Source organism: Anopheles marshallii, chromosome 2 (genome assembly GCF_943734725.1).
Source record: "Anopheles marshallii chromosome 2, idAnoMarsDA_429_01, whole genome shotgun sequence".
NCBI lineage: Eukaryota > Metazoa > Arthropoda > Insecta > Diptera > Culicidae > Anopheles > Anopheles marshallii.
Genome location: NC_071326.1, coordinates 45,651,785 through 45,793,415, shown reverse-complemented (window position 1 = coordinate 45,793,415; position 141,631 = coordinate 45,651,785). Strand labels below are relative to the sequence as shown.

Genomic DNA, 141,631 nt, shown 5'->3' with positions numbered 1-141,631 from the left:
TTAAGGTAATCATTTTATTGGCCAATCTTTACAGACCACTTCGGCTACTAACGGTCTTTCCCCATTCCCATCGGCTCGAACATTCGTTTCTTATTTTTTGTTCTCAATGTCGATCCATGCGTCGCCATTTGTCTTTAGTTTTTGGGTTGTCGTGCTTTTGATTGACCAACTTTGAGAAAGGGAAACGATTTAAGAACATTCTGAAAGCTGATCGAATAACCATCGACTGCATCCAGGTTTGGTACGGTACGGAATATGCTTCAAGAATGAATGAAATCTAATTAATTCATCCACAAAAACCCCTAGCCGATTCAACAGTGTGTTTTACATCAAACAAAATTTTTAAAACGTGTTTTTGAAAAAAACATTAACGTCAGATCATACATAACAGCTTTCGTCTGCCGATCCAAAAATTCTGACATTCCAATTCCAACGCTTTTTATTGGACCCGTGTTCAACGAAAGGTACCCGCTATGAACTCGCTATCCAAAAACAAACATACAACATCTCAATCACGGTCGTCAAGAATGTGGCTGACATGGTTACGGGCGGGGATGGGATTTCGTTTAACACGCCTGCATATAACACTCTTAACACATTCCCGTTGATCCTTTTTACGTGATGTCATAAATTTTTCTTACGACATAAATGCCTTCCCCTTTGAGTGAAACGGATCAGAAGGAAAAAAAAAACAATTCACTCACACACACGAGCTTAAAGCAGCGCCAAAGCACAACGTGCGGTTCACGAAGGAAAAACAAAAGTGTACACTTCACGGCTCGATACCGATTGTGTGGCTGAATTGATCGAGGTGTTTTGTAACGTGAGTGAATGTATGTAGTGTGTAGCCCAACTGTGTTTTGGCTTGCGGTGCAATGGAGCGCGGCAAAGGAGATGCTAATTAATTTGCATACAATTGTCTGCTGTTGCTTAATTCAATTCACATTCGATCCGAATCGGTTAAACGGTTCGTGAAATGGGGGAAACGAACTGTGCAAAACAAATTGAAGGTAGTAAATTGTATGCTTGCATACTCATTTGTTTAAAAAAACAAGCTAGTAAGCTTACATTTTCCGATGGCTATTGAAGGTAAGCGATGCTAAGAGGTCTTGAAGAATTTCTTGAAGAATGAAGACTTAAAATTGTATCACATTCTTAAGCAATTTTCACTCCCCTCGAAATTTCCCTCCAACAATGATTTATAATGTTTCCGGCGCTGCACTGTCACGTTATTTGTACTATTATTTGTATCGTTTCATAACGAACGGTGCATCCCATTACTCCTTTCAGCAACTGCAAATCCATCGCATGCAGTCATGTTTTGAGCGGCAAAACTGAGAAACACAAAAAAAAACCATTACAGCCTGACCATTCCCTTCGGCCATGTCAGATGATCGCAGCCGGGCAAATCGGCACCGCAACGAACAAACGACCGTCTTCGGTTTGCATCGAAAGCGAAAATCGAATGTTAACCCAGCCCGAAAAATAAGAAACGAAGATTAAACCAACGATTTCAACGCAAAATCCGTCGTACTGCAAAAAAAAGCCTCAAAATGAGCTTTCGTACCGGTGGCGAAAGAAAGGAAACCATTGTACGGCGGGACGCCCGAAAGGAAATGGCTATAAAGTGCAACCCGTGCCGGGCGGGTACGGGCAGCAAATGTTGCTGAAACGGGAACAATTTTCGTTACTCAGTTTTATGATTATTTATTATTTGCATATACGATGTTGATTTCTGTGTTTAAAATGTGTATAAATAAAAACAACGTACATAAATAATATTCATTAAAATTCACTTCATCGTGTTTTATTGCGAGGCAACGGCGGTATCATCATGTATCGCAGAACCCGGCACGTACCGTGCCTTTCATCTCCACCCAGTTACACGGCCAGGCTTTTGGTGGTGCTTTGGTAAAGGGGAAATAAGATTCAACTCGCTTTTTTATGATTCGCTGGAGAGCTTTTCCGCACCACATTTATGTTCCCGCAATCGCGGTAAAACCAATCTTGGCCGTATCGTTCAACAAGTGTCCTTCCGCTCGGAGCAATATTTCGATTTCGTTTTCACGAGCCACTGCTAAACGTTTACGACTCGAAAACGGCTATTCATCCAATGCCTGCCTTGTTCCTTGAACCTTGCTCTGTGCGAGTTCCGCAGTACGGGCGATTCCATGCTGTGTTTTATTTAGATTTGAAAGCGCTGTTTCCTGATTTGATTATGAACATTCTTTCCGAATTCCGGGCTTCCGTTTGAGTTGGGAATAAAATTTATCCTGTTTTTTTTAATCGAATCATGCTACTTCATAAACAAAATGAAAACTAATGTGTGTTAGCTTTTTGCATAATTTTCAAAAAAAAAAAAAAACACTGAAAATCATGTCAATAAGTCAATAAGAAGTTACCCCAATGCACTTGCCCTTGCCAATGCACGCTGAATAGCTTGCTGTCGCACTTGATCACGGTATTGAGCTATTAGCCCATCCTCAACACTCGTTGTACCGGTGCTTGATGATCCGGAGGTTGTAGATTCGCTAGTAGAAGTCGCTTCCGCATCAGTGCTGCTGGTAGAAGATTCACTTTGCGTCGTAGACTCTGTGGTACTGGTAGCACTTTGCGTCGTTGACTCCACGGTGGAGGTAGTTGCCGCACTGCTGGTACTACTTTCCGAAGCAGTTGTACTCGAATTGGAGCTACTACTCGTAGTGGTAGTGGGTTCAGTCGTAGTAGTAATGCCGTATCGCTGTTGAATGCGCTGTTGTGCAATTTGAGCTCGAAGTTCTTGTATTGTAAGACAATTCACTGCCACCAACTGGAAGAGAGCGTGTTTTTGGAGAACGAACTTTCTTTTGACGATCTCAATACATGTCACTGTTAATATTTACCATGCAGGAGACCGCCAAAACCACGGTGAGTGTTGTTTTATAATGATGCATTTTATAGTGGACTACAGTTCGGGGAAGATTACTGGATTGGCTCTCAAACGGGTGAAACCTTTATATATAGATCGTCCACAATTGCAACTGAATAAACAGTGCGCTTGAAACGTCACAAATAAAAGCGCTCGTACTAATCGTATGTTAATATTTCCAAATGGTCAGTTACTCTGCGTTAATAATGCTTGTTAACAAATAGGAAGAATCAAACGAATAATAATTTTAAAAAAGATATTCTGTCTCACGTTTGTTGCAATGTGACCATACAATCAACTTAAGCAGCAGTTCAAAAAGCAATTTAACCGTCATTGGAGCGAAAGCTACTATCACTTTTACTCCAGCAGGCATGTGCGGATGCACGCCAACGTCCCATAAAGTTCGCTGCCATTTTCCGCCACTAAAACAAACAAAGTGCATCGTAAATTTAATCAACCACGCTACGACAACATACTGGCAAACTGAAGCGCTGAACAGAGACCCGTCCCCTGTCAGCGCCCTAGGAACGGTACCCTAAACTAACGAATCTAATGGCTTGGTTGGTTGGCTCCGGTTTGGAGGTTAAATTATACCACAAATAAAACCTCTTCAAAAATGTCCCAATTGGAACATGCATAAACATTTATACACACAAACTGCACATCGGCTTGAAGAAAATATGGAATCCACGCTAAAGACCTGGCGAACAAACGATAACGATAGCTTCCAACCATGAAGCACGGCTGAAAACATGCATTTCTGGTCGATTTTGCGTAATTATAACGAAATAAAAGAAAACGAACCGAACGTGCCCTGCATGTGCTGGAACGCATTCTTGACGGCACACCGCATGGCTGAAGGAGCCGGAATCGATCGAAATATTTTCGATGATCATCGAAATCCCAATAAAACAACAGACAACAACGGCAGTTATCGCCGGTAACAACCGATAACGCGAGCCCGGTACGAGTTTGGCCGCTTTTTCCCCGAATCGAGTGGTATGGAGGGAAGGCATCCCGCGGGGTTCATTAACATTTCGTCATCTAATTACGCTGACGATTAGTATGCAAATTTAGGTGATGTTTTACCTTACGAGCACCCACCCTCGTCGGTCACCGCACACTCGGGAGCACTGCTCCGGGGGTGCATCATCACCCCCTACAAAGCACACCGGTAGAAATGAAACCTGCTCCAGAACTGTAAGGCTCAAAACGTACCGGGCGGAACCGTGTCTGTCAACTGCGATCGGTTGACGACCATTCGACAGCTATTTGGCAGCTTGTTTCGTTCGAGACACATCAAACCGAGCTCGAAGAAAACAATCCAGACGCACCGCACCGCCTGTCTGGCAGGTGTGTTGATTATTTAAAAATATTGATTATTTCTGTTTTACCCTGTGTCCCTCTCGAAGACACTCCCAACCTGAATGCTATAAAGCGACGTGTGTAACGAAGACGTGGAATATGAACCAAACCAAAAAAAAATGACATCCCGATCGTTAGCTGCAAACCGCAACAAGCCGTAAATTATGTCATAATTAGCCTGGGACGTGCATAACGCGCTCAACACCGCACTATAACACACCGCAACGCGTCTTACCAAAGCTTGTTGCGCACAAATTAAAACAGCTCTCACCCTTCGTTGGATTCCTTTTTCCATACAGGGAACGGTTTTGTGGACCGTTGAAGGTATGGAGACATTTGAAAAAGGGTGTTTTTCTCTAAGATAATCGGAGGTTATCTTGTAACACGCCCGATCATCAAACATAACCGCGTATTGTCGGGATTTAGGGTTGATCCGGATCGATCGGTTAGATCTTTCATTGATCTTTCGAGATAGATGGCCCTTTCTGATCAGTGTGCGATCGTGTGACAACTTTAACCTAACAAAACCCTTTTCGGAGCGGGTGCGCTTTGAATTTCTTTCATCTTTTCGTTAGCTTCTCGAAAAATAGAGCTTAATATCGTGAAGACAACCCCAACATTTGTCAGATAAATCCATATTTATGCCGACGTTGTCGACATCGGTCCAAGATCGCTCGATCACGATAAGTCCCCCAGCAGCATGTGCCGTCACGCGATCCGTATCTCAATGCACTCGCTTCTACTCCTGGCGTTCCCTCGTGAATCAGCTTGGCTAATAACACAATTTGACTGTTTTTAATTGGCTTTAAATGAGCTAAAATTTTTCATAAAACTGCTGATTCTGGCACTCGCCACGTAATCGGCAACGGTCGCACTGTGCCGTGAAGATAGAGAAAAAACGAAACCGCTGATAAGCGCGTCACTTGCTGGGTTTTGGGTTAGCGTACGACTTCGTAACAACATGGGGTCCAACAGTTCCAGTGCCAATCGGTGCCATCCAATCGGACCCAATCGGAACGGATGTCGATTGAGTTCGGGTGTGTATGGTTTTTTTTTTGGTGCCTTTGTTGCTTAGCTATTGGTTTAATGTCGCAACATTTGTTTTTCTCGTCTTTTATTATACGAGCTACCTGTGGTGCTAACGAATTGTTTCAAGGCGTCTAGCTGTTTATTGCCATCGATGTGGTATGGGTCCACAAAAATATCACAGGACCTTCTCAGTTTGTTTGTTCAGTTTGATTGCAAAGCGGTATGACATATTGGCGATGAAGTTGTTATCAAAACTTCACGTATAATCTTATAATACAAATAGTAAAAACTATAACCCTGTAACATTGTCTGACAAAGTATGTGTATTTTTTAATTGTCATCGAAAAAATATAGTTAACAAGATTTACAAAAGATGCTGCTCAATCAAACCCTAATAAAAGCCCTCGCATGCAGCCTCTTACATGGCACCCTTCCCCCAAAAAAAAAAATGAATAAATGATGCAATCACACAAAAACGCAAAGAAAATCATATAGAACAATAAAACGTTCCCGGACAGTCAATGGGTGTAAAATGATTTTAAATAAGCATACAGTCGGACCCGATTTACACAGCCGGAACCAACCGTTTTTTTTTGTGCTCGGTAGGATGTTTCCGCTCGTACGGAGAATAGTGTGCATTAATTTGTCGAATCTTTGTTTTTCGCTGCCTTCCTTTAATCAAAATCAACCCGCTTTACGGCACTGCTCACCGAGAGACTCGGCTGGACAGCCACACGGACTGGCGGCAAAGCGTTTGTGTGCGGGGTTTTATTTCCTCGCTGCTATTGTGACCATTTTTATTGATCAAATGCATTTAACCTCAGCGATACAATACATCTGTGGCATGTGGCATTGGGTTTGGTCGTTAGCTGCTCCACATGAAATTCATAAGCATGTTTGACAAGTTTCATGTTTTTTTAAGATCAGGAAAAGCTGTATTTATTATAAAATATGAAATTGGTGGTATTTCTGATGCATTCTTCGGCTGAATCAAATATCCCTATTGGCTTTTTTATTTATTAAATTACAACAAATCCATGTCAACTTTGGTTCTTTTGGGATTCTCCATGCATATATTCAGTTCCCGGTTATTCCCTTACATTACAAAGTGTCTATCTTTAGCCATCCGTAGGACTTATAAAACAGCAGTCAGGGCTGGCCAATTTAGCTCATTCGATAAATAAGCATCCCGACGCTTATTTTTAGCTTCCAAAGTCGATTCCGACTGTGACGTGCTTCCGGCTATTAGATAAAGTCACCTGGTATACTAATAGTTGTTCCTAATCTATACGGCTTTCCTCGGTACTTGCTCGAGGTAGGCACGGCTTGCGTCACAGGTTGCAATTGCATTTTTTTTATAAGCAAATGGAGACACACACACTCATACACGGAAATATACATACAGGTCCAGGGTTATCTGGACCAGCCGGACAGTAATTCCTGGCTGTATCCCTGAACTTGAGCCCTTTTGCGCAGTCTCACCGTCGGCCCTGTACCAGTTAGACCAGGATTTTTGTTTCTGTCCGTGTAGTTGTCCGTATTCTAGCTGTACATATCAACAAGTAGCAATGACCTTGATAAAATGCTTGTGTGAGTACTATGGAACTTACCTCACCCATGGTTGAGTCGGTACGAAGAAGGACCCGGCTGGAGCACACAGCATAAATCGATATTTCATTCTTCAATTTTACGTCGATGGGTTTTTGGTTAGCGGAACGGAACGGAAGGTGGTAGTGCATGTGGGGACACCTAGTACGTTCTAGATGTGTGCCCCTGTACGTGTTGCTGCTCATGCAATACACCCAATTTCGGCTCGGCCATTTTATTGACGTCATTCCGCCGGAAGGTACACAGGATGATTTGGTGTGCGTATGTTCGTGCTCTCGTGTATGAATTTGTTATTTCGGAGGGGTAAATTCAATGTCGGTTCACACTACTGTACAACACACATACGTTGCCAAAACCTACTCGCACACAACACTTAAGCACGGCGAACTCTCAGGCATGGGAGTATCAATTTTATGAATGAAACCCACACACTACGATAACCGGCCGGGCAAATGCACCCAGCCACACTCTCCAGGAATCAACAGTTCGCATGTACGCTGCCATCTTGCTGCCCCTCTGTTAAAACAACCGCAAAAAAAAGTGGTGGCACATATTTGTACTTGACATGCCCGAAACCCTGACCGTGACGATGACTGTCCAAACGTCGCACGCCTTCGCCGCACGGCATCAACCCTTCCCCGGAAAGGATGCAATTTACCAAGTGCTCACCCTGCAGCGTTCTTACCCGGCCACACCACGACGTCTGCTTCGGAGAACGTGTCGCACGATGCAACGAGGTCCTTACACGCGAGCAACCGGGCTGGTCGGTGCGTGTAGCGTGCTCGATTGACGTCATAAGGAGCGAAAGGACTCGTGCCGTATAATGCGGAACGGTCTTGTTGGCTTGGACATCGGCACGTTTTTACCTGCTTATCGTTCTTCTTTTATTATTGGCACAGGATGATGTGGAAACCAAACCGTACATATCCGTCCTTGGCATGCTGACGACGATCGCGACGCTGCCGGCAAGTGTCTAAGCCGTGCCGTGCCGGGTTGGTCCAAAGTGATCCAAAAATAAACACATGAAGCCAGCAAGCCTAAAACGTGACTTCGGCGAAGTTTTAGGCGGTGGCGATGGTGATGAGTAGCGGTGGTATATTCAAATAGCATTACGAGCGGGATGTAATTTGTGTAATTGAGTTTAAGTATTAATAGAGAATGTCAGCGTCATTGGCCTCACTAGTTGTTGGTTCCAGTTCAACGATGAGTATAGCGAGCAAGTGAACATATAAAGCTAATTATTCTGACGTCATTCGTAATATCACGTTGAGGCTGAATATTTGGTTCTAATTTTCCATCAGGTATATCATGTCAAACTGTCCTCAAGATATATTAATCTTTTGTTGGTTCTAGATTGAATGCAGGCAGTAACACACTTCTGCCCAACAGCCTCGCTACTGTTTTTTCTTAATTCACGAAGCCGGCCCGACAGCATTGCTTTACATTTTAATCAACATATTTCAACATGTTGAACATTTAAACCATTCTTGTCAAGGCTATGAGATACAATCAAAAAGGATCAATAGTTTTTTTTTTTTTTTCGTTGGAACGGCCTGTCCGTATCGACTTATTTTACCACGTAGCCGGATAGTCAGTCTTTGCTACGGGGGATTGGCCCAGATGGAATTTTGGTCCGGTCCGTTCGTGTGAAGGCCGGCGCCGCTACCATCATGCCAACGGGCCGCCCCAAGGATCAATAGTTTATCCCAAAAAAAAAACGCAAGCTGCTACTCAAACCCGAAATAATACATTGAATACCCGAGAATACATTGAAATGCTATAGCAATCCTTATCACACGCGTCTACAATTCTGGAGGATCTGTCCCTGTTATTAGAAGTCAACACATCATTCAGTCATGATACTATCTCCTTAAGAGGGACTGAAGAAAATCCAAACAGCAATCGAATATTTTACGATGGACCTTTTCTTTCGGACCGATTCTAGCGCATAAGACCACAATGTGAGTAAAGAGTACAGGTTTCATAAAATAATTAGGACATCATCATCAGCTATTGGTTGTTTTTACACTGTAAAACAAATCTTGTTTGGCAAGGGCATCATATTTATTGTATTATTATGTTTCACTTGTTTCGATTCAATAAGTTTCATAAGCGTACAAGCAAACATTGCCAACAGTGGTCGAAATATTCACAACTTTTATTAGCTATAATATTCAATAATACGAGGAAATTACATCCCTCAGACATCACCAGAGCCCGTAATAAGCTCTTAAGTGTCACCGTTTTATGATGCTTGTTCACTCATGTGTTCGCCCGAAGTCGCTCCACCACCGTCGGTCGCCCTTTCTTCACATTCCCTTAATTTACATCTCATGTGCACCGAAACCAGTTCGAAACGATCCGCTCGCAAGTGTCGCCCGAGGGACAAATTTTAACACATGCCCCTATTGCCTATCGGTACCGGGCTGGGATGCAGGATCCACCGTTAAGCGTTCCCGGCGTATCCACGTGTCCGAAATGAAAAGTAATTGACATCCGAAGCGCGCACGTCCGCGGTGAGTGCGGAGGGCGCAACGTAACACTGGAATTAAGACAAACCTTTACCTTTGCCTGGTTGCATCGTACGGGCAGAAAGTTGAAAGGGAGTTGCATGATGGTCTCTGCGTAGCCTTCGGCCAGATCAACCATAAGATGCATCTCAACCGTTTCAGCTCTGCACTCGGGTTTATTTCACTCTTTTCACTGGTGACCGGTCTCGCCGATGAGCATCTTCCCGCACGGGCCCGTGACACACACTCAAATCGATGCGAGTCGGATTCGAAATTTGTTTTCCACTGCATCTCTCCAAGGCATGCGGTAATCAATCTTTACTCAGTCGTCGGCTGGAAAGTCATCGTAACAGAAACAGCCTGCACAAAACGGACCAACATTCCGACGCTACCGCGTATCGCCGTACGGTGTTCCAGCGCGTAAAAGTGTCATCCGAAGCGTAAGGGGCATACCCGAAAAGATTGAACAGTTCGTTATGAATATTGACAGGTTGATAGATTTACACACGGAGCTACAAAGTTGTCATCTGTGCGTACCGCGTGACCGTCATTAACCGGTGCATATTAATGAATGCAGCGTTCCAATCTGGACCCAATCGCGATTCTAAAATGAAGCACGCAGTCATCCAGCCTGGGTGGAGTGTGAGATGAGCCAGACCGGGTGGTTTATCTCGCTGCCAGAAGCGCTATATCGCGCATTGAATAGCCAGGAAAACGGAGAGCCTTGCCAGTAGGTAGGAAGGCAACAAAACTGTTGCAGACTGAATTTATTGCCAGCCGAGGCTCCTGGAACGGGAGGGCGCGCATGATTTATTGTGCCGATTTCCAAACCCGAACCTGATTGCGAGTAGATTAGAATACTATGTTTGGCTCCCGGTTTCACATACGTGGAGTGGACCTCGCTATAGCTAGAATCGTAAAGCTACGAACGAAAGCATCCTTTACATTCCAATTTTAACATTAAAGGCATTCTTTTTTTACGAAGCAAAGTTATATGTTTATTCACTTATTACTTTACTCGCACTTAGGTTAAATACTTATTTTTAAATACAAAATGGACGATTTTAACACAATTGAAGTAACACACTACTGAGGGAACTTTCGAATACTTTAATTTCCCATTTGCTTTGGAACTTAAACTCAATCTACAACCAATTTACCAGTTATCCCTTCAGGACTAATTGCTTGCAAAGCTATGGCTTTCAAGCAGGAGATTGAATTTGCTCTAAATCGTGGTGTCAGTTACGCTCTACCGGTCACTAATCCATCCGGGCACGGGTGTATGAGCTGTAACATTATGCACAAATCAGATAAAGCTTTCTAATGCCCTTGTCCAGCATGTAATCCGGTTCTCGCGGTTTCTGCCTGCACGACGGGTTCACCCAGCACGCCCGGTGTCGTGGAAAAACAAGGCACCGGTGCGGTAGAAATTAATTAAAATTTTTCATCGAACAGCACACCACCTTCTGTCCAAACCGTTGGCCACAAATCTCAGCCGGCCAGTCTTGGCGTCGAGGGGAGGCTTCCAAAATGTTGCCACGGGCCAAAGCGGTTTTTTTTCACTCACCCTGTTACCCTCGTTGTCTTCCGCAGTTGGCCGTTGGTTGGTTGGCTCCCTGCACCCCAAAACGATGATTGATGCCTTTCAAAACGATCCACCACGGTACGCTAATTAGCGTGCTTGGAGGAAAAGAAGGCCTCCGATCGTAAGGCAGCAGGTGATCGATTCAGAAGTTGCGAGTCCCCCAAGAGAACCTGTCCGTCTCGTTATGCACGGACCCGTGTCGGGAGTGTTAGCTGGCTCACGCTTTCAGCTACTCCCTATCGGATTTCATCTCGCGTATGTATTTAAGTTATCATCTCAACCCCCAAACGATAGCATGTATCATCTCGCTTTTGCCTAGAAATTTTAGCTGATCAGTTTACCTGGGTACGATCGGACCAAAAAAGTAAAACAAAACGGACCACTCTAAGTAGAAACCGTCAAAAACCACCGATGGATAGATTGATGTTCTTTCTTCTGGTGCCCAGAGGGAGTGCGAGACCCATGAACGGAACGTACCGTGCGACCTGCCGGACAGGGTGTGGGAATTGACGAGCTCGCTCGAAACAAGTCCATTAGAGTGCGCTCATCAGCACCGTGAAACCCTTTCCACGGTTCTAAAAAAATGTGTTTGTAGTTTTCCATCACGGCAAGCATTAGGCGGTGTTGTCGACGGACGAAAAAGCGAACCCGGTAATTATTCACTCGAGCCGTTTGTTGAAATATCATAATTGCGATAATTGATTGATTGATTTCCTAATGAGCGTTTTAAGATCTTTATCCCGAAACGCAACTGCGTGCGCTAATCGATCTCTGGAAACAGGATCTCCAAGCGATCGGAAAATACGTCAAATCTCGTTCACACCCCTACATATGATGGAGAGATTTAGCGATAACGATCTCAACCAGATGCAACGCAAGCTTGAATGCTTGCGTACTCCGCTGCAGCTGCAATACAAATGGCTTAATGATCGTAAGGAGCGCGTACGTACAGGGAAAACCTTGTTGCGTACAATGCTGCCAACAACAATCGCTAATTGGCAGCATTACTTCGCATTTTCAGTTGCATTCTCGGTGCGGTTTGCACTATGCGAACGATGCAGCTACGTACAATGCTAGCAACTACTTGATAGCCTTCCGTTTGCCTTAGCTCGCCGACAGGAAGCCACTGTCTGCGGGAGAACAGACTACCACGCCTCCTTATATTGGTAGCCGACAACAACAGGATCGTTCCAAGATCGCATTTGAAATCAGTTCATTTCTACGGTTAAAGATCTTAATGATTGCGATCACCGCGTACGCACCGTAATGGACTCGGGGAACCGTGCAAGATGGACGTGATACCAAGTGATCGACTGACGATCGATCAAGATAGGTAGGGCCAATACCGTACCCGAACGCGCTGACTCATCGATGGAAACGAAAGACTCAGCACATTCTCGATCGTGGCGGCAAGCGACGAACTCGTGTGCTGCCAATTTCGGATCCTGCCAAACGGATTGAAGTTAGAGGATGGAAAAATCATTAATAATTCACCGGTCACAAAAAAAATACAGCATCAGCTTATGCTGGCGTACCGTTCGCATGGTCCGTGTGATACGGAGACTGTGAATATTGTGACTTTTGTTCACACATATTTTTCTCCTTTTTTATTTGTTCTTTGCATCAATTCGTGGCTCCCCCTTTCTACCTTCTTCTTTTTCACGCCAACTGCTCCTCAACCATGGCGGTTGGACATTTTATTTGATTCGCACGCTGCGCGTCCCATTTGTTCCCGTCATCATCATCACCGTCGTCATCCTTCACTATCAGTTCGATGGTCTCGGTGTCTACGATCTTTGTTTCCTTCGTTCGGTCGGTGGAACGAAGCCGAATGAAATATCAGACATAAAATATTGTAATTTGATTTGACAACAATTTCCGGTTGATATAATGGCTCGACCGAAGACAACGTTGCCTTTCCATACTACATGGGTGTGCCCTCGTGAAGCAATGAATTCGACTGGAGCATAGTTCCAGTGGAAAGCTTTTCGTTTGAAGGGCTTCAAGCAAGATAATGCTGTGATGCGGCTGGCAATCATTTGTCGTTTTATTTATTTATATACCTCGTGGTGAGAATGTGCTGTTCGGGTTTTATTTTCCATTCTATTAAAAATTGTTTCAATACGTTTTGCATATTTTTGAAAGTACAATGTTTATTACATTTTTTTACCCAATGCGTAGATCTGATCCACACATGGGTGATTGTAAAATATCAACAATGTAAAATAAAGAATAAAGCTTTAACCGATAAAGTCTGTTAACAATACATGAATTACTACAGAAGGCTTCAAACTCAAATTAGCACATGTTCCCACACTTTTACTTCAAACAAACAAAAAATTCCGAATTTCAACGTTAGTCCATTACGCATGTCAAATCTGCGTTTATTTGCACACATTTGGTGTGCCTGAGCACCAAATAAACAATTACTAACCCGTTTTGCTGACGGGTCAGGCCCTCCGGTCTCAGCCATTACCGTGGCTAATGGTTTGTTTGCTTACGAAAGGATATAATCTAATTTCACGCCTTTTCACACGCTTCACCTCACGAAACGTGTGCAGGCAAATCGCTTCTAAGCGTTCAACCACCCAAACCATCCCGTGATGTATATTTCGCTAATGTTTGTGCATGAGAAATTATCAATAATGATGGCTGAAGTGTTATTTTTTTCATACAGTACCAGCAGCACGCGAAAAAAAATGCATTTGAGGCATTGCAGAAAAATGGCAGCAACGATGGTGTTTGTTTTCGGCACAGCACGAATGGATCGCAAATTATAAGAGACTCGCGACGGGCGCTCTGGCAACGGTTAATAGGATCACAACATCTTTCCGTTACCGTGCATGAGTTTGATGGTAATTGTGATATGTGTGCAAAAAAAAACCCGACTATCGATATTACAACTTTCTGCACAATTTTGCTCTTTTTCCATAGCTGCAGAACCGTCGGTATTTAATGATCATGATGGATTGATGAGCAAACAAAGAACGAAAGTTCCGCACCAGCACCATAGTGTACAGGGAAAGATAATGCGCGAAAAATAAATGTTATATAATTACACATGTGATCCCGATCGGTCGTGTGGAATTGGAAGACCGCACTATCGTGCATCGTTTAGTAAGACCCTGAACGCAACGATTATTGTCGAGAATAATGTTACGTATGCAGGACAAAATTTGTGGGAGCCTTTTATTGCTAAATATGCAAAATATTTGTATAAGTAAAAACATTAAGCTTGGACTTACAACATGTAAGGTGGAATGCTTCACCTTTGCAATCTCATTTAAACAAAAAAGAATTTAATTTACAACATTTTTCTTCTCCACATCTTATTCACATACCATGTGCGCCCATTGTGCCCCGTTCCACGACTTTACGTTAGAACCATTAGCTCCGTCTACTCCCTAAGCAACGTGCAGCTTTTGGATCATTTTCCTTAAATTACTTCTCATTCTACACCCTTCCTGTCGCTGGATCTCCTATCCGGTGCTGTGTGATATTGAAAAATCACTTCACGGTCTCGTACCCAAGTGCGGGTGGATATATTGCCCAACGTGTATGGGCCCATAGCACGCAAGAACCGCACCGAACGCGACTCATCGTTTGGCAAAACGATTCTTCCCTCCAGCGAAGGGTAAGGTCATATGTCATATCCGATTCCGATTTCATGGCTCCGGGCGAAAAGTGGATCGATGTGATGCTGGCGCGCGCGAGACAGCGATCGGTGCGCAAAACCGGCCAGATCCACGATTCCATCCCAATCCGGGCACCATATCTCAGCGCCGCCGACCAAGGCGCGGTGTTTGGGTGAATTATGACTTATCCACAGGGCCAACCACACGTACACGTACGTTCGCGCTCATATGCCTGGCATTCGGTGCGGGGCCATTTTTCGTCAACAACTGTTGCGAATAGCGAACCAGCGCCGAAGAAAGGGACGCGTCGCATGATGATGATGATGACCGTTTGACCGCATCCATTGTTGCATACACTTCGTATGCGCCGAAAAAGAAAAAGCAACACCACACGAACGCGGGTGGGATTAACCCTAAACGCAAGGAGCGTCCGGGAAGTTTTGCCAAACAGTCGGTGCGCGGACGAAGCCAAAGTGCACGCTAATAAAGTGATTCCAGTGGAAAGAGCGTAGAGTGCGGGGCATAAATAAATAATTCAACCACACAATACCCGTGCGGGGAAGTCTCTCCCAGAGTCTGCCTGGCAAGTCCTTTTGCGGCCAATGGTAAGCGGAGGTGTCCGGTGGAACGCAGCATGCATGTGTTTCGGTCGGGTATTTTCTTCCTCTTTAGTTTTGACAGATTACCTGCACGATGGATAGCCTCGGGCCGGAACATGACAGTGGAATCTTGCGCAAAGGGAGAGTCTGATCACACATCAGGACCGTCTGACGAGCAACTTCATTTATTTATGCTCGTTTGGCATTTTGGGGGTTCTTCCTCATGTGAGGCTTCACTTGCAGAGAATATTTAAACAACATATAAGACATTTTTAGATACAAATCACTACTGGCACTAAAGCTACAGAAAATATTTTTAAATCAATCACATCTTCCAGGCAGCTGTATTAAAATAAAAAGTCATAAAATTACGGGTGATTAAAATTTTAATTTTCTTTTCGCAACTCAAAACTGGTCCGCAGCCACGAAAGGGCGACAACCAATTTCATGGCTTTGTTAGAATAATTTATTTTCAATCCCCTTACGATTGATCTTTGCCATTTGTTAACATCCGAAAACAACATCTCTACGACTCCATCATTTCAGATCATGCCCGGAAGAGGTATCATACCATTTATCTCTCAAACCCGATACCCGGTGAACACCGGTGGTGGTGTCGGTGGTGGTACCGGTGGTGGTACCGGTATAAAATATGCAAAACTATATCGACGCAAAACCTATTCGACCTGCCACAGAACAAGTGACCCTCATTGCTATTCCCTTTTGTTGGGATGGGATGGAGGTTATGTTAAAGTGCGCTACCATCTACCTTCCAGTCTAGTCCATTTGTTAGTTCGCTCTCTACTCTCCCGGTAACATCACCGTGCAGTGACCGCTGGACGCAACGGTATGCATGCTTAGCATCATAACTTAGCACGCTATGCAAACACAGGCCTCCACTGCCAACGTCTTGTGCATGCCCATGGTATCACTAACATACAGCCCGCATAAGCATAGAGCTTTATGCTGTACGCCACGATTTAAGTTCATCGTGGCATAGATGCATTTCGATGCCGGAACCACGGTCAAACCCATCAAAACATAGCTTACTTAACAGTCTATTGGTTTCGGTTCAATTTGTCAAACGTGCAATTATCAATTAGCTTTCGCAGAATTGAAATCGTGATAAAACATCATTTTTTACAAATAACGACAGTGCCATATAGCACAGGGAGTGGGGCTGTAGCGCTGCTGGCTAGCAATATGATGTATACATTATGCATCTTCGGACCGCCCGGACAGAACACTACAGTGGTTCGGTGCAAAGGTCCTCTACAAGACGCCCACCAAAGTGCTGCACAGAGCTGTACCGTTTGGAGATTCAGATTTGTTGCGGACATCTTCTTAGGAAAACGATCTTTTTGGTTCGGTGTGTCCTAAAGGCAAAAACTTCTAGTTCGTACCCTGATCGGTACCCTAATCATGCTGTATGCTTCGAGACAATAAAGGCAGTTCGATTCATGAAATTGGAAGAAAATTTTGCAAAAAAAAGATATATTCAAGTTACGCAAGATGGTGAAAACCATGTGGTGCAAGTTGCTCAATAACTTTCAACACTTCTTCACAGTCACGCCACTATAACCATGTGGGTCAAAGTAGCAGCATCACCAAATCGAAAATGACAGCCCGATAACGTACATAATTATGCAAATAAATAAATAAAAACTCCAACCTTGACGGCTTTGACAATATTTTCTTGTAAAATAATGTTCGTCCGGTAGCGCGCACTCATCCGCGCCCGGGTCACGACCTAGCATGGCCTGGCCGATCCGTTTGGGCACTGGTGTGCAGAGAGAACTCGAAAACACATATGCCTCACATGCAGGAGGAGGGAGGGGGGTGAACAAACGAGTAGAGAAAACACAACCGCGCCAACAGAAACTCTTCTCATTTCGTTTCGAACCGTGCCAACCGGTAACAGATTTTACAGATTGCTTTAGTACTCTTCACCGGTGCACCGTACCGTGGACCGCAATCTTCGGCACAGACGTTTACTTTCGAAGGTTCAATGCAAAGATGCGGAATACAAGCTACGAAGCGAACAATTTTCGATGCGCAATGGTTTATCTTCGGAGAATTATCATCACAGCCAAGAACTGTACGTTCCAAACAGACCTGTAAAACCGTGGACTTTGTGAATAAATGGAAGGGAAATGTGAGGAATATTTCTCTTCTTAAATCACATACGAATAACTCAATATATTTAAAAAAGTGTTACATATGAAGATGTAATTCCAGTGTTTGTAAATAATGGCACCATGGTTTTGTACCAAGTGTTTGAATTGTTACATCTCAGTTGAAAGATTGAATAATGTGAAATATAAATTTGCAATAATATGAAATACTAATATGAAATAATAAAACGAAAAGAAATGACGGACGTTGTGTTCAGAGCGCTATGAAAAATCATTGCGGATTTTTCCATTTACAAATGACGGCAAAACGATCGTTGTTTTGAGTTGAAAAAGTAAAGTTTTAATTAACGTTGGTAATTACTTACTTACTAACTTACTTATCCAGAGTTACAACCACTTCACGGCCCTGGCCTGCTGCAGGAGTCCTTTAAACCGCTCACTTAACCCGGCCTTTCTGTCAGAAGCATCAACGCAATCGCTCCATCTCAATTTGTTCCTACCACTCCTCCTCTGCCCATGTGGACGACCTAAAAGAACATTACGGGCTGTGTCGTCCAGTGACATTCTTACGACACATCGGTGCTGATTTTTGACCCAAGATAGGTGAAATTTTGGCCGATTGCGAATTAGCTGGTGGTGCCACCATCAACTAGGCTTTTGGCTCGTTAATTTCCAACTCGTGGTTTTCTGTCCCCTGGTCAATCCTGTGGAAAGCATCCGCCACGTAGTAGAATCGTAAACCAATGATGTCTATGTCATCAACGTATGCCAGGATCTGGATTCACTTATAGAAGATAGTCCCCGAAGTTTCCACCTCCGAATCGCGGATGCGCTAGGTTGAAGAGTAGACAAGCTAGCCCATCATTTTGGTGGTAGCAAAGAGTCCTGAGAGTTTTCCATCCACCATCATCTGGCATGTGATGTTGGTCATTGTCATTCGTACTAGTCTAGTAATTTTGATTGGGATTCCAAAAGAGCTCAATGGATCGTAAAGATTTACCCTGGCTATGCTGTCGTAAGCGACCTTGAAGTCGACGAAGAAATGAAAGGAGTGTAGCTACTGCTTTGCCATCTTCTCTACGATCTGCCAGGATGGTGAAGATCTGATCAGTGGTTGATTTTCCGTTTCAGAATCTGACAGTTTCCAACTACCTTTTCAACGTATGGGACAAGACAATCTTGTAGTATAAGGGAGAATATTTTGTAAGCGGTATTCAACACCGTAATACCCCCGTAATTGCTGCACTCTAGCTTATCTCCATTCTTGTATATGGGGTAGATGATACCAAGATTTCATTCACAAGGCATCGATTCACTATTCCATACCTCAGTAATAATTCGATTAATTTAGTTCTCTAGTGCCGCACCTCCATTTCTGATCAGTCCGGCTACTATTCTGTCGGCATCACCGTTTGACCAAAAAAGAGAGATTTTTTTCTTTAAAAATAAATTTCAATGACCATTGTTGGTTAAGTGCGAGAATAAATCTGGAGAAATCGTTCTTTCGTTTATAAAAACTATAATTAGAGCAAAATTCAGGCATTTGAAAATCAGGGCAAATCGTCGATTTGAAAAATTATACGTTTAAAATTAAGAGCAAACTACCGATTTAACGTTGAGCATTGATTATCGACGCATTGCATTGCATTAACTACTTCCACCTTAATTTCATTTACTGCCTGGTATAATGATCACAAATTTCCTACACATATTCTAGAATCTTTGAGATTCAAGATAGTGTTAAAAAGCTTAATATATTTTTTAACATTTCTTCTTAATAAAGATCATATTTCATTCTGTTGCACGATTTCTTAAATTAGTAGAGGGAGTATAAAAAAACAACCATAAAAGCACGTGAGCACACGCCACAGATTACATTTCAAGCGTTTACATCGCGTACCATAACAGTTAATGAAGGAAGCACAATGTTTTCTCATACGTGGTAATATAAAGTGGTGATCAATTTACTGACGCCATGTCCTTATTTGACTATGCCGTCCTCAGTCCTATTAACATTACACGGCATACACACTGGTTCGCGGCTCAACTTACGTTTAATAGACCACTCCTTCTACCACTCCTAGTCCCAGATGAACGAATGCGCTGCCATCGATATCAACGAGGCACATGCATCCTCCCTCTTTGAGCCACACATATTATAGACGCTCTCACGATCTCCTCCTTATAAGGACAATGGTGAAGTGGTTTTGGGTTGACAAAACCAACGGCCAACAGCAAGCACCGGCGATGAAACGTCGATCGCCGGAACGGTCATAATTCCGCGCATAAAGTTGATACCGTACGTAAGAATTACCCCTTAGCACGGTTCACCACGCAGTGTGCTGCGGAGCAAAACAACCTGCCCAACCATGATGGTAAAGAGGCTTAATCGTTGCTACACCTCGAACTTGTTCTTACTTGCGGCCAAGCAACAAGTGCACTCACACTCCCTTCCTGCATGCTAAGTGTGCTGTAGACAAGCGTGTTTTACAACATTTAATTTGCCGCCGCTGAAGACATCCGATCCGATCCGGCCGTGCCACTTTTTGGCCCTTGCGTAAAACCGACCGCCTCATTAGGAAGGGAGTGAAGCACGTGTGATGGTAGAACCTTTTCGAGCGTCTCATTCTGATGGGGCATGGCTTATTTCTTTTATTTTTCGCACAGTTTCGCAGTCACACACAAACAAATGCACAAACACACCTGTTCGCTTGTAGGATGGTTTGTCTTTTGTAGGGTGAATCAAAGTAAACGATCGTTTCGAAACGCACAAAGTAAGAAGCAGGCAAGTGTCAAGGCTCTGCCGATTTGCACATTGTCTGCCAGTCGAGAGGATCGGTTTCAAGTCGCGTACGCAATCATGCGTAAGGAGTAGGACGTGTTTTTACGCTTCATCAACGTCGGTCCCGGCCGCTTGGCTTCTGATCCGACCTGTTCGGAAACCTTTTCTCACATAATATTACCATAATCAATTTTCGGAACGGTTTCCACTTGACATCGGAAATCATCACCCAACGCCCCGGTGTATCGGTGATTTGCGACTCCCAGTACGTGAACGTGCTCGGCCAAGTGGAACGGACGAAACGAAACAAAAGCAAATGAACAGTTCACACGCCCTCTTCAAACAATTTTTAAAGCGCGCGCCTGACTCAAGTGTAGCTCCATAATTCGAAACAGTGGCCCGGGGAGTGTAGCCTTCTTTCGAGAGAACTCGGAACCATCGGGACATAAAAACAAAGGTTGAACCGTCCGTTTCGCTGCACAATTCCATACCACTAATCGGCCTTCTTCGTGGCGTCCAGTGAATGCGATCCGCGGCCGATATCGAGTTTGAGCTGCGTCTGTCAAAGGTCAGGAGTGCTTGACATCGAAAAGCCAAAACGCAAAACACAACAGAGACCCAGGCGGAGTGCTTCACCTACCTAGTGCATCACGAAAAGCAGCATAATCGTCCGTCGTCGATCTCGTCCCGTCGTACGCCGGACGGCGTTAAAACCTGTCCAGCGCCAGCTTCTAATGATGCAATTGACAATGATTAATGGCCATCCATAGAACAATTGAAAATTTAAATTATACCAATAAATTTCGAAATTACTCATGTGCGCATAATTTAAAGTTAAACGCTTCAGCGGGACACCACCGTACCACCGATGGGGATGGTTGGCGATGGTAAAGGTGCTCCAAGACGCGTTCACCAATGCAAGTACACCTATGGGAGCCTTACGATCGCAGACAGTTTACCGCGAGAATGTAAATTAATCTGCTGGTTAAATGGGTGACGAAGCCAGGCTCAATTTGAAGAAGGAAAAGCGATGCTCTTATTTAATTTTTCTTTTTTATGGACTAAGATCAAAAGTGTACTAACTAAATTAATCATTCGTTTAGGTAAAGTCGTAGGTAAAGAAATTTAAAGATCAATAAGCATGGTAAGTGTATAATTAAATAAGTAAATTAATTCATCAATTAGTGAACGATTAATTCAATGAACCAAAAATCAACAAAAAAAAATATAAACAATTTAATAAACAAAGGAATAAATGCATAGATGAAAAAATAAATATAAACAGAATGTACAAACATAATAAGATATCGTTATAAGGCATCTCTTATACACAATAGAACATTGCATTACATCATGATCGCAGAAAGTGGTTAAAATTAGTCAACCAAAAAGGAAAGAGAACGTACACGAGAAAGCTTCAGTGGGCGCATTATAGGAAGTAACATATTAACAGTTGGCCATGGTGCGAACTGTTTGAGAAACTATCAACAATAACAGTTTTTTTTTCATCACTACTTGGTTTTTCCTCCATTCTCTTCTCCACCCAGTGCCCGACGTTGTTCTGGTTTGCGTTTCTGGTACTTTAAACGTTCAAGTTGATTGAATGGCGGTCTTTCTAAACCCGATTTATTCAAGTACACCGTGTTCTTTTTGTTTTGCCCGCTGGTGCTCATTTCCGTGCTGTGTCCTCAGGTAGGAACGTAAGCACCGAGAGGGTCATTCTGGCAAATGGTGGTCAAAGATTTTTAAATTTTGTTTATTTTCCCCTTCAATTCTTGTTTTCCGGGTGCCGAAATCGGTACATCCTGCCACTTCATTCGGCCGTTGCTACTCGGCCAGCGTCGACCGAACGAGGTGCATCGGTGAGATGCTGCAAAGAGTGTTCGAGCGTTCTTCGGCCACCGGTTTCGAGAGACTCAGCCATGCTTGAAGCGTTAGTGCATTGGCTACGCTTTTCGGTCATTTTTCTAGATATTAAATACGCCCCTGTCTTGCGCTCAAATTTGGGGTGTAAAATGAAGCTACTTAGTTAACGACGACGGGGTACGGTCATAATCATGCTGCATGGACACGAACGTCATGGGAAACTTTTGTTAAACGACACATGTGTATATAGTATCGTCCGCGTGAGAGTATCAATGCGGACGGCGGTTACACTCCAAACGGGGCCGCTTGTTGCATGATCTTCTCCTTTGGGCCATTTGTTCGACTTGCTGTCGCCAGCTCGAGTGCACACACGGTGTCTTCGAAAACGAGGTTAAGACTGGTGCAGTGCTTGGGACTTTCCTGGGATTCAACGTATGTTAATTTACGTGAGAAAAGCAGGGAATATGTCTTTGTTTTACGAGCGTTCGCGGAAGCCCAAAGCAGAGCGATCGCGTCATGTAAAATCAGGAGAGGTACAGTGCGCTCTATAACTGCAAACAACTATCGTAATGATAAACAATTTAGTTTATATGGCAATAAAATAAATTTACGACAGCTGTACCAAATGCATCGTATGCAGTGGTACTTTTCATTTACTTTATTTTTATCGCCATTAAAATCAGGACGAATCCTAGCGTACTAATTTACATATCAGTGCTTTTGTTTCAACAAATGCATTTTGATTTGATACTACTGTGCGCGTGTGTTTTTTTTTCAATCTTTACCTTTAGACGTATATGCAAAATAACCGTGAATTCATCTCCAATGAACGGTATATATTACTTCGTCTATGCATTTCATTTCATAGACTTACTCGTTTCAAACGCATCGCAATCAAACGAGAATTACTGCCACAAAATGACTGTAAAAAATGGATTTCCTCCGTGCACTGCTCCAAATGCACTGCATCGTAAAACTGCATCAACCTTAATCCATTGCGCATTGGCGCATCATGCTTGTCAAAACCGGAGGGAAAAAAGTTAATTGTCCTTTTTCTTGCATATAATTACAATAAATCTTTTAGATGCAAAAACCGGCATACTGATGCACGGTAAGGTACGCGCGAGCAAACATGCGCCCAGCACTATTGAGACGCCGTAAATTCAGAAAAGATGAAAGAACGAAACAAAACCCAACTATTCCCCAGCGCACCAGACCAACGTTCGTGCGATCCTCGCTTTTCACTGCACGGCGCAAAACGAGCTCCAGAGTACGTGTCATTTCCGGTCGTTTATTTATGTTATTAGCGCACGAACCGTATGCTTCGTGATCGACGAATACGCGAAGACAATCATGCAAGCGAAAGGATAAACACAAAAAAAACCATTTGAGCAGGCCACAATCGGTGGCACCCATAAAGGTTTACAACAAATGGACCAAGACACAGCGACTCAAACTCGGTGGATAATCGTCCGGGCATTAAAAAGACTTCAAATCAAACGACTTCAATCATAAGCGACGAACCTGGGACAGAATCTGGCAGGGGAGGTATCAAAACGCTGCGCGGGACAGTGACCACTGTGACCATTGATGCCACAATCGATGACTGTCATTTTAGCACGCTGATGTTTCATAGAAAAGCACCAGCGAAAATAACAGTCACTTCGCAATAAAGCTACTTCATTAATCATGCTACCTAATCCTGCCCGCATGAACATAGAAGCAATGCTCGATTCGGACCGTTCGTTCGACATGAAACAGTCAATCCTGTCACGATCCTTGTCAAAAAAAAATCTAAATTCTGCTGCGACGTTGCTACTTCTGCTTATTTGCAAGTAAATCAGTCACACCAACCACCCGAACGCAAACGCCCGTAATGGTTTGTTCTCGTTAGGGTCGATTTGTTGTTAGATTTCCCATTTGCTGCCTCATTTACCATATTGGTTGTAACATTGTTTGACAGTAATTGGAGGCAAAAAAAATGTTGTTTCGACACGCGGTCCGCTCCGTTTGCTAAGGACATTTGCAAGTCAAGCTCGTATCGCGTGAATGGACCGTTTGGTTCATTCATGAGGCATGAAAGCGTAAGGTCTTTTCATCAATCAACAAATCAAACGCGTTCAACGCGAAATGCTGCACACGTTTGGAAGTGCAATGTATTGATTCCAAATATTTTTCATCTCATTCCTGTGCATTGATAAAGTGTAGCAAAAATATGAATCTTGTACACTTTAAATTCTGCCTTACGAGTGCCAACAATGCACACTTCTTGGGCACTGGTTTTTTTTTATAACACGTTGTGAACTTATTTAATGCACCATTAAAAGATGGTTCGATAGTGGGAAACATTCAAACAGCGCCCGCACCAATTCCACCAGTTCCGAACAAACCAACCGGTGGAACAACACCCCTTCAAGGTTGAACATTGTCATTTTCGATCAAACGATATGCACTGAACTGTTGAACCGTCAGATAATATTCATGATCATGAATATTACAACGATAACGAAAGTCATTCGGGCCTGCCATTTAGTTTGCTGCGTTCGCGCGAGCAAGTGAGTGATAAATATAAACAAACGACAGTCACACTCGTCTCCACACTCGACCGCCGGTTTTGCACTCGACCGCCTCGGCTCCGACGGACGTGGACCGGAATCGTGCGCGTTTGTGGCCACATCCTTCTTTTCTTCGATTTTTGTCTGTAACTGCCCCCCACAGTACCGGTGAAACCTCGTTGGGGAGGGTGAACGTGCACGAGTGGATTGTGAATATCAAATCACAGAACCAACAGCCAGACCTACTACCACCACAACGCAGCAAGCAACAGCTTGCAGTGGCGTTACGTTCTGCATTGGCGAAGAATCAACCCCATGGACGACAAATGTTCGCGTCGTGTGGAGCACGCGCTTGTTATGGGCGCACTACACTGCACCGCGGTGGGCTGGGTGTTGAGAAACACAATAAAGGTGTGTCAAAAAATTATTATTATGTCTGCCTTGAAGGAAGCTCCTCCTTCTTCCGGGTTTCCATGGTGGAGTTCGCGATGCAGTGGTAATACAATGCAAGCACAGCTTCCCGCGTGTCACACCGTGCGCTAGCGGATAAATGTTACACCAAAAACCCTGAGCGGGTAACCAGCAACACCACAAGCTACAATGTCTCCGGTGGCCACCGATCAGTCACAGATGGTTCACCACTGCCTACGCGCCACGCGCTCGGGCACACACCAGAGGCTTGCGATCTATTTATACCACTCATAAAACTGCACTGCAACGGCAAAGCGTTCGTATTCGGTGAATCTGGTCGTTTCTTCCACTTTCTTGCGTCGGTTTGATCATAAATTTTTGCCGACGGGAAGACAAACATCCTTAAAACTATGCCCAAATCTACATACAAAATTCGCCTGCTTTTGCCCTGCAAGGCTGAAGCTGCCAACAGTAATAAAACGATATTGTTATAATTAATTTTCCTACCATGCCGTGCCGAACGCAACAACCAACTCGATCGGTCAGCGCTACAGCAAACCGATTCAACGCCATTCAAAAAGTGGGTGATAAATCTCGAAAAAAAAAGTGTCCTATTGAAAAAAAAATCATCCTCAACTGCACTGCACTACCGACTGTCACTTTTGGCACTGCTCCCAGGCAGTGGCAGGCGTAGGCAGCAATAAACGCCCCCGAAGGTGGCACTATTGGAAGGCAACAAGGAGACAAGTGTGAATTTGACCATTTTTGGACAACAGTCCTCCTTCTCACTATCAAAACTAGCAGCAGAGAAAGCGAAAGACCAAGGGAGAGAGAGAGAGAAAGAAAAGAAAAAAAAAGAAAGGGAAAAACTATCTGGTGCAATGTGGCATGCCGTGAAAAGTACTCCCGAGGGTCATGTAAAACAAAATATACAATAACAACGTTTCGTGTAGATCGCTCGGAGGTTGTACGACCACGCATCACCTTTTTTTTAGGGAATAAAATTAGCATCATCATCATCATGCAGCAACACCTTCTTCTTCTTTGAGCGTCGTAATAAAAACTCCCCAGCTACTGTTGTGGAGCTGTTGCCGCAGGACATTTCAGCGATTCGTCATGCCGTGGTACGCGTCGAATCGATTTCGAAGACAAAGCAAAAGGTAAAAAAGAAACAAATCAACGATCGATGCTCAATCGATGATCTCCCGATGGTTCCGTAGCGGTGATGCACCCGCAAAAGCCAATGACAACCGGACAACGGGTGGACAATTCTTCGGACCACTGGACACATTAAATTATGGATCCAATTAAAACACACTTTCCGCCCAAATTGGATTCGATACGCAGCAGTTCGCACTGACGTACGGTTTGCCATGCAGTTGGAGATCGCTGGTGCGCGCGCCGTGACCCAGCGTCACCAGAACGATTGTTAAATGTGCTTTTAAAACGATTCGAAGACAACGGCAAAAGCCCCAAGCTAACACAACAATCCAACACTTCTTCCAAACACTGCCAGCGGAATGGCCCGGATGGGGAAGGTTGCGCAGACGCCGTTTGTATCCGCGACGACGTACGGTACGACGGACAGACTCGCATGCTGTGTGCGTCTTCCCAAACGCCAGTGGGCGTATGTGCGCGTGCCGTCAATCATCTGTTGTAGCGTTCCGGATGGTGCATGACGTTTGGCCACGATTCCTGTGACCACCCGGAAAGAGGAAAGAACGGCCTATCCCGAGTCGTACATCTCTATGTCAGCCGATAGGCTTCAGCACAAATGCAAATCGCGAACGCAGATTTCCCGCTGTTTAATCGTTACTTTGAACGACCATCTTTGGGCGAAACTTCCCGTCGGTACGATTCGCAACGACGAACGAAACACTCTGGACAAAAAATGACCGTCTAGTTTTTGAGTTCAAGACTAGCGATTTAAAAAAAAAATCCCTTCACTACATGTAGCACTAGCAATTCAACTCCGAAATCAAATCTCTCAAAAAGGAAGATACATGAGACAGAACATGAAGTCATCCACTTTACCAGGAACCATTTACCAAGTGCTTTTCTAATGATTAACGATTATGAACGATGCTGCTCATAAATCTTAAAACCCGCTCGGCTAAAATGCTTTGGTTATACACATGAAACATTACGACTTACCGAAAAACACACACACACTCACACATATAGCAAACTCAATGACCCTTCAAACGTGTAGTTTTAGGCACACGTCTATGCCGTGCATACCGAGAAACCCGTATTACTCAACCGGCAAGGCTTTGCGAGAGCCTGTGAAGATGAGTCAAACAAGCGCGAACAGCGCCAAACGGCTGTCAAGTGTTGAAATCTCACATACAGATTTATCACACCGTCACGTGACACGTAACACGTCAAAATTAAAGTCGTGCTTCCGGTGGCGTTAGACTGCCGTAGCGTGCAATGGTGCCACTTCGCAGAACAGCACCGATGAGCAATCAGCTTCCTCACCTGGGCCGGCAATGCTTCCGAAAGGCAGCAATTAAAATTCGCCCACGCCTTTATGCGAGCACAAAAGATTAGTCAGACCGTATTTAGAACGGTGTGGAGGTTAATGTAAATGAGGTTTTAACCTGATAGCAATCACATTCATCAAGATTCGATAGAGAAACAATTTGAATCAATATATTAAAGGTACGTTACATGCTCATCAAATTTGTTTGGGGGACGTATTTAAATAACGAATCATTCATTTTATTTAGAATGAATTCAAATATAATTACCGGGAAGGTGTTGACTTGTATTACAAGTGATTGCTTCTTCAAGATCTGTCAAACAGAAGGTTGGGTGTTCGGGTAAGTTGTCAGCCTTATTCCTCGCCCGAAACCCCTAAAAACCAAGGTTTTTTTAGACCAATTTCTATGTTGTTTTCAATCAAAGGGCTGTCCGTCAGAAACTATTTGTTTCTTATCATTCTGGTAAATTTTGAACTCCACCCAAAATAAATAATTCGTCTTTACCTCTTTAGCAGAATATAACAATATCATTTGAAGACCATATGTATAGCATATACAGAGCATGATTTTTTACGAGCATTGACTTGTCGCCGATTGACCTTGCGCATAAGGTATAGTGAATTTTTGATTGCGTTTAGAGTTTTTGAAGCTTTTTTTAAAGCAAGCAACATTTTTGAGCTGATCTTTTTTCAAACTAAAATACATGAAGTTCCCTACTCGAAAGTATTGCTTTTTATATGAAACTAACCATGATATCGATCAAAAAAATTTATGAAAAAAAGATTATCGACGTTGTAATTCCTCAGTTGTAATGTTATTACAGCTGTCCAATCTATGTAACAGATAAGATCTTAAATTTCTGAAAGTACAGGTAAATGTACAGTTTAAATACATCATTACCTCTTTAATCATATACTGATCGTAGTGACAAGCCTCTATTCCATAACCGACCGTCTCCCAGTTCAGATTGCTCACTAGGTAAAGCGAACATGCATCTTCCGGACGACACGCAACGGAAGCCTCTGGGGATGATCGAGACAAAAGTCGTCATCATACCTCCGTCTAGTGCACCGTCGTACCGATAGCATCGAGTTAATTAATTCCTACCCCATGCAAGTAAATCACATTAAAGCGCGAAACGGTGATAAATAGCAGAAATGATCGCCCGCTAGCAACGCGAGGTTCCATTGAGGTTTTATTCCCTTCAAACCGTGGCACACCGGTATAGCCAGTGAACGTGTGGACAAGGATTTGAGAATCGCGTAACACGAGCACGAAAGCACCTTTGGCAACAGTGTGCTTTTTTCCCGAATGCTGGGTCATCGCAACGCTCAAACAGCTAATGCATTCCAGCAACCGAAGCTGATGATGATGAAGATGTGATACTCGTTATAATTCCCAATCATGTTTACGGCTTTTACCCTAGCTTTCGCCAAACCTACCCGTGCTTCGGAACCGCACGTTCGGCCGTTCTTTCGGCCCTGTAGGCACGCAGCGGTCCTTTCGGACGGGCCGTGCATGGCAAACGTACAGCACTGTCATTTCTTAAACATTTCCGTTCTACGCGGCTTGAGATGGAACCGTGGCGCTGTGCGAAATAATCCGGCAGCGGAAGGAACATGACAATACGAAGGTGCAGAACCATCGGAATCGCAGCAAGAGAATCATGCTAGGTGACGATCATCGTCAGCAAAGTGTGATTTCGTTACGATCGCAACCGAACTCCTTTGCCGCACGGCCGGCGAAGACGTTCGATTCGTTGCGCGTACTCGTTGCCCAACAGTTCACCAAAGGCTATTGCTTTTGTCTTCATCTGTCATCTACAGCGAAGGAGAAGATGGGTTGGGTTTGCCAGGATGAAAAAGGCACAATTATCGAGTTTAATAAACGAGCCACCCGAGCATTATCCAATTACCGGCGGGTGTCTCCAATTCGATGTACATCGGCGAAGTCATCGCCGTCGTCTTCGGCGTGCACGGCGCTCACACATCCCCCGATAGCCAATCGACGATAAAACATCCTCGGGGAAAATCTAACGGAAATGGAGACGACCGAACGGAACCGTACTGCTGCGGCCAGGAAACTTGTACACCCTCTAGTGGCCCCAGTCCAGGCCAGCCCAGAAGACAGGCAGAAGGGGTTGCGATCAGTGAAAACGATGCCCCAAGACAATGTGTTTAAATTAAAACGCCATAGCCCAAGTGTGTGCCGGCACGGTGCGATCCGCGCTGGACGTCACCGGTATCGGTGGCATCACTGCATTATTGCCGTCATAAAATTGAATTGAATTAACGAAACGCGACGAGCGAGCAGCGGAACTTGTGCTGGGATGCACCACATAGGACGGCAAAAACGAAACGCACACGCGTACCGTAGCCATACGTGCGGCCGATAGCGATTGACATAAATTGAGGAGGAAATATTTTGGAGCCCTTACCACGAATCATCAGTTTTACAGTCGCGGTATAACGTTAGGTAAATGTGTTCGATCCACAAAGGACACCATTCGAACGGGTGATCCCATTTAAATGTTATGTTACATATTTTCGTACGATCGCTTTCTACTCCTTTCGACCGTGCTCGCTCAATAGCCACGCTGTGAAGCTCCGATAAATTTACTATCTAGCGTTGCTAGTTGTAATTCCATTTTATCGTACCGTATACTATTGGAACTTTAATTAAATGACTAAAACTCGTAAACCATGCGTAGTTCATACTGTCAACAAATTTATTTTTTCTCGTTCATAATAATTGCATGTTCGCGTGTGCCATCTAAAAACGCCTTTTTGCTGCACAGCACCACAACAACAAACGGAACAAGGGGCGTCAAAACGTCATTTGACACTTTTCATGTTAGAATTTCCATTTGTGGTGAATGCAAATCTCGTGCCAATGTCTGGTACGCTGGAAAAAGGGGCCGTACCTTGGAGAAGCAGTAAATCATCAGAATGGAATAATAAACTTTGGCCCAACCAATTCAAACTCGGTACTGAATGCAAGGGCTTGAAACAAATGCTCCCTCAAAACGGTTAATAAAATGTTGGAAAATATTTTAACCACGCGTGCCGCACCTTGTGGGCGAAAATGGAAATCAATTCAACCACTTGAGGTGCCTTTCGATTCAAAGTGATAGATATTTGTTTTCACCTCAAACTACCCTCCCAATTCTGATTGGGAGTTCTTCAGCACCAAATACCGAAACTTTTACGCGTTGTAAAATTGTCAAAAAGGCAACCGTAAAAAGCCTGACACTATCATGACTAAACAAGATCATAAAATGCTTCTCCTCGATAATCAAATCCTCGAATCAGTGCTTTTGCCTGCGAATTCTGTGTTCGAAGCAACCCCAATCCATGGCAAAATGTCACCGACAAACTGGTGTGGAAACTGGTCCATCTGGCAACGATTTTAAAATGGCACTTAAACAACACCAATGTCAATGGGTTGTATTTGCTTTGTTGGACTATACTGCGTCATGCTTGGTACTCGGTATCAGTTAACAATCCATTTGTGTTTGCGAAAGTGTGGCAAAGAAATGTTGCCTGGAGCTGCAACTCGTATTATTTTATTTAACGATTTTTAAAACGGTTTACGAGTGTGTTGAAACGTTTCGAGGGACGTGACAGTGGTACTAAAATTGATTATTACTATATATGAAGTGAACATACTACACTGAATTCCAAATTGCTTCTTTTAGACGCTTTTAAAAGCCATAAAACAGCTCTTGGCACACTCTTGGTAAACTATTTTAAAGGTTTTGCAATTATTTTAGAATAGTATTCAATTTCTACCAGGTGCTTAACATCAATAATTATTAATAACGTGCATTTATTACAGCCTGTATTTGTAAAAGCATCTTTTAATCTCGATGGCAGCTAGAAATCTGTGGCAGCTTTACACCAAATGTTGTCAAAAAAGCGACACGTTCACATTAATTTTGACCGTGGCCGAAAGGATTCGTACAACCATAAGCCCTACTTACAGTGAAACGCCATACTCGTCCTCGATTGTTGCACCGTCATCGCAACGATATCGTTCGCAACAAAACCCTTTTGCGCCCGAAAGCACTCCGCGGCAATAAGATTTAGAGTAAATCGAAGCTCCCTAACGAGCGGCACACGAGGCCGTCAAGTGTAAAAGGAACGGGTTCGCTCATTTTTAACCCAACCGTCTGCGCAATTCAAAACACCCCAAAGCCGATCGTTGTTCAAGCGACCTGTAGTTCATTAATAAAAAAAACTGCCACACCGTACCTGGCAAACGTCACCCCTACAGCAACATAATCCGACGACTAACGTGCCTTCCTCGGATCCAACGCACCTTACCCGCGAACCGCACTGTACCCAACCAATGTTTAGGGACTGACTGAAGCTTTAGGAACTGGTTCTTCAATATCCTCACGTTCCCTCGCCGGTCGACTCCCCGTGAACCGGACCGACAACCGACGAGTTCGTTTTATGAATGAAATTATCTCTACACAACGAAGGCTCCGCTGAACGCGACCCCAAAACGGTGCCTGTTGGTGAGTGGAGGATTAAAAATGAAATACTCACACTCGCACAAACGATACACGGTAATGCAATCAGAAATGGAAGTTGTATGAGCCATGAGCTACAGTGTATGCGAGTTGCTTTCGTGTCATATAATACCAATAATCGTTATAATGAGCTGCTTTAAATGGTAAATTAAAAACACATTCCGAAAAGAGATATCCAAACAACAGCTGCATCATGTTTTCAAAATATCGTCGTAGATGAAACTAAACAGATGGTACGAACACACGTGATTGTGTTGAAATAAAGCATTATTTCAAGATATTTTCAAAACCATTTCAAAGAAATATTATTTTAAAACATATCTCATCATAAAAAAACATAAAATTAAAACATGCAAATCAATAAAATTCAGTAGCTTAACGTTGGTGCCGGATTGAATTAAACTGATCCCAACACCATGACCATTGCAACAAACTCGCTTGGCAAAGCTGAGCAATATTTGTATCTTTCTTACTTACTAATCTCACACGATTCATTTTCAATTCATTCATAAAGTTTGCGTAGCTAGTGAACGAGGTACACACATCCAAACACAGTTTTAGTCGTCGCATGTCATCGTTTCAGACACCGCAGCACTGTTTCGCTACACGTTGTGGCAGATGGGAAGGCTAGAGAAGACGCACGGCCTCAACCTAGCTAGTGAGTCAAGATTTCATTCATAAATCCGAAGCCTCACAGCGCAGATACAGGTGGGGTGGAGGGTTTTGCGGAACGACGAAAACAACCGGCAACCATACGTGACATCAAGGACTGCCTGAAGTGCTAGAGGACGGACGAGTGAACGCTGCGCGTACACGTTCGCGTAGGCGATTGGGGATATATCTTTAATTTTTTGCCTTTGCCAACCACCAACCAACAAACCCCCTGTCAGCGCACACGAGCATGGACGGTTCCACCGATCGTAGTTCCGATCCCCACCGGTACAGTATCGTACGAACGCGAACAAAGTCGAGCTGAAGCATAATGCACACAAACAAACTGTAGCGTGGCAGGATGGCGAGAGAAAGAGCGAGCAGAAGCATGAACGGGGTACATCGTACGAAATAAAATTACGGTGGCCATGTTGTTGTCTAGCAACAGGGCGGCACAGTACACAGGGTTTGGGGTTTGTATCGGGGTGCAGTCGTACGTTGGACCGGAAGAACCGAATGAAAGTTCAACTCACTCGCCTGGGAAGGATACTGCAACGCTGCTAGCGGAACAGAGCATGAGGCTCAGGACTGTGAGCATGTTAATTGAGCCTTGCAATGGAACATAAATCCGCATGACATTCACCCCACTTCACCACGGTTCCGTTATAGTTATGGTGGGTTTAGTGAAGAAGATGAGACTTTAGCAAGGCGAAATTAAATCGATACAACGCCTTTTCATTGTTCGTGTTTTTTATCGATCAAACCCGTTGGTTTCCTTTTAAACTAAATGCTCTTTAAAACACCATGGTACAATAACCATTAAGAATATGACAATGGAAATGGACGAATATGGCAACACATTCGTATTTTATAAAAATCATGAATTATACTAACGTAATAAAATTACATCATGAATGAATGATACTGTTATACACATTTTGATGTTATACACTTTTATACTGTTATACACATACACATATACACTTTCTGGTTGCAAAAAATATGAATTATAATTAATTGAGAATAAAAAAAGAAAAACCTTGCAAAAGGGATTTAAATTATTCGCAGTTGGACAAACATGGCTGCTGAAACAAACAAACATTAGAATGAAATCTTTCCCGTACAGCATGCATACCAGAATATATTAATTTTGTTTACATTTTTTGTTGAAATTATAAATTAATTACCTTGCATTTGTTGTGCAATTCATTTAAAGTGTGTAAAATGCGCTTTAGTGCTTTACGTAGTCACATACAAGCAATGAAAAATCATCTCTTGAAAAAATACAATTTGAAAAAAAATATATCATGGACATCATAATTACTAGTCTATTTTCAAGTACATTTTATCTTCGTTTAGTTCCCAAATCTATACAATCTAGCTTATAAACATCCATTTGAATGATTCTAAATTTCCAACAAACATTTGCTAGATTTTACGAACAAACATTGGTAAACACTGCTCATAGTCAATTGTCTCGTGATACATCAATAAGCTGACACTTTAGTCATTACTTTCCGCTCTCCTTCCGACCGTCTTATATCGTTCCAACAACCTCTAGATTGATACACCTTTCGATTAGTGCATCCTGCCCCTGGAACCCCACAAAGGAGTCTTCATGTGTCTGTCCTTCTGTCAACCTGTCCATACCGTGTGTGAGATGAACTATACGCTCGGATAATGACAATCATTACCGTCCGTTACCGATCGTTCGTTCGGCACTTTTGCTCCCCTTTTTGCTTAATGATAAGTCGGACAGTAACAACCGTCCCGTGCCTGGGTGCTCTTCCTGTTCGCTTACCAACCCGCAGAAAAACCGCTCCACGGTCTTCAACGGCACCGATGGGCAGCGTTATCAAACAAAACTGGTTGACTCCCCTGTCTGACCAAACTAGCAGGACCCACAAGCACTAGCGTTGACTAAATTACATACCTCGTTGCATAATGAACGGGCTGTGATCAAACGAATTACCCGCCAACCCCCTTCCGTGCCCCCGTACCATCCGACCGCGTATTTACCCGGGGCCACACAAACAAATGATACGATATTATGCGCAAGCCGATCGAGGAAAATTCATTATAATTTTCCGCTTAAATAACGCTTACAAAAATGTGACTGCACACAACCGGCGGGCATTTCATTAGGCGTAGTGAAATGATACTATCCCTTCCGCACGACCGCCTGATCCTTTACGGGGGAGATCAATTGTGTGTGCAATGGCGCCAGAACGAACTGGGCAAGAATTATTTCTCTGGCGAACTTCATCCTGCAGATTCTATAATCACTCACTCACTTTTTACTCCGAAACGCAGATATGAGGGGGGAAATTTTTGTTTGCTAATCGTTAAGCCGTTCTTGGAGCTATAGTATTATGTCTTCATTAAATCGGTTGCATGCTTCCATTGTGACCTTTGCCTTTTGGATGGCCAGCAAAAGGGATGGATTGAAGAAATCAAATTAAGTTATTTAACAATATTCTCGACAGAATCTCAAGGAAGAATAAATCAGGGCATTTGAGTTAATTTTATAATAACATACTGTTCCATCCATCAATTGAATTAAGACAGCAACAACAACAGCACCAATAAATATACAAACCAAAAGAAAACAACCGCACCATTTTTCTTTGCAGAATTGTTTGCAGCATTTCACCATAATCTTGCTACGAGCTCGGTTTTCTTTCTCGACGGCGCCCTCTGCGCACATGCGCGCTACAATATAACAAGAACAACTGCGGCTTGCACTTAGCAAATGTCAAACGAATGCAAAACTCCACGGTCAAACCATTTGCCGGTCCATCACGCAAGATCGCAACGCCATGAATGAAACGAACCGTCGGCCATTCAAATCTCGACGCAGATCGACAACATACGCCGCATGTGCCGCGTTACCAAGCAAAAGCAGCGCCCGAGTAAGGAAAAGCTCCACAGCAGGAGCGTACCTGCTTCAAGTACCGAATAATTTTGCCACTCGAAAGAAAGGAGAAAGGGTAAACACCAACATCCAGCCGAATGCCTAAACAGTGCTCATCGGCTAAGAAAACATCCTATCTTCACTTGCCGTATACCGCCGCAACTCTTTTTCGTTTGCGTGTTACAAACATCAAACATTCAACGAGGTACTCGAGTGGAACAGCGAAATGGTACTTCAAAGGCTCTGGCCAGGGGACGTAAAACGGGCGGGGTGGGAAGGAGCTCGGGCAGCAACATGGGAGGGAGCATGATTTTCCTGTTTCATACAGCCAGTGAACCACAACAGCCGTTGCTGCCACAAAAAGGCTTGACGAACGGTCGTAGCGCTTCAGCGGCATCAAGATGTGGACTGAAGAGGATGGTCCTCGTTTATAGGTTAGCCGTGCTAATTACGCAGCAGTCTTGCGCTTACTCATCCGGTAGCAACTATCGCGGTTGATCAGATTCACAAATGTGGACGTTCGCTGTGGCTCTGCCGCTTATCAGCCGCCAACAAATCACGCAATGAAATAACTACGCATTGACTAAAGAATGCATCAGGACTAGGTTTCGTTCGCCGGAAGGTTTGTGCATTCCTTGAAATGGATAGGCGCCAATCTTTAATTTAAATTGGGTAAACGAGCACACCCCAGCAGGTGACTGGTCACAACTTTTATTACAAAGTGGTGCTATAGGACACAAAGCCACACTATTTTACGACTAAGGTCTTTTAGCGAAATTGTGAAGGTCATGTCTGTAGGAAGTTTGACAGGGAGTATGAATCATGTTAAAGCCCAAACCACCAATGTTAAGCTGAAGATCAACTATAAAGATAAAAAGTTACAGAGAGTGAGGTTTTCTTATCTTAAGATCTTAAACTTTTTTTTGTCAAAGACAACCAATTTAAAATAAAAAGAGTTTTACTTTTGCACCACCATTGATAAACATGTTTAATTATGTATTACAAATCGTACATACTTTAACTTAATAAACACACTCTAGATAATATTGGTGAATGGTTCAATAAAACCAATATTTAACAATAAAATCAAAATCTTATCACTGCTTCCATAAACAATATGCACCATCAGCATTAATGCGGTAAGATGTTTGGAGCTAACAACATACATAACAAACTCACCTTTGCCAAATGTCTCCCTATATTGCAAACGCTCAATAAAACCACGAAACATCATCATTTCATGGAATGGATTTTTGCGATAAGCAACCAAACCGATCGATACCACAAACAGCGAACAGCTTTTTCACGTCGCTATCGCGTTGTGCGTTTCCCTTTTCGCTAATCATCAATTGCGTCAAACCATTTGACACAAAATCAGAACAAGGTGTTCGCCGTTCGCCATTACCATTGAGCTTTCGATAAAGGATTCCAACCTCAACAAACCGTGCCCCGCAGAATGCTGCATTCCTTTATTATAGCATTATTTTCGCACCTTCCAACACTAGCGAATGATTACCTGGGCACGAACGTTGCGTTGAGTAGTGCGGCATGCAACAACGCGAAAGGACTCGGGGCTTTTGAGCACGTGCTTCAGATGGAAATGACTTCATTGCGAGCGCTCACGCAATTACTGTCACTCGCTGGACGGCCCCGGTGTCTGCCGGGTGTCTTCACCGGGCCATACGGAAGGTATTGTGCGAGCAAACCTGTCACCCGTTAGCCCATGGAGCCATGCAATGCCGGGCTGACCGTAAAATGATGCCATTTTCCCCCGTGGTTCTCCTCGGGAACCGTTCGAACGTTCGATTGGGCTAAGATTTAATGGCATTGTTTGAACATGCGCCCGATTGCACCGACGCACCGATCGTTGACCATTTCCAATCGAAATCTTATCTACCCTGTCCAGGTTTTTATGCGACAACTCGCTGACAACCGTTCGAGCCCGCCAGCCATAGCTAGTGCGTCTGGGTCTCGCACTAGTCTGCCAGAACAGCAAAAAACAAGCGCCGAATAAAAAAAAAAAACTTGTGCGACTAGCACGAAAATAATGTTGACAACGGTTATTGCGCGCAGGGCGAGGACACGAGTAAACGTAGCGAAACCCAAATCAGCCCACTACTCCTTTGGATACCTTTTGCTGCTTTGGAACTTTGGAGATATATACATTTTTTTATTTCCTTTCCACAAACGGAGATATCTGATGAACACATTGAGGGGCACGTAGTTTGCGATAAAGACCAGAAGGGTGACGACAACATCGTGTTGTTCGTGGTACAATTTCTTTCCTCCCATGCTGAACAACACCGTGGAGCTCCAACCGGATCAAGCAAGAGACAAAATGCACATCCACCGCAAGACCCACACAAAAATGGTCAACTATCATCTTCAGTTTGTCGATCGGGAGTGAAGTTTTTTGGGGTACTTTGGAGAAATTCGCACAGCTGGAAAAAGGAAATCTGTTCGTTTATTTACTGCTAGCATCGTCCGCGGTGCAACAACGAACACGTGTATATGACTGTTGCTTGGTCGCACGTAAGCGCTGCACTACTTGAAGCTAAATTATGCACCAGATGATCGTATAAATTGTGCCTAGCGAGATATTATATTTACTTCAGGTTGAAACCACTATCTTGTGTTACCATTTCTTTCTGCTGTGGTAGTAAATAAAAACCACCCAAAACCTGGGCCACGAGAAACCGAACACAATCCGCACCATTCTTACTTCTGTGCAGGACCCCAAATACAACCAGCTTGAAGGAAAGATATTTGCATTCGATAGGACGGACAATTTATCCGGACTGCCGACGGCCACTACGAATCGTTGACGCTGCCTACTAAACTCCGAATCCAATCGATGCAACCGGACCGCAGAGGGCTGCCTCCGGAAAGATTGTGCTGATCCAGCCATCCAAATTGAAGTACTCCCTGGTGCTCGGTGTCGGTGGATAAATCGTACCGTAAACCTGTTCGTACAGATAGAATCCGTAGCGTGTCGGTTGCCCATCAACATCGCCATCATCATCGGCAGATCGTGGCATAGGCGATAGATAATCTGCATTGGCGCAAAAGGAAACAAGTCCACGCATTAGCAAAGTACTGCAGACGTCTCGAATCAATCGAAGAATGGCTACAATGTAGTCACTTTCTTGTCGTGCTCGTCGCAGAAAAGATCAAAGTATGGAAAGTTTGTTAGGAAGGGAATCAAGTGTAATCAAGGGAATCAAGCAGGATGGCGCGTTAGCTTACCCACAATTGTGTCGCCATCCATGTACTTCATGCCATTTGCAAGGGAAGATTCCTGAAACAAAAAAAGGACAATTACATTTCAACCACTCTAATTTATGCACTTAAAACTATCATAACATATTTAAAAGCAAACAAATTATTCCTCTTGTTTGGAAGGCGGAGTACAGAAACCATCTCTGTGTATGAGATGATATGGTAACATATGGCCAACAACAACTGTGTCCTATTGGTTTCCTTATCATTCTTGTGTACTAGGACTTGAAGTTATGCGCAATCCTCTGCGTAGCACGATCATCATGAATGTATGCAAATCGTGTCTTTCAAAATAACATCACCATTGCATACATCTAGGCGAATATCTTTTAGTACAAGCACAGTGCATGACACGCAAGCTGCTTATATGAAACACATGTTTTGGTTTTTATTTATCTTAGCTTCCAAGATATATTTGTTTTACCTTTTATACATTGTATATATATATATTGTATATATGTATATATATATATAATATATATATAAACATTGTAACTAAGATATATCGTAAGCAAAATTATAAAACAATAAAATAAGACGTACGTAACTATTTAAATTTATCTCGAACTTCGCATCGTTTAAATTTTACTTTTCTGATTTTAACAATTAATTTACTTCACTTCCTCCATGAGCTACAGCAATTTTATCAATTTGTTTTCAACGTAATTTGAATTCCTGAATTTGATTTTTTTTTCTGAATTGGAATATATGGACGACAATTTCATGTGAAATCCCAATTAGAACAAATTTGTTGTAGAAGAATTTGTTGTCGAACACATCAATTCATATACGTAATACTATTATTTGTCATGCGAAAAGACCGAAAAAAGTGTCATACGAAAAGACCGAAAAAAAAAAGATACAACTATTGAATAATTCATTTTACAATTAAAATAACATGGTTCAATTGTAAAAATTCTCGATTTTTCAGGAGATTCCTAGGCATTTTCCCTGTTTTGTTTATTTTATCAAATTTTATTTCGACCGGCTGAAAAGAGTTGAAAATTCGGCTACGTAGTAAACGATATTACATCAATAAAACTAAAGTCATCCGATATTTACTGTGCTGTTTAGTACTATAATTTTTTTTTTAATTTAGTTCCGATTGAATAATATCGCGGAAGCTTTTACATGATATTCTGCATTTTCAGATTTTTAACATTTTTTAAATGAAAACCGGTAGGTGTCGCAAGCTCAGTTTTGTTACACTGATAAAAGAACGTAACCTATAATTTGAGAAATGTTTATGATTTTTCAATAACTTTTTCATCATTTCTCCATTAATGGCGGTGCATTGCGAACTTTGTACTGTACATCTTCTCTAAGTCAGTTGATGCGAGATGTTTTTCAAAAATGTTTTGAATTCCCTTTTTTTTCATTCTGAAACTTAGAACCTAGTAAATTTAGATATTTTACGCATAAAAATTAATTTGTGTTTCACACTGCATAACAATTAATCAATCAACTAAAAGTCGTTCTCCCTTATTGAGCGATAAAGTCACCTCCATTCGATTCCACCGATAGCAAATATTTACATTTGTCGAGTCTCAACGGTATGTTTTTGTGCACGGGGAAAAGCTCACTATCGACTCCACCTTAGCGTAGTATCGGTGCGCCGTCGAAACAAAATACCGTGCCAAAGTGTCACGGAAGCAGTCCCACCGCGTTCGACCGGAAGTTGACACGGGTAAAGGTGAGGCCACCGGCTCACTGACGCCAGCAAATGACGACAATCGCACGCTGCCAAGTGGCCGACTGAAGTGGTTGAACAGAAAACAAATGCTTTGAAAATAATAAGTTCCTTGAACGATCGAACCGTCCCATCCTCATAAAACAACACTGCCACAGGCTGAACGAACGTCAACGTCGGTGTCGGATTCAACGACAGGTCGAACGATGGTTTCAACGTTTGATGTGCGATTTTTTTGGCCCTCCTTCATGCTGGAACCCTAAATCGAAACGTGTACCACATGAACTGAACTGAAAACGTCAAATTCCGTTCCCAGCTGGCCTTACGCACACCGCATACATAGATCGTAACAACAGTGTATGATCGAGTGCTATAATTACCCGACCCGCTTTGCTGTGAAGCTGTGTGTAATGATTTTTGTTTTCCTTTCCGTTCGCATCCACTTGATTCCTTCTACCGAAGCAAAGCAGCGTTGAGGGGTTCGCTTGATTTGATCTCATGCTTGCTTTTAAAATTTTCTATCGATCGAAACTGTGTGCGGCCACCAACATGTTTGGCCGTCGATGTGTTCAAGTTGAAGGTCATTCCGAAGTCAATTCACCGACAATTCTTGCAAACCATCGCTAGCATCAATACACTTTCGCTCAAAGTGAACGTTTCCATCGGTGAAAATGAGGTTGGCATCAAGCAAGAAAAGGGGAAACAAATCTTGACCGTTTTGCATTGACTGTTTTTCGGTCAGCAAGCTTACGGCTGCAAGATGAATGATGTTCTTTTTTTTAGTCACTATTTGTTCTCGTGCGGTATACGCCATTGTTTGGACAGTGTGGCCTCTTGATTGTTAACAATTTGCGCCGCACATCCATTTGCGGCGATGACGCGATCATTGTCGTGATAACGCCATAAAAATAACTTGTCAACCTGTTATTTCTAACTAATCTTTCTGATGCGTAAGCAGGTGAGCATGCGGAAGAGTTTCAGTTTAACAAAAAAATACATTACATTACTTTAGCTAAACCTTATGGATTGTAAGTGCAATTAGGAAAACCACATGCATTACCATTGCATAACGGCAGCTAATTAGCACTACCAACTAACGAAAAACCATTAGCGTGATCAAACAAAACTACGCACATCTTATGAATAATCTATTCGCTCGCGTGGAATATCTATTTCTTCACCTTGTATGTTTGGCTCATCATCAAGCATTGTTGCTTCAGCTTGGTGTGTTTGCTTTGTTGCTTTCTTTGTGGGTTTTTGCACGATAAAAAGAAACCAATCCAACGTTGCATAGTATATACCAACCTGCATAAATACGGTTCCCCCGAATAAAGCCATTCATACCCGTGCCGTAATCAGGCATGTATGCGTAAAAACAAAACACCAACACAATACCCGAACTACCATAAGGTTGATAACTAAATGCTACGGCAAATGTTTACTGTCAACGCGGGACAATAGCGGCGCAGCATAATGCCCTCTGTCAACAGGCCGGACGGGCGGCAACAATCGTTACACAAGCAGACGCTGGCCAGTTTCCAGTTTTAATGATGTTTTCGGTGCGATGCACTTAACACATTGCCGGTGCTTACGTGTGGTCAACGGACAATGACATCGGCAGCTGGGTGTCCGGGTACCGATCGGGCACCGATAAACAGTAGCAAACTGAGACCATCTTTCGGCAGCTCATTAAGGATGGTGATTCTTGCGGCATCATTGTACTGTTTGGTTTCCCATCGGTAAAAGCCCTTTTTGAGTAAAATGTGATTTTCGATACTTTAAAGCTAACAATTTGCCGCAACGCGTTTGATCGCTGTTTGATTTGCGCAAATTTGTGTCACGGTCGTTCAAGATGGGATGAGAATGGGAGAGGGAAAGGAAAAAAAACCCTTCAAATGTTGGCTGGTTAAGTTCAAAACCGCAATGCCGGAACTACTTGTTTTTTTTTTCTTTTTCGTCAGCAGTGACGCAAATGTACTTTTATCACCTTTCGTTGGAAGTAAGCAACGCGCTACTCACGGGAATATTTACGACGAGCCACTGCAAATAGAACGATCTTTCCGTGGAATCATTATTGGTAGGATGGCGATGTACAGTTTCTTCCACAAACACCACGGTATATAGATGATCTGGTTCAGTGTAGTCAAAGTATATAAGCGGTGGCACCTCGAATGCTTCCGAGCCAACTGTTTCACCACAGTTCTGTCCCGACAGAACCCAACCGGAGCGTTCGACAAGCAGCAGCAGCGGGTTGAACGCACAGGAACCAACGCTGTCGGCAGATATCGAAGCCGTACAGATGGCGCGTACCGTCGGCACGACCGGTAAGGTCACTGCGACTAGCAAAGCAAACACCATGCAACGCACCATGGTCGATACCGCCGGAAGTTTAATAGAGCCATGGCAAGGTGCAGCCAGCTATAAAGGGTTCTTCACGTGCGTAATAGCTGCTCAAATATGCATTCGTGTCGCTAACGATATGTGGCTATTTTTCAATTTCCTCATAATCTTTTATAAGCGTCCTTATGTTTTCGATCGCATCGGCTAGGTCTTGCTCTTCAAGGCCTAGTGTTGGAAAAAAAGTGAGTTTAATTTCATTTGCAATTTAAAGTTTCCCTCCTCTCAACCCCAACCCCATACCTTCATTGAGATAATGATAGAAAAATGCTTTTCGATCGTACATGCGCTGGTACTTTTCGGCGACCCTCGTCCAGGCCGATTTGATGGCGGTATTGTTCGACAGCATACAGCATGCCAGGTCGGAACGAGCCAGATCCGCACCCGGCACAGCGATCGGTGCCTGAAAGTTTATGCCGATCTTAAACCCGGTCGGGCACCAATCAACGAACCGGACCGTGCGGTTCGAGCGCATCTCCTGCAATGCGCGGTTGATTTCGATCGGTGCAATGTTGCCGCGGTACAGCAAACAGCAGGACATATACCGGCCCGTACGAGGATCGCATTTTACGAGCTGGTTCGAGGGTTCAAAACACTCGTACGTTAGCTGTGCCGTGGTCGGTTGCTCGTGCCGTGCCGTACTGCCCGGAACGAGCGGAGCGTACGTCACCAAAGGATAATGTATCCTCGGGAACGGGACCAAGTTGGTCTGGAACTCGAGCAGGTCGACATTGATCGCGCCGGAAAATCGTAACGATGCGGTAATGCATGATACGGCCTGCGCAACCAAGCGGTTCAGATTAGTGTAGGTCGGTTCGCGAACGTTCAGGTTCCGATCGCACACGTCATACAGCGCCTCGTTGTCTAGCACGAACGTGCAATCGCTGTGCTCCATGGCGACATGCGACGCGAGTATCGCATTGTACGGTTCCACAATGACCGGTGAAACCTTCGGCGAGGGAAAGATATCAAACTCCATGCGGGACGTTTTGCCGAATTCTTCGCCGAGCCGTTCGAGCAGCAGCGTGCCCAAACCCGCACCCGTCCCACCACCAACACTGTGAAACATCATAAAACCCTGCAGCGACGAGCAGTGTTCGCACAGTTTTCGAATCCGATCCATCGCCGGCTCTATCATCGTCTGGCCCAAACGATAATGTCCGCGACCAAAGTTGCTTGCGGCATCTTCACAACCCGTCAGCAGAGAGTTGGGATGAAACAGCTCCCGGTACGTGCCGAGCCGGATTTCATCTACGACTGACGGTTCCAGATCGAGCAGCAGCACACGGGGCACGCACTGTCCCGACCGATCACAGCTAAAGAACGCACTGCAGTCCTCGTAAATAGAGCAGTCACAAAACATCCCGTCGGGATAGATACCATGCTCCAGACAGTACAGTTCCCAGCAAGCGCTAGCCATCTGCACGCCCGCCTGACCTAGGTGTAGCTGAATGATTTCGCGCTTAAAGTAAACGATGTAGTTGACCGTTAATACGCATGGCACGACTTTTTGGCGATTATATTGCAAAAAAAACCAGCCATTCGACGTTCGGCCTCAACGCGCACCGAACCATGCATCGCATCCAATAACTTACATTTTTAGCCATCGTAGGTGTTGTTAACGATTTTGCCCTATGTCTGTTTATTTCAACAACTTCGCCGAACAACGTTACAATATTGTGTATGTATTGTTGCTTTTTTTTCTTCAATGTTTGTTACTCCTTGTAATTGTAAGTAACTGTTCGCACTCAAAAATTTGGAAACCGGTTTACCGCACGCCGAAACAAACAATACGTCACTGTCAGTGTCGTCGTTGAATGTCGCAGTCTCATCATAGCTACAGTGCGTTGCTGTGGGGCTGGGTCAATGTCTACTTGAATGCGTACTGACATTTATTTTCATAGATCGCTATAAAAACTATTGATGCTCATCGAATCTGTACGGAGAAACAGGTTAAGATAGGGAGAGGGAGAAGAATTGGAAAGAGAAAGGGATACACTAGGAGCGAAACAGTCACATGTAAGTACGGTGCGGGTTCGTCTCTTTTGCTTACCTCCCAGGCATTGAAGTCTTTTATTCTCTTGCAATTTGAAGATGCCTTCTAATAGCGGTTTTGAACGATGGGAATACCACAAAAAAGCAAACCGGCTTAAAAATGGTTAGCCACATTATGCGGTAATACGATTGCCAGAACCTGTTCTGAACCTTTAAGTTTTGTTCTGAACGCAATTCTTCAGTAAGGACTTAGTTTTTACGATCGCACGGCTCTATAGATAACAATGACAGTCCTTGTGCAAGGTTCCAAGAAAGGAGTATTCTAACGACTGAAAACCATGCCGTAAATAATCAACCATAACCAAGACATGAACTCATGTTCTGTACAATACAATAGGATCCATAAAATGATTTACAATCGTTCCGCATGCGAATCAAGTACCTTTGTCGACAAATGTCTTACTGAGGATTTTCTAAACAATAGACATAAAATCATTTTTTCCCATGGTAGATAACCACATAAAATTGTAGAATAACTTGTTTAAATGGCACCAGTGCTGTTCGTTTAACCTGCTATAGCATGAAGATTGTATATATTGAAAATGTTTGACCTTGAAAAGTTCTTCTTCTTATTCCTTCAATATTACTCCAGCAAACTGAACTATTTTTAGCTCTCGCCCAATATAAAACCTGTTTCAAATGCTGGTTGGAAACAAGAAAGCGAAAGTGAACAAATGTAGTCCATACTTTGCATCTTGTGGGTATGTAGACGATCTTTGCGGGCTGCACACATTAACGCAGCTCTTAATCATTCTTGTTACACCTATGTAACGTGTCATCTTTATCAACCTGAGAAGTAAGAAGCTTAGTTAAATATCAAGGACATGTGTCTGGTATTCGATTGATTTGAGAGACCAATAGAACGAATTGTGAATTCGACACAGCACTGCTGGAAGAAACAATAGATACATTAGCTATCGTAATTAACTTCTCTCCTTACTGCTTCAGTAGTAGTACCGCACACCTGCATTATAAACCCGACATCCATCAATCACTTTCCATTAAATTTGCGGCCAAATTCAATGGTGCCACGCACAGCAACACGAGCACAACACAACAAACGTCCTGTGCTAATCGAAATTACATCACAACAAGCGTAAACCTGTCCGGCGAAAGATAGAAAGGTTAAAATTCAAAATGCCACCATTTCCATTAGCTGACTTGCTAACTAACAACACAAAGAGTAAACCCCAACTGTATGATGTTTCACCAATACTCTCAGCAGCCAGAGAGATGACCTAATGGTGGAAAATTTGCACCTGTACAATATCTACTCGACAATGCGATGCGTAAATATTTCACCAGCTCGTGTACTTCGCTCACAAAACAAAACCTACCAAAAACTACTTCCTAGCCCTAAACCCGCTCACGCTAAAACGAACCCCTCAACTTAATGGGCCATGTCCAACTTTCACACCAATAAACCTCCGAAAGTTGTTGTAGCAAATTTTAAGCTTATTGCGTTCGGCGACTATCATGGGCGAGCAACGCGTGATACAACCGCAAACATGCCGGTAACCATCGCACCGACCATTGTTCGGTCGTCGAGCAAGAGCAGATCAACACAAGCGTCCTAACAAACAGCGTCCACCGATCCTTACACACTACCCCTTGGAGCTTCATCTGATTCCGCGTGCTGCTCGTAGCGCGTGTTGATGATGCGCAATTCTCGCACACACTGTGAACTATAGCGACCGTACCTAGCGCAATCGCTCACTACACCGACTCGCAATGCCTCGGACGCCGCGCTGGATGGGACGAAGTTCGTGCCCATTCGTCATTGTTCAATTACCTCATTACCCAAGCACCACACTATTTGCAAGCGATCTTGAGGTGTGAACTTCATTATTCTCCCACTTCGATAATTGTGCTTCGACGTCCGGTACGCCGGTACGGTGGTAGAATTTGGCCCCCGTGAAAGAGGTGGAAACGGGATAAACACGTGCCGTGTGCTTTTTCGCACCGTACCTCAATAGATATTCACCATTTCACCAGAATCGTTTGCAGTTCTCGTTGAACCACGGAGCGCACAACACTGTGAGCGGCGATTTGGTGTTTTTTTTGTGAACAGGATTTAAGCAAAGCAAGTTAACACATTTGTCATACAGCCGGCACATTCGTCTCTTGATACGGCTGTCCGTCGACAGCCCGGCCTAACGACTCAGTGCGCAACCGAAACCCACCTAGGATGGAGTTCTACGAACCTGCTCCGTTGGCCCTGGGTTATGGCAATGAAACCCGTGAATGGTTTGTGGAAAAATGGGACGCATTGCTTGACACGATCGGTAAGTTACAGTGTGCAAATGATGGCCCCAAAGGTGTATTCAGTTACCACCAGTGATCGGGTGCAGTGCGTGAAGTGTTTCGTAGAAAGGTGCAGATTCGAACGGTGGCAATCATTTCGGTGTTGGTTTATTGTTCGCTTCAGGAGACGACCAGGAGACGCTATACGTGTGGGTGCTGACATTCTACACTAACGCCATCTACTGGATACTTGGTGGACTGTTTGTGTTGATGGATCTGACAGAGTGGCCCAAGTTTATGCGCAAGTACAAAAACCAGCCTGGCATGAACGAGCCATTGGACTGGGAGAAGTTCAAGAAGGTATAGAAGTGCCAATAGTGAGTTAGTACGACTGCTAATCAAAATGTGTTGTATTGTTCTTTTATTCTTTTCCACCATTGTGGCCGTGGCTGTGCAGCTAGTGAAAACGCTGCTCTTCAACCAAACCGTGGTCGGTATCCCGACGGCTTACATTGCGTTCAATCTCAGCCGTAACGGTGTGCCACCGCCGAGGGCACTGCCGTCAGCTTTTACGATCGTGCGTGATTTTGCCGTGTGTATCACACTGTGGGAGATCACGTTCTACTACAGCCACCGGTTGCTACACTCGCGATTCTTCTACAAGTATGTGCACAAGAAGCACCACGAGTGGACCGCCCCGGTGGCCCTGGCCGCCATGTATGCGCATCCGTTCGAGTACGTCATCAGCGATCTTCTGCCCGTGTTTGCCGGCCCTGCCGTAATGAAGTGTCACGTTTCGACCACCGCCATCTGGTTTGCGTTCGTTATGGTGGATACCGTGCTGGACCACTGCGGATACCATCTGCCGTTCCTTTCTAGTCCGGAATCGCACGATTACCATCACCTCAAGTAAGCATCTCCGCACCGATCGTACTTGACCATTGGTACTGATCACGCTATTCACGACCCCACCTTCACAGATTCAACCAGTGCTTTGGTCTCTACGGATGGATGGACTGGTTCCACGGTACCGACTCGGAGTTCCGGAAGAAAAAACAATTCCAAAGGCATAACCGCATCATCGGTTTTCAATCAGCGCGAGAGCTAGTGCCGGACAAGTGAGCGTCCTCTCCGCAGGACGTGCTTTTTGTTCGTCTCCCACCATTCGACTGCACCTTACCAAGATCCAAACGATGTTGGACCGTTTTTTAACGGTCATAGGTTTAACTGAGTAGGGTGATATGTATTTGCGTAAGGGTCCTAATCTTATTGCGTGATAGTCAAGTTTAAAATAGATGTGTATAGGGCAAAATAAGCAGTTCCCTGAAAATTCATAATTTGATACAATCGTGACGCCAGCATGTATACAGTACAAATCAATAATATGACAGAAAATGAAAACTTCGTGATTTCTACTTCATTCGCTTTGGTGGATTTTCTCCGAAACTCAACGATCATTTGCATCGGTAACACTCTGAACGTTGAAGCGCAACTTAGAAAGGTGCGTATGCAAGACCTTCTACCGAATCAGAAACATTGCTACGTTTGTATGTAGGACAGCGCATTCTGATGGCATTGGCTCACGAAACGTCGTTGCAAAATACCGAAATATCCCACCCGCTTTGATGATGAATGGTTGGAAAGAAATTACGGTCGACACAGTCATTTTTCTTCAGCAAGCTTTCGGCGTTGTTATGTACATCAATGTGTAGCTTTGTAAAGTTTTACTTTTAACGTTTGCTGTGTGCAACTCATATTTTACAGGTAAGTTGATTTTGATGTTGGTTGGTGTTGTATAGTTTAGACCGTTTGGACGCTATTCAACTTGATTTCAACTAAAATGATATTATTGTTTGCATCGATAGATTGCACGACATTTCTTGAGAAATCAATTTTAAAGTAAGTAAATTACTCGCATTATTAGTAAACTATTATTAAGAAAATTATCATTAGTAATTTGTTATTACTAAGCAATACGGCCTGGCCGTTCTTATTTAATAAAAAAAAAAATTTGTTATTACTTTCCTAGACCTTTTACGCATAACAGAACAGCCAGTCCTGTGTAAGAATACGACCCGAATTAAATTTAGTATTGGATATATAACTCCAGCACCACTATCACATGCATCACAGAATCCCTTTTCGAACTTACAAACAAATTAGAAAAATTAGAGGAAACTTATGCTGAGCCTGAAATGCAAAATTGTATTAGTGCCAAACTTTAATTTTAACGTTTTTTTTTTTTTTATTCTGTCGCCAGATTATTTATAACGCTGATTGGTTATCCGGCGCTACTCCGGTCTTGGCCTGCTGCAGGAATTCTCTAAACCGCTCACTGTCGAGCGCCTTCGGCTGCCAATCCCTTAACCCGGCCTTTCTGGCAGACACATCAACACCATCACTCCATCTCAATTTGGGTCTACCACGCCTCCTCTGACCATGTGGACGATCTAAAAGGACTTTATGGGTCATCCGGTGTCATTTTCATGACGTTACCAGTCCCCCGGAGCCTGGCGAGTTTAATCCGCTGTACAACAGTGAGTTTGCCGTACAGCTCGAAGAGCCTCGACATTGTAGCAGCTTCACCCTTGTCCATCCACACATACGGGACCAAAAATTCTTTTGAGGATCTTCCTCCCGAAACGAGGCTAGGAGGGTTTCGTCAGTTTTGGATATAGTCCATGTCTCAGAGGAGTAAATGACTTATATAACTATATAAGTTCTATATAGTCTCAGCTTCGTTCGTCGCGACAGGTGTTTTGAGTAGAGTATGAACCTCAAACTGTAGAACGTACACTCTATCTGCACGTCAATCCTGCGAAAGTTAGGATTCGTTAGCAGGTTATGGAAGGAGTTGCTGTTCCGCCATCTTCTCCAAGATCTGTCGGATGGTGAAGATCTGATCAGAGGTTGATTTTCTGTTTCGAAAATGAAATCCTCTCTGATAGTTTCCAATCACCTTTTCAACGAATGGGGCAAGAAGATCTTGTAGTATAAGGGAGCATATTTTGTAGGCGGTACTCAACACCATAATTACATCGCTGTACTCTAGCTTATCTCTATACTATGATGATGATACTATGTTTCCATTCACAACGTTAGCTTACATTTTTTAACCAAGAAAAATATTTTATAGTCTTAAAACATTTGTTAATCTTAAATTACATTACATGACATTTCCCCCTTTTTGTTTTTCAAAATCCCAGGCATTAAATTAAGCCAAACTATCGGCCTTTCCTATTTATTAACGATAAACTGTGGTAAGCTAAACAAAAACAATTAACGATAAAGACTATCATGAGGATTGGGGAAATAAGAGTATAAAGAGAAAAATGGATGGATCCCGAAATATGATACCTAAGACATTTGACAAATTGTTCTGGTGATGTCATTGAAAGATGAAATAACTATCTCTCAAAAGTTAATATTTACACGATGCAATAATCCACGAAAAACGCCATTTCTTGTCATGATAAATGCATGCATCAAACATAAAGCTCAGAACTCAAGGATTATAATTGATGGACTGAGACCAAAAGACAAGGAACCTGTTTGTAACAGGTAACGGCTACAAATTAGTGTTAGGTGGAAAAAATATTCTCATATCTTGGCACCATCAATAGTTCCGGCCACTCGTTATTTGGAAACGCACTATTCAGGAGAAATATTTGCAAACTATAGGACACGAAAAACTTCTTCCCATACACATACACACAAGTCACGCTGAAATGCACGCTGATGCATATATATACAACGCCAAACGACGGTTATGCTATTGCAAACGATGTTTACTTTGAACAGCTTTACAGACCAGACAAGGTGTTAATGATGTACGTCAAAATGATACGTAATACAGATTCCCCATTAGAAAGATGGCAAAAAAGTATGCGGCAAATACACTGGCCTAGATGTAGTGTGCTTGAATAAGTTATACGCGATGGAATTGAGTGAGTCATGAATGAACATATAACTTGTGCTTCCTGGAGAGCGATTGGCAAGTTGATAATATCTGCAAAAGGTGCTAAGCTATGAATGGAACAAGCAATATCAAGAACATATGACCCAGATAGTATGTTTAAGACAAGTAAGATTTCCTCAGGGCCTGATATGACTAGCATATAATTATCACTGGCTACTAATGCATAACACACTCAATCTGGTTTCAGTTCGTTGATAGTTTTTGCCAACTAATGGTTAGCATTGGAAGGAGAAATAAAAAATGCAAATTTGACAAGTGCCATTTTAACCTCAGCGAATGTTATTAAAGCAAATTTAATTGACACGAAATTTGCATGTGTTACTGCTCCTGATGTGGACCACAATAGTATTTTACGTTAAACATAATTTTATTGTATGATAATATGATTTTATATGGTATGATTATGACATGTAGAAATATAAATGAATTGGACGATAATATAGCAGCAATAAAACAGAATCAACTAATCATTATTTGAGTAACTGTTACTAGGAATATGATTTTGCTGGTGATTCAAAAACCATGAACTATAACAGATGAAATAAAAGAAGTTTGTACCTTACTTTAATGCAAGCATGTTAGTAAATTTAAGTTCTTATGACATTATACGGAAACTGAAAACACTCATCACGCTCAAACAGCCAACCTATGGAATTATTCAAACACATTTGATTTAAGCAATAAAAAGGGTACAACGAAACGCGTGAAAAATGTAAAGATAAATCAAACACGCATACTGGTGAATTCTATCCTCAATTGTTCAGCGTGCAACCCGTTCGCCATGACACGTGTTTATTTTCATTAGCAACAAGACAAACTGGACCACGCGGAAAAGTCATCTCATCTGCTTCATACTCGAGAACCGAGCGTTTTCTATTCAGTTTAAAACAACAAATAACACAAACATAGCATAGGATTGTTACCTTTTTTTTAACTTTTAGTGTGGAGCATACTGATCGATCTGTTCTGTAAACAACCGGTCACAACATGATGAATTGCAAAAATGCATTCGACTTATTTCAGGTAATATTGTTTCAATTAACAAGCTGCTAATAGTTTCCAACTTATTGCAGTTAATTAAATTAATTTCAATCTCTTTTGCGAGGTATGGGTGCTTGGCATTCGGTTTACTCTTCGCCTATTCGTTTCCATGTTACAAACTAATCATTACACAACACACATACTCCGAAATAGCTAATACTACGCCACGACCCAGCCTTCAAGATAAATCGAAGATGGTAGAAACTTCGACAAGAAGTTCACAGTCATGTCCCTTAAATATCCGAACCGCGCAAAATAAAAGCTTATGCGGTAGGAAGCCCGACCTGATGGCGAATCGGACAAGACAAGTTCGGGTCAATTAATGAACAGTGCGGCCACAAACCAATCGATAAAACATCAAATCAATTCAAATGACGAATAAAAAGAGCCACCTTTCAGCGGTACGAAACAGTTTGCCACAATCCTTCCCAAGCACCGGCAGCAATGGCCGAAGATAAAACTACTCGTTAAAGTAGTAAACGTGCATTGCGTCAACAAACGATCTTAGCGACTACCGACGCACAACGACGGGAGGGAACGACTCCGAACTGGCCATTACTCATCCCGCTGACCTTCACGATAGGGTCGACCCAAAACCATTGACGACATTTCGTTGAACCGGTCAAATCAAGCGACCAAGCTTATCGCTGGTGGATCACTATTTTCTCTCAAAAACGTACACACATGTTCCCAGACCCTCAACAAGAGGGTCTAGCGGTCAGCCAAACACCAACGTCAAGGGGTCACTTCGGCTTGTGATCTGACTCGTGAGCAAACTGACGAACTTTCCATCATTCAACAAACCCGTGTACACACAAAACAATCAGCATTGTGCCGTTTCTTGACCGTCAAACCGCATTGCCGGTGCCGCCGATATTTGGCGAGGTAAATATTGTTTTACCAAACAGGCTGGAGTCAACAGTGATGGGACGCGTTTAGGTGAGCTCTTCTCGTTTTCTTTTGCATATCATAAACATAGCACGGCTGATGTTCGATGTATAATACCGTCAGCATCCTCGCATCCGTGTCCTTAACCACAACATATCTCCAATGCCCATCGAAACGGCCAGCTACCCCCAGTTTTGCAGCGAACCAAGTCATTGATATTCCATATTTTGGGTATGCAAATATTGCGCGACTGACTGGAGATTCAAGGATCGATTCGGGCATCATCGTATTTATCTGGGCAGCGTGCTGACTGATGGTAGTAGCAGTCACTTGCACGACACTGCCCAACACCAAACGTTAACTTCCGAACCGTGATGGTGGGAGTAACCGGTGGACACAGAAGATGCAAAGATGCTGCAAAAGAACACAACCATGTAAGTCATGTTTGTCCACCGCGTACGACGTTTTTGGTACGTGAGTAATAAGTGAAGATTATTTTCGCGCAAACCACTTAAGCACTGGGCCGCCGCTGACGCCCTCCATCGTCGGTGATTTGTATTGCGATCAACCACCCCACGGGCTAGAAGCCTTTTATCGTCCCCGGATCGACGGAGCGCAGTCAGTTAATCGCCGATCGTCCTAGGCGTTGGACGTGTCAATTCGAATCGAAACGTAACGTTTCTGCTACAAGTCAGCCCCGCAAGGACGGATTGATTAGCGCTCTCCCTAGACCTGCGTCCAAGATGAACCTGTCGTTCGTCGCACCGTGGATGGCCACCGTCGCGGACGGCAACGCGTCGTTCGCGGGTGCCCACGAGCTTCCAGATACCCACACCGAAGGCCCACTGGTGCTGTGGTTCAACCAGACGTGGAACAGTTTTCTCGATCGCATTGGTAGGGTTGGGCTTGTGGCGTCATCCACACCGTTACCTAATCGTCAACCGGGCACGGTTGACCCGATTGATAAATATCGACCTTCCAACAGTTTCAAAGGTTCATCTTCGCTCTTTCTAACTCTCATCTCCCTCTTTCGTTCGCTGGCTTTCAAGGTGACGACAACGTGACGCTGTATGTAGGTTTCCTGACGATATACACGTATTCCTTCTTCTGGCTCGTTGGCGGACTGTTCGTGCTGATGGATCTTACCAACTGGCCAAAGTCGCTGCGAAAGTTTAAGAACCAGCCCGGTGCCAACGAGCCGTTAGAGTGGGATCGCTGTAAACACTTGGTGAAGGTGGTACTACGAAATCAGTTCCTGTACGGTGTCCCGACGACCTACTTCGGGTTTATGATGCGTAAGCTCGTGTTCTTTGAAACACCGAACCCGCGCATCCTGCCATCGTTACCCATCATTTGCCGTGACCTGTTGTTCTGTATCGTGTTCTGGGAGATCACCTTCTACTACAGCCACCGGTTACTACACTCCAGCTTTTTGTACAAACGTGTCCACAAGAAGCATCACCAGTGGTCCGCCCCGGTGGCCTGGGCAGCCATGTACGCGCATCCGTTCGAGTTCATCATCAGCGATCTGCTTCCGGTGTACATAGGGCCGGCCATCATGAGCAGCCATGTGCTGACATTCGTGGTGTGGTTCTCATTTGTCATGATGGATACGCTGGTCGATCACTCCGGGTACCATCTACCGGTGCTCGGTAGTTCCGAAATGCACGACTTCCATCATCTCAAGTAAGTGTAACTAAGTGCTTCGGTGATCATTTCACGTTTGTGTGTTAACAGTGCCGAGGGCCGGTAAAGTGATACCAGTTGCGTTCCATACATCCGTTCGTGCGCTGCTATCGGTCAGTGAATTTGTGTAAATTTGAATGCCACCGAGTCCTTGCTTTGCCTACCAGTCCGTGAAGTGTAGATTAAGATGTGTCAACGGTGGAATTAGTGAGAATCAAATATTTGCAACTCGGTGGCGCGATCCAACATCACAGTGGTTTGTGGACAGTGTTAGGTGATTGAAAAATTCACACTTCACTCTCGATTCTAGTCACATGCTAGTCAGTACTAAGAACTAGCACAATCAACCGCTTGTTGCTCTTAGCAAACTTTACTTGATGGTACTAATCGCATCATAATTATAAGCTTTGTTGTTTGTTTGGTTGCAGCGTCCAATACCCGTGCATGACGCAAAAGCCGATGTTAAATTGTCTCGTTTCAGACAGATTTATCTTTGATTGATCATGGCTAGCCAGTCAAATTGAGAAGTCGTTATGATGATAAATGATTAACTATTTAATGTCCGTTTTAAATTTCGTCATTCACCTAAGTGATTCTCTGTCAACTGCCAATAGTGAAAACAGTGAAAAATAGAAAATACTCAATAAGCAAATGGTGAAAATACTGGATAAGTTTAAAAAGAGTGCATCTAGTGTCATTACGAATAGTCTTTTCACCTATTTTACCTTCGATTTTTCTATTGTGATATTTAAAAACCATTTTTGTTACAATTGTGTACTTTTTCTCTTTTTAATTACAATTATCGATGATATCCGGTTGAGTTATACAACTTTGGTTTCTTAAAAGAGTGAAAGATTAATGAACATCTGCAAACAGTTCATTCTACACATATTTTTTTCCACATCGAAGAAAACACAAACGCAAACAAGAATGAGATCCAAGAAAATGGAAGATAAATAGTATTAAAAAATAGGGACCTCCAGTTGAAAAATTGATGTTGGCATGTTGAAAAATTCAATCGAGCATTCCTTATTTCGATGGGTAAAAAATACCCATAATTTATGATGCATATTATTAGTGCCGGATGTTGTATCTGTTCTACTGTTTTGTTTGGTGTTTTATTCTAAAAATCGCTATACCTCATACAGAACCAGATTACTTGAAACCAGTTTTTTTCTTAATTAAAATTTAGCTAAAATCGATCTACTACTATTTAAAATTTTAGTAACATAATATTCTTCAAATACTATTTAGTTGGTTTATGTTTGTATGTTATGGTAGAATACACTTTACCTGCCTTTCGACTAATGCAAATTACATTAGACTTTAGGTTTGTGTCGCGGTTATAATGTTCGCCTAGATTATTTTGACATGGTTGAAACTCTAACTAGATATTATTTACAAACCACTTTGATGCTACTCGTAATAGCTTTACCGTCACTTATCCTTCTTTCTCCCAAGCTTGCCATTTCTGGCTTTCTTTGAGTTGATTTGCCTGAAACCGGATGAAGTCCTGCGTCAGAGGAATTGCTCCGGATGTGATTTTGTACCGTTCCTGTCGTGTGGAACCGATGTACTAAGGAAACACCCAGTGAACTTTCACATTTATACCATCTTACTCTGTTTCTGAAAATTTAGCTCAAGCCAGAATGGATTTTTGGGTATAAATTTTATTTAGAAGGTCCTTCAAATGTTTTTGAAATAATTTTATCCTACAAATGTTCCGGAAGAAATTATCCATAAAAGAAGTTAGCTTCATTTGTTATTATTTGTTAGTTTTTTGAAGTAAGATTGATTTCATTATTTAAAACGAAATGTATCACTATGTAAAACACAAACACGGAAACGACAACAGCGAATGGATGCACTGTTGAAATTGCGAGAAGAAAAGCTACCAAACTATTCTCGTCACACATTCCTCTCAGAACCAGTTTTGAACGAAAATGACAATCGTGCTAATCAATTCACTCTTATCTAAACATACTGCTAGTCACCGTACCGTAGGCACTATATCCCTCCGCCAGTAGTAATTCTCTCCCATCAGGCCATCTCCACGATGAGTCGAGTCAATATTTGTGCAGATAGCACATTGCGAGTCCGCATAAGGTCACACGCATTTACGAGGAAGTAACAAACCTCATTAACACCTCTTGCGATCTTGATTCGCGTCACGTAACGGAGTTATGTTACAAGAATGTAAGCGACAACGGGATAACCTTCGGTCGGCAGTCAACTCTTTAAAGAGTTAACTCTCTAAAGTAGATGCACGCACTGGTCTACATGAGTAAGGGTGTCCCATAGCTCTTGATTGATTGGGGTCATTGCATCATAGTCATGCCAGCAAGGGATTTTGTAAAACCACACACAAATTTCCAAATTGTGCGCCTAGCAACGGTTGAATGTTCAATCACCTGTCGCTTTCCCGTCGTCGGTTAGAAGATTAATAGATGTTGTGACAAACCCCCTTTGAAGCACCTAATTTATCCACGAATTCCGAACAGCTACTCTCGGACTGTTGACAAACGTGGTCGTGTTAATGTGAACTGCCAAAATAACATACTACTAACAGTGATCTTCCGGTGCGCAAACCTTGACCAACTAGGACGTTTTACATTTGTGCAGTGAATAGATATGCGCAGTTTTCACTACGCCAAACCCCTCCCCTGCCGGCAAAAAGTTATGCAGCGGCTGGCGTGTAGATTTAAAACAATGATCACCTTAATACCTAAGGTCAACTGGAGAGCTAGTGATATACGCAGAGCCTAAAACAACAATTCACCTTTCCCCTGCTGGGCCAACTTTGTGTAAAGTCGGCCAATCGTGGGTTAAATCTAGCGGTGACACTGAATCTCTAAGTCACCATGAAACGCTGTCTTGTTTTCCAACGGACAATTGGTCCGACATTTGAAAAGAAGTAATATAAATACGACGTTGAGATAAAAATGCACCACGAAGCGTTGGTCCGCTGCATTGGGCCATTATGAAAGTGTTTTTGAACGCAAACGTCCCAGCCATCACGTACACATACGAAGACGGTGCTAGGCTTTGTTTCTAGCTAAGCTCGTCGGGAGATTAATCAAATTCAAATCATGCCTAACCGAGCTTCCTTATGATAAACGCTATGGTTTGAGTCATTAAAAATAGAATGGGTACGGTTTAGCTTAGCGCCATGGCTCACCCACATCGTGGGTAACCGTGAACGGATGATGCAGGCTACATATCGATCAGCTTTATCTCCAATTAGTGTGTTATCGATGTATGAATTTTATTGCGTCCGTTTATAGCGCTTTGTAATTTGTGAAAGAATTCATTTGAAAAAAAATCATACGTTAATACAAGACCCTGCACGTATATAATACGATTCTGGAAAAAGATAGTGCAATTAGATAACAGTAAATAAATAACAATATGAATTATAAAAAAAAATAGCCACCCACTCATATGTTCAATTTAAAACAATCAACTATAACACAGTAGTTGTAATACGTTTTCCAACAATTTGGTTTCTAGACGGGTTTATCTTTTGCGTGTTTTTAGCTAGTCATAAGATACGAGTGTCTGCAATTGGGCAACAACTACTGTAAAGCAACCAAATGCCAAAGGTACTTTGGAATACTTTGAGGAATATATTTGATGGGAGTTGTGCAACCAATCGGTTGGTCGGACAGGTGGAAACTCGAAACTCGACTGTCGATTGAATAAATTGAGGAATGCTTACTGGAATTCTACAAGTTTGCTCGTTTGTACAACGTCCGTGGGGCTGAAATTGATAAATGTGAGGTAAGCTATTTCAAAACAATTCAACTGATTTTTGTTGCTTTTTAGTTGCTTTTAATGGTTTAGTGGGCAACCCGATGTATTGAATGTCGGTTGCGATTTGTTCGAGACCCGGCCTGTACGTTCGTGATCCCGGAAACCGGAAGTGAAATTAAATGAAAATTGTGTGTTCCAATATGCACTGGAATGAAATCATTCGTTCATCTTTTTTTATCCACAATCTGAAGATAAACGTTTCGATGCACTACAAGTTCCACGGTTTCATGGAGTAGAATAGAAATAATTTCTCCCAATCCATGAGCTTGAGGTTTAACAAAGTTACGCACCGAGCTTCATATAACTTTTTTTAAACAAATTTCGCTCGCGAATAGGTTTTGGAATCCTATTCCTTCAAATATAACTGAGTTAGAAAAAGAATGAGAATGAAAAAGAATGACTGAGTTAGAATGAATGGAACCACTGGAATGAAGCAACCGAAGAAATTATTGAATTCCTTGTAAGATATGGAAACATGAAAAATTGGCAGATGTATCATCGAAATGTGTATATCATCGAAATTTTTGAATTGCAGTACAAAACGAGTCTTTAAGTAACATTAAGAGAAATATGGAATTTATAACATGAGCATTCGATTACTTCAGCCATACTAAAATAACTAAAAAAAACTTCTGAACAATTATTACCTGTTAGACCTTGAAGCTCGTGTACTCTGCAGCCTGCTCTAAAGTTTTCACCAATAGTATGATATCTATTCCCACATCATAGACCTAGAACCTTTTTTTTCCCACACGAGATCAATAAATGTATAAATGTTGATTTTATTTTTTAATTTTTTTTCGATAGTAAGTAATTATATAAATGGCTTCTAAATATTTTTGTTTAATTCGCATAATTAGAATTTTTGGTCTGGTGGACATCTTCCAATGTAATGTACTACATAATTGTTAGCACATATTTACTACCAAACCAAACCAATTTGTTCTACCAAATATCATATTTTGGCTGTTTGAAACTCATTTATAATCTTGGGATATTTGGCGCAAAAAAGAAATTTTAATAATTTCAATCCCAATTTGCTCACTTTTTTGCTTGCCAAACCGGATGAACAAAAAAGAGCATAAGCTATCTTATAACTTATTCACTTATTAATAACTGAATCAAACTTAAACTGAACCACGCCTATTCTTACTTACTAATAGTTCGCCAAATCCATTCCAATCCTCCAATCCATTAACCCGACCATTCTGGGGGATGCATCAGCGCCACTACACCTCAATTTGGACTTCGCTGTCCATGTGGACTACGTTAACACGATTAAACAGAACGAGGAATTTAAATTGAAAGTCCTAGAAGTTGCTAAATATTTTCCATGAAACTTCAAAATAAAGAAACCATGAAATCAAGTCCAGTCAAACAAAATATTTAAAAAAGATCTTGGAAAATATGATATAATTTCATAATTGGTAATTCTGTAACCAATCGGAAAGCTACCACGATCGTTGAATCATAATAGTTTTGAAATACTTCATGAAATATTGCAGTGAAACATTTCCTTTTTCACCGGAGCTAAATAGCAGGGGAATAAAAAGCTATAGCAACCAAAATGTATGGAAGATTGATGTGTTTTTACGATTTTTCGATCGAAGTAGTAAAAATGCTATCGCGAAGGCTGTTCCGATCGGTAAGGTTTCCGAGCAGCTCGGGCTAGCGCAAACTCATATCGTAAGCATTTAATTTTGTTTCCATTTGAGTTGTTCGAGCCCAAAAGTTAAGTTTTTTTTATATAAACTTGAGAAGCAATCGGGACTTAAAAGGAGTTTTTAATTCATCCCATTCTAATTTTTAAAAACAATCGATGGTGTAGAATGTTTCCTGAGGAGCCATAGAAAAAATGTATTTGGAACCGTCTAGCTACGTTAGATTTCTACCGATTCCCATATTTCAAACATTTTTTAAAAAGTCAGTGCCCAATCCAACGTTTTGGAAGCTTTTAATTCTTTGATTTGATGTAATCTGAACACATTTGGAGTTTGGAAAAAATAATAACAACCTTCTTGCAGTAATTGTGAGCTCAATCTTCCTGAAATACGTTATGCGTATTCGTACCGAACTGCAAATTGCAAACTTTGGCGCGTGTTGCCATCTTGAAACCGCCTACCAGACTGCTAACAAATGTATCCATTAAGCATTCCCCGACATCTAATCGAACGTCCGCGGGGTGATCGTGATGCTCCGTTAACTACTTCGGAAATGAGCTGTGTGTCTTACACAAGATTGCTTTATTTAGGAATTAAAAAAACAAAACCTGACCATCATTTTTATCTTGACCTATCGCAAAAAATAACGCTCGAACGCATTCGGTAACGATTCATAGCTGATTCGCACTATCGCCACAGCGTGCACTATCTTCACAGAGATTATCTAATGGCGTCTTCGTCTGCCGGTTCCGAAAGCGTACTTCGCGCTCTCTTAGCCAGGGTTGTTCAAATATATTTTGAAATTTTTTGAAAGGAGCCGTCTGCAAAACAACAGTTATTTTCACCTCACCTACGTTCGACGGTGATGATCAAGGATTTGCGAATGAATTTAAAACGAGTGAGGCCATCTATGTACCGATCTAATTCGTACTTCCGAGCCGAGGGTGTCTGACCCAACCTTGCAACGGTTAAAATCGGTGAGCTGCGAACCTAGCAATGGTTCAAACAGATTTAAATTTGAACGCGTGCTGCCTCGGCGCACGGTGAGCAGAAGAAGCGGCTCACCTGCTCACCGGACACGACAGAACATCCCGAAAAGCCGAACGATCCACGAACCAGATCGGCGATCGCTACCAAACAATCAAGCACGTTCGTTGACCACACGCACGCACGTAAGCAGTAGATGGGTCGCGCGTACCACCACTTACCGTGCCGCTGCCTCACTAGTCAATTAACGCCTTGGTGACTTCGACTCCAATTCGCTGGTACTGTGCCGGAAGGCTTCAGTTGAGCGAAAGACGCCAACAACAGCGCACCGCCTCTTAGTGCATAAGGATCGCTAGTGTGTCTCTTGCTACTCGGTGACAGTTACCACCATGGAAACGATACTAGATCTAGCAGCCAACGTAACGCACCTCCCGGTGGACGAGTTTATAACACCGAGTGGTACCTGGATCGAACAAAAGTGGAACGGGTTTTTGGATATTATTGGTACGATAGGTTTGGCTCAAAACCAGCCCTTCTGTCACAAGTGCCGCTATGTGACGTTCGTTTCTGACGGTTTCGGCTAGTGCGGGGACGAACGTGCCTGGAGTCATCTGTGATAGTTACTCGGTGGCAAACAGTGATCGGTCGGAAGAGTGTCTTGTAATGTTTTCCCTTCTTTCTTTACGCGCCCTTTACCCTTCAACACTAAGGTGATGATATCGAAACGCTGTATTTCTACCTCCTGACCTCGTACACCTACATTTTCTTCTGGATCGTCGGTGGTCTGTTCGTGCTGATGGATGTAACCAATAAGCCACGCTTTATGCGCAAGTTTAAAAATCAACCCGGCGTAAATGAGCCGCTCGAATGGTCCAAGCTGAAAAATCTCGTGAAAACGGTCGCGTACAACCAGCTCGTGTACGGTCTGCCGACATCCTACCTGTCGTTTCAGGTGGGCAAACTGATTGCCCACAGCATTCCGGATCCGCGCCTGCTACCATCGCTGTACATCATTGTACGGGACGTTATGGTGTGCATTTTGTCCTGGGAGATATCGTTCTACTACAGCCACCGGTTGCTACACTCGAGCTTCTTCTACAAGCGCATTCATAAGAAGCATCACGAGTGGTCCGCCCCGGTGGCCTGGGCAGCCATGTACGCGCATCCGTTCGAGTTCATCATCAGCGATCTGCTTCCGGTGTACGTCGGTCCCGCCCTTATGACCTCTCACGTGTTCACGATCCTCATCTGGTTTACGTTCGTCATGATGGATACGCTGGTCGACCATTCGGGGTACCATCTACCGGTGCTTGGCAGCTCCGAAATGCACGATTACCACCATCTCAAGTAAGTCGACACCGACTCTGAGTGACAGTGGAAGGACCCGGCCAGTTCGGTGGCTCTCCGTGGTTTTCGTGTTGGGGTTTCGTTTTGTGAGGTCAACATTTCACACCAGCTTACCTGGTACCGCCGGAAACTGGTACGGCTGGATCGAAAGTGAATGGTCCCGTTTGAGCAGACCTTACCTTGAAGCACGGTGCCGTAACTTTTTTACAACGCGTTAGGCACCGTGATCAACCAATGGTCGGGAATGTTTAGAGATTTTGCAACATCCAGCTATGGATGGCGGTGAACGAAGTGTTTAATTTTTTTCCGAAAGCATTCCCGATTGACCTTGAGAGTGGGACGAGTGAAAAATCAACCATATACGACAGCTTAAAATGGCATCTCGTCTTTGTGCGACTTATAAACATAATCATCTAAAACGAAAAATGCTTGAAATTTAGTTGTGCAATTGATTGATTGGAACCCAATCGTCATTTTCCCACAGTTTACTGTATCAATCCTTTCGCTTTCATCGCTGTGCCATTGGAAACCATAACGCATGATCGCTTCCTATTCTTGGGTACGCTTTGTGTTAGCAAATGTATGCTAGTGCGAGAATTGAATTCGAAATTAGGCAACAATTTCGAACATCTAGCAAAAACTTGATTTTGTCTACTCCCAAACATCAAGACTTCTTCCGCCTTTGGCTTTGTGGTATTGACCACTTTGGCGCGATTAGCATAAACGTCGAATTCGCACTGCAAGAGAATTTTATAGAGTTGCAAAAAATTAAAGCGGAAACCAGAACCGTGTTAGCAACCAGTTCCCAAACCGATACAATCGCTCAAGGTTATCCGTGTCCGTTTGATTTGCCTATTTCTTTCTCCCGTTAGTAACTCGTTGTTGGTTTGTCTAGGCTGGAGAAGACATCAATTTTCTTCTCTATCAAATCATCATTCCAGTTTGTTACTGTCTCTGAAGCGTACGGAAGGTAAAGCTCTCCGACTTTAGCCTAAAATGTGTATCGACTTTAGCCTAAAATGTGTCGTCTGTAGAGCTTGCAATGAAAGGAATAATGGTGCTGTACGTTTCCTTTCTGTACCACACGCGTAGCGGATATTCGAACCTGCTATGCTCGAACAGTCTCAATCAGCGCTCTTGATGTAGCTAAATGTTTTCATATTTGTCACAATTATTATTTCCACTCGTTTTGGATGAATAACCCGCTAGGTATCTGCCCTTGTTAACGCTTCTTCCGAAGATCGCTGTCGATCGTTGCAACCTTGAACAACCCAACCTGTGACACATCTATGAGATGATTTCTTTTATTTTTCAATGCAAGAAAAAAAACACAAACCATACACATTCGCCATAGTTCCACCAGTGTGGCGTGCCCCCGAAATAATGCCAACGGTCACGTCAACGTTTTCGGTGGGCTTTGTCATGCCTATCGATCGCCCCGTACAAATGTGGTATCAGAGGGACGATTTACAGCTTGTCTCACCGGGTTGCCACCGCTAGCCAACCGTTGCATGCATTTCAATTTCTAACGATCATGTTGCCTGTTTTTAAGTTTTGAGCCCTCCGACTAGCGACGGGGCGCGAACACAAAGCTTGGCAATGGTCCACCTTCCGCAGCGGCTCACCGCACGGACCGGTTAACCTCCACAAGGGTTATGCCGAAGAAAACATCCATCGGAAGGTCAGTGCTGGCGGATGCTGCGATTTGGAAAACGTCGCGCTGCAGCCAGCGGCATTTACGTTGCACAACGTAATCGGTTAAGCTGTCCCTTAGTCCGAGCTTAGCACATGGGATGTTATACCGGTGGATCCACCAAAACCTAGCTAACAGAAGCTATTCGGACGTACCTTACGACTATACCTGCTATAAGACGATTCGATTTTGATGAACCTTTTACATCTTCACACAACTCTCCCAACAGTCACAATATGCGGTTGAACGCTAACCAACGTTTATCGGCCATCGTGCAACACACACGCAACACGCATACGCTTTAGATCAAAGATCACCGATAGATAGACTACTACCGTATACACTAACCTCTGTTCGTGTAAATCACTTTCTAATTATCGTTTATGTTTTTTTTCTTTCTTTCTTTTTCCTTTTGTGCTTTTGTTTTGTTCTTTTTACTGTTTTCCGACCTCATAAACTCATCAACGGTGATCATGTGTCGCCATTTTGGTGGGGGTTCGCCATTTGTGCTGTTGTTTTATTTTCACCTTACCGTTGATATTTTGCAAACATTTGGACAATTAACACGTCGCAATCGCGGTACGCAGGTTCAATCAGTGTTACGGATTATTTGGCTGGTGGGACGGACTGCACGGTACGGACAGCGAGTTTCGCAAGAAGAAACAATACCAGCGGCATCATCGCATCTTCAGCCTGAAGTCGGCACGGGAGCTCGTACCGGAACACTAGCGCGGCAGCTACTGGGGAGAGAACGATGGTCGCGTTACTAGTGCGGTGTGAAAGCAGTATGTAAAACGTTGCCAAACAGGGAACCCACCAAGCCATCCTCCTAGGCAATGGAAGTCGCACAGCCCCTTCAACTGCGTACACGGCTCCCGCGTATCAAGGTTTGCGCGAATCCACCGTAATGGTAGTAGCAGCCGTGCCCTTCCCTTCCCGTGCTGAGCTGAATTCAAATGGGCATATTTAAAAGCAAGCAACACACAAAACCATACCAATCATCACACAAAACCCGTCACCTTTATGACAATTCGCCTATGGTGTCGTGGCCACGCAGCGACTGTGGACGCTTTGTGCGCTCTGTATGTATTATTACGGCATAGTATTATCGTTATCTTTTCTTTTCTCTGAGGAACTGATTTTAACTAGCGTTAGCATCTGTAGCATTTAACGGGCAAGCATGAGATGCTTGAGTCAGAGGGCTCCGTGGGGGTTATAACCATTGTTAAAACCCAATGGTCAAACACTGCACCGGTACCAGCAACTCTAATCCGGAATGGTGCCAACGCCACCAGCTTCGTGCTGATTTGGTGTAACAAATAATCAATAATGAGAATTTAAAAAAAAAATACAAACACTCAAACAAACCTCCCGAAAGGCTGGAGGCTGATCAGAAATTGGTTTTACTTTTATTTCGTATCGATGCACACTCGAACTTGAATCGAATCAAAACATTTTCCACCGCGTAATTAATGAACTCATCAGAAGAAGGACATGGTTTTGATTGATTCGCCCGATGACAATTTTGTATCGCTGATATAGAGATAACAAATTGTGGTCGACAATTTGGCACGAAAAATTGATTCGGTGTTTTTTTATTTTTTGTTTTGTCCAAAACCCTGCATGTAGATGTTTCTCGCGTAGTTCCACTTGTCCTACATAAGGGACATGTGTTCGTACCATTGGAAATGGAACTAAACAATCAAAGCGATGCCCGCGTTAATGAAGAACGATGACTAGCGGTTTTCTGGGTTTGGTTTTTGTACACTTCCGAAACATAGTTGGTGTTGTTGTTTTTTTGATTACGACCATAAAACTTAATGCAATATCACATGAACTTCCCGGCAATATGGTTAAGCAAGCGAATGAATGGGAACTGTAAGTATGGTTGACTGACGACAACAAAAAAAAACCTTCTTTTTATCGCTTATTCTGTACGTGTGTATATTAGAAGAAGTTGCCAGAGCTGTTGCGATGGAATGGAAAGCTTCTTTCTCATTATTTATACTGTTTTCTAATTAAGTAGTGAATATAACACAAAAAATCCCCAATCTTTCCAATCATACCGCCGAATTGTCTGTGCTTAAATGGTAACTTCAATAATCTAATGATATTTAAAGCTAATACAGCCGAACAGGTATTTCAAATTTACTGAAACAAGATTAGAATAAAGACATTTTTTGTCAGTAAAAAACCATGTAATTTAAGTAAATCAGTTTTGGTCCATACAATGTAAACAATCTAAACGGCAAGCCAATGACCTCTTTTTGCTAAATGTCTTGTGTGTTCTTGTACAGTGGTCTTGTACACGTAGAAACTAGTGGTGGGAGCTCGGAATCGGAACTATCGATTATGGTTCTGAAATCGATTCCAATTCCGGAAAACAGAAGCCGATTCCGGGGCGGAGGTACTCTTCGGAATCGATTTCACAAAATTTCGGAGCTGGCCGAAATCGATTCCGGCCAAAACTTCATTTTTACCTAGTAGATCACTAGTAGAAACCATTGAATGAAGGGTTGAAACAATGCAATTTCTATTTTGCTTTTATTTTGAACCATTTTGGGTGTTTTCAAGCGACCATCTCCATCAACAATGTTACTCAAACGAAATTCAACAATGAGGAGAGTCAAAGTGAACGGAGCCCATTATCACGATCGAAACACGCGTTGTGCGCAAGATACGAAATATCCTAATAAAACTACTACTATCACTACTACTACTACTACTACTACTACTGCTGCTGCTACTACTACTACTACTACTACTGCTACTACTACTACTACTACTACTACTACTACTACTACTGCTACTACTACTACTACTACTACTACTACTACTGCTGCTGCTACTACTACTACTACTACTACTACTACTACTACTACTACTACTACTACTACTACTACTACTACTACTACTACTACTACTACTACTACTACTACTACCAAAGCGACCATCTCCCGAATGCGGTCAAGATTAGGAACATCGGAAACAACTTTAGGGTTTGATCAAACCACTTCCTTCTGGAGATTTGGATAGAAAAAAATTAACAGAACTATACTAAATTGTGGGATTATGCTTACTGTTGCAGCCTGACGTTGCAGCCGAGACCACAGCTTATCCGCACGCTCGTTGTCATCTGGGAACTGACAGCATCTGATGCGTAGCGGATATGGTCGTCCCCTTTTCTCGCGATGTTGCACGTAGTTTCTCTCCCTGCTTTAGAATATGTCCTGCGAGGTGATGAGAGATAAGAGACGGATCCTGATCGGCAGCCTCAACGGACGTGGCTCGTTCACGTGGTGTTCGTTTTCGTATGTGTTTTATTTAAGGAGTGCGTTTAAAGTTGTAATAAAATAAGTTTTACCCCGCAAAACACAAAACTTACGACGTGCAGATTATTGCGACGTGCAACAACTAAAACAGGAGGAAACCCGCTGGTAGAACTTATTCGTGATATTAGCAGCCTGTTGCACATTTCTGGCTCACTGCTCTGTCGTAAAAGAGCAGTTAAATATCTAAAAACAAATTAGAAAAAACCCGCAGCTTTTTTTTTCTACCACGATGGGTCGTGTGGTTCCTTTTCCCAGTCGCTCCACGAATGTTCCTGTGACCTTGGTGCGGAAGGCTCCGTGTGGATCGTGCATTCATACGGACGATGCCTCGACTCATGCCATTTGGCACTGCGCATCATTTTGGATGAGACAAAAGTGTGTGCCTGCAGTGTTGGATCATCTTTTGTGGTCCAATGTGGTATTGGCCGTAATCGTCAGCATCGGCAGACTTCCGAATACATCGAAATTAGCTGTTCTAGCCAGTAAGAACCAAGACTACATGAGACTTGACTTTCGCTTGACCAGAAAAAGCTGTTTACTCCTTTTTAATCCTTTTTTTTATATTTACTGTTATTTCTTTGTTAGCTGTTGTGCTGTGTTTGTTCATAAGTGTAATACGAATATAGTACTTAATTGAAATGGTTAAGGATACAGTAACCCCTTGGGAGACAATACCAAAGGCACGTCATGGTACAATCTGGTTTAGTCCTATACCACATTGGAGCGGCTTGGTAGTCTGCTTAATAGCGACACCGGTTCTACACCACAGGAGCGGTACAAAATCCTATCCGGACCATTCCTATTCGGACCGAGCGCAGGACTGACAATTCGGCAACGGATTAATAAAATCAAATAGAGCCGAGGCCGCTTGAGAGTTGTGTAATGTCATTAAAAAAGAAAATGAAGTCCAATTCTTTTTTATGGTTCTATCACCAACCACAAACAATAAAGCAAACACATGTCACAAAAATTCATGTATACATGATCATGAAAAAATAATCAATTCTAAAAAATTAAAATATGTATCAATGAAAAAAAAATCATTGATAAAACTAATTACATTTAAATAATTACCAATTACAAACCAATTCTGTACAGCGCAAACGCAAACGTTGAAAAAGAATCTTCAAAAGAAATGGAAAATCATGTAGCGTAACAAGAAAATACACTTAGAAGCCAATAAAAAGATTATTTTTAGAATTTTTTTTAATTAAAGGATTTCATATGATGAGTTAATGTCAAGTCACCGATAGAAGTGCATTTACTCATTTTTTTTACCATTGGATACTCCTGTAACGTAAACCTTCGAGAAAATGCGACAATATTTTTGATATATTTTTTCAAACGTGCTGACTGTAACCAACCCCAATCCAAAATCCCTCCTTTAAATAAAAGCGTTACTAAGCGTTACAGGGATGTACTGAGCCACACCCTGAGCTATCGGAGAGCTTTAAAGCTCAAAGCATAAAAGCTCACCTTATGGGCCAACGTATAGGGTGTTTCTTCACAATTTTAAAGGTTGATAAAATTGTCAGTAGTTTTGAATTATCAGTGGAAATTCTACGATATTTCACTAGACCTAAATTCGTTCATAATTAATTCCTTTCTCAATCAACTCATTGTTTTGCATTCAACGTTACTCATAAAACCGAAAGATAACATAAACACCATAACATAAAACAACGGCTGCACCTCAAATTTGTTCATTTTGCTTTTACCTTCCAATGATTACATTTTATGTTGGTGTACTTGCTGTTTCAAATACGACTTGAATGATGTTTTATCTATTGGTTGTATTATTTGCAGCTTCAATCACTCAAAAACAACGCATTAAACGTACGTAACGTATTAAAAAAAAGCATTAACCTTGGTTCGCATATTTTGCTAGTATGTGAGTACTACTCTCCAAACTAAAGAAACTTGGCTTTGGCTATCCGCCCATGCCGTGGTCCCAGTCCTTTCTTCTCGGGAGATCATACAAGGTCTTGATTTGCGATAGTTTCTCCGACGCTATTAACGGGCTTTCCGGTGTTCCTCAAGGGAGTATCTTCAGTCCTCTGTTATTTCTATTGTTTTTGAACGATTGTGTTTCTGTACTCTTTCCTTGTTCATTGCATGACGCCAAATTATCTATTTCGAAACATTATTCTTGTGAGTAAATTTAACAATGTAACACAGTTTATTCACGCTCAAATGAGACGGTTAAATTTTACAACTTTTCCAGAGATAAACACTCATAAAAGCTCATCAAACATGTGACAAATCTAGAGAACTAAGCGCCATTTCGTGCAATTTTTCAATGCCATCATGGCAAAACTCGAATCAGTAGCGAAATGTATTCCAGATTGCATGCGGGTTTAATTCCAAACTGAAAGTCTCCGCTGATTACCGCACCGTTTTATACGTTGACACCTAACATCTAACGCATTGGGGTAGGCTTGAACGATTGGCTCTGTAGCTCGTCTGCTCACACCGATCCGGAATGCACTCACCGTGAGCGGTTCTCCATTCGATCGATCATCTCGCGAAGGTCAGATGCTGTAATGGTACTAATTACAGACGCTCGCTTGGCGCTTTCATCTCACGCTCAGTAGCCAAAACGTTTAAATTCGGGTACATTAAAACAACGGCAAGAGGAACCAATCTCTCGCGTGCACTGCATGACAAGGGAGAGCTTTATGTGTTTTTTTTTATTTCAAAACGACAGAACCTCATCAAAACTCACCTGCAGGTGCTATTCATATTCAAGTCAGAGGCGAACCACCGTTAGGGCAGCATCGCTTGAAGCGCTTCGCCGTTTAGGGGTGGCTTTGTGAGATAAAATAGTGGTTCCGCAACAGTTACCCGTGTAATGTTAGCGAGATACAAGAAGTGATCTGAAGTGAAGTGCTATCGTGTTCGATTTTACCTATCACGAAAGAAATACATTTTCAAACAAACCGAATATAAAATGAATCAATCATTTGCTGAAGCGTCTGCTGATAATTTTACGCTAGAGCCGCACTATGAAGATGTGTTGTATTCTGAAACATATTTGCCAGTTGGCATTATCGAGCGGAAATGGAATGCATTACTGGATGTCATAGGTATGATCGGGAAAAGAGTTTTCAATGATAATGGACTGGTGTGATTAATTAACTTACGGACTCTGCATAGGGTACTCAAAGGATTTGCTTTTGATTGCGAGTCCTTGCTAGTGATTAATTGTGTACACGCTATCTTCCATGACAGGAGATAATCCCGACAATCTCTACGTGTGGTATTCTATGCTCTACTCGTACGGTTTGTTCTGGCTGCTTGGAGGATTGTTTGTACTGATGGATTTGACGAATCGACCCCACTGCATGCGCAAGTACAAAACACAACCCGGAACGAACGAACCACTCGATTGGGAAAGGTGCAAGCAACTCATGCAAACGATCGCCTACAACCAGCTAGTTTTCGGTGTTCCAATGACATACTGCTCGTACCATGCCCGTAAGCTGATCAGCGACATGGTGCCCGATGTGCGTGTACTACCCACCCTGGACATTATCCTGCGAGACATGGTAGTTTGCATCATTGCTTGGGAGGTGGGCTTCTACTACACCCATCGATTGTTACATACGAGCTTCTTCTACAAGCATATCCATAAAAAGCATCACGAATGGAAGGCACCGGTGGCATGGTCTGCTATGTATGCGCATCCGATCGAGTTTCTCGTCAGTGATCTGTTTCCAGTGTACCTCGGACCGGCCATCATGAAGTGCCACATATTCACACTCACCCTCTGGCTAACGTTCGTGATGTGGGACACGCTAGGCGACCATTCTGGCTACCACCTTCCATTTCTTGGCAGCTCCGAATCGCATGATTACCATCATATGACGTAAGTGGACTTAAGTGCTTCATTTTTTTCGACAACTCGGGTTTGAAGGGAGCAAAGCCCTTCGTTTACTAGCCCGTTTCCATTAGAAAGGGCTACATCTGAACGATTGATTTTTAATCCAACGCTAGTAAACAGCGTTATCTGAAGGATTATCATCATTCATTTGCATTTCTAGCGACTGTACTAATGCAATAATAACAAACTTAGCCCTGAACCCAAATACGAGACCAGATGTGTGACCCTTGTAGGCAAGGGCTTTCAATAACTATTCTTTCTTTCTTTCTTATACAATTCTTTCTTATACAATTGTTATTTCTAGCTTCAATCAATGTTATGGAAACTATGGATGGTGCGATCGGCTCCATGGAACCAGTAACGAGTTTCGTAAGAAGAAACAATACCAAAGGCACTATCGAATTTTCAGCCTCAAATCTGCCAGGGAGTTAGTACCAACCAAATGAATGTCAGACAAACATGGGAAAACTACAGCGCATTTGTACAGTAAAGCTATTTATTAATTTCGTATATATTGTAGAAACAACAACCAACAAAGTGTATTAACAACTAATTTCTTTACAAAAATAATAAACCACTTTACACTAAACGAGAATAATATGTTTACGACATCTGATGCAAATTCCATTTTCATCATGACGAAATAAGTAAAAGCGACGAACGGTCCAGGGACCAGAATGCAAATCCGGACATCTGTAAGTTGAATGATTCTTCAGTTTTGGTTGCTATTTTACGCTTCTTGTAGGATTCCATTACAGAATTCTAGGATATTCGTGATGCCTTTCTACAACACAAAATCATCAAATGTTCCAAAATTGTATTATCCTTCTATAAACCTCAATCGATAATCTCAAATGTTCAGGTAAACTGTTGAAGCAGTTTTTTTAAGGTGCCAGGCTCAGGCGCAACCTTTTCCAATGCAACTACCTCGTAGTCGTAGTTTCCATATCGTCTGTTCTTTATTACAGAGAAGGGTGTTATACTTTATTAACCTTTTAAGAAGAGTCATTCTAATGAATCTTTAGTGAGGAGTCATTCAAATCAGAAATTGGCTCTCAAAAAATTCATGAATCTTCAATCATTCTGGGGAATCATGAATCTTCAAGAATTCATACATCTCTGAACATTAATTATTTTTTGAGAGTTCATGAATCTTTGGATTAGGGATTAAGATTAATTCTTTCAGATTAAAGTTTGCTTAGATTCATCAACTTGAATCGGATCCACCCAACACTAGAAAAGTGGGTATTTAAGATATAATAAAATTGATCGGCCCACCAGGTATACCATGCACTAGATTTTGCTCACGGTAGGTGCAACATAATCCAAATTATAATTAATAGCTTCCTTAACAGATTTTCAAAAAAAAAACGAGTTTGCAAATTGCAGTGAGCACTCACAACAGCCCAACAGCCCAATCGACAATGCGTTCATCAAAGGATGAATGATGACTGATGCGTTTCTGGACCAAAATCTGCATTAATAACGTGGGCAACGAATTAACACATCCAAAAACAAACTGAGCTCTAGCGAAAGTACATTGAGTGTTAGCAAAAGCACTGCAAAAAAATGTTTCGCTGGCCAACGCCATCGATGGTCCGAGCCTTTCTAAAAAAAGATACGATTGGTAGCAAACGTTTCGCAAAACCCACAATCGGGTCTATTAATTTTTAAATTTTTATTTGGTTTATGCAACTGATTGGGATCTTATTGTAAATCGATGGATAACAAAATCGACTCGTTGGGCGTATTTAAATTCAAGTCACACACGAACCACCGTCAGCGCAGCATCGCTTGAAATCTTTCGCGGTTTGTCATTTTGGCAAGACTTTGGGACTTTGTATTAAGTAGTGTTTCCGAAACAGTTACGGTGTAATGTTGACGAGATACAAGAAGTGATTTTAAGTGCAGTGCTACCATTTTTATATATTATTTTGTTATAAAGGAAATAAAGTTTTAAGTGAAGTTTGTAAAAATGAATCAAACGTTGGCCGTGAATTGTACCGAAGAATCACACTATGGAGATGAAGTTAATTTTCCTTTGGGTTTTATCGAGAGTAAATGGAATGCATTACTGGATGTCATAGGTATGATCGGGAAAAGAGTTTTCAATGATAATGGACTGGTGTGATTAATTAACTTACGGACTCTGCATAGGGTACTCAAAGGATTTGCTTTTGATTGCGAGTCCTTGCTAGTGATTAATTGTGTACACGTTATCTTCCATGACAGGAGATAATCCCGACAATCTCTACGTGTGGTATTCTATGCTCTACTCGTACGGTTTGTTCTGGCTGCTTGGAGGATTGTTTGTACTGATGGATCTGACGAATCGACCCCACTGCATGCGCAAGTACAAAACACAGCCCGGAACGAACGAACCACTCGATTGGGAACGGTGCAAGCAACTCATGCAAACGATCGCTTATAATCAGCTGGTTTTCGGTGTTCCGATAACATACTGTTCGTACCATGCCCGTAAGCTGATCGGTGATATAGTGCCAGATGTGCGTGTGCTACCCACCCTGGACATTATCCTACGGGATATGATAGTTTGCATCATTGCTTGGGAGGTAGCATTTTATTACACTCACCGTCTAATGCACACCAGCTTCTTCTACAAGCATATCCATAAAAAGCATCACGAATGGAAGGCACCGGTGGCATGGTCGTCTATATACGTGCATCCGATCGAGTTCATCGTCAGTGGTCTGTTGCCAGTGTTCCTCGGACCGGCGATCATGAAGTGCCACATATTCACACTCACCCTCTGGCTAACGTTCGTGATGTGGGACACGCTAGGCGATCACTCTGGCTATCATCTTCCATTTCTTGGCAGCTCGGAGGCACACGATTACCATCATACGACGTAAGTGGACTGAAACGCTTAATGTCTTTCAACAAATTTTGAATCAGACGTAAACCCAGTCATTTACTAATTTACTTCAATAGAAAGGGACGTATATAGCTGGGTGATTGATTTTTAATCCCACCACTAAAATAAGTTTTGTCTGAAGGTTTATCAACATTATTTTGCATTTGCATAGACTACGCCATAAATCGCTGCCATAACAACTAACAGAGCCCTGTCTAAGTCCAAGTATGCCGCCCGTGTGAACTGTACAGAAAGACCTGCTTTCTGCTTTTACTCTTCTCTAACATTTTTCTTACACATTTGTTATTTCCAGCTTCAATCAATGTTATGGAAACTACGGCTGGTTTGATCGGCTTCATGGGACTAATACAGAATTTCGTAAGAAGAAACAATACCAAAGACATTATCGTATTTTCAGTCTCAAAAGCGCCAGGGAGTTAGTACCAGCGAAATAAATGTTTGTTGCCAAAATGGAATACCTTCTTTGCCTAGTACCATTTTCGTAGAGTAAAGCAAATTACCTAAAAACAGATTGTGCCTCATAACACACAACGCGAAAGAAAGCACACACTACACAATGCACAACGATACACCACCTGCTATTCCTTCGCCGGATTGATTTAGTGCATTTTATGACCGTATCTGTCCTCAAAGAAATCATCATTGTGGCGAAAGAGCACTAAACCATGGTTCAATACATGGCGAAGATGTACGAAACATGTAAACGTAAAATAAGGCAGGTCACGCATCAGGCTCACGTTAGAGACCTTCAACTTTCGTCGATCGTAATTAAGGTGTAGAAGACTGTGCGGCACTACGTAGGTACGGTTGTCATGAAAACATTTCGCCTCTCGTATCAGTCAAACCCGTGGGCAACATCAGTTATCGTACGGCAATACAACAGTGCACGGCACTGCTAGCGATCGTGCACAGCTTGGGAGTGAAGTGCTATCTATCGCTAATCCTACAGACGAGAACGCTGTTTTACCGCGAAGTTTTACTACTTCGGGGCCGAACAGAATGGAGTATGCGCTACTAGTGGACGCTAATATAGGAGTGGCATCGTTAACGGTCGAAAACACGTCAACGTATGTCCAGCTAAATACAACGATTAGCTTCAACTACTTCGAAACCCAGTGGAACAAGCTGCTTGATATCATTGGTAACTAGAGTACCTTAAGTATCTCTCCCGGATCTCTCTGGATCTTTCAGGAAGTGCTGTTTCATTGTGAATGCTTTATCTTCCCCTTTTCTGCTACTGTATCAGGAGATGATCCCGATGTGCTGTACGTTTGGTTTCTCACCGCCTATACGTACGCATTTTTCTGGTTCTTCGGTATGTTGTTCGTCGCAATGGATCTTACCGGACGGCCACAATGTCTGCGCAAGTACAAAATACAACCGGGCAAAAATGAACCACTGCCATGGAAACGCTTTAAGCAGCTTGTTCTCACGGTGCTGCGCAATCAGTTTCTCTTCGGTATACCCAGCAGCTATCTGGTATTTCACAGCCGCAAACTGTTCACAGTCGATATTCCTCCCGTCCGTGTGCTACCATCACTGTACACGATCGGGCAGGATATGCTGGTGTGCATTCTGTGCTGGGAGATTGGTTATTACTACACGCATCGATTGCTTCACAGTCGGCTGCTGTACCGCCATTTTCATAAGCAGCACCACGAATGGACTGCACCCGTAGCTTTGGCCGCCATGTACTCCCATCCGGTGGAGTTCGTACTGAGCGATCTACTTCCAGTTTATGCCGGGCCGGCCATAATGCGGAGCCACGTCTTTACGATCATGATATGGTTCTCGTACGTTACGATCGACACACTGGCCGACCATTCGGACTATCATCTACCGTTCCTGGCGAGCTCCGAGTTTCACGACTATCATCATCTAAAGTAAGTGTGTGGAAGTACACATTCCATGTGACGGTGCATTGAGTGCTTTTAACCGGTCACACTTTAATGTCATATTTAATAGCTACACCCAGTGTTTTGGTAACTTTGGACTGTGGGACATTTTTCATGGTACGGCAAAAGAGTTTCTGCGCAAGAAACAATTTCAACGACACCATCGGTTGTTCACACTACAGTCGGCCCGGGAATGGATACCGGATAAGGAGTTGTAAATTATTATCCTATAAGTACGTTTTTGTACCTAGTCACAGTTAAATGCGAAAAAATGTAAAAAATAACTGCAATGCACGTGATCAAAAATAAAAGTTAAATTATGTCATACAGTCATCTCTATTTTACTGCCTAAGCTGTAACACATATGCCGAACATCATACGCTCTTCAGTGTTGTTCTAACTTTTCACACCTTCTTCAAGATCGTACGAATGTTATTCGCGCCTCATAAATGTCCTTAGTTTAAAATCAATAAACAAAAGACGCCGATGGCCACATGCAAAGGTGCGATAAATGGAACCGAATGCCATCATTGGTTGCGTGTTCATTTCACACATAGACGAATTAGAATTGTTGTGCCCCATTCACGCATCGAACATGATGTAATCTGTTAACGAGGCTTGAAAAATATGAAGCTCCTATAAATGTGGTGTAAACTGTAATAACCGATATTGTCGTCTGTCGATCGGTGTGTCGATATCGTCAAAGTTGGAAGTTAGTACCATCCATTCCATTCATCCAGCACCAAATCCAGTCATTAATGAAGTGGAAAGCGATCAATTAGTTATGGCACGATGGAACAAACTACAGCGCTAGTAAAAACTATGCGAAGTATCGTTATGCAATTTAAACCCGAATGGCTGGAGAAGCTTATTTTATGCTAGTTGCTTAACCTAAACCAAAGTTAATTATACACCGAAAGTAGCAACAAAATATTCACCAAAAAAAACAGACGCTAAGAAATGTGAACACATCGTTTTGGGATGGTTTACTTACCCCGTTTTGCATTCGACTGTACACTTCGAATCGTAGCGAAGGTAGGGTCACTTCACGAGAGGTAGGGAAGGCAGAGGACGAATCGTTTACCTTGACACTCCATAAATTAGCCCACAAAATGACTACTTTGTGGTACATAATTATTCCTATTTGAAAAGACGACTGAAGCCGTAAGGACGACTGAAGCCGTATTTGAAACTTTCTATAGAGAAATTCCATCACCACATAATTGTCTTCAATGTTTAACATAAAGCGAACAATTTCTACTTTTAAGCATTAATTGTAGATAGCAATGTGAACAGGAAACACGAGCAATTATATGTATTATAGTGAAGGAAGCTATCAGTTACTTCCTAGTGTTTCTTATACATAGTTAGAATACAGAAGCCCATTTAATAGAAGATTTAGTACCGTGTTGTGTTCGGTTATAAAAAAATAATATTTTATTCAAAGATTCATTGTAGTGGTCACTAATGAGAACGGAACCGTGAAAGGAGAATGATTGTAGATCTGCTCTGTAATACATACAGCAATCGTTTTTCACGAAAACGTACACAGAATAGTAAAACCAAACATCATGGAAATTTAATCAACCGTTCAGAAAATGACATGTGCAACAATCAATTAGCGAATGTAACACCATACGGAATGCAAATTACCTTACGCTGGTTGTGAACCGTATCCAGCAGCAAATAACGATCGATCGCATCCAGTGATACGTACGTTTCCCAGAAGTTTTCAACAACGCTCAGTCGATGTCCTTCACCGTACGCTTGCAGTTCTGCCGGCGAACAGATGATTTCATAGCGGATGCCATTTTTCAACTGCACTGTATTCCCGCGGTAGCTCCGTTTATTTGCCACGTACGTACCCAAGCTCTTGATCGCTTGTTGATTCTTATCCGCGCTGTTCGTTGGTGTGGTAACCGTCGGTGCGAAGACGGTTTTTACCTTCTTCTCACAAACGGCATAATCTGAGCCGTAGCAGAAATCATCCCGACGGAAAGTGTACGTACAGCCCGGATTGAACTCCGCATAACTGTTCACCCATACGGTCTGGCTACGCAACTCATACGCAACCTCAAACGTCAGCGATAGTTCTTCGGTCCAGAGCGAAACGGAACCACCGTTGTTAGTGTTGGCCAGCGATATCGCTTCCTTTGCCGTACGGAATGCGTTTATGGCCACAATGGGGCTTGGTTGAACAGCGCCAGCATTCGTCGAAAGCAGATACTGAACACCGGGTACGAACGCAAGCATTGGCTTAACTTCGCTCGTATCGGAATCGCTTTGTATCAACTGAGCACCAAGAGTCTTGGCTGCATCGAGCGCTTTCACTAGGGAACTTTTCAGGAACTTGCTCTGGTTTTCGGTGAATGGTTTTAGCTTACCCTTAACGAGCTGAACGAATTCATCCTTTACGTTCTCCTGCACCAGCACGCTACGAATGGCCCACGGTGCGTTATTACTCATCCACGCCAGGGCCAAACGATCGCTTGCCGATTCGAGATCGCACGAGTCAAACACGATCATGGTACAGTATGCCATATGTAGCGGTATTTCAGCAGTCAATGCCAGCTGATCACCATTATGGGAGGAAAACGCTGGGTACTGTAAGAGCAGCTGGATAAACTCGCTCGTAATAGGGTTTTCTCCATAAAAGTAAAGCTTGAAGCCTACGCACGTTGCTCGCATGGCCGAATGCAAATCCAGCATTATCTCGAACAACGACTTCCGCTTGTCGATCAACACCCGGTGTTGAGCTTTGGGTTGATCAATCAGGCCATCGTCTTCCAGGTGCATGTAGTACTGCATGAAGTCCAGTGCCAACTCTACCTCTTGCGTAGCTTCCTCTTTCGGTAGCAGTTGTACCGAATCGATAAGGGCAGCCTTATTCCTAATAACATAGCCCATGAACGTTTCCTCACCCGATGTCACCGTGTAGATATGGCAGTCCAGCATGATGGCGTTGGCAATCTGGAGCATCAATGTATTATAAATATGCAGTTCAAAATGTGTTCGGATGACTTTTATCCGCAATGTGGCTGATTTTACTCACATTTGTTCAAACGGAGAGACGAACTTTCTTTACCAAAAAAACGAACAAAGCCCTTATCAGCCAAATTGATAATGGTACAAGTCTAGCTGGAATCAATTGAAAAGCCGGCGATCCGAAACAAAGCCGTTTACAAGGTTGGTTCATTGCTGTTTTCCCGCTAACGTTTGACATTTGCTTGCAGCAATAATTTCCACATCAACAAAACGATCGAATCTAGAACAAAATAAATAAAAAGTTTATTTGCTTCTAAAAATCTACATCATAAATTGTGCTACTAATCCAAATGGAAACAATTGAATTGCTGTTTGAAAAAAAAAATGGAAAATATACCAAACAAATCACTGTGTTGATCGAACACTTCAACACCATGTTTACTTGTTGTGTTCTTCTGCTCCAGCTTGACTTTTCAGTTGTCATTGGATTTACAACCGGTGCAGAATAGAATAACATTTCGCAACAATTTACGTGCAAGTGGATTTCTACTGATGCAATAGGCAATTATAAGTTTAAACAGCCTTGACCAAAAAGTGTGTTCACCATGTTCAATTGTTTACGCCTCTCATCATGCATTGCACGAAATGGCACCAACAAATTCGGCGTATTTAAAACACTCAGCCCCGCCAGATCGTTCGTGAGCAACTCACTGCTAGTCAAATCAAACGGCGGAGGATTCACCTTTCGTGATACAACAAAGGTAGGTAAATCCCCTCGATATTGACGCGTGTTAATAAATATTAACGTTCTCTCTTTCCGTTCTCACGTTTCACTTTACAGAATAGTTTACTTACGATAGGAAGAACAATTCGCACGCCCATCAGTCGATACTGCACCAAATCTAGTTCCCCCGAAAAAGGAACCAAAAGCGTCGGATACTGGTTGCTAGGATGCAGTGGGATGGTCTTCGTTGCTGTCGTACTAGGTGGGATTGTGTACTATGAATTTGTTATCCATTGCGTGTGCATTGTGATGGAGGAGATTGTAAAACGGACAGGGAAATAAATTCCCCATTAGGGGGAGCACACCGGTTAACATATTCGTTTGCCCCGTTCCTGACTTAATATATTCTAATTCTATCTTAAATGGATACCCAATCACAATCGTATCGATGCTGTAGGTGGTGTTACCCGGCTTACCGAGTCGGGCCTCTCCATGGTAACGTGGAAATTGTTGGGCGAAAAAATGCCAAGAACGGATGCGGAATGGCGCGAGGAGTTTGACCGATATCAACAATTTCCCGAATTTAAGCTGTAAGTATTCACAACAAACTAATGAAAAACAGTGTAATGATGCTATTGATTGTTACCAAATTTCAGCAAAAACCAGGACATGACACTGCAAGAATTTAAGCTTATTTGGTTCATGGAATACGGGCACCGTATGTGGGGTCGAGCAATAGGAGCATTCTATGCTATTCCAGCACTTTATTTTTGGACCAGAGGATATTTTAACAAAGCGATGAAAATACGTGTGCTCGCTTTTGGCGCCCTTATCGGTGCCCAGGGTCTAATGGGCTGGTATATGGTGAAATCTGGCCTGGAGGATCGATTCCATCAGGAAAGTGATGTACCGCGTGTTTCGCAGTATCGTTTGGCATCACATCTCGGATTTGCCTTCGTGCTGTACTCCCTCTTCCTATGGTCTGCGCTGGATAAGTTGCTGCCGGCACAGAAGCTGGTCGGTCAGATTCCTGCTGCTACATTCCGCTTTAAGGGTTTGGCCCATGCTACCAAGGCGGCCGTATTCTTCACCGCCCTTTCTGGCGCATTCGTAGCCGGCCTAGATGCTGGGCTGATTTACAACTCGTTCCCGAAAATGGCCGACCGCTGGATTCCGAGTGACATACTCGCCTTGTCGCCAACGTTGCGCAACTTTACGGAAAATCCCACCACGGTACAGTTTGACCATCGTGTCTTAGGAACAGCCACCCTTACGCTCATCACCGGTATGTTTCTCATTTCCCGCCGACGAATGTTACCACCGCGCGCATACAAAGCGGCCACGGCCGTTGCAGCGATGGGCTGGATGCAGGTTGCCCTCGGTATAACGACGTTACTTACGTACGTTCCCGTACCGCTAGCAGCAAGCCATCAATCGGGTTCGTTAATTCTGCTGTCCTTGGCGATCTGGCTGACACACGAATTGAAACTTGTTAAGCGATTACCCAAATAAACAAACGCATTCTCTTAGTGAACATTGTGGAAAACGTTTTATTTATGTTTCAAAGGGTTCGATTTAATTGGGTACAACCCATGTATGCAGTCCATCTACAAAAGCAAAAAAAAAAGAAGCTTACGCATCATCTTCCACATACTCGAACGGTTCCGGAGCTTCCGGTTCCTTTAGATCATCGTTCTTTGGGCCGCAGGCAGCAACAGGTTCGACCAAAACTTGTTCCCCAGCGGCTGTATGGTTCATCATGATAATGCCCCCGATGGTGACATCCTTCAGTGGGGTGTAGACCGTTCCGTCGGCAATGCTGATGACCTTCAACTGTTGGCGCATAACACGGGCCGGGTTGGCTAAAATCTCAAAGCTAGGCTCCGGTTCCTTGGGCGTTTTGCTGGCCGTCTTGTCCGCCGCTGTCTTCTCCGCACTCGCTGAACTTGAAGCAGTGGCGTCATCCCCTGTAGCAGAAGGAGCCGCCGCTGGTGAACCCACTCCAGAGCTACCGGATTTATCCTTCTTCTTCGATTCGTCCTTCACCGGTGTTGTGGACGCTGCCGTGGATGATTTAGATTCCTCTTTTGGCTTAGCTGTATCATCTTTGCCAGCAGCTGCATCATCATCTACTTCCATCTTAGTCTCTCCCGACACCGTACCGTCCTTCGCAGTTGAGCTACCACCATCCTTCGCTTCCTTCTTTTTGTCCCCTTCGCGACGCTTCGCACGAGCCGCAATGGAAAGCACGGCTGTAGTGACCTTTTCCCGTTCTTCGCGCTTTTTCTCCTCCAGCGGTGCGGGATACGCGTACAGCGAGGGGCGAGCAGCAGATTTGAAATCGATCTTCGGCATCTTCAGATCAGAGTTCAACGCGATGATACAGGTAGGGGTGAAAGCCAACGACAAACAATGGGACAGCGGGAACCAGTACCAGTACTGCGTGAACAGCAACATACCGACGACCGCCTGCAGATTAGTGTGGCCGGTACGGGATTGCAAACTAACTGTAACGTTGCGGCCACCTGCGTCGATGATACCTTGCGCTAAGATAGCTCCAAACTTTGCCATCACGTCCTCATGCTTGTTGGTGATGACCTGCGTGTACAGCTGCCGGAAGAACGTTACTTTCGGGCACGTTTGGTCGGTGTGTTGAATCAGGATCATGGCCGATGCAATCAACGCACCCTGGCGAACGAAATTCACCGGATCAAACTTTGCCATCGGTTCGAGCAAAGCGATTGCTTCACGGGAACCAGTTCCAGCGCAAGCTATTCCCAACGCCATGGCGGCACCATAGCGCACATGTGGATTGTACGATTCTGCCAACAGTGAAACGACCGACGGACACTGCTCCGGGGAACGGAACAGAATAAAGCCGATGGCGGTAACTGCAGCGCGACGTACATCATCATTCACATCGCTGACTGCTACGTGAAGCAGTTTACGGATAGCCTGATTGTTGCCCGTTCCACAGTACGCCATCGCGATCGTGTACATACCGCTGCGACGCAACACCGGATCCTTGTCGTTCGATAAAGATGCCACCAATGCATCTGCTTCCTCCAGTCGGGCGTACATCGTGAGCGAAATACCAACGGCTAGTCCACGTAGAATCTTTTCGTGCTGAGTTTCCTGCGCGTAGGAAACCATATCTTCGATCGCTTGTGCATGTTTAGAACCGAGCATAAGCATTCCCATTGCAATACCCGCCGCTTCTCCGGTGACCGCATCGTCTTGGTACAGGTTGAACTTTAGCTGCTCGTACACATCCTGCCGGTGCGTTCCCATCGCTGCTAAACCAAGTCCGAGGCACCCACCGTGGCGCACGTTTTCATTCTGAGCGTCCTTTAGCTGCTGCAGCAGATAGTCAATGATGTTTGCACCGTGGTTTGCATGTATCAGACCAAGAGCATACAGACCGCCACCTTCTGAATAGCCCGAGCTAGGACCACTCTCCTTCGGCAGATAGCTTTGCATTAGTGCTAGCGAATCCGTTTCGTGTCCCCGATGAATTACACCGAGCGATGCAGTTGCAGTAAGCTTTGCCCAATTCGTTGCCCTTGCTAGCCATTCGAGATTGTCGCGTAGGAACTGATCGCTGGTAGTACCGCTGTGCATAAACGTGTTTGCGATGACGGTGGCCGTATGGCAGATCGATAACCGAACCGATTCTTTCGACGCTCGCAAGATTTGCAGATCGGCATGGTTGCTGCGGATGAGGAACTGCAGCTGTAATTCAATCGTAACCTCTCCCGACAATATGCTGGCCAGCTTTTCGATGTTCTTCTGATGAGTTTTTTCCGCCTCGTTAAGACTTTCTAGCGTACGTTCGGTTTTCGGTTCGGCGGCTTCCGATGTCGCATCGGTAGTTGTGGTTCCTTGGGGTTTGAAGTTAGAAATCAAAGCAGATGGTATCGGTGCGGTTGCTTTCAGTGCCTGTAACACCTGCCCAAGATACTGCTGTGTGGCGGATTCATACAGATCGAAGGCAATCTGGTACGCCATCAGCACCGACGATTCGCTCTCTTTCGTTAACCCATCCAGAACCTCCGCCACCGCCAGCGGATCTTCGAGGAATATTAAACACTGGCACATATTCACGTAATCCGGTACACCTGCATTGCGATAAAGTTCGACCAAGCAGCGGAGAACCGTATTGCGGAAGGCACGGTTCTGGATGAAACCCATCGTCACCTGGAACGCGTACGCCAGCATTCCGGGTACGTCATCCGCTTTCATGATCGATGCTTCCACGATGTCCATACGGCGGGTTTCAAGCGCGATACCAAGTGCCTGCTTATACTGGCCATCTTCGAGACAGCGTTGAATCATTCGGTTTACGATCGCTTCAAGACGGGCATCTATCGGCTTCGCGACCAGATTGTTCTCTTCTGCCTCGACCAGTGATACCCGCAGTTGGGTGTAATGATCGATACATTTAGCAATAATCGTGTCCACGTACTCGTTGCGTGCATTCACATCGAACAAATCGCCAGCTCCCAGCGCGTAGGTTAGAGAATCCTCGAACGAACCCAAATGGTAATAGACCTTCGAGGCCACCAGTGCCGCTAGCTCGTGATGAGAGAAGCTTTTGTCCTCATGCAGCATTTCAATCTTCTCGGCCGCTTCCGAGATTTCTGGCCAGAATTCACCTACGATCATGTTCAGCTTGTTCAACGCAAATACCTTTAGCTCCGCGACCGGTTCATCCAACAGGCAAATGATGCCGGCGGCCGAGGTGATGTTCACCATTTTCGGTTAGTTCGGTTTGTTGGAACTTTGAATAGCCAAGTAATTACTGCTCACAGTGCACCACTATTATAAGAAATAACACACAAAATTCACAAGCTGGTGCTGTCGATGACTTTCACAAAATTGCGTACAATGGACGAAGATGCTTCAACTGACAATGACCAAACAACTCTCGGTAATGTCATTCTTGACAGCTGCCAAACGGGGTATAGCTGCGGTAGAAAGTGTTTCTCATTTGGTCGCGGTATGCGCTAAAGTCAGCCAACCGTTGCACTCGTTGCAGTATGAATTATAAAATGTGGCTCTCATTCTAATTTGCTCCTCTGGCGACAAAAACAAAAAATAAACTCGTTCGTTGTAATAATAAATCGTAGCAAATTCCAAACCAAGTTCTCACAACGAACAGAAAGATAACAAAACAACATTTTCCATATTTGGTCTTCTACACGATCCATTGCCATCGTGTTCGGGTGCAGGTCGAGTTCAATGAACTAGCATAATGTCCATTTTTAAATCCAGCTGGGACGCACTGGGGTCAAGCCCAAATACATAATTCTCACTGGTATCAGCCACCCTTTGCGCGCAGTAGTGAAGAATTTTATCGTCTATCCTATCTTTTGCTATCTCTTTTCGGTGCTAACAACGTGCACAAGATAAGACGAATTTTAATTTTATTTTGTAACGATATTTATATATTTTTCTGCAAATTTGCATGCTACATCATGAGTTTGTAAATCCTATCGCTCGTGTATTTAAGTCTCGTGGAATAACTTAAAAAGAACACAAATATCATCGATACACAAAGAAAAAACCATTCTCGTTCAGAGAGTCAACAGAAGAAGGAATAAACAGTTCGTAAAAAAAACTTCTACTCTTTATCGCTACTCTCAGGAAACGTAAAATGGGAAATCTAATCAACTAGCACTCAGTTTGTATGGAAATACTTTTGCTTCTGACTCATTCGGAAAATGTTTGCCTCGCTACAGCAATTTCATTCACGATCGCTTATCGCCAATATTTAGACAAAGGCTATTTGTCCTATATTCACACAAAATAAACAACATACCCCCCAGAACCAACTGCTCAACTTCTTTCATCCATGCAAGCATCTCTTCCCGTGCCATCATCCACATCCTCAAACGCACTCACTGATGGCCATCGTACAGTTTGTTGAATCCTTTTATGCTTGTGCCATATTTAGGCTCCAATAGTTGGAGTTGTTTAATCGTGCACTCACCATAATGGAGGCACCAACATCTATGGCCACCATAGAGTTTGGCTGTGCCTTGTTGCGGTTTCGATTTACTTCCTGCTCAGCCACATAAACGTCTTGAACAAGAAGTAAGCCATACCTACGCAGTATATAATTTTTTCTCTCTGTTGCCTTTGTGCGGAGTCAATCTCTACTGTTAACAGACGTCGATTTATCTTTGCCACCTGGCGTCTTAGGTGCGTTAGTTCTTCGGAAGGTGTCAAATTCTCGACACTACCACCGAATGTTGGTGTTTCTTCGCGCATGCTGAAAATACACAGTCAAATTCAACAGTGTAACAAACATTTCGGTATATAGGCATGCCATTCTTCCTTACCTCCTGGTTAATGTCAGCTCATTGTTGTATTTCGAAAACGCGGACCGTTTAACCGGATCACGGTTGTTGTGCGATACAGATGGTCTGGAAAAGTAGGCATTACTGCTATTCGGATCCTCAATCGATTCCAACGACGCTGGTCCATAGTTATCCTCCTGGTTGTTGTCTTTGGCGTTCTCTTCCGGTTCATCCGAAGCCGAGGGAAAATGATGCTCGGAAAGGGTGATGACGCGTGGCGGCGTGGAAACGCGCACGAATCCCGGATCCTTGGGTAGAATGGAATTCTCCAGCATTATTTCACGCGGGGCTGATTTGGTGCCTGATGTAAGAACTGGCACGATTAGAAACCATTCGTAGTGCGTGCGTACACGAAGAAAGTAAAAACGTTTGTGAAGAGGATGTATGTTAGTAGCTTTACACATTGAAGCATGTAATGGGATGCGTGAAAAGACACCTGCAGTAAGTTAGCTTGCCAGGCTGTATGCCAAACTCGGACTGTTTTCTGCCCATTGTTATGCACCACCAAAAACCCAAGCAACCACACACCAACTCACCCAAATGTTGATCCTGCCCTAGCACTACGATACGATCCGGAACGGTCATATCGATCTTGTTGTGATAGTTCCACGAGTTAATCTCGCCGTTCCCGTTCGGCAGCAGATTCTGATCGTCGTAGTAATCTCCGGTGGCACGGATCCTTTTCGGCACCCGCATCTGTTCACTGATGTCGTGCGTAAAGGCGGCGTTCTGAAACATTGAGTCGTCGTCGTAGTTCGAGTAACCTCCAGGACTTATCGAGCGTGCCATTTTGTATGCGACCGAATGTAAGATTCCGACGGAGCACTGGATGAAGCTGGCTGCGAAACTATTTATAATGTGCGCGCTTACGAACGAGTCCGTTGGCTGCGTAGCATCAATCGAGCACCGAGGGCACAGGTACGGTGTAAAAAACGTACGCCTTTTTCGTCGTGTTGGATAATGTTTTCAATTTTCCTTTTGTTGCGCGGACATGGATATTTTCACTGTTGTTTTTTCCAAGCACCAATCTGTTCTGAGCTTCTGTTTGACAGCGGGACAATGACACAAGCGTGGGATAACGCTCGGTGAAATAACGCGTCGAATTTTTCAACTGCTTGAACGCACAATTTGGAGCAAACTTTTTGTACGCTGTTCAGATCATTTTGTAAAAAGCTAACAAGTACAGAAACTGAGCTGGGCAAACTCTTTCCGCGGTTTACAAATTTGTGTATGCCGTGCAAGGTTACTACAAACAACGTTGGACTCACGGATTCTTCCTGTTTGCTCAAAGTTAGCAACAACGGAGAATATATCAGCCTAAAATTCAACCATTTCCCTTTGATTAGGTTGTGGGAGATTGTTAAATTGCATTGAATTAGAATAAATTCCTCATTTCTAGTTTTACTTTGTTTGTATTTCGAACCACCTTGGCCCATTGCGTACCACCAACGTCAACGTTGTGGAGCTGTCAAAACCGAGCAAATGGAGCAACCCGTGTTTCCACTACTCACCTTGGCAGCAAGCAGCACCGAAGCAGCAAATAGCTGTGCGTTCTGAATGAATTTATTTTTCCTGACCATCCATCATCGGATTAAGCGGGCAGCAAACAAGTGCAGTGTTGTGGTGCATTAAAAGTGGTTGCTCCGGTTCCGTCGCGGCGCGTCTCATCCGTCGTGTGCGTCTGCCTCGTTTCGGTACTATATTCTTCGCATTCTTCGTCATCGTACCTTTCCCTGCCTCATGCTTCTCCACATCCGCATCATCATCATGGGCAGCAGCAGCAGCTTCACCGTCGTCCTATCTACTTGAAGCTATCATCATCACCATCATCACCATCATCATCATCTCCTCTCTCGGTTTCTCAAGGTGCAGAAGTAATATAGCACTGCGCTAAACCCAGAAGACAGCACCCGCGTACCTCGTGACGACAATAGTAGCGGTGGCGCTTCTTCGGTCATCCGGTCGGTCGGAAAATATGGTCACAGTACCGTATTTCCTGTGCGCCTGACGATTGAGCATGTCCGCGGACGGTGGTGCTAGGAGCAAAATAAGGAAACGCAGGCGACGATGATGATGGAGGAGCAAATACGCCCGAACGCGCACTCGTTCGCCTTTTTGCCGTAGAGTGTGGTGTGCTTTTCGATCGTGCGGTGGTGATATTTTATTTCGTTCGTTTCGTTTCGGTACATTTTCAATTGCCTTTCCCCCCAATTCCCCTCTTGCGCCAGGCCACCGGTATTTGTCCACTTCATACGCTGCTGCGGTCAGAGCGTTTTGCGGCTATCAAGAAATATCCGTCAAACCCCCTACCCCCGGTTACCGTGTCGCAATCTACGTGCGCGCGATATTCGAGTGTCAAAGTAGACCCAACATAAAATAAAACATCGAACCTACGAACGAACCGAATCGGCTTTGGTTCATATTTGTACTGCATTAGTGCAATCTGGTAGTGCGGCCGATCACAGAAGAAGATCTGCTGGTTTCAATATACCTCAACACGCTAGTGATTTGTTACAAAAACGGTGCAGTAAAATGCGTGAAACAATTTTTGTTCACCTTGTGAGTGCATTTAGTGCCTGCTACGTAGCGCGGTATCAGCAGGAACAGTGTATCTCTTCGTTCGTTTGCTCACGGTGTTATCACAAAGCAAGCCGCGCATAGTCGGCTCACGAAAGGTAGTATCAACAAGGGTGCGAACTTAGTTCGAGCGTGAAATAGCAACCGGTAGGAAAGGTGAATACTCACGACGGCGAGACTACTACTACTTCCCGCCATACAAAGTCAAACTAGCTCACTAAGCACCTCACTAGCTACGAACAAAACGCACCGACAACCGGAAAGCGCTGCTTCGCTGCGGTTTTTGCAGCAAACGGCCGTCAACACATCAGGAAACTGAAGGATTTCATACACCCCACTGCAGGGAGCTAAATGCTGTGAATTACCGTTTGCCAACTAACCAGCCTTAGAAGGTTAACGGTCAAGGAAGCAGGCGAAAACCAAACCCAGGGATCACATACAGAGGGTTGTATTATAGTGAGTTTGCGAACCAATTACCTACTTCGACGTTACTTATCCCCGAGCGCACTGGGAAACGCAGCCTGGACGAAGCGAAACATTATTCAACGCAAGAACCGCAAGTCGAAGCAGACTAACCGTGCGCCATCGTAATGGGTAACTGCATCGGCATCAATCGTAATGACGAAACGCTGGACCTTGGATCGAATAATGTGTCCCGGCCAGTTACGGGTAAGTCTGTAGTGATTCAGTAAACACAATGATCCTGTCTGTTCCCATTCCCAGGGTTTGAAGTTCTATATCGCAGGTCCTAAGAAATCGATAACAGACAAAGTTTTGTTACTACCAGCGTGTACCAGCCCATGCTGACTCCTGTGCCTCTACGTTACCAGAAATACATCACCATGTCAGTCACACGAATCGTTCGATTCTTGTTGGCGAAGTTAGTCAGGGGGGGTTTCCGGATTTGCATATTATTCACATCGTGCGTTCTCCTCATGGTTAGGGTGGTAGTAGCGAGTCGTGTTTTCATGGTGTACGGCAGCACTGCCTACTATGGTTGACGATCCAAGACGTAAATATTCAACCGCCACCGGGGCGGGTTAACAGAGGCGGGAAACGAAGGGTGACCATATCAGTCGCAAGATCGTAGAGAAATAATCAGCCATACAACGGCGTGCCAACCGTACTGTTTTGGGTGCTGCTTTAAGCTGCACTATAGTGTAACGGATCCATTCAACACAAAAACCCACTCTGACGCTACATGATGTGAATTTTAAAGCACATTCATTACACCATTTTCGTTAGATTACCGCATTGTTGTGAATCTGTCACGATGATGGGATGGACGGTGAGTGTTGGCACCAGTAAGGCAGTGATTTTGTTCTTCGATCTACAACTGATGATCTCGTCTAGTTGATACAAACAAAGTTCTCTGTTTCGCCAGCAGGAATAATCGCTTCCTGTTCATTTATGTTTTTTAGTTGCTATTGATATTTTCTTCATTCGCATCGCATGTCAAATGGCTACCCAATAATCCACCAGGTGATAGTACGCGGAATGGAATGCGGAGGTATCGGTTGTGAGTGTGTTGAATGGAAGGCGGGGTAGAAACCACTTTTCCTGCACCCCACCCAAACACCCTGTTTGTGCGTTCGCGACGCGGCGTCCTTCGAACACTTGTTTCAATCATTAATATCACCGCTACGCTACGAGCCGCGAACGTTTCGGTAGCCCATCGGTGTGATGGTGCGGCTGTGCTATTTTTGTTATTAGTTCAGCAGCACCAGCAACAACGGCGATGGTGCTTGAATGACACATTTTGAAAGATCGAAACAAGCTAGGAAGAAGGGAAGGCCGATTACTACGGGCGGGGATAAGGTGCTATTAGTAGGAAGGAAAGGGCCGAGAAGCTCTCGCGGATTTGAAATTTGCGTTTATTGCGTGTATGTGGGTGTAGACGAGTGCGTAAATGTCGTCACGTTTCACATACAGACAGGCAATATGCATATATGCACATCGGAGATGGTAACAACTCCTTGGTAACTGTAACTGTCTGTAAATGACACCCTTGGCGTTTTTTTTTTCTTCAAAATATATTGAAACATCGCTCCAAATCGTTCAACACGAGTCCAACTCGATATGATGAAAATCGGATTCATAAGTGAGTGAGTAATTGCTTAAACTAGTGGCATTAACAAGCATCTCAAGCGGAAGTAAAGCGACACACGAGAATGATTTATATAATGATTGATCAGTTTATAAATATTTTTCTTTAGTATCGCTGTTGGTTTTGAATCGACATAAATTGAAATGATGTTTGATTACTGTATTATGACTAAGATGCCCGGGCAAATAGTATAGTCGGTTACGCATGACTTAAAAACACGTATCCGGACGTGTTAACAACGGAGCCTTAACATCAAAAGTGGACCGTGCCTCTTTTGCGCTGATCTGGTCTAAAACATTTATATGCGTATACATTTAATTTTTAATGTTGTGTGATGAAATTGAGCTCGAAGTCGAAATAAGCAGTACGGCCTGGTCGTTCAAAAAATCAAATTTCTTCTATTCCATCACATATTGAACTAATGGGGATTAACGACATTAGTAAGCAAAGCCAGATAATTTAGACTCAATTGCTTACTTATCTTCATTGATGTTGTATCTCAAATGTTGTGACAATGCATCCTCATAAACTCTTATCGACACATTTGCTAGTATTAGGAATTAACGCCTGACGTAAGCAAGCAGAGCACTTAAGCGAATGTATATCATTATATTGTTTCATAGATCGAACCGGCCCACTCTCTAGTGATTACGATAGTTGTTGTTACGCTGCTAGGCAAGAAAGATTCTTTTAAATGAACTTGTACGGATCATGTGCAATATATTCAATCAATGAAATAAATCGAACACGAAATTATTTACCACGCAACCGTTAAACTAATCCATTTTTCTTTATCTTTTGGATTACCAGGAACCACATCCAGCTTTGTCGGTGTTCAGCGCAAAAATCATCCTCTCTGTCATGAAACAATACGCTGGAAATCGGAAGTGCCATTAACGGAAGGGCAGCTCAGGAGCAAACGTGATGAGTTCTGGGACACGGCTCCCGCGTTCGAGGGCCGAAAAGAGATATGGGATGCGCTGCGAGCGGCGACCAGTGCGGCCGAGGCGCTTGATTTTCAGCTGGCCCAAGCAATACTTGATGGGGCTAACATATCGGTCCCCAACGGATACCTCACGGAATGTTACGACGAACTTGGTTCGCAGTATAAATTACCAATCTATTGCCTATCATATCCTGTCAACGTAGTTAAGGAAGATTACGGATGTGACTCACCAGCTGAATACTCGGAACCAGTCGATGGTGGTTAGTATACTATTGATAAATAAACCTATAAAAAATATTTACCTTCGGCAGCAGAAACGCATTAAAACAAGTTTATCTCGCATTTATTTCAGGTACGGAAGTTATTCTTAAACTTCGATTATCGTCGACATGTACAGACGTTAAGCTACCAGTTTATTCTAAAGACACTATTGGACAATGTAAAAAGAAACTTCAGGTGCGTATACCTTTATTCACTTTTACTTAGTGTAGTAAGTTTGCAGATAATCTAAAATTGTCTTGGTAAAAATCATTCGGTTGAATACATTTCATTGTACCCACGCTATATGCCCATGCTTGTTTAAGTATTGTCCCCTGAATTACACCATACGATAGAAATATCGATTTCTCTTAAAACTCTTGATAACCTTTTATCCTACCATTACGGTCAATAATTAATTCTTTACAATTGTCTGCTTCTATTTTCCCCCCCAATAATACATCGTTTGCCTGGTCACGGTACCCACACTTCAAATCAATTGCGCACGATGCATCCCTAACGACGACTACTGCTGACGAACGTAAACTGTGTCCCCTGCTCCGTGGTACAATCGCGTGTGTACCCTTCATTAACTGCCAACATTAATATCTTTCCAACACAACCACAACAAACCATTGCTTCCGGGTTATCCTACCTGTCCCATCTTGCATTACCGTACCTGCTCCACTGGCGTTCATAAATTGCTAACGGCTGGAACTCGGCAACTTTCGGTTGGTACTCCTTTTCCCATGTAGGCTCAGGAAGGAATAGATGCATTTACTCAGCGATGGTTCTACGGTGGCAAATTGTTAGGTGATAAAATGCACATCGATGAGGCCCACATACAGCCCGGATACATTGTGCAGGTTATTGTAAATACCGAGAAGCAATCGTCATTAGCCATCAGCTAGCCAACGGTGCCGTTAGTCAGACGATTGTGGATCGCCACCACTAACAACGTGTACGGGAGGGGTTTCTCGGCACACTACCTGCCGGTGCCCGTATTCTGTAAACTAATGTAACTTACCAGCTGATTCGTTAGCGTCAGCAGTAGCAGCCGCTGTAGTTGTAACAGTACAACTGCTTTTACTTCTATGATTTACTACCTTTTGTTAGCATCTTTCGGACGGTGTGCAAGAATGAGAGCAAACGAAATAGTAGTGTAAATGTTATTGCTACTAGGAAATCCTAATAAAAAAAAGTCTCCTGAACGGATGCTCTGTACACATTTCGTTGATACATATATACTTACGCGCATATATCTTCATACTTACTCATAGAACCAACCAAACGAAAAATACTAATCGAAACGATGAAAATAATACAGAACAAAATCAAATTCTGCTAGGACCCGTGCAACTGGATCCTTTTCCTACCACTCAAGATTAGCTATTTAATGGTACCATAACAGACAGGCAAAATCAAACCAACATGTGAATACAGCTTTAGTTTTAAAATGAAACGTAGTGATGGAGTTGTCTGTAGATTATATAACGCTCGGACATGATGGTGCATTAGCAAAAAATAGAGATAAAAAGAGAGAGAGAGAAAGAGGTAGAGGTAAAAGCGGAAAAGAAGAGCAAAGTGTGTGTTCGGTGTCAGCACGTGCAAATTTTGCAAACTATGGGAAACCAAGTGCAACACAACACTACTAGCGCAAGTGCAACACCACGTGCATGTAAGCATTATGTAGTGGACGATAAATATTGATATTAACAAGGTTTAATTTAAGCGAACTGATAGTTATTACTTTTAACGATAGGCGATAGATACGTATACATATGTGAATGAGCTAAACAAAAATAATATATTTGGAGATAACAGAAGCTATTTAATTTGAAATATTATAGTGTGTAGCATTGTGGCTTCTTTCCTTACCATCCGAAATAGAGCTCAATGTTTCTATAGTTCAAAGCAAGTTGATTCAACTGCAAAATTCAAGTATTGGTTGTTGAAGTCATTTGGATAAACCAGAGCAGGACTGTCAACGGTTGTAAATGTACAAATGTTGAATTATGACTGGATTTGACTTATCCGGTGCAACAACCGCTTCGCGATCTTTCCCTGTTGAAGGAGTCCTCCAAACCGCTCACCGGTCGTGCGCCTTCGTCTGGCAATCCCTTATTTCGGCCTTTCTTGCGAACTCATCAACGCCAACTCTCCGTCTCAATTTGGACTTACCACGCCCTCTCTGTCCATGTGGACGTCCTAAAAGGACTTTACGAGCTGGGTCGCCCGGTGTCATTCTCATGATGTGACCAGCCCACCGGAGCCTGGCGAGTATAATCCGCTGTACGAAAGTAAGTTCGCCGTACAGCTCATAGAGCTCGTTATTATAGCGGCTCCTCCATTGTCCTTCCACACCTATGGGGCCAAAAATCCTTCTGATCATCTTCCTCTCGAACGAGGCTCTAAGTATATAAGTTCTATATAACCCCAGCTTCGTTCGTCACGACAGGTGTTATGAGTGAAGAAGTTTCCACAGAATGTAGTATTCTGTGGCTGCCAGTTGGCAGCCAGCACTCTAGCGCGTATTTCAACATCAATGTTATTGTCGGTGCTGACTTCTCACCCAAGATTGGTGGAATTTTGGAAGACTTCGCAAGTACGCTCACCTATCTGCACGCCACTCTTGCGTAAATTAGGATTTGTTAGCAGGGCCGATGGTGATGCCACCATCAACTTGGTTTTTGCCTCGTTAATCTACAATCCGAGGTTTTTTGCATCTGCATTGCATTCTTTGGTAGGCATCTGTTACGTTGGAGAGCCGAGAGTTTTCCATTCACCATCATCTGACATGTGATGTTGATTATTGTCATTCGTACTAGTCTAGTAATTTTGGTTGGGATTCCAAAAGAGCTCATTGCGTCGTAAAGTTTTACCCTTTCTATGCTGTCGTACGTCGTACGGCCTTGAAGTTGATGAAGAGATGGAAGGAGTGTAGCTGCTGCTCCGCCATCTTCTCCAAGATCTGCCGCATGGTGAAGATCTGATCAGTGGTTGATTTTCCGTTTCGGAATCTGACAGTTTCCAACTAACTTTTCAACGAATGGGACAAGACGATCTTTTAGTACCAGGGAGAATATTTTGTAAGCGGTATTAAACACCGTTTTTGCTGCACACTAGCTTATCTCCCTTCTTGTATATGGGGTAGATGATACCAAGATTCCAATCACAAGGCATCGATTCACTATTCCATACCTCAGTAATAATTCGATTAATTTCTTTCTCTAGTGCTGCACCTCCATTTTCGATCAGTTCGGTTACTATGCAGTTGGTGCCTGGTGCCTTATTATTCTTGAGCCGAAGGATGTCCTTTCAGGGTTCGTTAATGGTAGTAGCATGAAATCGTCTGTTAGTGCAGCTTCTATCTGCCCGTTCAACTGATCGTTTAATAATGCTGCAAAATACTGAGCTCATCGTGTGAGGACCTCTAGCTGGTAAGTAACCCGATTATTTAGACAGCAGGGTACCTTAGGTCTGAAGCTGTTTCGGTGACCTGCTATCTCTTGGTAAAACTTTCTCCCGGGTTCGTAACGCACTCTGATTTCTTGAAGTTCCCGCACCCGCTGTTCCTCCCAGAGTTGTTTCTTGGAGCGGTGAACTTTTTTCTCCTCCCGTCCGAATCGTGCCTGAGAGGAATACGCTCATTCACGCGTTCTATGCCGCTACTGCATTGGTTGGTATGTGCAGTTCTTACGTTCGGTCATTTGTCTACATTTTTCGTCGAACCTGCGATGTTGGAAAAATACTATCTACAAATTAGTACGTATCGTACAATAAGTGCATTAGGTCATCTTAATCTTGCACGCGTAATTCAACAGAGCAGAAAGTCACTATATAAAACATATAAAAATAAGTCTATCAATTTTATTGTAGAGTACAATTTTCTGTAAACATCACATTCGAGTTCCATTACATTCGTTTTCGAGATTCGACAACCTTCTCCGAGGTTTCAAATATCAAATGATTCGAATAGTAAATAAGTAAAGTGAAGTAAAGAGCATGCTGCATGACCGGGTAAAACGGGCACCGTGAGCACGTTGTACGTATTTACAAAGAAATCGCTTAATTTTGAAAGCAACATGGATTGTACAATTCGTTCGCGAAACCAGTGGCAGTGTTTTCGTCGTTGTTCGGCAACGGCTTACGTTCGCGTAAGCTGTACAACGCTAGTAATTAAATAAATATTCTACGCTCCCGAAGAATTTATGCATGTGTTCTGCAAGTATACTTCTTCTTGCCTTGAGATGTCGGCAGTGTTGGTTGGAAAACATATTTGCCATCCGAATTTTGTGTAGGAAATGGATGTTGAAACGATCTCATTTTGCGCTTAGTTTGGCTAAATTGTTCTACGTTGATGAGTATTTAGTGGTAGTGTTTATAACGTAAGCTACTGTGCGCCTTACAGTTGTAATCATTTTGAGCTTTTACTTTATGCTGCTTCAGTATATTCCATGGAACACCGTCCAGAGGTTTGTAATGTAGAAAATTGCATACCGTATTGCAATGTTGGGCCTGCAGGGCTAAGAACCTTTCTGCATTGTCGGGTAATGACTTGAGTGAGGTCTAAGCTACCTATCTATCGTATAACTGTGGAGATTTCTTTTTTTTTTGTTTTGCTTAACAAATTTCTTTCAATCTAATTCACCCAATCTCTTAACGTAATATCGAGTCTATAAATTAGTGTTCACAACAATCACACTTCACGCGTACCGCATACACACCACTCTCGCACGTTTCTCATTCGTTCTGTCGTACGTAGGTAGTAGTCGACCATTACTAAATCAAGCGGCTCTGAAATCCTGATCGTTCGCAGATCAGTACACTTCGTAGCAAGTCGATGGTTAAGTGAAAACAAAAACTGCTCGTAATGCTCACAACCGTGCGTTACCATTATTACCCCAGGTGACCTGATTCCGTGGCTGCATGCGTAGTGAGTTGCGATCGTCATCTTCGATGACCGGTTCGTATGCTTGGTTTACTTGTCCAGTGACTCCGTAGATTTCCCCTCCAGGACCACCATTTACATTGAAGATGTCCTTCACACTAACACCGGCGTTCGATGTGCGCGTCGGTCTGGCCGGAGCGTTATTATTTCCCTGAAGCAATTAGGCAAAACATGTTGTTCAGATTCTTTCAACGTAAAAGCCCATACCGGCCGCTTCTCCAAGTTAAGTACTTACATTGGGCACGCCGGTAATACCGTACTCGTTGTTTGCACCGAGCGTTTGCATCTGGGATTTGCGTCGTTCAGCCATTACAGAGTTCTTTCTTACCTCCAGCGCACGTATCGTTTCCCGGCGCATCGTCATCCGACGTGTAAGAATCGGTGTGGCCGTGTTGTTTTCATCAGCCGTCAGCTTTAGGAAGCGTTTCTTGAATGCCACATCGAGCGTTCCTATCTGGCGCCGCGGTTGACGCGCTTTTTCCAGATTCTGGATGGTTCGACGTCTCGCAATACGGTCTGGACCACTGCCGGAGTCGTTGTCGTAATCTCCATCGATTCCTTGCAAGCGTTGCAAATTTTTGACTATCTCAACAGCGTGCTAAACACAGGGATCGAGTATGATTGTGAATAGTTCGCTAGAATTCAGGAAAAGCAGGCAATATGGCGCATACCTTGTCTATGAGAGCATCCTGCGAAAGCTCCTCCGGTTTCTTGTTGCAGGCCCAGTTGAGCTCCGTCGAGGCCAAAATGTGCGACAACGTACCGAAGCGATGGAACATCATTGCCACAAACTGAATGATCAGAATCAACGCGAAGAAGAACACAAACACTAAACCGATCGGTTCCAGCTGGAGATACTCCTTCGAGATGTGAACCTGTGTTAAGTTAAGAATATTCATTAGAAAAACTTGTTTTGTTTTTTTTTTTTGGTGTTCCATAATGGAAAATTGCGTTGCGTGATTATTGAGCATGGGTGGAAGTTGTTAACACGTATTTTCGTGCCTTGGGGATTTTTTTAAAAAGTATCAAAGATAAAGTACACGACGGGTTAGTAGAATTTTTTTTTAATTTAAACAATTTAGTTAGCACATAGTCGAACGGGTTTAGGTGTTAAAATTTGGAGCTTTGGTTGAATTGAAACAATGGGACAGGTTTGGAATTGGATAGGGTTGTTCGATAAACCGTAGGGTAGTTGTTTGCGTCCATGCAAGACATAGCCATGCAGTTATTGTACTAGAAATCAAGCGTCAAATTGTCATTAAAGCCTTTTTTTGTTTTCTTATGATGTCCGTGGATGGGTCAGTGGACTGAAAGTTATGCACTTTCAGAAAGCCATGCAGTTTAAATGGCGCCAAGAAGTAGAACAACATACATGCACAGTTCGTTCTCAGATATTTGTCTCCTTATTTAGCATGTTACCAAGGGAAAAGGAAAAGGAATTTTATATGTTTGTATGCAGCAGCATTGCACATTCGCAGACTTACTAATAGGCTTACTAAAGCTTTTATTTTTTTTTGCAATGCTTTTTTATCATACTTTTATCATTATCATCAACTTTAATAATTTTTCATAATAAAAAAAATTGTTGCAGATTCTTCTGATGTACATGACGTTTTACAATATGCTAAAAAAATGTGTAACTCATAACAAACACACGAAGGGAACTTTCGCCAAAAGGATAAACAGGTTCGTGCAAAGGAACAATTAGAGAAGGATGTTAATTACATTTGGAACGTTACCACTTAACAGTAATTTTGTGAATGAAACAAATATTTGAAAGTATTACATGCACCCGAGATGAAGTTAACAAGTTTGTTATCATAATCCCACCAATAAAACCAACAGTTATTGAATCGCGTCTGGGTTGGACCAATTGCATTAGATGCGATAGGTTACGAAACAAAAAAAATAACAATCCATACCACCCGGGGTGGGTTCCATTTGCAGGAAGGATAAATTACACCTGTTAGAACCATGGTGTGGATTTAGAAGAAAAGAGTAATAAAAAAACACACATTCACCAGAACCGTGGTCAGGAGTTCCCGGGAAGGGATGGGCAAAAACAAAGAAACATTAAAATGGGACCCAAACCCCGTTCCCCGTATCACACAGGAAAGGCGCGGGATTCGCTTGAACGGGATTACCAGGGGGCAAAACATAGAGGCAACCAAACAACAATATGGAAGAGCGTGAGATTATTGTAGTAGCAAACCTCGGCTGTAACTTCGTCATAGGTAATGTTCGTTTTGACGCCCAGCGGCCAAATGATGTGCAGCTTGTCTTTGTTCAACTGCAGCAAGAACACGATCAGGACGAACAGTGCGTTGAACATGAAGAACGCAAACACTGACTTGTTACGCAGTTCTTTCAGATCGACAGCAATTCTTGCCTAGATAGGTTGCAATTGCATGTTGTGGTTTGTGACGGCATTATGAACGATTCGTTGTGGTCGGTGCAGGACCATTGCAGTGTTTGGCGGTTGTGTTGTTGTTTGAGGTGTACGTTTGCGTAGCATTTTTGGTTTTGGGGTCGGTTTGTTGTTTTTTTTTTCGTTGTTGCCAAAATGGTGATAGTGTGGTGAAGTTTTTCGTAAAGAGTGGAGCAGATTTTGCGGATGTCAGGTATTTGGAATTTCGATTATCCATACGCAGTCCGACGGGGTAGTAAAATAAATGATGGTAAAAGAGAAAAATAAAACGAAACAAAAAAAGAAAACTGAAAGTTAATAATATTGTCCCGAATGGAGACATCCGGTGTTACCATAGCGTCCGCACGCGACACCCTCGCGCATAAAGAAACAGTCCGCTATAGTGAGCACACCGGTGTCTCCAGGAGTTTACCTCTTGCGTGGCTTCATCATAGGTAATGTTAGTTTTAACACCCAACGGCCACTTGACGTGGATGTTGTCCTTGTTGAGCTGTAGCAAGAAAACGATCAGCACAAACAGTGCATTGATCATGATGAAACCGAACACGGCGGAGTCCCGCAACTCCTTGAGATCGTGCGCAATACGTGCCTGGATGGGAAAAAAGTGCATCAAACGCGATAGAGTTAGCATATGATACCAGTCCGCAAGATAAAATAGCAACGCACCTGTTCTTCTTTGTTCTGATCGATCGGATAAAGGTACTTATCGATGAGATCCTTCCAGAACTGGATCTCGGTGCTGGAAATAAAGTCTACCTCGCCCTTCTTTAAATCCGGATCCTCAATCCAGTACGGGTTCGTCAGGAAATCTCGTTCGTCACGCTGCATCGTAGACGTCTCGGACTCCTCGTCCTCGTCGTCGTCCTCTGTGTCCTCCGCAACCGATCCCAGATGGTGATCCTTCGAGCCAGCCGAAGCAGTACGCTTGCGCGTATGGTGTCCGTGGGGGTCCACGTGCTTTTCAAGATTTTCAATCTTCTTCGTAATTGCATCCAGCGCATCAGCAATGTGAATGAGCTGAGCCTTCTCGTCAGTTGTTTTGCCATGGGTACAGAGCAAACATCGGAACAGACCCGCAATCGATATGTCGATCGAACCCTCCTCGTCCGAACCGTTCCCAACACCACCCTGCAGGAAACCGAGGAGCGACTTCTGTTTCACGCGTTTTGCCGCCTCCTCGGCGTCCTTCTTTTCTTGCTCTAACTCCTTTTTCGTTTTTTTGGCGACCACCTCACGGGTGCCCCAAGATACCACGTTCAGATTGATGATGGAGTACAGAATCAGCAGCAGGTACATCGATGGAATGGATAGCAGATAGATGATGCCAGAAGCGATACACCAGAACTCCTGCGGATGCAGGCAGGCTGCTATAAAGAACGACCCCGTCATTGCTATCAAGAAAATGGCCGATGGTGAACCGATGCCGTCCTCGCCCAGCTGCAACGCGGTACCAACGATTACTGCCATCATGATTAACGCGTACACGGTGGAAAGTATCTGTGCCACTAGCAGCTGTATGTTGGACTTGCATGTGAAACACACCAACATGAACAGCAGTATCGGTATGATGTTATAGTAGAACGAGGTCCAGTTATCAATCTTGAAGGCGGCCACAAACGCACCCACCAACATAAGGAAAATGGTTCCCGGGCCCAAAATCGTACCACCCATCAACATCATCTGGTAGAAGATGTACAGCAGCGAAATGTTGTCGTTGATCTTGATCGTACGCTTGTAGTCCATCAGCAGGTCCATAATGTTGGCGATGGTGGACGGTACCCAACGACGACGCTGGTTGTAGAACTCGTTGAAACCTTCCGGGCAATGGGTGTACGCGTCCGAAGCAGCCGAGTACTCGACACGATAGCCGCGCTGTAGCAGCAGCGTACACAACCAACGATCCTCGCCCTGATCGTACTGCACGTAGTGGCGGGCCTCATCCGATCGCGTCGTGTACTTCCGCATCACATTGTCGTCCATAAGACCTTTTCCTGGGGGTGGTAGCAGAGAACCATTAGCATTACCGCTTCCGAATTTGCCCACATGGGCAGCAGTACACTATTCGTACACTTACCTCTAAACAGTGAAAAGCAACCGGGACTACAAAGTACACAACCAATCATGTGCTCCGTTGCCTTCTGCAGCCAATGGCCGATAGCGTACTCGAACTTCTGGTACCACACCATCGGTCCGGACCCGATCGGATGAATACGGCCGCATGCTGCGCCCAGGTTTTTATTCTTCTTCATCAAATCGATCAACAGCGTAACGGCGCTCGGGTTAAAATCGATATCACCGTCCAGCGTGAGCAGGTAGGTGTTTTCTGCCATCACCTCCTTCCGATCGACGGAAATGGGCAACTCCATCAGCCGGTGACCGAGCAGATAGTACATGTACATCACCTGTGACCAACGCTTACGGTGTCGTATGCGGTCCTTATCCTTCAGATGTGCAATCATCTTCGTTTTGCCGGGTAGCGTCCACACTAGCCGCCCACCGTAAGGAGTTGGATACTTTTTCGGTGGTCGCAACCGAATGTTTGTCTGATGCACCTCGGAGGCCGCTTCGTCAATGGTGTCCACCAGAATCTTCACAAACCGATTGCACTGGATATCGTCGTCGCTGTGGTCGGAGATTTCGAACGCGTCATCGAAGAATATGTGCGCTACGCATGCCCGAAGGTGAAGATAAAACGTACGATTTGTTAGCAAAGCTTTTTTTTTGTTTATACTTGTGTTAAAATCTGTGCTTTAGTTACTTACTTTCGAACTCGTAATAGTCGGGATCGACGATGCGCAGATACTTTTGGGCAACGCGCCGTGCGCACTGATCCTCATCCATTCGCATGATAGACTTCAGGAACACCATCATCTCTTCCTTCGTTTCGTGCCAAAGCGTTGCACATGCGTAGATACGCGTGATGTGATCCGACGACTTCACGCTGGGCCGTGGTAAGGCAGAACCGTCCGTATGCACCGAGATAGTTTCGTAGTACTCATCACCCTTCTCTTTCTCGATTTCCGCCAAATCCTCCGTTTTCACGTCGGCCTGATCGTCGCGCCGACGGTTCATCGCCATCGATTGATCGATCAGCAGTGCGTTGTACATCGGCGTCACGAACAGCTTCTCCGTGTTGGCCAAACGTTCGCACTTCGGCGTCCAAATGTGCAGCGTGATCCAGGTTTGCGAAAGCAGCCACAGCAACCAGGCCCACGCCATCTGCCGTGAGGCGAAATCGTTCAGCCGAAACACCGGTGGACTTTCGAAGAACAGATAGTCCGGAATGGTGCCGTGGAAAAAGCACGGATCATCGTTGCGGATGCCACAAGCGGCGATCAGCAACGAAATCGCCACCGGTACGGTTAGATTCACCGGGAAAGCGTAACTGAAGCCTTGGATCAGGATCTTACACGCGAACTTTCCGAAAATGTAGCACAAGTACGCGGCCAGTATCTGGATGATAAGCACGTACGTTACCGTGTTGTAGGCGGCATCAATGTCGATCGTGTCCACCGCTTGGGCAGCTTCGACCAGATCGGGCAACGCGGAACTAAACGGTAGCGCTACCTCCTCCACCACGATCTTGTGCGGACCGTATCCGGCGCCGAACAGCGCGAACAGGTTTGCCACCTCATCTCCACGCACGAACAGTATTACCAGCACGAAGCAGAACAGCAGCAGTATCTTCCACACCGACAGGAACATGTAGGTGAAGTAACGCGTTTGCTTCAGGTCTTCCTTGACGCGGCCAAGCGACCGTACGAACGAGAATGGGCTCTGCGGCGACACGTAGTTTTCCCACCAGCCGCAGGACGTTAGCAGTGCGGAAATCGGAATCAACCAAAGAACAGGACGATTTTCCAGCAGCGGCCACACGACAAATCCGGTGATTTGGGCGGCAATTGCGGCGAGATCGACAATCGTTTTCACCGCCCGTTTGCCTTCTTTGTTGGTGCGCGAAAACAGACCCAGCATACCTGCGGGAAAGCGAAAGGAATTTGTCTATTAGATAGTTCCCGCGTGTAGCTTCCCCTGATCATACGTACCCGGTATGACGCACAGACAGTTGGTCAACATGGCTCCCTTCACCGAGTCCACCTCCGGCAGTACTACGAAAAACAGCAACACCAGCCCGATCGTGTGGAACGATTCCATCAGAAAGACGAGCAGAAAGTGTGACTTGAGCGGTTTCTTCATCGATTTGAAGAAGCAGATACGCGTCGACCGGATGAACGTGCCGATCTCGGGGACGGCAAACGCTATCATCAACGCCCACATCCACGCTATCCGTTCCTCTTCCGGTAGGGACACGATAAACGATTTATCCCGCGCCAGGTCACGATTGCAGTAGGTGATCTTCCGATCGCGACGCAACTGCGACGACATGAACAGCACGCATCCCTTCGCCACCACACCGCCCAGCAGCACGATGACGAACGTGATGAGGTAGGCAAATATCTTCAGGATCTTGATCGTCAGATCGAGGCAAGCCTGGTCCGCCATCGAGCCCGTATCCTCCTTGATTGGAGGATCCCGGAAGACGTCCCATCCTTTCGTTTCCTGAACGGTCCGCTGGCTGCAAAACAGACAGGAAGGAGAATGCGTACAACTTAATGGGCATGAATTATAGCGACCCGTCGAAATTTGTTCACACATCAGGGGTATAATGTTATGGCATAGTTGTCACTGAAGCGACGGAGTAATAGGTCACGGTTCGCTTGTTGCATTGTACACACACGGCCGAGGTCAAGATTTTTGGTGCGGAAATTGTTTATTTATTGTACCGATTTAAATGATTTAACCCGGAGCATTTATATGTATCCGCCAGAAGGAATACGAATACAAAATGGATGGTAGAAAAGAAAGATTTCAATGATCGTTAAGCGACGAACCGTGGGTGAACTTTGGCGAACCATTTGAGCCGTTTTAGAAGTAGCGCACAGCTAAATTGTGATGTTTTTTTTTTTCTTATCCAATTGCCGTTTTGCTTCAATTAGCGATTCGCAACAAATAACTCATTTTGTTACTTTCAATTCACAAGCAAAACTCCTATCTATTCGCTGTACCAGCACACCATATCGCACTATCGAATCATCACGCACCCGTGCGCACGATACTGTAAATCACTTTCATTTACAGCGTTACGAATATGCGAATGGTGACGGATACTCCCTCGTTATAGTACAAATAGAAGTGAAAGTTGGTCTACTGTTGTACGCACTATATTCAACACAACAACACAACAACAAAACTATCCTCCAAAATTGATTAACCGATCGATTATCGCTCCTGGATAGAGTACGAAGTTAGCATACATGAGATATTCTTCCTCGTCGTCGATATCATTCGCAACACGGCAATAGTGATGGCTCTGGCAGCTGATGTAGTTGTTAGCCTCTGTACCGTTCCGTTGCGGCTTGGGCAGCCCTGGTAGCGCAATCCCGTTCATGGCCGTGCCGCTGCTGCTGTTGCTGCTGGGTGTCGGTGCTGGTGCAGCGGTGTTGTTTACTTTCCGATACATCCCGATGCCGCTTAATGCACTTAATGACACTTATTATCACTTAGCATTTGGTAGGTGGCTACCGTTGTTGACAGCTCTGTACGGTTGCAATGTGAATATTTCTGGACGTTTTGACCACTTTCAACCATTCACTTTTACCAAAGTTATCGATCACTTTCCAGCAATGGATTACACAGTTTAGTTTTAGCGAGAATTTTACATTATCGGAGCTAAGATCACCAACACTTGTCCTGATGTCTGCAGTCACCATCGAAACAGTACCCACCACACAATGGTACCGATTTTTGCGCGAACCGTAAGCGTACCGTCGTTGCTTCCGATTGCGATGGATGTGCCGGACTGAGCGCGTCTTCGGCCTGATGGCGTTTAGCTTGGTCGGTTTCGCAGTTGGCACAGGGGTGCTGATTGGTCAAGCACGCCACACCACACACCGTCCATCCGATCGGGAGCCGATCGAAACGCGCCGTTTCGGTGGGTGACCAAAATCGAAAAAAATAAAAGTAAACGCACCACGGCAGGCGTGTGCGGTGAAAAATAAAACTATCAGCTACTACAGTCCTTCCACCGTCCCGTCGCAACCCACACCTAGCATTCGCCTCATCCTCACCGTGGTTTACACTGTCGTGTCGCACCATCCTTTGTGCAGCTTTTCGTTTTTCGTTCCTCACCACATGGTGCATCAGACAGTGAGAGTGGCGTTATGAGTAGCTTCGAACCAAACTATGCTGATTGATGGAAACCCGTGTCGGGGGCGCGTACGTATGCATGTTCGCATGGATTCGCACGCGCTACGGAGGGATCATGATCCGACGAATAATGCTTTGGTATGCGCAAATGATGGACCCTTAAAGATGAGGGGCCTTGAAGTGTTGGCGTTTTCTACACACATTGTTGTTGGTGAGTTGGTGAAATGCGTACCGCATGTTTGCATCCGAAACAGTTCGATGGTATGCTAGAAGAAAGGGATGCTCTGTGGCATGCTGGTAACAATTTCGAAATATTGTACATTCTTAAACCGTCGATAGGAAGTGTTGTGCGCTATGCTGTTTATGCGGCAGAATCGAGTGTGGTTTAAACATTTGGTAACGGTTCGTCATTGGTTGCGCTTCGCTAACCCATCCGGATACCATTCGATTTTATTCGCCTAACTCACGCTGTTAGCTAAAGTCTTGGATTCACTCGAACCATCACAAATAATGTTTCGGCGTGTAGCGACCGACATGGCTTGGTCTTGTCTCGTTAGCTCTTGCGTTTATGTCAGTTACAAATTAAAGCCGCTCGATATTTTCTCCATCATCCAGAGAGTTTTGTTGCATAAACCCTGACGTCTATTAAATTTGGAACGATTTCATTATTCGCATGTGCTGTGCGCAACGTGAATGTAACCGTACGAGAAGCGTTTGAAAGGTGATTGAAATTTTCGATTAAGTTTGTAATGCAATCGACTCAGTTAGTCCAGATCCAAGACTAACTCACTTAGTGGCAGCTCAGGGTTTCCGACGTAACCAAATTCGATGGAATCAGTGCAACGATTGCAAAAAGAAGGTATTGTTGCTAATTTTTCGCTGTAGCTTCCGCTTACCAACGCCGCAATTATTCGCATGTTTGGGAAAGGAATGGGATTTAATAAGGGTTATTCCACTGACTGCGGCTTGGTGGAAATTCATGTGTAACTGTAGTTAGGAAGTTTATGCTCAAAGAATGCGGAACAGAATCGATGTTGATAGGACACTTTTAATCAAATTTATCTCTATGCCGATCGAGAACTGAATGTTGCATTTATTGCTTGGGATAATGGTTTGAAACGTACTTGCAATAGTAAAAAATATATTAAGAATAAAAATAAAAAAAAAATCTAAAAATGATCAGCAAAAATTGGTGATTGCAAAAACAAGTACGTTCGACCACAGTTCCCACATTCGTCGTTCGCAAAAATTTGCGAAAAATGTGCAATAAACAACAGAAAATAACGCTAAACAAACGATAAAAAATACAAATTGAATAAAATATTTTGCAGTTGTCCAAAAAATCGACAGCTGGGGAGAGATTGTTTAAACATCGTGCGGCAAATGAATAAAAGAAATTATTTGTTAAGGAATAATCATCTATAACACTTTAAAATTACTGTTAAATTGTTCATTCCTAATTTACAACAAGAAACTGGTTCTGTTGTTTTCGCATCTAAAATGCAAACGTTTTGTTTCATTTTGAGTGCACGAAAACGTCACCTATATTGTAAGGAGGTAGTATATTTACTGAACAAACTTTGTATACTTATTAGTACAAAGGTGATACTTTGAATTTACATGCACACAATAATACACGTATAATTGTTGTAAGGATTATTGAAAAAATATTATTTTTTGTCGTCCTTCTCTGTCCCATGCCGCGATACGCGGTCTTGCTGCGGAACGAGGATCATCATCATCATCATCATAAATAAAAATACAGATCAAGTACGATCAGCATGCTAAACCCACAAAACAAAACATCTTCCACAACGTCTTTAGGTGTTACTATTCGGTGCTAAATACTAGCAACGAGGTGAAGAACGCACGAAAAACTTTGTTTACAACTGCTTAAATAACAGCACACAAATACACACAACTCATTTGATGTTGAACGCTTTCAAAAGACTTTTGTGTTGATAAAATGGCATTCGCTCCTTCCCATTTCATGTTGCAGCCTCACGGTAGCGCCACAATAGTATGCCGGGCTTAGTGGTACAAATAAATGCGCCACTGTATCATCATCTCTGGCTGTAGGTGTAGCCATTCATTTATAGGAGTTTTCGGCTTGTACATTCTTTGGTTCGCTGCACGATTATGGATGGTAGTAGTTGTTAGCAGACCGCACGGTTGATGGTGGTAAGTGTTACCCACTGGGTGACGGTTGGATGAAGTAACAGCTCTCCTAGCACACAGTTGCATAACGAGCGTTCCACAGACGCAATCTTCTTTCGCTGTCGCTCCAAATGATGATGTTTATGCTGTCCCACGGAACGGCGCAGGCGAAGCGGTCGAACGCCGCCAAAGGAACGCCGCAGTGTTTCTGCCGTGCTGCATAATTGTTGTTTAATGCACCTCCGAAGACGCCACCGCCGGTCGTGGTGGTTGGTGGCTGCGGTGTGGCAAAGCGCGATGCAAAAACGATGGCGTTACTTCTCGGCAGCAACAAAAAGTGCATCACGGTGGCATGTAACGACTGCGGGTTGCACAGATGCAGATGGCAGCAGATTAGGTGGGTGGCGTTTGCAATTGTAATCGCCTTTTTCAATGCCGCTCAGTGTGATGCTATCGCGGGTTGTGCAGAATTCACAGATAACACTCGCCGCCGAAGATTGACGAAAGATTGTTTTCGTTCTAGCCGTGCGGCGGGTGGATGAAAACATGGCTGAGAATCGCTCCTCAGATCCGGGTTGTGACACACTTTAGCTACCCAGTGCCTTACTTGTTTTAGTGTCTTCGTTTGAGCATTCCCAAAAAAAACCTTTGCCGCTTGACAACGATTTGCAACCCCGATTACACGGACACATGGAAAATCGCTACGATGAATAGTATTATTGGCAGCTACATTCGTCAAACGATGGCCGCTACCGTTGAGTGTGGTGGTGTGGCATTATCGAAGACAAACAACCCCACGATCAACCAAACAAGGTCGAATTCATTATGCACGGTTAAGCATTGGTGAATTCAATGGCGGTACCTTCTTTCTTCAAGTGAGCGGCCTGTGGATACGTAAGGAGAAAGCTGACAATTTGTATTGTACGGCACGTAGGAGCGAATTTTACTATCAAGAGACTTCAACGGTACATTGGCAACGAACTCGTACTCGCCAACGAAGTTATGTTATGCTGACCGAGTGACCGATACAGACGCGGTTTTTTTTCTCACTCTTGTGTACATTTATTATTCTTCTATAGTGCGCAAGCCAAATAATATAGTACGCATCAAACCGTCACTTACCTTCCTCCATAGATGTCATGCGTCAAGGGCGTGCTCTCGTCATCGGAAAAGTTGTCGTCGCTCTCGTTCGGACCATTTGCCAGAGGTCGATGTCTGATAGCAGACATCTTCTCGGCTTAAGCCTCTGCAAAACACAAACACCATTTCAAAGGAATTAGATCAGTCGCAAATGAGTGGTTATATTTTTTTTTGTCATCCTATATGTTAAACCGTACACATTTATTTCAAACCATACCATTAAATAGCTCCTAACGTTTGGGGGAGCAAAAAGAACACCGAATTTGAAAACAAGATTGAATGGCAAGGAACTGGTCAAACTAGTGACATTTGAATCGAAAGAACCTGCTGAAGCAGACGATGGTAACTAATATGAGATGGCGAACGTTGTGGTTTCGTTTGTAGCATAGAAAACAAAATTGCCAAAAGACATTCGAGAACGTCCGGTTGAAGCGTAAAGGTTTTTCACTCTCGTCAAGGTTATGATGAACCGGTGTGTATCTTCTTTTTTTGTTCAACTAAAGTATCATATATCTTCCCGCTAGTGCCTTTACCGCATGGAAAAAAGGGTCACCGCGACCTGTAGGAATATCTGAAACTCTGAACAGCGAAACTATACCGCATGATCGGAAAAGAACATAAATACCTTTAAATGTGTAAGCTGTTACAAAACTATTAAGCAATTTTTAGCTTTCAATTTATATATCGTCGATAGTTAATATTACTCGAATAAACAAACTCAAACTGTTATTCCATCACATCCTTTCTAAAATCGTTCCCCTTTTGTGGATAACCCCCAGCCGGATAACGTTCATAACGGCTCAAATACAGAAGCTAAACTACGACAAGTGAGCCAAAAATGTGTCTGAGTGTTGCTATAGCATAATCCACTTCTGATGCCATTTGTATCAACCACACCTTTACTTATGATTCTGCCTTTCACGAAATCACAGTGAATAAAGGTTTGAGTGGAATGACTTTCAAGAAAACAAGTTCCGTGCTAGAAATAACAACACCATATCGATTGCCTTTAGGATTTTGAAGTCCTGTTCGCTGGATGGCTGCCCCATAGTGGTTGGACGAAACACGTTAATGAAGCTTGCCGCGTTGAATTTAGTCGGCGGACAGCTTCTTGCTAGGGTTGACCAGCACCACAAAAGAGGGATTTGATATTTTCTTGAACCTTTCCCGTTTGCCAGCAGTGACTCATGGAATCGAACCCGCAAAATAAAGCCCGTAGTCGCATTTCGTTTACACCAGATCGACCCGAGCCGAACGTAGATTTGTCTTTCGTCGTCGGTTGGGTCGCTGCTGAAATCCCACGCAGTGCGTGTTTCGAACTAACGAGCTGCGAACTGTTGCTTGGTCAAACCCATTCCCCGGTTTCCTAAGAACACAATCGACATAGGCAATGGCGACCGACCGTTTCGCTTCGTTCATTGCTCTTGTTAATGTGGCGTCGTTTAGAGAACGATTCTTTACGAAAAATGCTAACACACAGATGGACAGTCACCGGTCGGGGAGTGTTAATAATTCATCTGTTTTTGAAGGGTGCACGTTGGAAGTGTTTACCGCAACAGTCGATCAGGAAAATCCTCTGTCACACAATGGCAGGAACCGAGCGCAAACTTCCTACTTCCGAAATCCAACGGGCAGAGTTGCCCAATTATGAAACTGAGAAGGTTGGTTTGGTTCCGTTCTTTCTTTCAGATTCATGCTAGAACTTTGTGGTGGGATGAACTTGAACTTCGGTATGAACTACATTGAATTGGTTACGCTTTTGGGTGATGTAAGCAGGGGCAATAAGAATAAGCTGGCGTTTATGGACACATCGCACAGCATGGTCAATGGACGTTTATTGGAAAGGTACTCTGTAGAAAGCAGAAACCATGTGGGTTTCGTAAACAGTTATGTCGTTGGCAGACTTTTTTTTTATATAAATGTTAAGCCATTTGTACGCAAAGTCGTAGGAGTTTTGTTCTCTTCAATACCAATATTAATAATTAAATTCCTCAGTTTCCTAACTCACTATTTCCTTATTTTAATGTCATTTAGTTAGTGAGGCTGGACAGCAAGAGATCAATTGCTGTAATATGTTTTATAGCACAGAGATTTTGTTTCCGGAAGCGACGCACGGTGTCTGAACCATCTCATAATGGACATCACAAGACTTCGCTCTGCTGGCAACATTTTGATTTATATTACTCAAAATGCAACACCCTACCAGAACCGGTTCAACCAGCAAACACCCGTACTGGAAACTTCCTCCTTTCGCATGCGAAGTTGCGCTCATTGTGCAAAAATGTGAACGGCCGGAAAAGTGACTCTCTTCGGTGGTTGCCTACGGGACGACTCTCTAGGCAATGTAGTTCGCGACGTGCTACAGAATATGCCGTTGAACTCTGGGTTTTTTGCGTATTCTTAGGTTCGCACCCGGCAAGTTACCACTCCGCTTGATCGGTACATTCCAATCTTTAAATGTCAGTAAACTTATTCTGCACGCTGACCTTCACGGGCGGCCCTGTGCGTACAATGGATGCTGCATTCGGGTTTAAGTAGTTAATTTCTTCGTCGCCTAGCCCAGCACAACTCACCCAACCTATGGTGCATGGGGGTATACTTCACGCGCGCGTATTGCAGGTTCGTCGCTTATGCGCCCAAGCCATTAGTCAATCGATCGACACAGGAAACCGCGATCAGCAAGCGTTGCGGTTGTGCTGCTGGCTAGTGCTTATCGTAGATCTACGAGAAGCAACACAAATTATGGTAGGAACTGTATGAAGAAGAATAATGCTTGCTGGACAAAAATAAGTCACCGACTAGGTGGAGTTTGTTTTAAACAGCATAGGGGTTCGGTCGACTGGAGATAAAAGGCTGACCAAAGCATATGGAACAACTAAAAGCTGCACGGTGACCATGCGACGTGCTGCTTACTTCCCTGTTCCAGTTGCAGCTTCCAGCCCCCATTGCTACGTTTACCTTTTCCTTACACTCAAACGATTGAACGTATCACCGCACACTAGTTGAATAAGGCAAGGAACTCGATTGAAGTCAATCGACATGTAGTTTTTTTTTTGTGTACACTTCGTGCTTTTTTCACGTTAACGGATAGCAAAGAGAATGGCAGATATAATTTAGTTTGCTGCGGTTATATTTTTCCTCCATCGGTTCTGCGTCACTTTGCTAACTTGGTCGCCGCTTCTTTGCACAATAACACCCGGCCGATATAAAGCGGCACCGATACCGTCGTCATGCCAGTCAGATCAATATGCAACCGACCGGGTTGGGTCAATTAAAATGGTGCCACGTCTCTTATGCCCTGCTTCGGACGGCGCGGCGTTTATCGCGGGGGCAACGAGATTGGGCCGCGTGTGTACTTGTGTACGTGTGCTTAAGCAGCGGATTGATGCTGACTTTCGATTTCTGTTCGCTCTCCCGTACAAATTTGCATTGTCTCAGGTCAATCAGGGGCCGTCGGAATGTGGCAGCTGTATGGGGTGTTTAGTTAAATCGGAATGCGGTCGTTTCTGATCCTTAAAGTGTTTGATGGCGGAAGCAAGAATTGGGTGGAAGAAAAAAAAAATCTATCGCAGATCAAGTTTTTCAAGCTGCCGTTACTAAACTGGTCGAGCCGTAAGCAAATGAACGATCATTCAGAAATGTTCACTATTTCCATTGTGAATGTGATGCTAAAGAGTTTTATGAATGCTTTGAAGAGCCTTTCAATACATTAATTATATCCCGGCTATTTCTTGGAATATAATTAATCATTGGTTGAGATGAGGGTGAACAAACATTAATCAACAGCGCTTTCCAGTACTGCCAACTTGCAAGCGTTTGCAAATGAATGTTGGCAAATGCCTGCAAAAGTCTAAATCTTGGCATTACTCTCCCTTTTTTTTCCCTTTCTTAGCACACAGCTGTATTCGTGAGGGGCTGATCCACGTCATGCTCTGGTGTGCACCGTGAATAAGATCGTACGAAATGTAGCAGACGACCTTGTCTTGTATTCTGCACGCTTCGGTTGCTTGCCTGCCCAAGCTTTCGCCCGCACGTACTGTGTGAACACCCAATCTAGTGAGGTTCTCAACCTCAACCACTCGGCACCGGATCGTTGGTTCGCAAAACGGTGACCAGCGGGAAAACTATCCACCTTCTCTGCAACGTTCCTCCGCTGTGCCGATGTGTGAACACGAACTTGCCGAACTGGTTTTCTTTGTTGGCAAAAGGCTCCCCCGTATCCAGCGAAAAACCGATCGTCACTGGCTTGTAAGCTTTCGGACACAACGCACGAGGGTGCATGTGAAGCAATTGAGTGCATTTACAGCTAGCGCCCTTGCTAGGGTTCACAATGTTCAACAACACTGCGTGGATTAAATAAACCTTTAGAACGACGTCATTAAAGCGTCGTAATCGTTTCACGAAATGTTCCATCAATGGTGTTGATGATGCCGTCCGATGATGAACGAAATGTCAGCGTTGATCTACGTCTTCGCGTTTGTCGGCATTGCTTAGCTTTGTGGTGGTGCTTGGAGGTGCTACAGACCACTAGAGATACACAAGTTCGCTGGATGTGGGAAGCAGCTCACACTCCGGTTGCATACGAAATTATACCTCCCGGAAGACTACCTTCTTCAACCTGCAGTTAGACAGCTTGCGACGGATGCGTCATAAAAGCTCAATTTGATGAGCACGATATCCATCGGGGTTCGGATTCGGGGTTTTCTGACTTCTTACATGACTTCTTCGACTACGAGGGGCTACATTGCAGTCATGGGAATTACAGCGATGACCCCTCCGGGTTCGGGTTCGTCTAGTAACACGTAGCATAAATACCATCCCGCTCGTACACGTACAGAGGATTACGATCTGTGTTTGTTGGATCATTTTAATATGAGTGTGTTGCCGTCGACTGGGGCGGCGTTTTTGAAGATCGTACCGATGGCGTTAACCTGCAACACTTTTTATCTCGATAAGCAGCAGTAGATCGTGATAAAATATAGGGCAAACCATACCACAAGCAATTGTAATATAAACGTTTTACAAAAACTTGTACTCTTCAATCATTTTTTAATATTTTTCCTACTGGTATCGCTTTAAAAAGGTAAATTACTAAGTAAAATATTTTCATTAATAGAAAAATCCTTTTCTCTGTAATACCACATTAACGCTTTGCAAAGACAACATATATGTATTGAATACGTATATCTTAGTAGAAAACATAGTAGTATGACAGAAAACTTAGTGGACAATATAACTTTCAGTACAATAAAAGCGAGAAAAAGAGAGAGAGATATATATATATATATAGTTAATAGCAAACGAGACAGATAGAAACCCGGGCGTATACTGGATTAATTTCCTCACTCTACTTTGGAGTGGTCAAACCAGTTTTCTAGTTTCGTCCAGACTCCTCGTCCAGTCGGGCTTCAACGCGTAGCCATTTTTGCTTCGCCCCATTCCAATCGCTCACGAAAGCGATAAAGGAAACAACTTTTTCTTTCTTTCGAACCAAGCACGAACCCCCGCCTGGTGCAAACGCCTGTGTGGTGTACATTGGTCGCATACGGGCACGAAAAGCAACCCTAAACCGGCCAAATGTCCGTGTACGTACGAACGGGGAGGTTTCGGTTTGGTTTATTTTTTTTATACCTCTCTGCTATATCTGATAAATGTTTAAAGTACAGCTGCTCGCTGCGAACGTTGGCGTGGCTGATCTTTCAAGAGCGTTACTCCATTTGCTTAACAGCCTGGAGTCGTTGCTTTTTGAAAGTAGTTTTGGGGTGTATAATTTACACCCACAGGAAGTGATGGCGTACTGAGGTAGTAAGAAGTGTTAAACTTTTCGCATTGAATCAATGTAAGCTTGATTTGCGTATTAGCGATTGTTTGTTTCCAACAATATATTACTAGAATTACTAGAACTGCTGGCCAGATAGTGCTTCGAGGATCAGTGGAATGCGCGCTACAGTTGTCATTAGAAAGGGCCTTCGTGCAACTTCCCATTTACTGATCGTCACCGTTAGTTCTCAGTTTCCTAACGAGCTTTTCCTAATGATCCTTCAAACCACTCACACACACACACGATTGTTCTGCGATGTTCATCATGATGAAGCGTATTGTTCGCAACGGTACCGTTACAAGTGACTGTACGTTACTTGTGATACAATGTTTCGGTAATATGACACTGGTGCACTGCACTGGATATGCATAGCTGGGCAAGGAACGGTTTGTCTATGCCGGATCTGCTCGACCATGTGGGTCAAGGAGGATCGCGTAACGTCATTTGCGAACTTTTCCATATCAACCTATAGCCACTGTTTGCATCGGACACCGTGCTGATCGTCAAGGGGGGCAGGCTAGATCACTCTGGTACCTTGAAAGATTTGCACCATGAATCATGGCACAGATTTGCAGCGTGCCATTTCACTATCGTTACGATCGGAGTGCACATTTAAACAGATTTCTTCCAGACAACTGAGACTGCTCCATCACGCACCTTACAGCAGGGAGAGGATACATTGATAGAAACCACATCTTTCGGCTCCAAAACTGTTTGACAACGTGGTCCGAAACGCTTCAGTCGAATCGGTTTAATCGCGATTAAGCTCGCTGAAGATGGCTTGTTTCAGGGCCACACCATTACCATCGAATGGCGGTGAACCTGTTTCCCAGCTGAAAACCTATCGCACACGGCACCGTATCTGGTCGTAAAGTCGCCTGACCGCTTCATCTATCGCAAATCGCCATCAACCTTGGCAGTTTGGGATCCAATCGGATGTCGTAACGCACAATTTGGACGCTCAGCTTCCTGGACGGTGGTGGGTTTGATGCTTGAAAACTGGAAATGGAAACTTGAGGCCACTGCGTGGAAAACGAAAGTGAAGCAGAGCAGCAAAAACAAAACGTGAGTGATAATAAACTCGTCTGCCACGGAAAGCAGACGACCGGAAGATCGAATCGAGATGAACGAGATAGCGATCTTCGAGCGAATGGAAACGAGCCGGTTGCGCCGGGTTGGAGAAAGCTTTTACCATTTGTGGGTGTTTTGTCTTTGTGTGCAGTTTGTGTTTTTCATTCTCATTCACTCGACCAACCGTTGAATCATTTTTTTTTCATATGTATTTGAAATTGGTTTTCCCGTAAACCGGATGTTAACATCATGCAAATCCAAAAGCTTCCATGTTTGTTCGTTGCCGTTCGCCATGATTGTAGTTTTATTGAAGCGAAGCCAATTAAATGCATCTTGAGATGCATGGAAACCTTTCAGAGAGCAAATGGGTGGAAGTGCACTATTTGAAGCCTTTTAGGGAATAAAATCCAATTAAAGTGTAAAGTAATGGGAGCGAGAAAAGTATTTTCGCTTCGCCTGCTTTATCTTAAACTGTAATTGATTAAACGATGTCATTTAGTTGATTGAATTCATTATGTGATGTTAATATTGCATTGATTTATTCCTATTATTTCTTTTTGTTATAATTTTGTATTAATTTTACGTAACATCATCAACAGTGATATTGTAGATGGTTGAGAATTCATAAATACATGTTATCATAATCTTGAAATATGTAATTACATTACTTTTACATTTTTTATAATCATGTCATTGCAAAACTTTAAAAGCAGCAGCTTTTTTTAGAAACAGATAAATATGTTAAAATTATTACAAAATTGTAAATAGCTTTAAAAAATGTTGATTTTGGTGAATGTGTTTTTAGAACATTTGTAGATCACTGCTAGTCCAGCTAGTGGAGTTTCCGAAATATGTTGTTACAATTTTGACGACGAAGGTTCTTTGTTTCGGTCCGGTGGTGTATTTGGTAGCGGGACCGTTCTGAACACGACAGAACCGGTACAAAACCCTATCCTTACAACCGTTCTCCCGTAGCCAAGGACATTCGACTACGTGATTAAAATAAGACTAGTTAGATATTATATAGTAGGTCATTACCCCAAGAAGAAGATATTTGTATCCTATATTGCTACCACCTTTATGAATTAGGCCAAATCCCTTTCAAGTGTGCAGAAGTATTTTCTATTCCACATAATAAATTTTCAAGCAGCAATACGTCTTCGTTCGCCATGCATAAAAAATTCACCAAGTCATTTTTAACTATCTGTTGAAGAAATTGAATTGTTTAAAAACCCATGTAGCTTCATAACTATGTTACGCACTGTATTATGAAGAAGTAATTAAAAACCCGTCGTCGGTACAATGCTGAACTACTTACTACTATCGCTTGCTGGCCACAGATTCTTCACCTCTAGCGCACTTATTAAATTTCCATCTAATTAAAACTGACCAAGCATTTGAATAAACTTTTCCATACACCCACCATTACTACCCCACAGAAGACTGCGCAGTGTGTGGCAAGGTCGCGCTAACATCATTGTCCAAAGGCTCCACAAAACAAAACAAAACCCACTACCGTTATGGTTATTAGTGTTTCGGTCACCTTTCTGTTTGGCGCTTCCATCAATATGCAGCCCCCAAAAATCCGCCGGTACGCAAATGACACGCAAAGCAAATGGCGTGGCAAAATGGTTACACATTACTCGCCTTGGCACATGCACATGGCTCGGTTCTGCGGTGGAAGCGAATGGCTAAGCGGTCCGCTGGATGTTGGACAGCATTTTATTTGCGAACGTTTCAACCGATATTGCGCAACCCGCTCCACGGGCAAGGATTCTTTGAGCGATTGTCTTTTGAGCAGGCTGTTCCGTCCGTTGTATCGCCCATTCAGCGGTATCCTCGCTTTGCGTTGGTTGGGGGCCTTTTTTTCTCTCTGCAACTTTCCAAGCAGTCAACAGTTAATTCTCTTCGAATGTCAGCAACAGCTTGACATCATGTTAAACTGGCCAGTACAGACTGTGAGAGTGGTGGTTGGTTATTTTTTTCGTTGATAGATCTTTCGATGCAGTGCTTTACGATCATTACAATGCGTATTGGGCGATGTTTGGACGCATGATTATACGCTACCCAGGTGGACACTGGGGAGGTGAACATAGGAAGGTTACGGTAAAAACCATACGTGCCACCACCTCAAGCACGCACGCTGTTCGCACGAAAGCCAGGAACAAATTCCAGTAGAAGATGAAGCAGATTCGAGGAACAAAGAGCATTTATTGGAGCATTTTTTTTTGGGTGGGATCAGATAGATTTGCAAGAAATCAATTCTATTTAAACAATAATTCAAATTGTTACATACGGCTTACGGATAAATCTTCAGAGGGAAAAGGAATATACGAAGCAGTTTTGGTTAGAATTTTCCCCTCGAACTTTATTCCTTAGCCAGGTGGCCTATTTGTGCAACAATTTTCATTACCGCTTGCAATGATCGGCATGTTATGGCACACCATGTTACCGTAAATGTAACAAAAACATAGTACATAATGAATAATTGTATCACTCGTGAGAATTACATTCGACATTCAGCAACGCCCAGCGCCGTGTGCCACTAAAGACAAATGTGTGAACCGCGCAGTGGCTGTTGCGAGTGATTTATGTGCACTAGATGGCACACATATCTCACCGATGTATGATGATAGTGTAAACTCTGGACAAGTTTTTTTTCGGAAATTTGAACATTTTTCCATGATACAGTGAGTTCTCGGCCCAACTTTTAACTGCACCTTGTTCGTGTACTTGGTTGCAAGGCTTTCATTTATCTAAATGTCTTTGTATGATCACATGGCTTGAACGCGCCAACCCACAATACAAATTCTTGAAGGTTGGGTTCTTATCAGCAGAATACCCTTTTCCCGTGTGCCGCAGATCCTCTCTATAATCATGCTCTTTGTGTTTGATTGAAATTTTTATCAATTTTTTGGAAAAGAAATCATCTTCAGCCTCGTTATCATCTTCAGTTTTCATGCACCATAATAATATGCGTAGCTGGCAATGAAGCAAAGCCTAAATAATAGCACAATGCTTTGTGAGGTGAAAATTTCTTGCACGAAAACTTCATCCCTCACCAACTGGCGAAAGGACGGCATGCATCTTACGCTTAACAGATACGCCCGCCGATCGATGGGACGATCTGGTCGTACACATTCAGGCCACCGAGTGCACTAATCATCGCGTATTGTTATTTCTAACCGATAGTAATTGCGGGATTGCCACACTTGCTTTGTTTCGTCGCTGCTTAGTGTTTTTTTTTTCCATCCCTCAACCCTCCGCAAGACGCAAAGGGAAAGCTATTGCCCGTGAAAGCGCACGCACTACTCGCTGTATACTCGCTTTGGTCGTGGTTTAATTTGTTTTCTTTCATGTTTTCTCGTTTATATTTTTTTCCATAATATAGATTTGTTAGTTGGAACGGGTTTTATACATTGTTGCCCAATTATTAAAGAAAAATTGGACCGATGATCTGCAGCGATAAGTTAGCTTAACGTCAGTGCTCTATCTTTGTCGCTTTAAAATACTTTTCATTCACTGATTCTTTTGGGTTAATGCTCAATGAAGCTCCATTTTCTATCTTTAACGCTTGTTCCAATACTCACTCGATTAGCTGTATTTGATATTAGCTATTTGTTTTTCTTAAATCTTTTTTGTCACACAAAGGAACTTATTGACTGCCCTTTGCAGTTCCAACACCGGGGCTTCTTATTAAACACGTTCAGCACCTCAAATACTTCCGACACCGTTTAGAGTTATGGTTTAACTGATATGTTTTGCTATCGAAACAGGAGCAATATAACTTAGGATACAGTTTCCTCTCGCGCTTCTTTATCATCAGACATAAATGGTTCTTTTGATCGTTTAACGTATATCAATTAAAATATTTCTTTGCCGGCAATGAATAGAGAGTGTTGTGATACCTTTTAACAGCCACAGATCCTCTTTCTGCGACATTCAATGCACTATTTTGTGTGCTGTTTCACCTTGTATCCGTCCCTGGTATCTTCGGAATCCCGTGAATCCAAAGCTACTTGAGAAACCGCGACAAAGAAGCTCTTGCGCGGCGCTATAAAAAAGGCGTTTTGTTTATTTAGGTGGCGTTGTTGTTTTTTTAATCAAACGATTATCCAACATACTTTACACCGGTTCGACCGGATGCTGTCACCTGTGGTTTAACTTCTCACCCACTGTATTTTATCTAACCTTTCATCGGGCGTTTCACTTTTGTTTGGCGCTTAAACCTGGTCCTCCTCTTCTCGGCGGCGGGTTCGTCGATCTGCACCGTTTTCGCTTAACCATCTTTCCACTTTCGTAGCACATCCGAGCACAGATTGCCGTTTTCTTTTGCCGGCACTTATTTTTCGTTTCGCTTCTTCGCGGCCCATTTTGTTCCTCTTTCCGGCTGTCTGGTGGCTGTGTGAAATGATTTTCACTTTTCAAACCTTCGCTACGGAACGGGATCCACTATACGGTTGCCTTGCGATCGTCGAAATGTTGGCCTACTTGGAAGTGAAATAACCTTCCTCGTAAAGTTTTCGTTTTCGGTTCGTTTCTCTGGTTTTCGCCCGGCTACAGACGGGAAAAGAAAGGCTCCACTCTACCTGACCTGTCTTAACGTTTAGAATCCCGCTCAATGGCGGGATTGTTCGCTCATCGTCGCTATACGATGGGAGAGATAATGAATTGAGGTATTTGAAAAACAGGTTCTATTTTGCAAAATTTTTGTGTCAGTAACACAGTCAAAATGTCAGTAACAGTTAAAAACTGCCCAACATTACAGCTGACGTCAGTGCAATTATGCGTGAAGATGTTAAAGAGGGGTGCACTGCATTTCCCAAAGGTTAGGGTTTGCAATTGAGGTCCCATTAGTGCTTTCAATTTCCTTTCCGAGTTCATCGACATCCGCCACCGTTTGCTGCATATTCACCCCGGTATCTAACCGACCTGGGGGGGTGAGGTTTTTTTTTTCTACCGAACATGCAAAATTACAATCACCTTCTCATCTTCACCTTCGACGGCTCAGCGTTTTCACTTTTCAATCACCTGTGCCACATCTTTTCGGCCCACCTTCTTGCCGTTTTTATTTAATGGATCAAATTTTTGTACAAATCTACCACAACCACCTGGCCACATTAGTGGCTGGAGTGTATGGCCGGCACACTAACTTTTTCCAGCCAGTCAACGCCCGCTATTATTTGTAAGTGGCATCTGACGAGGTGAGAAGAAAGTACCATCTTTTCTATTTCGGTGCCATAATTTGGGAGGTTTCGTTTGAAGTGGGTTTTCGCGGTGTTTTAATACAAAAAGGAAACACATTTCTGTTAATTTAAAATATTTCAATTTTGAATCTTCATTGTATACTTTGAAATCTTCCAGCTTCCACATCGGTTGATCATCGACCGTTCCGTACGAACCCTCACAAACACCAAAAGTTCCGCGTAAGCTTGTCGTAAAGCCTTGAGTGCGATGGCGCATAAGAAGGTTATCGAGTTAATAAAATTCTTAAGCTCATTTGTGGTTCACTTGAGACACGCTCGCAAGCACACCCATGATCACCACTGACCGTTAACACTCGATTTGATATATATGCTAAAAAAAAAGGTACTCCACTGTTGCAAAAACCGACTTCCAGCAAAGAACACACAAAAAATCAAGCTCATGGAACTCCTTCGTCTAAAGAACATGATTGACGCAATGTGAACACTGCGCAGGCTGTAGCAAAGTCTAGCGGAGGGCTTGTAAGAGTGAAATAAAACCTATGTTTGGCTTGTTTAGTTTTTTTTTTTTGTTTTGCAGAGCACAAACCACAAAGCTCCACCCAAACGTGTCGAATTACGAAGGCTAGCTATCGCCCGAAGCCTGGCAGATATGTGCGTATAAGCTGCGAGACGGTACCGCCGTGTAAGCAACCAGCTACCATCTTAAAACCGTGCGTTTGACATTCTGGCTGATTTTGTGTGTGTATGTGTGCGTATGTGTGTCTTTATTTCTGCTACTGAGCGCTCGTTAGTGCGCTGAACTGACAAACAATAAAATCGAGCCATTTAAGCTCAAACCGGAGCAGCCGGAGCGAACAAAGCCAAACGTATGGTTGAGGTTGATCGCGTTCTGATTGGCGCAAGACATGCGAGACAACGTTGCACGCCCTGCCGTTTGATGGTGGTACCGTTCGCTGGGAGAGTTGAAGTTTTCCACCACCGAACGAACCACCCATTTTTCAAGTGTGGTTTTTCGTTTCATTTTTCGCTTCGGAAAGCGAAGAAAAATAATTAAACCAACATGCAACGCGCCACCACGAGCAATTGAATATATGGAGTAGCTTAGGTAAAGCATGGACCAGGTGTACGTTACTGCATATGCGTTATGATGATTTCTTTTTTTTTCGTACATGCCGGTGCAGTAGCCCTTATGCTTATGTGTGTATGTTTTGTTTTTGTTATTGCAAAAGCGAAAGAAACGGAACGGAGCAATTATGGATTTCCACCGGAAAATCTACATCCGCTTGTGTGTGTGTGTGTGTGTCTGTGGTTGCTTCACTCGGCAGACCTAAAGACCTACAGGTGGTGTGGACGGCGGAAAAGCTCTACCCTTCGAAAGACAATACATGATATTGTTTTGACAGCTTGCAAGCGAGGAAATTGGCTTGCCGTGGGGAGAATCGGACAGAACTTCTATTCCATCATGCAAAACAGGATGTTGTGAAACTATCGATAATGGAATGGCTGTATTGCACAAACTTTTGTGTCCATATCGTACAAGGTACTTGATGATTTTTCATCAATAATCGTTTTGTATCATAAAACAAATATTCAAGTTTTTTGCTAATTTCAAACAAAGGTGACTAGTTTCTTACCTGGGACCTAATTTGAATAATAAAAAACCATAACACCCGAAAAATAGATTGCACAATGTGCTACGCACCAATAACTGACCACCGGCCCAAAGCGAGCTTGTACCGTGCCGTAACGCAAGAAACGTCTGAGCTTTGCCAGTGAAACTAAAAGTTCAGCCAACGGTTCACAGCTCGGTCGAAAAGCAGGTGATTCGATTGCATTTTCATTTTGCAAAATTTGTCAAGCTCTGTGGACGAAAGCCATACACCGTGAATGAGACGCTGATTAAAATGTTTCGTAATGCAACATATAGTGTCATAACCTTGTTATACGTTATACGACAATTGTAAGGGAGAAATGCAACGCCTGCTCAATTTACATACGAATACAATCGTTGGATTTTCTAAACTATAAAATTTCTTAGAATACTTAATATAAGTACATTGACTGCTTGTTTTGCTTCAATCTGTAAATTGCACCTTAAAATATCTTCCATGTTGCGACATTATCTTAATGGACAACCTTGATTGTTCTGACGTTAATCGTAAAACTATAAATCAACTCAATAGTCTAAAAAAAAACTCCCCAACTGTTCAACTTACCCTAGGAACGGCTCCAGTCAACGGTGATCGTACTCCAACCCAGCGGCTGAGGCTTATGCTTCAGCTGCCCTTTTTTTGTAGTGTCGCTATGCTACCACGGCCGGGGTATATGCCGCTGATATCCGAAAACACAATGCCAAAAACCCCTCGGCTCAGTTGTTGTGCCCGCTGTCGCACCACTACGCCGAGCAGTTGCTCTTTGAGGTGTTTCTTCTTTACTCTCCGTCTTCACGCTCACCCCGTTATCTTACGCAACATGAACGGCAATCTTCGACGACGACTGCGGCGATCGGTCGGTCGACGCACTGCTGCCTTTCACCGAAGCAAACAAAACATTGACAAATTTAAGAAGAAAATTTTTAAATAACAAAAAAGTGGATAACATAAACTGTATGTTCGTAGAATGTTTATGACAAGTTGTTCCAAAAACACTGTGCTAATAAAGTCATGTTTAATATTGGACTTCAATTCCCGATTAGAGACGAACCTCCTGACATGAAAGACAGTTTTGATTAAAGCAATAAGGTGGAATTATTGTCTTCATTTCAATGTTAACTAACGAATCCAGCATGCTTTTATGTGTGTGATGTTGATGACGTTTAATTAAATAGAAAAAATAGTGCACTTTAAATGCACTGCACACTGAACTACTACCACCAACGTGCAACAGACATGGGTATTATGTGGCAGCTACCTTCAAAGACCTTCGGAACATTGGCCACTTTTTTGATGCCCACTTATACACACACACACTACCCCGTACCAACACCAACGCACAGCAGGTCGCCACCAATCAGGTCCACGCGCCACCAGTGTCACTCGGGGTGTACGAAACGAAACGATCGAGAAAATGGGGGAGGAAAAAAATCCAACCCAAGACGTAACGGTGGCGTACCGTCCGGGTCGCTCTACGCCAGCTGAAGGCAGCGCCAAGGTACGCAAAGTAGCTTGAAGCGAAAAAAAAACTTTTATAACGTACACATGCTCACAAACGTTCCGCACCCACACACGCGATCAATCTCTGCATGATCCACCACGCTTCGAATCGGCCACTCTCCTCAAACTCAAAACGTTTGCATCTCATTTAATGCCGTTGTCGCGCTAGGATGACTAATGAAGAAGCGCACCACCACCATGTTTAACGTAGCCGCACTGGCCCGATCAACTTCTTAATTATCACGTGTATGATCGCTTTCTTAATGCCTCGAATGTTCTTGTTTTATTTTTGCACTATTACCACCAATAATTGTTATTTTTTTTCTTCTCCCACTAAAACTCGTTTGGCTGGCATAGCAAGTCCCAGCATAAAACATTCGCTTTCACCGCGCATGGATCACATTTCAAACAATCAATCCTTTCCGTTCGATGTCCATACGATCTTTCTGAAAATGTTTTGCCCCATCGCTAAACCGGCTAGTGGATGGTTGGGTTCAGTGTTTTTTCGTATTGCATTGCTGTTCACTGAATCCACATTTTACCAGTAGGGCTGTTTGCACATAAAGTTACTTTTGTCCCATCACAACATACAAGAACGAACGAAGGCACGGAATTCGCCACGAAAGTATCCCGCGCAGAGGTATCCGTGTGCTCAGCACCGTAAAGGTGAAGGCTTTGACATTTCGAGAGAGCAGCATAGTGGCAGACGTTTCAGCACTGGCCGGACTGGAATCGCGAGTTTTAGATCGGTGTCTTCGTAGTACCATCACCGTTGTCACCCACTTCATCAACAACACCACTACCACTAGCATCGCCAGTTTAGCGGATCTGCTCGATCACCACTTGTTTTTTTTTTTTAATCTATACAACTTACAACAAATCACAAACGAAACAAACTTTAACACGCGTTTCCCAGATGCGAATGATGGAAAGTAAATGAATGAAAGTTCACCGTAGCGCATTGAACGCGCTGCTGTGGGTAAAGAAAAACGCACTTACACTGCGCGCACGGTTTACAACACGCTTGGAAGCAAAACCTCACTTCTTTCCCGTGCGAAGAGCAACGAGTCACCACCGCCAGACGACGCGACAGCATGCGACCAGGGTTCGTTGGGATCTGGTCGTTGAAATCTCTCTCCAACCGAGTGAAACGCCGCGCTGCAGACAAACCGAGCAAAGCTGTAAATGGCGTGGTGTTGGTGAGCGCAGCGCAGACAAAACCAGTTGTGGCCCCAAATGCATGTGGCGCAAGGAAGCGAGCACGCTCCGACTGCGCTTTGGCTGGTACGGCGTTCGTTGAAGAGTTTCTGAATCCACGGTACATATGCTGTGGAGCCAATCTGACTGCACTCTCCCCCGTTTGGTACGAAACCATTTAATTCACCTTCCGCAGCGTTATTGCTTCGAATGGTTGTGATTCATTTGCACTCCGCTTTTGATCCTTGGTGATATGCGTTACTGTGAGAGTGATGCTTTGTTTCCGCGATGTGCCAACAGCTGATCAAAGATCGGAGCGTTGGATCGCATACTACAGTCAAATCTTATCATGAGTCACTTTCCACATCGAACATCGAACATTCCACATCCCGCTACCAAAACCCGAAGGACATTTTTACTATTCATGTTAATGAGGACACTTTGAATGGAACGATTTCGGCTGTACTATTGATGATGCATCAACTGAAATGGAATAATTGAATTTCGATCGAACCACAACCACATCGTTGCATGTGGTGAAACAACATTCTTTTGTAGAATACAGTTTACTATTAATTACATTCAAAATTGATGTCGCTTAACTGTTTATTGTGTTTGTCTACTTCCCGAAGTATCTTCCACGAAATGCAGATGTAATACAATACAGTGGTTTAAATAGTAGTAGGCGATTCCATACTGATAGGTACTAGAAATATGGAGTTAATTTAGTGAACAATGTTAATGAACTGCTTTGATTCTGTGTAAGCAATTGAATTAGTTAAAAAATTTTTTAGTTCCTCTATATAAACCTGCTCTTCAAACAAACCAGCTAACAAAATAAACCCATTCGAAAATCACGAAATACCGGACCGTCGTATAGACTATCCATACCACCGGATGGTCCTAGCGACGGGGGAACGATCCGGGATAGAATTGTGTCTCGCTTATTGTGTTATGTGAAGACCGGCACCGCTACCTATACTCCTCCGGACCGCACGAAAAATTCTCAATGCATAGACAAAAAGCATTATAATTTATTAGCATACCAAGCTTAAAACAATAAGTTTAATGACTTGCGATAAGCAATTATAAAGGTTTGCAAAGAGCATTAATAAAGGTTTGCGCATTTTGTAAATTGCAACCGTTTTTTTTGGGTCATTTTAGAACTGGTATAATGACAGTTGGGTTTATACCAGCCCGAAGACTGCCGATGACTTCGGATTATTTTGACGTTTTCGCGAGCCGCCCGATGTTTGACAGCATTCAGAAACAAACGAGGGGTTGCGCTAGGAAGAGTCGCTCGAAAAGAGTTCAGATTTAGCTCGTGCGCTGAAGATATTTGCTAGGTTCTACTTTTTATAAATTAATTCTCGAGGATGAGCACGGCATCGCTTCTAGTCCTTATCTTCAGCATAGTTTGTACGTTCAATTTCATAGAAGGTAAGTTCCGCTGGCTGGTACAACGAGGGTTTGTTTTGCTGACGAATGTGTTGGGAAGCGTTGATTGGCCGCAGCCTTTCGCTGTGTGCGTGATGCTCGTACATGTGTGATAGCAACATGAATCGCTGCCGCCGGTGCCAACAATGCTGTGCTTTATTGAAACCACGTCAGTGAAAACATAAACGAATATGAAAATCATGCTCCATGCATTCTAATCATCTGTCCTGTGTTTTTAGCTGCCCGGAACAACAGACATGTGACCTGTGGAACGGTCCTCAAGCTCCAGAATGTGGATTACAAGGTGCGGTTACATTCGCACGATGTAAAGTATGGCACGGGGTCGGGTCAACAGTCGGTGACCGCCACCGAACTGCAGGAAGACGTCAACAGTCACTGGGCAGTGAAGGCTGCGACTGGTAAACATTGCGAACGAGGGTATGTACTTGAGGTTGGAAGTTAGAAGATACATCAATTTCTTCGCTAAATGAATGCATCCATTCCAACAGGGAACCCATTAAATGTGGTGATACAATTCGTCTGCATCATTTAGCTACGAACAAGAACCTACATTCGCACCACTTTCAGAGTCCCCTAACAGGCAATCAGGAAATCTCAGCCTATGGCGACGATCAAGGTAAATCAGGAACGGGTTAACGAATCACTCGGCCGAAATATGATATAACGAGGGCTTTTTTCAGGTGAAGGTGATAGCGGAGACCACTGGTTGCTGATTTGCTCCGGTGATAACTGGGTACGAACAAATGCGGTTCGATTCCAGCACATTGACACCGACATGTACCTTGGCGTGTCCGGACGTACCTTTGGGCGGCCCATAAACGGGCAAATGGAGGTGGTTGGTATGCCGAATCCATACTCCGGTACGGAATGGATTGCAGCGGAGGGTTTGTTCATCCATCCAACGGAAAAGGACAGCGGTTCACGCGTTCACACTGAGCTCTAAGCCATACGGAACAAAAATGCATATTGCATGACTATTATTTATTGTGGACTCCGCAAGCACAAGACAGAAACTTGGCATTATCTTTGTTTTACTGTGTGGATTTGAGGCAACCGATGAGGTTATGTAGCCGCGTTTCGATGAATACTGTGCAAAAAATAAAACATCGTGATACGGAATACCATTTAGTGACCAAAGCTCTTCTAACGAATATTATCGATGGCGAATGGATTGCTTTCGGTTCATGACACTTCCATTAGACAGTACATAGTATTTAATTACGACAGTTTAGTAAACTTCGAAAAGCACCAAGAGGTACTTTTAGAAAAGTTAAGAATTGATGTAACAAGATGACATTATTGGCTGAATTACATGGGTATACTGTTGCCATTCTTTTCTTCAATATTGATTTACCTCCTGGAACATGATAAATTATTATTAATCCCAATAATATTGACAAAAGCAGTAAAGCTCTCACATAACGTAAAGTTTTTTTTTCTTTATCAGTAGAAGCTTTCATGTTGTTTTGACCGCTCTCTTTGTCGTTCGCGCTCTCGCCGATCATAGATTCTCTCCATTAACCGTTGTGTCTGGATTATAGTTTTATTCTTCAACTTCTACTACATTTTCATCGCAGTTGGACATTTTTTGTAGGTAATAGCTTTGCCACATTGGTGGATCGTTTTGATAAAACTGCATCGACAGTCGTAGTAGATAATCAAGCAACTATTTTCTACACCTCATTTGCAAACCGCTTGGCTGTAACTATTAAGGTTAAGAGAACTTTATTCTCTCGCGTTTCGTGTACCGTTCGAAAGCTTTCACTTCATCTTGCTGTGGAGCATCGTACGGTGGACGGAAGCGAACGCACTCCCAATTGCATTTGAGACGCGAAACAACTCGCAGGTGGTTCGCACAATTCGTAGTGCTCGGTGCAGAGGGCAGAGTGAAAACAGAGGAAAAACTATTTAACAAATTGCAGTTGGCATTGCAAATCCCAGCAACCGAATCGGTTCGGACCGCATCATCTGCGGTGCAACAAGCGTCGATCCTTTGCATTGTGTTGTCTCTTTGCCTTTTGGTGCGTGACAGGGTTGTGCAACAAATATACACGATTCCCGGTAAGAGTAATTCCGTGCGTTGTGTGCTTAAAAGGCATCCCTTATCGGTGTCCCATGGGTACGTTGATTGGCACACGAATTGATCGATTATCCTTCTGCGTAGTGGCACATTCGTTCTGAAAAGGCACACGTCTGTTTGGCTTCGAAGCGATTGTTGTCAACAGTGGGTGTCTTGTTACACGGCTAGGGAAAGGTGTGTCCGACGTTGGTGTGTGCGCTCGTTTTTGTGTGACGGCTTAGTGTGTGCGAGAGCCATTTCTCCGCAAACCCGTGCGTGCGAACGCGTGTGCGAGAGCGAAAGAGCAGGAAGATATCGATTTTTCCCAATCTCGTTTGGTGTGTGGTGCCTCCGGATCGCGATGTTATGAAGAAAGATGTAGAAAGAAACTATCCATCCATTCTGATGTACGTTTAGCTCGTGGTGGTACCATATTGTTTTTTTTTGGTGCGTGCATCGATTCATTGTAGCGACGTGCGAGTAATGTTAGACGCGAGTGTTGCATACGTTTTCCGAAATATCAACACAACATATAGCACCACAAAACCAAATTGCTCCCAACTACCGGTTCCGATAGATTACGCACAGTTTGCATAAATAATTTTGTGCGAACGTCTTGATATACGACCAAGGGCCAGTGTACACGGCCAATTTTGCTAAGCTGTCATTTGTTGCAGTTGTCTCTTTACATTTGGGTTCAAATTTGGCATTAGATTTCTGCTGATACGATACAACTTACGTGTGTGTGCGTGTGTGTTTCACGGTTGTTTTCTTCTTTCGGGTGCGAGAACTAATTCCAACACTGCCGCGTGTAACAACAACAAACATATTCGAAGCAGCTGTGTGAAACGCGTGTGCCAGCCCAGCAAAAGGCAGTGATGGCATTTTGAAGTAGGAAAGCAACGAAAAAAGAGCGAAAAGGTTTCCCTTCCTTCCTCAAAGTTGTGTTTTTTGGAATAGTGTCCCAAAGTTCCAGTGAATAGTGCTTGCAAAAGTCCAGCTTCATAATGTAAGTCTAAAGTTTGTGTGTTTTGTTTTGCGTTTTGACTTGTTCACATTTTCGTCGTTATGTTCTATAGCCACTTAATGGTCAGCTGTGTAGATAAATGCAATTGTTTTACTAATCAGTAAATCAATGTTTAGTGGCTTGTTTCATTTTTTTGCATTTGTACATTCGTATTTCTTAGTTTTTATATGGAGATGATAGCATCCACGCACCACGACATTATTATATACAACTTGCATAAAGCAGGAGAAATATCCGGGAAGAGAGTTGCGAAGTGACACTTGACCAGAGAGAGAGAGAGAGAGAGCAAATGTGTTGGAACAGTAATGTAAAAGTAGAAAATGGTCAAATAGAATACAGTTTTGGCATACGCGACAGAGCGAGAGCGAAGAGGTACACACAAACGCGTTTTTGCTCGCAAGAGTTAGAGACTTCTCTCTCGCTGTTTCTTCACCGCCCGCAGACAAAAGTTGGATAAAAACAAGTTCTATTTACCGCTGAACACGTCACGATGCCCTCAGCTAATCTCCGGCTAGCACGCATACCGATGCATTTCCTGCTGGAATGTGGCATAAATAATTTCTCTCTTCGATCGAACCTGTCTGCTCTATTTTCAATTTACTTTCTCAGTGTTTTCATGCATTGCTAGATCAGCATTGCATATTGTAGAGCATAGAGCTTTTAGTGCAAAGACTGTTCCGTAGATGGTCGCATTGTTTACACGATTTTAGCAGCTTCACTTAAACGAATAGCATTATAATAAGTATATTGAACGACGAACTATTAATATTATCCCGATTCTTGTTTGTTATGCTGTGTACAATATTTTGTACAATAATTTATGATTGAATGTTGAGTTCAATAACTTACAAAACTGCTTGACACACTTCCGGCAACTTTTCTCAAGACGCACACGCTCAATTGGTTAAAACACAATTAGCAATGTCTTAATTCGTTTCGGCACGGCCTAACCGCTAAATGTTGGAAAACTGATTAATATCCTAATTAAAACCTTTCAGACAAACGTGTTTGTTTGCGAGCTAGAAATAAAGCAATTTGCGTTGTTTTTTGCTATTGCCGACACATTTCACACGTGTTTAGGTTTGTTAATTACATGCAAAGTTGTGTAATGCCTGGAATAGTTGATTAATAAATCAATTTTGCGTTGTTTCTTTGAACAACTTTTTGTTAAAAACTTATCTAATGCGATGCCTAAATTTTCTCAATTACTACTACCCATTTTGTGTCCTACTAATTGGATACTTATCAATGGGGCTTTCATTAAATATTTAACAAAAGACATACAGTAAGCGCCGGGAATGTGCTAGTGAACCTACGGACCTAGTGTGCCGCTCCTCCTTTGGGAATGTTGACAGCTGACAGCAAGCAAACGGTTACCTCATCTTCAGTCGGTAGTCTACATGGACATATACTGATAGCTCTACTGGCGGGTCAGTGTTGGAAGGCTGGTTGGTCAACGTTACTAACACACACACACGCAATGCTCATGGAAGAGTTGCTTTCAAGGCACTAAGGAGGATATTCAGTCATTTCTCTGTGTTCGTGTTACCATCAAATGTCTTCCGAGCACTTATACTCTCCTCTGATGTGGTATGTTTTCATCTCCATTGCATTTTTTGCTTTAGTTATTCTCGTTTTGAACGCTTCCATCTCTGCAAGGAAATGTCCAACTGGTAGTGTGTTCGCAGCATACATACTCTTCCTCTCTCTCTCTCTCGGCGTATCTCAATTTTTCTCGCGCTCTTAATCGAACCAATTCCAAGGACACCGATAAGGACTTACGCAGGATGCCATCGATCGGACGAATGTCCTCGCAACGACGGAATTAAGTTACAGTTCTTGATGAATTCCTACGTCCTCCCTGCGTCGCTATATCCTTGTTCTTAATATACATTTCCTGACGCCATCCTTGAGTGTTGTCGCTAAGTTCCCCATATGGGTTTGTACGAATTACGCGTGAATATTTGTTTTCCTCTCTCCGAGGCGTTTGTTACTGCGAGCGATAGCTAGTGTCAGGCTTATCTGTTACTAAACAGATGCGAACGAAAGCGGTTGAGTAAACTAACGGAACGCACAACAAAACAAAGTATAAGTTCAAGCATAAACAACGGCACGCACACTGGTGCGCTTACCCGGGGAGTAGTGGAGTGTGTCCTGCTTCTGCTTACATATTCATGCCACTCATACAGCCAAACTTTTGATTACGGCCTGAATGTTGGACGCGTTTGACATGTATTTTAGCTTTGCTTTTCTTCGCCTTTTTTTGTGTCGCCCATGTTGGCCTCGACCATCCCGGAAGGGATACATTCGATTCGCTCTTAGTTACTGTGCTCATGATTTCCAAGCCACAACGCTTGCCGTGTTGCGCTGGATTACGTAACCGCTCCGTGGCGATGGTGGCTGGAAGAAGTTGTTTTTTGCGTGGCTCGGAACAATTTACTCCCGAAAGGAGTTATGTAAAATGGGCTGATAGCTAATGTAGAGTGAACAAAAGGAAAATAATATTTTCTGAATAGACATAGCGTTTTACAAGGTAATCAATAATCATGACATAATTAATAATTCGACATGGGTCTTGGTCCATGGTGTTTTCTTGTTTGCCTCATAAACCATTGTAAGCATTTCGACGACATTGATTGACGGATTGATGGTCCGAACATCCAATTCTCTGCATCATACGTATATTGATTTTAAAAGTAGATAGTCAAAACCCAAGCAAGATTGTACTGAGCTTCAATTGTAGCGTAAAGTCTGACGGATCCTTCAACGAATAAACTACCTGGCGTCTCCATTGATTAAAAGCTTTCGGAATTTATTAATTGCATTTTCGATGCATGTATTCGAACAGTGTAGCATGGAAGCCATGTTTTATTGATGTATATTTTATGTGGTTGATGCCTCGGTTAAGCAATCCGAGCAGGTTTTATGCTCTGCTAGGGGTGGATTGTAAGCTCCCGGATTCAAATCCTAACCAGAGCTAGGAAACCACGTCCTTCACGAAGGAGAAAGGAACATAACCGTTGACTGTGTGTGACTGCCACCCAGCTCCTGCTGTCAACAGCTTGCAGTATGCTGGATGGATACCTTTTTCGGTCGTAAAACCTTACGGTCTCGAGTGAGGTGCTATCTGTGTGGACGATTTTCATCAAGTTTTAATGAGTTTTTACAATACCTTCCGCCAAACAGCTTTTCGTTGACCTTTTCCAGGGGGTTTAAATTCTAAACATGGGGCACAAAAAATCGAAACACCCATAAACCTCAACCTAACCCTCGGTGAAGGATGTGTTATCGCAAAAATACAAAGCAAGCCTCACCGATGATAAAGCTCCCCAAACATGGAAGCGTGGGTCCAATAAACGCAATACCTTTGCGCAGTATATTTGTCCCGGGTTTTGGTAAACAGCTTGGGGATAGGGAAGGGCGTATGGCAAAGTGTCGCTGTAAGATGGATTAATTGGAGAAAATAATTATTTAATAAAAACAAAATAAATCATACCTTTTTTCCCCATTCCACTTGCACGGATCCAACTTGAGAGAAAGAGGAACATTCATCTTATTAAAGTATTATTCACACACAAAGCTTATAAACGATTAGGATGTCATATTTCGGACATGATGTATTGCATTCAACTTATCCAAGAGCAACATGAATTATCCAGAGTTTAAGTTATTTATTTAGAGATATTTAGAGAGGATTTAGAGAAATTTACGAGCGGTTTGTCTTGTCATCAAGCATAAAAAGAGAAACATTTTTGAAAAGTTTAAAATGGAAGCAAAATGTAACACATCATCGCCTATTTTTTTCTACAATGAGACATATTTCAACAAAAACTTGTGTCATGTTCAAACATGACATGAGTGCTGCAAAATTATTTGACATGAGAATGACTGCGATGTCATTCATCGAACCCGAAACATTATCGTCAATAAAGATGTCATGAACAGTACACATTCTGTCGCGATTCGGCACTCGTGTTACGCTATTAACGTTTGTTCAATCCATTAGCATCACACACCCTGTTGAAGGTTGTGCAGAGTTTGACTCTTGTTTACTGATATTTGTTTATCATGCAGACAATAGGTGTTAATTCCACGGGGCAGACGGCGATACACGCAAAGACGTTTTGATCATCGGTGGAATAAAATATTAATGATTGAACTTCAACTCAAGTTGGGAAAAAATATATTCATACGAAGTAAGGAAAGCTGAAGTTATGTTAAAGTTTTCTTCTGCTAGCCATTTCCTAGGCACTTAATTTAATATTAATTTAATAGATAGACAATAACAAATTGTAGCAATTATCAACTAAAAGCGATAACATTAGTTGATATGTATAACAGCTGGGAAGAATATGTATACCTTGACTGTTCGCCTAATGACTTGAACGATCACTCATCAGTGATCAAACTTGTAATGCATCACAGCTGGGTGTAGGTTTATCTAAACACTGTAGATAATAGTGCGAAGGAGAAAGCTCAATGTGTTAACCAAACCCATGATGGGTTATGGTTATGGGAACGATAATCGAATTCTGCGAAGCGTTGTGCACTCGTTGTGCTAGGGTGTGTATGTGTATACTTTTCCTAGTTAAAGAGTGAATTTTTTGTTTGGTCTTTGATGCTTAAAACCAATGTTCCTAGCTTAAGCACTACTGGGTAAGAAATGCTTCACATTTGTTACAAAGACGTTGATGAAATGTAGTGCGAAAAGTTCTTAAATTTTCGTAGAGAACAATCAAAATTTGCTTTAAAAATATCTTAACTTAATAATCAATTTCAATTCAGATGTTTTCGTAAGCATTTTCCACCTGCCTGTGTATTACAAATTGTATACTTTTAGGCGCAAACTGAAATGCATTCTCAGCGAGTAGCTGTTTGTTTTAAATGTCAATGTTCAATGTTTTGATGTTTTGATTGTTTTTTTTTTTTTTTGAAATGTTTTGATGTCAATCACATATAGCTGAAAAAGACCGAAAAAGCTACCAAAAATAAAGTGAAGCAATTGTTAAGCCTAGGCTTATACAAAAACATGCACAACGTTAAGCGATGTGTTATTTATTCCCCCTTTATCATCGCGAATTGCTTCCACTAACGAAAATAGGTATTATCGGAACTAGGGAAACCGTGCGGACTATCACAGTGACCTAGTTTTGATCTCGAGTTTTCTCATGCCCATTAGGACGTATATGGCCAACGTGTGGTTGTCGCTGTGTTCCGGGTACCGTTGTTGTTATTTTTCTACCTCAAAGCAGTTCACCCTGACGTTCGGTAAAATGGTGCTGAAATGTATACCCCCACAAATTTTCCTCTCCACTGAGGCGTACTTAGGATGCAAGAAACATCCTGCTGCATTTGGTGAGTCTTCCGAGTGCTGTTCATCTTCGGTATATATATTTTTTTTATATTCTTCCGGTTTCCGTCCACCGAAGCTCGGATTTTTTCCTCGCTTTCAAACTTTGATCCCGTCCTCGGTCGGTTTTTCGTACGTGAGATAATTTTCTGCACTGTTCATTGATGTTTTCCACTTTCTTAAGTTCTTGCTCGCTATGGGAAAATTACTTTTCTATCGGCTGTGTTCTATGTTGGTCTAGAACTTCTAGCATAAGAGACCGTGACCGAAGAAGGCAAAAAAGACTTAAAGAAAAGTGGCTTTTTCTTTTCCTGAACGGTCCTGGGTCGCTTTTAACCATTAGACCAAACCCGCAACTCACGTTGTTGTTGAAGAGGAAAAAGGGAAACACAGTTTCGTTTTTCTTTATTTTCCCATAACCGAAGGACATCCTGGCCAGAATGGTGGGATGCTTTAATCCTTGGCGAGTGCTTCTATTTGCCCTTGCCATTCAAGAGCCGGTGGAAGGATCCAGAAGGATGTTCAATATTTTTCTTCTGGTTTCACAACCTTTTGCAGGTAAAGGCAGCGAATGTAAGAATAGTAGTGGAAAGAAACCGTTCGAAAAACATGCCACCAAACTTGATAGTTGCAGACGAAGAGCGTATCTTGGTCGCAAATTAGGAACACCATATGTGCAGCTCACATGGATGGAATCGCCATCAAGACGCAAACCGCTCAATCGAAATCGAAGGACGTTGCCTAACATCGTGGAAAATATTTTCTCTTTAGCCATTTGGAAAAACCATTTTTGTTTGGTGTGCACAGCATTTAGTTGTGCCTACCCTACAAATACAATAGTTGCGTGACAGAAAAAAAGCTCACTTCTGTGAGCATTCTCTCAAGACATAGGTTAGCTTCACCTTCAGTGATGTGTGCTACAAATGAGGCCAAACAACAGTGTCATGCATGTTTGTTGTTCTTCTTTGTCATATGTGTGTCTCATTTTTTTACGATACGTTCTGAATATCTTATGCGGTGACACAATTGTGGCATGGGAATGATTGTTTTATCGATTGAACGGCAAACAACCGTTTTAAATGTGCATAGTTTTTAGTGCGATTATTCAACGATTCTGTTGTGTGTGCTCCGACTTCCGCAATACGTATGTGAGAGGTTTGTGAGATTTGTTTGCCAATTTTTACTACAGGCCCTATTGTTGTATTTTAGATTTATTGTTGTACAGCAACATAACTTAATAGCATGAGCATCACTTTTAAGTATGTCTTTTAGTTCTAAAGCCTAAAAAACCCAAAAAAAAAATTGAAGTATCCCAATGAATAGTTCCCTCTACGCATTAACCAAAACCGATCCCATAAGATCATCAGCTCCTAAGCTAGCAAGTGCGAGGCTTCCACTACCTCACCAAAAAGAAAATACTTTCCGACGATTGGACACTCCCACCGAAGCACATTCCCAAGTGGTCGATTCTCGTTTATCGCTAATTGCGTCACTTAATGACTTTCGGTGCTGCTTACTGCAACTGTCCCGAACAATGGTACTTGTCCTCATTCGATGTCTGCTGGTGTGTGCGTTTGTATGCGGCTATTAGAGAATGAACAAGACCATGACCAAAACCGTTCTCTCGACATTTCTATCCGGCCACACAAAGAATTACGTGAGCCTTTCGCTATCGTCATTTCGGATCTGAGTGCTGGAGGAAAAACAGCTTCATCCTTTCCCACCTTTGCGAATCTCACCGTTTCCGTCTCCCAGGAGTTTCGGCATCATGAAGGGAATCCATTTTATTTATTTTTTTCAGGTTTCTTCCCAATATCTCATCACAACATACTTCCTAATCACGTACGGAACGTTGTGTTTTATTTCGATGGTCTCGCCTCCACCAATGACTGGTTCCGATTTTGAGATTGATCCTTGGTTTTTCTTTCATGAACATGGTCCAAGGCAAAGGATATACACGTCGTGAAGACGCAACCATCATCCTATTCATGCATGGCATTAGCAAGCGTTGCGTATATGTGCGGCAGTATGCGGCCTCACTTTCAAGGTTTTTGTGGAAGAGAAGCCCGAAAACAGCGGTTCCCCTGCCACGGAACTTCATCTTCGGCACAGATTGTACAGAGTGAGTCGTTGGAAGATTTACTCCTGCTTCAAAGCGTTGATAATATCATCGTTGGAGGATGAGCGTCCTAACTGCTTTGCTTGCGGTAATGAAATCATGGCCGTTTTTAGCTGCGCAGGATAATCCGCAGCCTGGTGAAATACCGCGACGATGAGTTTGTCTTCTTCTCTACCGACGCGTGATAACTTTTCCCTTCAAATAGGAAAAAATGAGACTGGCATCGTCATCAAAAACGTCCGTTGAGATGCTGAAGTAGACAGGATTTCGCAAGTGGCTCTTATGAAACCACAAATTTACTTCCATTTCCTCCAAAAAGCGCAATCCGGAATACGACTATTGGATCACTATAAGAACTTTTGACCATCATTGGTCAAAATTAGTGCCTACTAAAGACTAGTAAGCGGACCGTTATATACTATGTATGGCTTCTATGTTCCGAAGATTTTGGAATGTAAATTATATATATTTTAGGCATACGTTTTGTCCACCGAACAGAAATGTCGTGACGCACAGTTTTCATTCGTCTTTTTGGTTGTCAATCGCTCCGACGATGGAAAAAAAACACCATCAAACGATAAGTGGCATTGTGTGGAATCGGCTGCGATGTACCGAGCAAAACATGGTAGACATCTCTTTCGCCACTGGACGTTTATGCTCGAAACGCGATGTTACGTGTCAAACCATCCAGGAACAGTGCCGAACCGACGAGCGCTTAAGATCTCGATGTCTTCCTTCTCCTCAACCCACAAACCCCACACACACACAACGCTATTGATTGCTTGTTTCCAGCATTCCACTTGAATTGCTGTCATCATGTCTTTCGCAAGTGCAATTAATCATGTCAAGATTCCCATGTCATTAATTTTCACTTGTTCTTTCGGGACCGGCCTTCTTCCGGTTTGGCTTCAGTTGCTTCTACATATTTACAACATTTCGCCCCTACCATAGAATGGTGTGTTTTCGCAAACAGACGTGGTAGCAACAAACGTCAACCTATATGCGTGTGAGTATTTCAATCGCCCATCATCCTGAAAACATTGTTACATAATTTGCGTGCGAATGTGTAGCATCGCAAGGGACAAAGCGTAGGAGGGTCCCGTTGGTTCATGTTTCTTGTAACGAACAGTCATGTTGTTCGTATGCGAAGGCTGCTGCTTGCTTGTACGGCAACGATCCGGTCCGGCATGGTGTTGTGGCCGTTGTGATGATCGCCGCAGTGACAGTTTTGTCAAACATGATAGCTTCAGCTTGCTTACTCAACACGGGGGTCACGTTATTTGCAGTGCTATTATTCGCCATTTCCTCAAAAACAACATTCTGTCCGCACGTCTCAAATTTTTACAGTAAAATTTTACACGATTCCTAATGTGTACATATAGATTTATTAGGATTTATTATTTATTAGGATTTTTTATAAGATTGAAACGTTCGTTAGGTGGATAAAAAGATAGAGATATTCTTTTTTTAAATAATTAAACCCAATTTGTTATACAGATGGAAGTATGAAGAATTTTTTTTTTATTATTGAGGTAAAAATATGTTAGGCCTTCTATTATTATCGTTGTACAATCGACAATGTCGCGTTTGTTTTGTCGACTCATTGTTGTTCGAACTGCCGTGCTCTTTTTTACTATTACGCTATTAGGTGCTACACTCTTCGTTGACCTTCGTTATCAAAAATCCTTCTATTTATCGCTTGTTTGGTGTGTATTTGAATGTTGTTCCATTTTATGGTGATATTTTATTGTTATATTATTATTAAATTGTACAATTTATAATAAAATTGTTATTTTATTATTATTATTTATCAAAATCTGCAAAAATTTGCAATGTTGCGATCTACCGAATCTTACGAATGATTAAAAAGTGGAGGTTGATTTTTTTTTATTTTTCATAGTACCAGTATGGGCACCAACTTTTTCTTATATGGCCCAAAAGAAACCTGATGATTCAATAAAATCAACACATTTACAACCTATTCCAGCTCTCAATAATGTAAGATCAGTCACTATTTCTTCCATGGAAAAACGTCCACTTGGTTTCAGAGAATCACTATCAGTTGTAGATTAGGGTAATTGAATCTGACAAAACGAACTTATCATCACAAAATACAATTTGAAGTTTTTTTTTGTTGCTGCTTTAATGAAAATGCACGTCAACAAGTAACGGTTTCTATGCGTCACTGACAATCGCAAACAATCTGCAACCAGCGGTTTCCTCGAGATGTGTGATTGTGTTTTGCGCTTGTCCAGGGCCTGTTGTAGCCGTTGCTATCACCGTGTAATTGAATTTTATCGCCACCGAACATAATTGCCTGTATATTGTCATCGTGAAGCAGTACGAACTGTGGGTAGTATGAAATGCACGATACGATCTGTAATGCTGAGATGAAGTCAAGACGCGAGACTCTTTTTTTTGAGCGGAGCTTGAATCTGGCTAATCCTAATTTAATTGAGACTGATGGCATAAAACGTGACCTCAGTCAACCAATTCTAGCTACCAGAACCGCGCTGTCCATTGCAGCTACAGTTGGGAATCTTTCTTTAGTTTTACGTTCTCATTTGGTGCATGGCTTTCCTACTGATCTATGCTAAACTAAGCGACTGGAATACCGAAACCGTGACAACTTGGTTGCTAGTGGTTCGGGTTCTTTTTTTATTCAACAAAATATTAACCACTTGGACGCATTGCCCATTCGTCGCTGCGCGATGATGGTGAATGTTGTTGTGAAAACTCATAAAACGAGAAAAGGATTAGACACGAGTTTTTTTTTTTACAAAATGGTGAAAATTACTTTGTTTAGGATCAACCAGTCCTGGACGTCAATTCGTTTTTTTATCCATTGTAACCAGTGTGAGTGTGTGTGTATCCACACACACTCACACTGGATGGGTACGCTGCTGCCGATGGTTGGCAGATAAGCTGCCATGAAGCTGACGGCGTAAATGCGGCCTTTTCCAAAGGAATTTATGTGCCCAGCTTTACGTTGCGGGACGGGAACTTCATGCGGAAGGTGAGAAACCGTTTGGACGGTGCGTTCTATTTTTCTTTCGCACCACTGCTGCCATATTTATTTTACAGGACTTTCACGGAAACCCATTCAACCGCAAGCAACCGTTGGATGGGAATTTTGGTTGCTTGCTGCAAAACGATAACCAGAAGTTAATGATTTACTCTGTGGAAAGGCATTTTGTACGTGACATTTACTGATAATGTACATTTTACGGTAAAAGGTGCTGCTACTCTGACAGTGTATAAATTTTGCAGTGTAAGACTTTTTGCACATTATTAGGCAGGATAATGGCTTCGGGTATTAAATTTAGTCTCTCAACCAAAACTACATTTTGCATCTTACCACGGATGGGTTCCGTACCTTTTGTGTGTTTTTCATAGCAACGTGCAAAATGTTTTGAATGCGGTGAAATTATAGTTGGATTGTGGTCTGTTTATTTTTTTCATCATTAGTTTAGCTAGTATTTCTTATATAGTAACCCTATGCAAGTAAACACCAAGGTCAATATCAGTCAGAGTAGGAGCACTAATGTACTGTTAGAGAGTGAAGCTACTGGGCAGAACAAATAGTTACGGGATGTTTGATTGCAATGGCTTTTATCGTCCTTGACCCATACAATCTAACAAGTATGCTTTCGGATGTGCGTCGGCGATGCAATAGTCAACAGTTGCCCATAATTGGCCGTCCGCCAGCCATTCGGATCTGAGTTGAGCCATGCGGACTCTCTCGCCTATACAGAAATGACCTCCAAAGTACAAACAGACTGCCACGATGGAGGCCGCTGGACAGCAAATTTCGCCTGCTACAGCATGAGCCAAAAATTGTGCCCTACTTTCGACATTTCAGACAAACTCTTTTGCAAATTAGCTTTGGCAAACAAGGTTACTAAATTACCAAATACGTTTGAGTGAAATTGATTATGATATATTTTCTCGTTGAATCCCGCTGATAACTTTAACCTGTATAACTT

The 141,631-nt window shown here is 43.2% G+C and overlaps 16 protein-coding genes across 17 annotated transcripts; 9 read left to right on the top strand and 7 right to left on the bottom strand.

Annotated features, from left to right (window-relative positions):
* Positions 1-2,398: 2,398 nt before the first annotated feature.
* LOC128709028 (uncharacterized) lies at positions 2,399-2,933 on the bottom strand. The gene is made up of 2 exons (XM_053804013.1): positions 2,883-2,933; positions 2,399-2,809 (listed from the first exon to the last, which is right to left on the bottom strand). The coding sequence occupies exons 1-2, from the start codon at positions 2,931-2,933 to the stop codon at positions 2,399-2,401; spliced, it is 462 nt and encodes a 153-aa protein (XP_053659988.1).
* Positions 2,934-38,410: 35,477 nt separating this feature from the next.
* Positions 38,411-42,915, bottom strand: LOC128709880 (uncharacterized). Its single transcript, XM_053804915.1, has 3 exons — positions 42,565-42,915; positions 38,823-38,874; positions 38,411-38,628 (listed from the first exon to the last, which is right to left on the bottom strand). The coding sequence occupies exons 1-3, from the start codon at positions 42,913-42,915 to the stop codon at positions 38,411-38,413; spliced, it is 621 nt and encodes a 206-aa protein (XP_053660890.1).
* LOC128709879 (fatty acid hydroxylase domain-containing protein 2-like) lies at positions 42,518-48,363 on the top strand. The gene is made up of 5 exons (XM_053804914.1): positions 42,518-42,575; positions 47,247-47,282; positions 47,426-47,601; positions 47,699-48,150; positions 48,222-48,363. Exons 1-5 carry the CDS (start codon positions 42,518-42,520, stop codon positions 48,361-48,363), a joined length of 864 nt encoding a protein of 287 aa, XP_053660889.1.
* Positions 43,031-44,549, bottom strand: LOC128709877 (tubulin alpha chain-like). The gene is made up of 3 exons (XM_053804913.1): positions 44,538-44,549; positions 43,186-44,404; positions 43,031-43,110 (listed from the first exon to the last, which is right to left on the bottom strand). Exons 1-3 carry the CDS (start codon positions 44,547-44,549, stop codon positions 43,031-43,033), a joined length of 1,311 nt encoding a protein of 436 aa, XP_053660888.1.
* Positions 48,364-53,892: 5,529 nt separating the features above from the next.
* Positions 53,893-54,839, top strand: LOC128718035 (fatty acid hydroxylase domain-containing protein 2-like). The gene is made up of 2 exons (XM_053811709.1): positions 53,893-54,043; positions 54,199-54,839. The coding sequence occupies exons 1-2, from the start codon at positions 53,893-53,895 to the stop codon at positions 54,837-54,839; spliced, it is 792 nt and encodes a 263-aa protein (XP_053667684.1).
* A 6,846-nt stretch (positions 54,840-61,685) lies between these two features.
* LOC128708983 (fatty acid hydroxylase domain-containing protein 2-like) lies at positions 61,686-65,065 on the top strand. Its single transcript, XM_053803966.1, has 3 exons — positions 61,686-61,800; positions 62,007-62,643; positions 64,924-65,065. Exons 1-3 carry the CDS (start codon positions 61,686-61,688, stop codon positions 65,063-65,065), a joined length of 894 nt encoding a protein of 297 aa, XP_053659941.1.
* Positions 65,066-70,618: 5,553 nt separating this feature from the next.
* On the top strand, positions 70,619-71,997 carry LOC128718034 (fatty acid hydroxylase domain-containing protein 2-like). The gene is made up of 3 exons (XM_053811708.1): positions 70,619-70,754; positions 70,900-71,536; positions 71,856-71,997. Exons 1-3 carry the CDS (start codon positions 70,619-70,621, stop codon positions 71,995-71,997), a joined length of 915 nt encoding a protein of 304 aa, XP_053667683.1.
* A 1,529-nt stretch (positions 71,998-73,526) lies between these two features.
* LOC128718033 (fatty acid hydroxylase domain-containing protein 2-like) lies at positions 73,527-74,881 on the top strand. The gene is made up of 3 exons (XM_053811707.1): positions 73,527-73,638; positions 73,784-74,420; positions 74,740-74,881. Exons 1-3 carry the CDS (start codon positions 73,527-73,529, stop codon positions 74,879-74,881), a joined length of 891 nt encoding a protein of 296 aa, XP_053667682.1.
* Positions 74,882-75,446: 565 nt separating this feature from the next.
* LOC128718031 (fatty acid hydroxylase domain-containing protein 2-like) lies at positions 75,447-76,560 on the top strand. The gene is made up of 3 exons (XM_053811705.1): positions 75,447-75,588; positions 75,694-76,330; positions 76,413-76,560. Exons 1-3 carry the CDS (start codon positions 75,447-75,449, stop codon positions 76,558-76,560), a joined length of 927 nt encoding a protein of 308 aa, XP_053667680.1.
* Positions 76,561-77,956: 1,396 nt separating this feature from the next.
* Positions 77,957-79,297, bottom strand: LOC128708882 (uncharacterized). Its single transcript, XM_053803862.1, has one exon. It carries the CDS (start codon positions 79,295-79,297, stop codon positions 77,957-77,959), a length of 1,341 nt encoding a protein of 446 aa, XP_053659837.1.
* Positions 79,298-79,932: 635 nt separating this feature from the next.
* LOC128707652 (cytochrome c oxidase assembly protein COX15 homolog) lies at positions 79,933-81,563 on the top strand. The gene is made up of 4 exons (XM_053802610.1): positions 79,933-80,088; positions 80,169-80,313; positions 80,509-80,641; positions 80,708-81,563. The coding sequence occupies exons 1-4, from the start codon at positions 79,933-79,935 to the stop codon at positions 81,561-81,563; spliced, it is 1,290 nt and encodes a 429-aa protein (XP_053658585.1).
* Positions 81,564-81,683: 120 nt separating this feature from the next.
* On the bottom strand, positions 81,684-84,806 carry LOC128710168 (26S proteasome non-ATPase regulatory subunit 1). The gene has a single exon (XM_053805210.1). It carries the CDS (start codon positions 84,804-84,806, stop codon positions 81,684-81,686), a length of 3,123 nt encoding a protein of 1,040 aa, XP_053661185.1.
* A 1,302-nt stretch (positions 84,807-86,108) lies between these two features.
* LOC128719544 (transport and Golgi organization protein 11) lies at positions 86,109-87,202 on the bottom strand. Its single transcript, XM_053813171.1, has 3 exons — positions 86,950-87,202; positions 86,396-86,726; positions 86,109-86,325 (listed from the first exon to the last, which is right to left on the bottom strand). The coding sequence occupies exons 1-3, from the start codon at positions 87,200-87,202 to the stop codon at positions 86,109-86,111; spliced, it is 801 nt and encodes a 266-aa protein (XP_053669146.1).
* Positions 87,203-89,580: 2,378 nt separating this feature from the next.
* On the top strand, positions 89,581-93,212 carry LOC128706899 (ubiquitin domain-containing protein 1). Its single transcript, XM_053801842.1, has 4 exons — positions 89,581-89,659; positions 91,908-92,303; positions 92,396-92,499; positions 93,057-93,212. Exons 1-4 carry the CDS (start codon positions 89,581-89,583, stop codon positions 93,210-93,212), a joined length of 735 nt encoding a protein of 244 aa, XP_053657817.1.
* Positions 93,213-97,178: 3,966 nt separating this feature from the next.
* Positions 97,179-109,273, bottom strand: LOC128709741 (chitin synthase chs-2). Of its 2 annotated transcripts, none has more exons than XM_053804758.1 (9): positions 109,167-109,273; positions 103,727-104,256; positions 102,443-103,657; positions 101,755-102,345; positions 100,347-101,671; positions 100,093-100,269; positions 97,924-98,127; positions 97,488-97,850; positions 97,179-97,403 (listed from the first exon to the last, which is right to left on the bottom strand). In XM_053804758.1, exons 1-9 carry the CDS (start codon positions 109,271-109,273, stop codon positions 97,179-97,181), a joined length of 4,737 nt encoding a protein of 1,578 aa, XP_053660733.1. The 2 variants fall into 2 exon arrangements, with proteins under 2 accessions (XP_053660733.1, XP_053660734.1); XM_053804759.1 differs by lacking the exon at positions 100,093-100,269 and adding an exon at positions 99,465-99,641.
* A 17,735-nt stretch (positions 109,274-127,008) lies between these two features.
* Positions 127,009-128,033, top strand: LOC128706715 (stromal cell-derived factor 2). The gene is made up of 4 exons (XM_053801657.1): positions 127,009-127,072; positions 127,309-127,507; positions 127,579-127,706; positions 127,771-128,033. Exons 1-4 carry the CDS (start codon positions 127,009-127,011, stop codon positions 128,031-128,033), a joined length of 654 nt encoding a protein of 217 aa, XP_053657632.1.
* The last annotated feature ends 13,598 nt before the right edge of the window (positions 128,034-141,631 follow it).

What these genes read in the sequence shown, in the direction of transcription:
- LOC128709028 (XM_053804013.1), bottom strand. Translation starts at nt 2,933, where the DNA reads ATGCATCATTATAAAACAACACTCACCGTGGTTTTGGCGGTCTCCTGC. An exon ending in TTTTGGCGGTCTCCTGCATG is followed by an intron (nt 2,810 to 2,882) that starts GTAAATATTAAC and finishes GCTCTCTTCCAG; the next exon opens with TTGGTGGCAGTGAATTGTCT.
- LOC128709879 (XM_053804914.1), top strand. Translation starts at nt 42,518, where the DNA reads ATGTACTTTTATCACCTTTCGTTGGAAGTAAGCAACGCGCTACTCACG. An exon ending in GCTACTCACGGGAATATTTA is followed by an intron (nt 42,576 to 47,246) that starts CGACGAGCCACT and finishes CCCGTGAATGGT; the next exon opens with TTGTGGAAAAATGGGACGCA. An exon ending in CGCATTGCTTGACACGATCG is followed by an intron (nt 47,283 to 47,425) that starts GTAAGTTACAGT and finishes TGTTCGCTTCAG; the next exon opens with GAGACGACCAGGAGACGCTA.
- LOC128709880 (XM_053804915.1), bottom strand. Translation starts at nt 42,915, where the DNA reads ATGGTGCGTTGCATGGTGTTTGCTTTGCTAGTCGCAGTGACCTTACCG. An exon ending in GGCTCGTCGTAAATATTCCC is followed by an intron (nt 38,875 to 42,564) that starts GTGAGTAGCGCG and finishes TTTTTGTTTCAG; the next exon opens with GAATCTTCCCTTGCAAATGG. An exon ending in GGATGGCGACACAATTGTGG is followed by an intron (nt 38,629 to 38,822) that starts GTAAGCTAACGC and finishes GCGCCAATGCAG; the next exon opens with ATTATCTATCGCCTATGCCA.
- LOC128709877 (XM_053804913.1), bottom strand. An exon ending in CTATCATTATCTCAATGAAG is followed by an intron (nt 43,111 to 43,185) that starts GTATGGGGTTGG and finishes TTCCAACACTAG; the next exon opens with GCCTTGAAGAGCAAGACCTA.
- LOC128718035 (XM_053811709.1), top strand. Translation starts at nt 53,893, where the DNA reads ATGAACCTGTCGTTCGTCGCACCGTGGATGGCCACCGTCGCGGACGGC. An exon ending in CAGTTTTCTCGATCGCATTG is followed by an intron (nt 54,044 to 54,198) that starts GTAGGGTTGGGC and finishes CTGGCTTTCAAG; the next exon opens with GTGACGACAACGTGACGCTG.
- LOC128708983 (XM_053803966.1), top strand. Translation starts at nt 61,686, where the DNA reads ATGGAAACGATACTAGATCTAGCAGCCAACGTAACGCACCTCCCGGTG. An exon ending in CGGGTTTTTGGATATTATTG is followed by an intron (nt 61,801 to 62,006) that starts GTACGATAGGTT and finishes TTCAACACTAAG; the next exon opens with GTGATGATATCGAAACGCTG. An exon ending in CACGATTACCACCATCTCAA is followed by an intron (nt 62,644 to 64,923) that starts GTAAGTCGACAC and finishes CGCGGTACGCAG; the next exon opens with GTTCAATCAGTGTTACGGAT.
- LOC128718034 (XM_053811708.1), top strand. Translation starts at nt 70,619, where the DNA reads ATGAATCAATCATTTGCTGAAGCGTCTGCTGATAATTTTACGCTAGAG. An exon ending in TGCATTACTGGATGTCATAG is followed by an intron (nt 70,755 to 70,899) that starts GTATGATCGGGA and finishes CTTCCATGACAG; the next exon opens with GAGATAATCCCGACAATCTC. An exon ending in CATGATTACCATCATATGAC is followed by an intron (nt 71,537 to 71,855) that starts GTAAGTGGACTT and finishes TGTTATTTCTAG; the next exon opens with CTTCAATCAATGTTATGGAA.
- LOC128718033 (XM_053811707.1), top strand. Translation starts at nt 73,527, where the DNA reads ATGAATCAAACGTTGGCCGTGAATTGTACCGAAGAATCACACTATGGA. An exon ending in TGCATTACTGGATGTCATAG is followed by an intron (nt 73,639 to 73,783) that starts GTATGATCGGGA and finishes CTTCCATGACAG; the next exon opens with GAGATAATCCCGACAATCTC. An exon ending in CACGATTACCATCATACGAC is followed by an intron (nt 74,421 to 74,739) that starts GTAAGTGGACTG and finishes TGTTATTTCCAG; the next exon opens with CTTCAATCAATGTTATGGAA.
- LOC128718031 (XM_053811705.1), top strand. Translation starts at nt 75,447, where the DNA reads ATGGAGTATGCGCTACTAGTGGACGCTAATATAGGAGTGGCATCGTTA. An exon ending in CAAGCTGCTTGATATCATTG is followed by an intron (nt 75,589 to 75,693) that starts GTAACTAGAGTA and finishes CTACTGTATCAG; the next exon opens with GAGATGATCCCGATGTGCTG. An exon ending in CACGACTATCATCATCTAAA is followed by an intron (nt 76,331 to 76,412) that starts GTAAGTGTGTGG and finishes CATATTTAATAG; the next exon opens with CTACACCCAGTGTTTTGGTA.
- LOC128708882 (XM_053803862.1), bottom strand. Translation starts at nt 79,297, where the DNA reads ATGCTGGACTGCCATATCTACACGGTGACATCGGGTGAGGAAACGTTC.
- LOC128707652 (XM_053802610.1), top strand. Translation starts at nt 79,933, where the DNA reads ATGTTCAATTGTTTACGCCTCTCATCATGCATTGCACGAAATGGCACC. An exon ending in CCTTTCGTGATACAACAAAG is followed by an intron (nt 80,089 to 80,168) that starts GTAGGTAAATCC and finishes TTCACTTTACAG; the next exon opens with AATAGTTTACTTACGATAGG. An exon ending in CTTCGTTGCTGTCGTACTAG is followed by an intron (nt 80,314 to 80,508) that starts GTGGGATTGTGT and finishes TCGATGCTGTAG; the next exon opens with GTGGTGTTACCCGGCTTACC.
- LOC128710168 (XM_053805210.1), bottom strand. Translation starts at nt 84,806, where the DNA reads ATGGTGAACATCACCTCGGCCGCCGGCATCATTTGCCTGTTGGATGAA.
- LOC128719544 (XM_053813171.1), bottom strand. Translation starts at nt 87,202, where the DNA reads ATGGCACGCTCGATAAGTCCTGGAGGTTACTCGAACTACGACGACGAC. An exon ending in AGGGCAGGATCAACATTTGG is followed by an intron (nt 86,727 to 86,949) that starts GTGAGTTGGTGT and finishes TAATCGTGCCAG; the next exon opens with TTCTTACATCAGGCACCAAA. An exon ending in GAGCTGACATTAACCAGGAG is followed by an intron (nt 86,326 to 86,395) that starts GTAAGGAAGAAT and finishes GTGTATTTTCAG; the next exon opens with CATGCGCGAAGAAACACCAA.
- LOC128706899 (XM_053801842.1), top strand. Translation starts at nt 89,581, where the DNA reads ATGGGTAACTGCATCGGCATCAATCGTAATGACGAAACGCTGGACCTT. An exon ending in TGTGTCCCGGCCAGTTACGG is followed by an intron (nt 89,660 to 91,907) that starts GTAAGTCTGTAG and finishes TTGGATTACCAG; the next exon opens with GAACCACATCCAGCTTTGTC. An exon ending in AATGTAAAAAGAAACTTCAG is followed by an intron (nt 92,500 to 93,056) that starts GTGCGTATACCT and finishes TTTCCCATGTAG; the next exon opens with GCTCAGGAAGGAATAGATGC.
- LOC128709741 (XM_053804758.1), bottom strand. Translation starts at nt 109,273, where the DNA reads ATGTCTGCTATCAGACATCGACCTCTGGCAAATGGTCCGAACGAGAGC. An exon ending in ATCAGAACAAAGAAGAACAG is followed by an intron (nt 100,270 to 100,346) that starts GTGCGTTGCTAT and finishes TTTCCCATCCAG; the next exon opens with GCACGTATTGCGCACGATCT. An exon ending in ATGATGAAGCCACGCAAGAG is followed by an intron (nt 98,128 to 100,092) that starts GTAAACTCCTGG and finishes AACTTAACACAG; the next exon opens with GTTCACATCTCGAAGGAGTA.
- LOC128706715 (XM_053801657.1), top strand. Translation starts at nt 127,009, where the DNA reads ATGAGCACGGCATCGCTTCTAGTCCTTATCTTCAGCATAGTTTGTACG. An exon ending in TACGTTCAATTTCATAGAAG is followed by an intron (nt 127,073 to 127,308) that starts GTAAGTTCCGCT and finishes CTGTGTTTTTAG; the next exon opens with CTGCCCGGAACAACAGACAT. An exon ending in AGCCTATGGCGACGATCAAG is followed by an intron (nt 127,707 to 127,770) that starts GTAAATCAGGAA and finishes GGCTTTTTTCAG; the next exon opens with GTGAAGGTGATAGCGGAGAC.